Below are 123263 nucleotides of genomic sequence, written 5' to 3'. Positions count from 1 at the left end.
CATCATGGCAACACTGAATGTTATGCTGGCTTCAGGTTCTAAAGGATTCATTGTGATTCATTGTCATTGTGAATAATTTAGATATCCGAGTTTGCGAGTTCAGGGGGATCATAAGCTTTAAACATGCCAGCAAAGAGAAACATAGCTGTTGTTGTTTTTTCCAGAACATCTACATTATCTGTTGCTGCTTACATGTTAAAAAAGGTCTTTACAAACTATCAGCATTACCTTCATGAAAGGAAATCAAATGGCGATTCAAATTGAAAACCCAAGTTGTGGGAGTTCAGGGTGAATAAACAGCCGTTCATATTTTTTTGCTGACCTATATAATATGTTTAAAAAGTACAACTACAGAATGCTGTATAGCATTCAACCATTTTCAGAGAAAAGTTTTTGTTATTTGTGACTATGGACCACAAAATCAGTCATAAGGGTAAAAATGTTTAATAAATACGCTTTCCATTGATTTTGTGGTCTGTTAGGATAGGACAATATTTGGCTGAGATACAACTATTTGAAAATCTGTAAGTGGAGGGTGCAAAAAAAATGTAATAAATCTAAATATTTTGAAAATCGCCTTTTAATTTGTCCAAATGAAGTTCTTAGCAATGCATATTAAGTTTTAATATATTTACATTTGGAAATTTACAAAACATCTTCATGGAATATGATCTTTACTAAATATCCTAATGATTTTTGGCATAAAAGAATAATCAATAATTTGGACCCATACAATGTATTTTTTGCTATTACTACAAATATAGCCCAGTGATTTAAGACAGGTTTTGTGGTCCAGGGTCACATTTAATGATTTATTCATAAAAATTGAATTCCATGTTACCTGCTCACAGTCTGGTTTGGAATCTTGTCTGTTGAATTGGCTTGTATCCACAAAACAATCATGATAATCATAGGAAAAAAAACAATATGAGTCCATTCAGGCTTTACATGAACAGGCAGTGATGAGTAGAGCGATAAGTACCAGTACTGATTCCAAATATCCTCTTTTTAGTGAATATCAGTCACTGCCATCAGGAAAGAGACTGAGAAGGCAAATGTGTAAAACTAATAGACTGAAGCTTTCATTTGTTCCTGCCTCGATAAAAATGCTTTACTGTGTTTTGCACTGTACATATTTTACATTTTATACTTATACACTGTTGTATTTTAATGTATGTTTTTAACTGTTGTATTTAATTTGATTTATTTATTATTATTGTCTGTTCAGAACGACACTGTTTTTTGCCAAAGACAAATTTCCTTTAGAGGACAAATACATTTTATGCTGCCATATTCACATTCATCTGTTGTAAATAAAAATGAACACAATTCAACTTCCTGAACATTTCACTTAGGCTATGTTCACACTGCAGGCTGAAATGACCCAATTCCGATTTTTTTGCCCCTATGCGACCTGTATCTGATCTTTTCATGACAGTCTGAACGACACAGATCCGATCTTTTCATATGTGACCCAGGCCACTTGGGTATGTGGTCCTGAATCCGATATGTATCCGATCTTTTGAAATGCGACCTCCGTCTGAACGGCCAGGCCACATGTATCCGACCCGTACGAAATTGATACACTACAAACGTCATAATTCTGTGTTGAAGTAGGTGGGAATGAGAAGATAAACAACAATAATGGCGGATGATGCTGCTGAGACCAGTCAATGGAAGGGAAGCGAGATCCCAGATTTAATTAATATTTGGGGTGACAGCTCTATTCAGGCCAAACTCGAGGGCTCTTTTTGGAACCGGGCGGTTTACGAAAACATTTCCAGCGAAATGGCCGAGTGTGGTTAAAGACGATCCTGGCTCCGTTGGGAAAATAACTTGAATATTGCAAAAAGAGCTCCGCTGTTGACTACACTGTTGTTGACATCCATGTTTAATGTTAGCTACTTCCACAAACAACGAGTGATGTCGTTGACAATTGAGTACTCTTCTGCGCATGCAGGTCACTTCTGGGTCATTTCACGTTCACACAGGAGATCACAAAAGGTAGCATTTAATTGGAAATGTGAACGGCCTTGCAAAAAAATCTAATTTTTTCAAAAAATCGGAATTGAGCATTAAGCCCTGCAGTGTGAACGTAGCCTTAGAAAGTGTGACAAAACATGCAAAAGCAATGTAATGTTGTTTGTCAGAGATGTCACCACAAGCAAGTTTCACAATGATCTTGGATTGGTCTTTTTGGCAGCTGAGAGATTTTAAATAGACCCTTTGCTAAGTCCCATCATAGTATTAACAGTCAATCCAACTATGACATGTGTTGCCATCTGCCATTTTCCAGACAATCTTCGAGAATATACTTGTGTTATGTTTTTACAGATATTTTTACAGAAATTATCAAAAAAAAACGTACTACTTCACTTTTTATTTTTTGTTATTTTTCAAATCTTTGAACACAGAAAGACTAAACATGTATAACTTAATTAATATATAAGTTCTGAGTAAGTAACAAAAGATTTGGATACATGTATGGATAAGCTTATCTAAGTGAGGAACAGTAACCAAGGAGGGGTGGAGCTTTGCAAAGGGGCCAATTAGACAAAATATTTAATAAACCCTGTTTTTTTTCCACAGCCACAGGTTCCATCTGGCCCTGCCAACAACTCTATCTGATTTGCATGAGCATATATATTGCTGGTTTTACAGTTGTTCTCTGCTCCAGCAGCCAAGTGATGATCAACATACCAACATCGTACAGAAACAAATCGTTAATCATGGTCTTTTACCCTCCCACCTCTTTGAGCATGAGTGTGTGTTATTCAGCTCAATGTTAAGCCTCTACTGCTTCTTTACGGCTCGCTGGCTTCTTATACATTTAACTGAATGTTGTATTAGTCATAGTCAAAGTGCAGAATCCATTTCCCCCCTCTTTCTAAATAACTGCGCGATGAATGAGCTCCACCATCCGTAACGTTTCGGATCTGCTCTACGGAGAAACTGGTCCAGAAGTAGAAGTGTTTAATCTCTTTATTATCTTCTTGAAGATTATTTGATGGAAGGAAAACCATGTCATCTGATAAATTTAAGTGTGTGCGGGTTTACTCACAGTTCTGTGTGATGTCTTCCTCTAGAGATAAAGCCAGTACACTGACGAGGGCTGACGGATGAAGAAAATGTGACTCTGGCGTGCTAGAATTCGATTACTGCGCCTTTATTGCAATGTCATAAGTGTCTGATCTCAAGTTTTCGAACACATGATTGGCATAACCAAGGACTCCAACATCTTAACCTGAAATTGAAATGACGGGCACTCTTCTAAGAGGCTTAGAGCACCTCTCCAGCCCCAAATCTTTACCATTTGGATTTGTGTTGAGATTAATGCTCAGATAGCTTGATGCAGCTATTGCTCTTCTTTGACATCTTGACAAGCCTCACTGACATGACTGTTCATCTCTGTGGACAGCTGAACTGTTCCTGCATGACAAATCATCTCTCCTCTCTCAACCTGAAAAAAAAAAAATGTGAATGTGTCTGAAAGATATACAAGTTTTGTTCCAAAACCTAAATTCCCTATCAAGACTGCATTTTAAGACATTAAAGGCATGCCACACCATGCTGCCAGTTAAGATGCTTTGTTCTGGACAAATTCTAAGCTCTACAAAACAACATCCAAGATGGTGCCTTTCAATTCATTTCATTCAGTAACAAGAAGTGACAATAAAAACAGTCAAGTCTTATTTATAATGCAATGTATTGCATCGTTAGCTTAGCAACAAGCTTATACTAGAAGGAAATATATACACCTCAAATGCAGTGATTGCTCAGGACTGCTTTGGATAAATGTAAATAATAAAGTAATCCAATTAAGCTTTTCATAATGTAGTCATAAAAACCAGAAGATACTGTAATTAGCAATTCCAAGTCTTGGGTTCCCTTGATTGGTTTTTAGGAAGCTTTTATAATACCACTGTAAAATAAGGTTTGTGGTTTTAGAATAAAATGTGAAAGTCTGTCATACCTCAAACATCAGTTGAAACCACTCTGGGCTTTAAAAACATAATTGCTAACCATTTGGTGTATATCTTGCCTTAGAAGGTAGCTGGCTATGTAGGAAACAGACAACAAGGCAGTTCACTAGGTTTTGAAACATGACATTTTATCACAAAGAAGAACGATATATGTTAGCATTTATCATTCTTTGGACATTTGTTTCTGACAGTAAAGTTGAATTTTTTGATTTGTAGCAGTGTTGCACACTGAATGTACATCCAGACTTTTCCCCTCTGCTAAAAGACTGAAATACTTTAGGACACATCTTAGAAAGACAATACAACAGGTAAATGGATTCCTCTTTGCAACTTTTCCCCAGGGGTTGGAGGTGGCGGAGGGTAAGATATTCGTGTCTTTCCTTGTGTTTCTGATTTGTCATGTGATTACATTCATATGTCATCAGGACACTGGAGCACTTTAGGGTTGGCTGATCTGGCTTTGAAATTCCAGGCTGAAGGGTTTTAAATGAGATTTCTCACCATATTTGGGCTGCTTTGAGTGATTTGTCTATTACGAATAGAGAGGAAATGTAGTGTCCACTGGGCTGGAAAACTAGAGATTGCAGATGTCTCAGCCTAGAAGTGATTGCATGACTTTTGCATGTTTTAATCTGTTCTTTATGGCACCAGCATATGCGGCATTCATTATTTAAGATTATGACCTTGGATGTAACATACATAGGATACACACACACACACACACACACACACATGCAAAACGTCCTCTTGTAATTGCTGGTTCACCGGCATTATCGATAACTGCCAATGCTTTATATGGCAACATATATATAATTCTATATGATGATGGCAATTGATGATATATGATGAGTTGCTGACCTTTAACCAGTGGATGTAAATGCTCATCTAAGACTCCCTCTGTCTTTGAAGATGATGTACATGCAAAAATATTTCAAATAAACTTAAAGACTCCAATTAAAAACAAAAAAAATGTTTTACAGCCTGATGCAACACTGGGGAACATTTTATTTTAAGATCTATACAAAGAACTTCTGAAATCTCCACTGGGGTTTTAAAAAGCCTGGAAACCAATATATGACTTTAATTAACGGGGTGAAGTTCAGCATCTGGGTTCCCTTAGAATTTGAAATGGTTTAAAAATTAATGTCTGTGGTTAACATTAATTTACTATTTTGCTCCATAAATTACATACACTCATACTACAAAACCTCTGACCATTGCTTTTAAGGCGCTAATAAGATCACATAAAAATACCTCCAGAATAAAGCCAATTGAAATTTATCCGGCTAACGTAAAGAAAAATTATTTAACATCAAGTTACAAAGAACCTTTATTTTTAAGGCCACGGTATTTCCAGATTTAAAACCACTTCAAGACGAACACATTTACTGGGCCACCGGAAGATGCTGGTCTCAAAGGATTTTATTCGACTTTTGCGTTTTTTGTAGCAAGGACGATACGGAAAGGTTTGAATAATTCAGAAGGTGTTATGTCCGTTGCTTAAGGTTTGCAAATCTGCTGACCTCTTGTACTTAAACTAGAATTCCTCAAACCTCTCGCTGGAGCAGCTCAGAGACTTTTCCACCAATCTATATAAAACCCTCTGAACCTACAAGCGCACATCTTTCTCTCTCTCGAGTTCCAGCGCCTTGCACACGAGTGAAAATGATTGCTGAAAAATCCCATCCAAGAAGTGCAAACAGGGGATGTTAATAACCCCATTCAGATATCGAGTACGGAGTCACTCGCCTTCGGCAATAAACGGCTCTGTCTGCTCCAATCCCATTCACTTCCCATGCAACATAAACATCAAGGAGAGCCTCAGGCCATTTCGTTGGGACTGCATGCCGTCGCCTTTTGAAAAGGAGGAATAAAACAAAGGCAAACAAACAAGCCATTAAAAGGCATCGGGCGGCAGGGAGCAGTGGTGTCTGTGAGGTGTGAGGCCTCTCAAGCTTCATTATGACACCGCGGGACAGAGGCGGACAGTCAGGCGATGATGCATTCAGGGTCTCGTTAGCGGGCAGACGGGGCAAAGAACAGGCAGGCATCAGAGACTCGCTGGCTCATTACCACGTGGAGCAGAGTCTCGCATGCGTCGAGTCCACCTTAGCGTCCGTCTCCTCGCATCAGTGCTGCATATCTGATCATCTGAAAATGATTCAATCTGTATGTGCTACCTGCAGGCCAAACTCAGCCCGGGCATATTGATTGATTCAAAGCAGAGCAACAGCACACTGACCGGACGCTTGTGGTTAGTGCTTTCCTGTCAGAGACGTGCATCAGGAACCGAGAAAAATAAATAAATATTTAAACGCCTCTCCATTTCATAATGAGACACTGATAAAAGGAATCAGATCTGTCGGCGGGTGTGTCACGCCGGAGGTCGCTGATGATGTTTTGATCGATTTGCTTAGAGGTACGCAGGGTATTTTTGGTCACTTTTGAAAGGTTTTACAACTAAAGAAATGAATAGCATTGTCAACAAATACAGTGTTTGCGAGTCACATCAGTGGCCGAGATAAAACTGTTTAATTCCACATTAAGATGGTCACCATTTTCAGATCACATGACCAGCCGAGTACACTCTTAAACATAAAGGTGCTTCACGATGCCATACAGAAGAACCTTTTCGTCTAAATGATTCCATAAAGAACCCTTAACATCTGAAGAACATTTCTGTTTCACAAAAGAAGGTTCTTCAGATTATAAAAAGGTAAAGAGATGGTTCTTTAAAGAACCTTTGACTAAATGGTTCTTTGTGGAACCAAAAGCAACAACAATAAATAAAAGGTTCTTCTATGGCATCGCTCTGATGAACCTTTTAAGCTCCTTTATTTTTAAGAGTGTACACACTATTCTACGCATCTGGTTAGGAAACCAGTTAATTTGCATCGAAAAATAATTTGTAAAAGTATATAGGTAAAGAACTAGAATAGCAAAGTGTAGTCAATTGTAAAACTATGTATTGCTACAAACCAGTGTGTTTATGATAAATGATAATTTTTAATAATGTGATAAGATCAAACAGTATAAAAGACCATTTAGTACAACTAAAATAACTGAAACCAAATGACACCAGAAGCCATGCACATTCAAGTCCAAAATATTGCCGCTTGCTATTTCGAATGAAAGTTTGTGTTTAAAACAAATTAATGTCAACTTTTCATTTAAGCTCTCTTATTTTCCGGTCTTTCCCTCTTACCACCCCACTTTTCACGATTCAATCAATTTCCACATAAAAATTAAATCAAGCCCCACCATACAACATCCTGTTCTACCAAAAATATATAATTACATTATGAAAGCAAAATGAGTTGCAAATACCATTTCATATTGCTTTTAAGCTAAATTATTAAAAATGTTGTCTATTTACTCTATTCTGTTCATGAGGTGTAGCCTTAGTGAATGCGAGACTCTAATGACAGTTTTTATTCATTTGCACCTTCGCATATAACATGGCCTATTTAAAATCAACTGTTCTAACAACACAAGCGTTACATCTCAGTCTCACCTCAGAATTTTGTTTCATACGGCTTCCATTTCCCAGATGCACCTCTTGCACTAACAAGCTGGGCTTTTAGCAAAAGGTTATTGATTTTGAAACCCCAAAATTAGATTTAGGCATTCTCTATGCGGGGAGAAAACAGGCCTGTATTACATTTAAATGTGCGTGTGTGTATAGCATCAAGCTCAGGGAGGCTTTATATAATATCTAGACTCTTTCAGCCCCTAATTAGTGTCTCTCTCTCATCTAATGACACACGGTTCTGATAGAGGAAGCCACTCTGGGGCTTCTTTTGTCCTCAGGGATGTTATGATCTGCTAATTAACTAATGGCCTCAAATTCAGCATCATTCGTCATCAGCAAATCACTAACAGTTTCTGAAAGAGATAGAGGGCTTTTAAACAGGTACTTCTGTAAGAAATGGAATGGAGGTGTTTGTAACGGCACCATTGGAATAGATTTTATACACTTGCCTGAGGATGTTTCTCATAGAAGAAAGCCAAGCACTAATGGGGATTATTCTCCACGCTGTCTGAAGTGTTTATGAGAAACCTTGTGGGCAAAATATGGTTAAAGGTGAAGTAAGCAATATTTTCTATGCTCCTATCACAGCATAATATGCAGAGACATTTATAAGGAAAATATTAGTATGCTGATTCCCTTGGAAGCAATGCAGCAGCATTGACTCAAATAATGTTATGACTTTGGGATGGGGCTGGATGTTTTACAGTCAATGGCAGATGGGAAGAACATTTGGGAAACCTGTATGAAAACAGTCGTTATTACTATGTTTTGAGAAGCTAGATGAATATTCATCAGGGTGACCTAAAAATGGTGGCCCTCATGTATCCTGGATCCTATGTAAGACTGGATTTTCATCTCATCTGAGCATATATGATTTTAAACATATTTTAAGCTTTCTATTAATTTATTTAAAAGTAAACTTTATTTGATGAGTGAAAAAAAAAATTGCAAGCATTCGCTGTAAGGATCGGTAGATCTGGATTTAAACTTCCATTAAGATGTTCCCAGAAAGTTCTCAGTAAACTTTTATGGCATTTTATTTATGAATAGCTTTTGCTAATCAACCATTTTCAAAGATGAGTACGAATCTATATTTTATAATGAAATTATAATGAAAGTCTTCATAAGGATAGCCACAAAAATTTAAAAAGAATAATAATTTAGAAAAGTCAAGTTGAATGTATGACCCTAGAGTACAAAATGCATAATACATTAAGCATAAAAATGATTTTGTGTAAAAAAAAAATAAGTCATAAAAACATTCACCTCTGCAGATGAATAAGCTCAGTGCAGTTTTCTGGAACATCATTAGAGGATTCAACCTGGGGTGTTTAGACTTTCATCATCAGAAATGATCATGAGGTGCCCCAGCAGAGGCTGATCAGATCTCTGCTTGTCTTGATGGCATGGTGCCACGGGCTATGAATCACACCTACAGTTTCCTTTCAAGCACCAGCACTGCAAGTCACCTGTGAACTCATTGCCTTATCGGCTGTAAGTTGCTCTTGTAAAATAAGGGCCTATTTACTCATATTTTATAATGCCACATTAAAGTCACATTGAACAGAAAGTAGTTCATATAGTGACATACATCTCAGTGTATGGAGGCAGATGAGTGTGAGCGTGCAGGGATTTATCATTGCCTGCACCCTTTAAAGAGACTATGACTTATGCTGGACTAATATGAAACAAATTTGTCAAGATACATGGCTGAAAAATGCTAATTTTTTTCTATGTTCAAGCCAGTAGATTGTATAAATAATTGCATAAATTTAAAGTCAGTAGGAGTAGTTTTTTATTTATACTGCCATGTCAGCATTTATGGTAAAAAAAAAAAAAAAAGTGTTGGAATATGTTACATAAAATAAAAACCAAGCAAACACAAAAATACAGCAGTTATTTTAAAATAATTAAAAACCAGCAACGAAACAAGATCTTTTAAATTTACATGATCTATAAAAAAATATATAATAATCTTACTAAATTTAGTGAGCGTACTTAAAAAAAATAATAATAATTCTGTTTGCATTCAAACCAGGACAGTAATTTATATTTAATTAGTTATAAAAAAATTATGCTTAAACGATTACTTTTTTATTTTTACTCTTTTTTTACATGCAGTAAACTGTACATTTTTATATTGTCTAAGTTTTTGACTTTAAAGTTTCATTCTCGTTGATGACTGTGACGAGTGGGGCGGGGCCGAGAGCCGTGGGAATGGGTCGGGAACGGGTCGAGGCCAATTGGAGTAATTGGAATGAGCGCCACCTACACCACTCACCGGTATCGAGTCCCACGGAGGAGCTCCGGAAGGATAAAAAGAGGAGTTAGGACAGTAAAGGACGAGAGAGGACCAGGCCTGGGTTTTATTTTGTGTTTTGGTTTTATTTGTGCGCGGCAGTCATCCGCAAAGGGCTATCATGCTGTTTTGTGTTTATTTGGTTATTAAAGTTTGATTTGAATGTTCGCCGGTTCCCCCTTCCTTTTGATCATTGACTTTGTTACAATGACATTCTCATTAAAATTTGAGATCTGGCGGAAAAGCAAAAATCTCCATGTTACAATACGGACAAGACTTCCCATAGTTCCATTTGTTGCAATGTTGTCACAATGCTTTAAAACAAGTTTCTAGTCCAAACAGCGTTCAAGGTATAACAGACATGCTGCAGACAAATCAGGAACACATGCTAATTCCAAACTTAAAGTTACTCATATCAATCTAATTTGCAGTTATAAGGTGAATCCACACTTTAAGTTTGTTCCTGCACATTAAATAAAGTTTATTTTAATGTGCACATTTAAACCAATTAGAATCATTTCCAAATTTACCTACACGTGAGGCGGACTCAGCATGGTGTCATTTAAGAATCATTTATTTAGAATTATGCTGGAAATTGCTTTAAAATCACATCTGTTGAGTTTTGGCTTTTGTAAAAGTTTCGGCAAAGGGTTTTTAATTCTGGATATACTTACACAGCCTCTTATTTGAAACAAATTGATTTAAAATGAAGTCATAGATGCCTTTATAGAGAACAAAATAATGATTTCAATAGAAAGAGTTCCTTAGAAGAAAAAAAAATCTTACTTTGGACTTTTTCATGCTGTTTTTCCTACCTTTTCTAAGATGTTTTTTTAGTGTCTTGTTTGTAGAATGTGAGTCAGTGGGGAAGATGGCCTCAGGCAAGCATTTGGGCGATGCTGTCCTGGTGACAGACCCCTCTCTCCTGTGGAATGAAGCTTGTCAGAAGACATCAGTGTGATTCTCCTCAAGAGAACATACTGGCACAATCTGCATCACTAGCTGGCTGTGTCTCAAATCGCTCGAGTTTGGAATATCATTATTGCATTTATTAACACACAAATCCGGAGTCTGATGTTTTTAATCGAATATATGCCCAGGTCCTTTCGACTACGTCGTCTTCAAAGTGTCTACAGGTAGACGCCCACACCGTAGGAACAAGGCTCTCTGAACTACAATCTAATTTACATGTGAATTCCAGGACAGATTCTTTGTGTGCATGTGTGTATAAGTGTGTGTGCCTGTATGTTCCACCGGGTATATAAATGTGGTCTGGACTGAATTGGCTAATTAGACACAGTGGAATATGAAGAGGGATGGTGATTTGAGCATGCAGCTGAAGTCTCCAGGGCAGCAGCTCTGTGTTTGTGTTGTTCCGGGGAGATAAATGCCTCCTCGCTGTCCATGTGTACTGTTGTTCAAAACCCCTGATGAATAATCTTCCCTGTGCCTTCTGCACATGTGCATTGGTTCTAAACACAGCCGGATACAGAGCCACAGATCCCTTATGCAAAAGCCACCATCGCAGAAAACATGCTGATGAACATGCTCATGGGTAAACGAGCTTTGATACTAATGAACAGCGAGTAAATCAACTAAAAAAACTGGCTTATTAATACCCCACAGTTATGAGGCTCTCTGCAATACGTCATTCTGATTGGTTAGTCACTATATCACGCCACGGTCTGTCTTCTTATAGAAGTTCATATTGATTGATTTATTAGTCATGCAATAAGTGGGTTAATTCTACACTCCGTTGGTCATTATTGCTAAATAACCCTTCAGGGTAAAATAAAACCCCTGCATTTCACATCTGGGTCATGATCACACTGTCTGGCTTTATGCTGTAATGGTTGACCTCAGTTTACAAGCTGTCTCTCTCAACATCAATCCTAAATTAATTTGACAATAATTGCATCCTCATAAAGTTTCGCTAGATAGATAGATAGATAGATAGATAGATAGATAGATAGATAGATAGATAGATAGATAGATAGATAGATAAGCCTTTATGAATGTACATAAGCAGAAGGCTGTTTAGAAATGAAAATGTAACATGAAAAAGAGGAATTTGGAAGAATCAATTGTTCAGAATTTCTGGATCATTTATTGTCATGTAAATAATATGTAATCATGTAATCCATAAAGTATTTTTTAATGTCATTTAACTTAAATTTAACTTAATTTTTGGAACCTGATTACATAATAAAGTACAATATAAACTGAGCTTTTGCTACAGTTAGTGCTACAGAATGATTATAGTGCATTAACTTAACTAAATGGTGAGCCAATTATCTCTAATGATTTCAAGCACATGTGAAAAGTCAGTAACTGTTGATGAAGACTTAGAAGAGTGGGAAGTTTAAAGAGAAATAATAAAATATATATATATATATATTTCTGCCACACATGACTTCTGCTCTCTTGTGATTAAACAGATTTTATGTTAAACTCTTTCCACACAAAAAAAGTTTATTCTTCTCTATTGATTCAAACATGCCTCCCTGTGTGTCTTGTTGTTTTTAATTAACAAAAATAAAACAGATATTTAAAAAAAAAAATTCAGTTGGGTTTCACACAGATTCGTTCAGTCCAATAAATAAAAAGATTTGGTTGAATGTATTTGAATCCCAAAGAATTACATGCTGATGGAAATTATTCCGAAATGATGAAAGTGAATTTGATTTTCAAGATTTCTCAGCAAAATCTAAACAGCCGACTTGTCCGATAATTGTGCAATTATGGGTCAATCGTTGATAGCGTCAAAGAAACCGGAACGCTTATGAGCTAATGTTTCAAGCTGGCACATCATGTGGAAACATGTGTCTTGCTTCTGTAATAAGGAACAGATGTAGGTAATGCAACAGCAGGTGCAATTAATGATTCTTTTCCAAACCAGGACTCCACACAATATCAAAAGTTCCTAAAGCATGGGGTAATCAATCTTTCCTTATCATAGTGCCTCTTATTTTATGTGAAGTAGAGCCTCATTGACACTGTATCTTTTTGACAGTATCTTTGTCAAATGTATTACATGATGAGTGATCTTTAACTACGACCACAGCAAATTCACAGCAATTCTAAATTGCTTTGAATCAAGCATTCCCTCACAAAGACGTTATCTTATTACAGTGTTAATTGCTTCATGTCACAGAATAGCTTTGCCCTAGAATATAGATATGACAAATAAATAAATAATCCCAGAGGATTGTCTTTAGCGTGCACGGTCGCATTAAGCATTGTCAATAGATCTATCCCTAAGCTTATCCTATTTCATATTCAATATTTACCCTTATGCTAACAGCTCTGGTTACCCTTCCTGACCCTGTCTGTGGTTAATGCATGACCTTAGCATGCTACAGTTTGTCCAGTCATTAACCTTCATGTGAGTATGGGATACAGTGGGAATCAGATCCATAAAACAGGAGGTACAGATGGGTTTCCAGATGGAGGCTGAACAGCAGAGAATCAGCTTCCATTTTTACAGTGTCATTTTGAAGATTAGGTGCACCTTTCAGTGGTGAACATCCCTCAATATTTATCCCAACTGAAGTTTTATTGGATTCAGAGGTTTACGTGGCATCGGCTAATGAAAATGTCTCTTTATCCAATAATATTTAGATTTCAAAAACATCATTTTCTGCTGCTGTGAATCTCAGAGCGACCCACATGGGGCCTTCAGTAAAACAGATGGACCTCTTTATCGGATGCTGAATTGACCAATTTGTTAATGAGCCCTTAAACCCATGTTGTTAAATATTTTAGTGCAAAGTGATATAATTCAGACTGGTAATGAGCGGAGCAGAGTTATTAAACACACCGCTTTATCCAGAACAACAAAAAAATCAAAGCAAAAAATTAGAACGTGATATAAGCATTATTATAAATGCACTTTACTTTTACTTTTTTTTACTAAAAATAATGTTTGCTATTTTTTTATATTTTCCATTTTTCAGAGTGGTAATCAATGTGAAGCGGTCAGAATGCTAGCGCTAACTAGTCATATATTGCGCTGAACGTCAGGTGGTTCTTGGCCTGACATACACTGTGCTATTCAATGGCTACCAGCAACTGTTGAATGTTTCCAACTTTCTTCAAGATATCTTCTTTTGTGTTCAACAGAAGAAAGAAACTGATACAGGTTTGGAACAAAGGGTGAGTAAATGATGAGTTCTCATTTTTGGCTGACCTATCCCATCTCCAGGATGACATTGAATATTTCAATATGAACGCACACATTTCTTCCAAGACCAAATTATCTGCGTTCTTAAACAAGTCAATAACTGCATTTCTTGTTTAAAAATTTTTCTCTTCAATTATTTCAGTAGAAACATTGTGATGCTTGAAACATCTCCATTGAATCTAGAACTGAAGCAATGGCATTTTCCAGTGTCACCTGCCCTTTTTTGAATAGCATGAGAGCTGCTATTGGCTGCACGGGAGATATTGATCTGCACTCGTATCTCTATAGAACCGAACTGAGCATCATCTCTCTTTTAAAAAAGGTTAATTCACAGGCCACATCTGCGCAGAGTCTCAGCCTGCATCCGCGGCAAACATCGTCCTTTGTGGAGTCCGATGGCGCGAATGCAGATAGATTAGCCCATTCCTTCCCATCAAGGTTTGTGTTACAGGATCTCCAATATGTTTGCCGCGAGATTAGTTTCAGTATCACTGCATTGCATGCGCCGTGACAGAGCCGCGCGGATTTCTAATCTTGTCTGTGCATAAATCCTCTCCTTATCTGGAACCTGCCTTCTCCTGCCAAAAACACTGAACCTTTACGATTAGAACCGGCCCTCTGCGAAACTATCCGTGGCCGTGCTGATATAGCCTCTGTTGGGTTTTGAAAACAGGAGCTGTTCATTTTAAAGTGCCAGTCTGCTACAGCTGTCAGACTGAAAAGGTTCGGGTAATTTTAGAGGTGTCAGACTCAATTTCATATTGTCACTGATGCGTATTTTCAGAGGGCTCCTCTGTCTTTTTACACTCCTGGCTGATTTGAAATAAAAATATATTTTCCATCACTATAATTCAAGAGTGTTTACATTGGGCTGGCTTGAGTTAATAAAATTTTAGGGGTTTATTTTACACATTTTATGAACTGGCTTTGTGAAAAAAGTGTATATATATATATATATATATATATATATATATATATATATATATATATATATATATATATATATATATATGTTCAAAGACATGAAAGCACTGTGTGTCAGCGTCAGAACCCATACCCCACATTCCCGCCGTTCGCCAAGGCTCTTCTTCTCTGTCACCAATCAAGAGGTCTCCATTTTCCAAAGGCGTTTCACTAATTGAATGTGACATAATAAGGACACGTTCACAAGTGGGATAAATGGAGAGAGCAGACAGGAAGAGGAGATGACATGAGCCATGTTTATCATTGGAATGATTGATGTGTTTTCAAACCTTCTTGTCATGTAAACTGTTCCTGACAGTGCGTTCTCATAAAAGATCAAAAAATCTCAAGACTTGATGAAAAATGACAAGACCCCATACACTATTTTCCTATCAGACACCGAAAGTGCACCGAAGGTTCAGTTTCAATGAAGCTTGAAATAGTATCATGCAAATTGCGCGTGTCTCATTTGAAACTAAACAAATCATTTTCTCAGAAGTATTGCGGTGAGCGCTGTGATATTCTCTTCTCGCGCTGAACTGTACATGCGCGCGCGCTCGATCGAACGCCACGTGCGTGATGCGAATTCAGCTGGGGGATGTTCGACAGAACACGCCAGTTAACGCAAAATGACTCGAGACAGAAAATATGATGAAGATACAATTCTCAGCTCTTGATTCTCATTCATTGGATTTCTCAGTGTGACTTCCAGACAATTTTGCATCAGAAAGAAATGCTATTTTCTCCCTGAAAGAAATCCCATTTTCAAAACACAGAAGTGCAAATGCAAATATAAATGGCACTGCCAAAATGCCAGAAGATTACATGTCATAATTTTCGCTTTTTGCTCATTTATTCATAGTCATAAGTGAAACAGGCAGAGTTGGAACCACATCAGTAGGGAGCATACCACAATGGTCCAGTGATTGAAAGCCAATTAGAGACAAACAACATCATCTAGATTCTAGCCTAGGCCTATACCTTTCGCCACAGTGTAAGCAATACTATCCTCAAACGCTTCTGCCATGCCGAACACAGCCAACTATTTTCTGACATGGACCTAAAGTTGCTGTGTTTGATCTGAACTTATTTATTAAAAAAATAAAAGAGAGAAACCTGAGGGCGGCTCGGTAGAAATAACCACTTGTGGCTCTTGATGAGAGTACCTTCACTAGCAATTACTCTCTAAATATAGCCAAAGCAAATTGCATGAATTATACCGTTTCTCTGTGCAGCTCAAAAATAATCTACCTAATTGCTGTTCAGGATCAAACTGACCACATTGTACTGACCCTCTTGTAGGTGATGCCATAAAACAAATATGAGAAGAAAACTGTTTAGTGATATTCATAGCTGTGATATCTTTATCTCATGTGTACACTGCCTTCCGTGGAGTGTTGTGTACAGAAGACAGCATTCACATAGCGATATATAGAAATTAGTTTTTATTTCCACACAACCATGGTCAGTGGAAATTGCTAAGTGACATACAGCACACACTTTGTCCCTGTGGAGTAACCTGGGGTTAAGTGCTTTGATCGAGGGTAGGGTGCAAAGGGCTAAAGGCCCCCTGGTGTAAAAGGCACTTTTGATTTTATTTTCTCCCGAAACACTTCATATAGGCTAGCAGCAGCACAGCAACATTTTTCAGTCTGATGAGGTCATGGAATGCAATGGCAAACGACTGATTGTCACGTAATTTGATCTAAAATATTGCAGTTTTGCGAAGTTTTGATGACAATTTGTTATGAAAAACTAAAAGACATGAAATACAAACAATACACTTTGTTCCTTAAAAGTGTTCCCTGGAGAAAGCAATAAAGGACATGCATTTTAACCAGAAGCTTGTTACAAACTTGCAGCTTTTCGCTTCATACGACGTTAATTGATGAACTGGATTACTGTAATGTTTTTATCAGCTGTTAGGACTATCATTCTGATGGCTCCCATTCACTGCAGAGGATCCATTGGTGATCAAATGTTGTCATGCTGAACTGCTCCAAATCTGTTCCTATGAAGAAACAAACTCGTCTTGGATGGCCTGAGGGTGAGCACATTTTCGGAAAATTTTCATTTTTGGGTGAACTACTCCTATAAGTAGGTCTTTTAGCTTATTGTACCCCATTAAAGCACATTGATCATCCTTTGCAAAATAAACTCTGGAAACTTATGACTGCAGCATTTATTCTTGAAGCAGAGATGAGCAAATAAATGTCATAGTGAGATCTTGACAGTATGAGTTCTCTCACAATAGCGCAAATAAACGCTGGGTGCACGACTCACACATAACATAAGACAAATATGTTAGAGAAAATGAAGCTTTGTTGAAGAAAATATCTTGCCAAGAGCCTGTGAGATAAACCCTAGACACAGTTTTCACACAAAAGTTGCTTTATTTAAAGCTATTTTTATCAAGTTGATGCAAACTAAAGGTGTTAGGTTAGTAAACTAAGACTTTGTTCAGTTTCTTCATCTGAATTTCTGACTGTGGGGGTGCGACGCTGTGTAGCTCGGGAACAAAAACCTTTCCTCAGTACAAACAGCAGTTCATTCGGCTCTGAAAAGCCTCTGTTCCCGTGCTCCCTTCTAAAAAGGTGCGGATCAATAACGTGAACGTGGCTAATGGAAGCGTTCCCAACCACGTTCACATCAAAACATGCCCAAGTTTAGCGGCTCAACCAGTACTGATGTGAGAAATGTTCCCAGTCTTTCAAAACAATCTACATAATTTACAGACTCAAATATAAATGTGGTTTGGAATTTTGTGGCAAAGGCTGTGTTGATGTGTGTGTCAATGAGATAGAAACTGAGGAGCTCTGTAAAGTAAACACAAAGGTTTGGAGTTAAACATCAGCACCGTCTAAGAATGTCAGAGAAAGTATCAGGGTTACATCTTTCTTAGAACTGTTGAGAGACACTCTTTTGCCTTTCTTAGGCATGAAACATAACTCATAATAATACACAGAAGAAAATGCTTAGACAGTATACTTCTGTCTATTGTTACTTTGGTGGTATAATCTCAGTACTGTAGGGGTCTATAGAGTTACCTTCAAATGTCTTGAAAGGGATAGTTCAGACAAAAATGAAAATTCGGTCATCATTTGCTCACCTTCATATAATTTCAAAATGGATGACTTGTCTCTCTTCTGTGAAACATAAAATGAAGATATTTTGGGATAAATTATGTGGGTGGTTTTGGTTTTTGGTTTTGGTTTATACAATGGAAGACAGTGGGCTCCGGTGTTGTTTGGTTCCCAACATTCCTCACATTCTGAAGAAGAAAGAAAGTCATGCAGGTTTGGAATGACATGAGGGGGAATAAATTGTGACAATTCTTGGCTGAACTATCCCTTTCAACTTGCACGGTCTCATCAAGCAGCTGACAGGGTTGTGCACCATCCAGAAATTAATTGAATATGAAATGAGGAAGCAAAAAGAACTGCAAGTGGAATTTAAGTACAGGGAAGCTTGAATATTAAAAATAATAATAATAATAATAATTGCTTGGAACCGTTTAAAAATTCTGAAATCGTTTTTTTTAAAGAAAAGATAATTACTTCCCTTCCTGTCATTCCAATTCAATTCATATTCTGAGTAACCTTAGTCTTGGGCACTTGAGAGCATATGCACATAACAAAAAGTGTCCAAGACTATCCCAGGTCTGAAAAATCACATTAGTGATATAGCGATATTTCAGCAAAATTCCAAGTTGATACCAACTATACCTTCAACATACTTTGGGCCTGTTTCAAAAAAAGATGCTTAGAAATGCGGGGATTAAAGTCATGACTTGAAATAACCTAACAAATCAATCCGGGCTAAAGCGGTTCCATGAACAACATGCAATCCTACCAATTTGATCCAGGTATAGTGAGTCAGGATAACTGAATGTGCATGCTTCTTGAGCAGCCCTTAATGACGATCATGGATTGAATCGATCCACCATGGCATACAGCGAATGTGTTCATTCTGTATAATGCATTCGAGACATTGCATGGCTGTCCCAGATGAAAGATTGGCATCGAGAAACAATCGCAGTGATTTCTGTGATTGTGCCTCCTAATTGGGGGTCTTGTCATACAGTGATAGAAGTTCAAAGTCAGCAGTTGTCATGGTCTAGTGACCAAAGACAGACTACCATCATTTTCTGACAGTGTCAGAAATTCAGAAAGATCATTGCAGCCATTAAAAATGCAATATGAAATCAATGCAACATGGCACTAAAACAAAACTGCTCTCCTCATGCTCTTCTGTCTCTTCTTTCAACGCTTCCACTATTTTTCAGCACACATGAAAACTTCAGCTGCTAAAGTGCATTTCATGCTCTTTTTGTTTTACGCAAGCACAATCTGATGTCGTTTTATTCTTCTATAGTAGCATTTCGTACCCAAGTTTATTAGATGCACATCACACAGTGTTTGTCTGCAATGATCTTATAGGATTGCCTAAATCGTGCAATGTAGAAGGCGTTACACCTGGTCTTTTCACAATCGGATAGCTGATCAGAGACCCCTTTTTCCACAGCAAAAATGTAAGACGATACATTTTCGGCAGATTTTCAAAATTACCTTGGCTTAAAACAAAAATATACAGTAACAACTTTTTTCATTTGATTTACGTAGTTGCACTAGATTTGCATCAAATACAATATGATTTTCGGTAGTCAAAATCTGGCAGCCATAGCACAGTTTTACATGGCAAGAAATTCACTGACATCCATTCTTGCTCATGAAAAGAACCACATGTCAATAAACCAATGAGAAGCCGCAGCAGTAATGGTGATTCATAGCAATAGAGCACAGGCGCCAAAGCTGTTGTGAATCCACTCACATGAATCCCTCTGTAACTGGCACAGATTGGCAGAAAATGAATGTCATGTGACAAATAAATAATTTATGGACCGTTACATACAGTATTCCCAACATTTTATCATCTAAGCCTTATGCTACACCTAAATGACAAGGGAATTAGAAGTAAAGTTAATATTTAGCCAGTCCCGCAAACTCATTCTCTCAAATGATTTGAGTATGCAGAGCATTCCCAGCATATTTAGACAGAATGCTCCTTGTAAGTAGACAAGTGGTCAAATGCAAAAACAGCAAGTGTGGATATTGGGACTGACACGTTCACGCTCATTTTTTTCTTATTTATACTATAGCACCCCTTGTGGTGATCTGACATATTCCAGATCTCAATAAGTCACAAATTCGAGCTCTTGTACCTGCCTCTCGTCTATGTGTAGATTATGTTTCAGGCCTTAACTGTTGAAAAGCTTGTTAATGCTATTTAAGGTGACCGAGGGAGTAATTATCACTCTAAACAGCCGTTGAGCGTTCATGCAGAGCCGCGTGCACATCGCACCCACCTTGGTGTGATCTTCATCTCAATTAACTCCTCCCTTGTCATCAGTGCTCTAATTATGACAACCAGGTGCAAACAGCATGTAATCCTGTTTGTCACTCCCTGATCAGGGTTTTCAAACCTCTCATATTTATCATGTGAGCTGCAAGGGGAGGTGAGTTTTTGTAAGCCTCTGTGCCTGGGGCAAATGCAGGCGGGAAGGGAAACAGAGTTTGTGTGTTGAAAAGAATCACACACATGTGCGCCCATGCCCATTTCCCCGGTGGGCTTCATCCCCTGAATTATTCCTATGTGTGACGACTGTCATGAGCCACACGGTGGTGACAAGGGCCAGCCTTTGATGCCTGTGACGTGATCTGGAGAGATCCACTGAGACGGACACATGACTGTCAGCTCTCCGGCGAGAGTGTGTTTTTGGGTTTTGTGCAGGGCTCAGGATGAGAAGGGCTGACAGTGGCCTCTTTTCCCTGCAGCCTCAGGCCTGGTGCAAAACATACATGAATAAATCAACATGCTCTAAAAGAGGACACGCGTGCAACGTCAAATAAAGCTTCTAAAGTTTGGCACATTGTTTCGATCTGCAGTGCATGTTTGCTTCCTTCTCATTTCATTGAGCTGTCATTTTCTGATGTTACTAATGCATCTAAGGACTAACTCAGCATTTTTTACAATCTTGAATACATCCATTGGTTAATATGATATTAATATATAAATATTAATACATAACATATAAATATTAAAGCATAATTAATGCTTTTATTCAGCAAGGATGCATTAAATTGATCAAAAGTGACAGTTGAGACATTTGTAGTGTTACAAAATATTTTGATTTCAAATAAATATTTAATAGAGAATCCTATTTTCTCAAAAAATATTAAGCAGCACAACTGTTTTCAGCAGTGCTAATAATAGTGAATGTTTTAAATTATCATATTAAAATGATTTCTGAAGGATCGTGTGATGATTTACAACAGATGATTTAAATTGTAATAATATTTTACGTTATTAGTGTAACCCTGCGTAAACTTGGGTGAATTAAGCCTTCACGCTATTTCTAGTGATTAATCCCTGTGTATTTTGATTGTAAACATTCATGTTTAATTTCATTACTGGGTTTATTTTTAAAAAGCTGCTAAAAAGAACATTATTTGGTGTAATGAAATGTATTTATGCAATTTAAGGTTAAACAAAACAAAACATTATTTTCCAAATACTGTACATTATTGTTTGTCTTCTATGCCCCACCTTTTTGAAACGCGTCGATATTTACAGCGCTAATCGGTCTGAAAAATGAAGTGTGCTTTGATTGGCCAGCTATCCAGTGTGTTGTGATTGGCCGAATACCTCAAGCGTGTGACAGAAATGTTACGCCCCTTACAATATAGTGATCCCCTGTGCGGCCGGAGCGACAAGACATAAACATAAAACCCATTATAAACGTGATATAAACATGATTTCTAGTTGTGTCCTCTTTGGGAAGGCCAAACAAAGTAGTTTCGCTCTCTCAACGAAACAGCGGCACACACCGTGTCCTTGAGTGAGCAGATGCCGGAGGCCTTGAGTGAGCGGAGGCCAGCTTGAGTGAGCTTGAGAACAGCGCGACCTTCATTACCTTTGCTACTGTATAGTTACTGTACCTTTCAGTCTCTCTCATGATTAATTTAGGCGCAGCAAGATCTCTGATCTAATCTGGTATTCTGGAGAATACCATATGGAGAGAAAACCAAGTAAATGAGTTGTCTTCATCAACACTACTTCTGTTCACAACTTTCAGCATTCACACTGCCAACAACAATTATGATCAACACCAATTAACTTCCAACTTGATTCTTTAACTCACATGCTTCCTCCTGATTTCCTGCTGCTAATCACAAGATTGTGATGTTCACATGTTTGCATTTTATAAATACAATCATTCATGGCCCCAAAAATAAAACTCTTGAAGTATGCAGCTTCAGTTCTAATTATTGATGCGTTGCAGCCAATCAGATTCCTCCGTTTGAATGATGATAAAAAGCATCTCATATTTCTTCTCCAAGTTCTGCTTGACAAAGTTGACACTGATTTCACCAAAAGCAAGGGGTTTATTAAATTTGAGGCCTATACCTATTTGGAGCAGTTCGAGGCTTCCCGTATTGTTCTATTGTCAGCTTTAATTGGCTCTGTGCTCCTATGGCTGCTTGTCCTTTTACCGCTCACATTTAGGAACTCTATCCTCTGTGTGAGAGAGACACCCACATTGTTGCTGGTACTGGCGGGGTAACAAGCCCCTTTCCCATCTGAAGAAAATGTTCCTGTGAGTCTAGACCCTGGAGAGCAGAGACCGAGACAACAAGCTTTTGTACCAGGATCACGCCGCTGTGGTGGGGGTTTTTTCACCTTCTGATTCAAACACAGGCGTATTCCGTTTGGAACTTGCTTGTAATTTACCTGGAACAGCCTGTTATAAATAGGTTGTGGCTTACCTTCCTATTCTCCTGTTTTCCCCACTGTCACAGTCCCTTTAAAAAAAAAAAATGTCACGTATATCATACATATCAGGATTATCGTTAACAAAAACCAAAACTTTTTCAATTCAAATAAAGATGAAATTGAAAAATATAAACATTAGATGAAACATTACTAAAAATATATCTGAAATTAAATGAAAATTATATATATATATATAATATATCAAGTGTAAAAATAAAATCGCATTCAAAATATTCATAAAAGTTAGCTTTTATAAAAATGTTCAATTGGCTTTTATTTGTGCACTTTTGACTTTTTATAATATGTATATTACAATGATTTATCACACCTTGTGCACCAAGTGACCCCATAACTGTCCCTTCCTTTCTTCCTACATTCATTTATGGACGGATGGAGTATGACAGCCCTGCATAAAATTTTTTTTAATATATTGAATCTGACAGAAAAAAAAAATTAAGTTTTAGTTAACACAGGCCCCATAACTGACACTGAGACAGGTGAATAACAGACATTTGAGTCTAAACTCTTCTATTTAAGGTTGAATTTAAAACAAGCGATGAGAGGAACAGCACGGATAGAGATGAAGGGAGCCCCTAGGAACAGAAAATGCCACTAGGCTTTCAAATAGGGTTTTCTTTTCCCCGTTCAGGTTTTTCTAAGGGCTGCAGGCTTCTGTGTATATCTGAAACGGGGATATGGTTTTATTCTTCCTATCGACTCACCCTGGTCCCCGCAGTCTTTCTCTGTCATTAATTATTAATTTCATGGAATTTGTTATTGTATTCATTCAGAGGTTTCAGGCTTCTCTTCAGCTCCATGGAAATTGAATCTCTTCTCGGCTGGAGCTGAGGCAGCTGCTTCAGTTCCTAATGGATTGACTGAGTATTGAATACTTCAGTGCCTCCTCGGGGTAGGTGCAGCTTAGTGAAGGAATTAGCTGAGCGGCTTGAAAGCTGAGAGGAGAGCGGAGTTGGAATTGAAGAGCCGCTCCATCTCTTCGCAGCCCTTCGGAAAGGCTCAGATGTGATCGAAAAGTCAGACGGCGGCCGATTTCATGACGCAGGCTTCTGTTGTTGTGTTGATGCTAAAAGCTATGAAAAACCCTAAATAATGGACCAGCGTCACTTTATTACACTCTTAAAGATGAAGTGCATCATTTCTGCCATATGGAATCACAAAAATAATGACTGATATCAAAAAAGTTTCCTCTCGTTTACCATTGATCGGACAAAAAACATAGATCTGCCCCAAACTCAAACCACTGGTTGTTGCAGTGTAGTTTTCAATTTGCTGTTTTTGTGGGAATCAAGCTATGTATGTCTTACAAATATATATATATATATATATATATATATATATATATATATATATATATATATATATATATATATACACACACACACACACACACTAAAGATGACAAAAACTAGAATTACTAAAAATGTAGATAAAATTTAAAAATATATATACTTTATATATATATATATATACATATATATATATATATATATATATATATATATATATATATATATATATACTATTTGAATATATATATAAATTAGGCTAATACTAAAATTCTACTGTTTATGCCAACTAATGTAGACAAAAATATACATAAATAAACATAAAACATTTTATATAATATATAATACATCCATTCCAAGTTGGTCAAATGGGCCTGACACTTAATTAATTAATCATTCAAATAAACAATCCTTTCAATAGTATGTTTCACAACAGGTGTGTACTGTATATATTGGTTATTATACAGCGGGTTTAAATGTGGCCCATCCAGTCAGATTTTGTAACACACAATTCCAAACGTCCACCCTGTAATTGGAATGAAGTGTCCATATAAATTGGCTGATTTCTTCCAGCATACGTTCCTGTTTGTCAGTCATTCTGTTGTTCTGTGTGTGTGCTGATCTATGGAGTCGCAGCATGATAAGCATTGCTGTGGCTAGCCAGAGTTAAATGCTGTGGATCACATTAGACACTGACTCGCAGTGCGTCACTCACAGTAGGGTGATTTCTAATGAGAGCAGCCTGTAGTACAGCACAGAGAACAGATGCAAATCACAGAACCTGGCAAAACTACCATGGCAAGAAAAACCTACCAAAGAAACTGAGAGGGAGAAAGTGTATTAGCAAGAAAGGTGTAAGACTGAGCAGATGGTCTTGGAATGTTTTTTTTTTTTTTTTGTAGTCTCCAGATTAAGAGGTTGATTGCAGTTGGTATGTCATTAGTTGAGCTAGAAAAAAGTTCTGAGACAGGTTGCACTTACTATTTTTTTATTATTTTTTATGTTCTTTAACTCAAACAACTCTTAAGTGAAATATTTTTCTTGAAAAAAAGGTTAAATGACATTATATTCACATATTTTTAAGTCTGACTATGTATAAAAACTTTTTGAGTCTTGGTTCGCCAAATTATTGTTAAGATTTAATCTACCATTATGGGAGACAAATATTTTTATGATGTTCAAACCACTTTACCTTGATCTTATTTTTCAGATGCCAGCTGGAGAGTCTGGATAAAGCATTATTATGTGACAGGCAGTGGGTGAAAATTAAACACTAATGGAACAAGGGATTTGTACTCTTAACAACCTTGAAAATAAACAGCAAATATTTTCAAAGGCCGCTCTGATCAACTTGATCCGAGACACAACACGTGGACCAGTGGAGGAACAACAGATTCAGTCGAGCCTTTGATCTCCAGACACCAGATATACAGTAGTGTTAACCCAGACAAAACAATGCAAAAACGACAGCCAAGACTGTTGTGAAAGTAAATTGAATCCACTGCATGCATGCACATGTGCATTCCAAATGTTTTGAAAATCTAGAGTTTTTAGATAGGCCTAATGCATCAAATCTAAATGTTGACTTTGCATTCATGAGAAAATCAAAGAATTTGATTCATCCATGTATCCTATGAATTCAATTTATTCATGCAACCCAGAACTGTTCTTATGCCATTATAACAAGGTCAAAAAAATGTGAATATTATATTAAGCATAGTAGTGAAGAGCTTTCTGTACCAAAAAGATTACATTTGCTGAAACATGCAGGGCATAGGCACTCAGGGGTACAGGTGGGAGTTCTCAAATGTGTTATTATTGAAAGACCTTTTAATCTACTTTTCTTTTCTTTTCTTTACTCTGGAAGTTTCCATCAAATTACTCTCTGCTTTTCCAGTTCTGTCCCCTCCAACGGTTCAGAGTTTCTACTCTTTTCTATTTAAAAGCACAGTTAGAAATGAGTTGGGAGAGAGAGGGGAAAAAAGCAAGAAAAAGCCACAGATGATCAGTCATGAAAGAATAAAGAAACGAAACGCATGTAAGCGCATTCTAAACAGTTGACCCAGCATAGAGAAACCGACTGTCATAACCGGCTTCCATCTCTTGATCTCAATGTTCTTGATCTCCGCCTGTCTTTTTAATGCTATAATTTCATAGACAGTGGGGAAAATAAAATCGATATCCCATCATAAACGCATGCGCATGTAATGATGTTTGCTGCGTGCTGATGTTCTCTTTGTGCGGGAGAGTATTAAAGAGCCTAATGAGCTAAAACCATTGCTCTTTTTTATACTCAGACTATTATTCAAACACAGCCTATTAACTTGATGAATTGCGATAATTAATGGATATTTCTCTATGTGGCTTTTGTGCTGTCAGGTGTGCGGTGAATATTTAACTGTTTACTTCACAGGTTCTTTCGAGCGCTTCGCCAGGGGCTCCTGGAGGGCCGGAGAGAGCAGAATTTACAGCTGTTTATTTCCATTCTTATAAGCGGTGCTATGAATCCATACTTGGGCTCATGATTTAATTATGAGTCACACATTTGAATGAATAAGGTTCACTATTAGCCAGCTGGATGCAGACCAGCAGGGTTCAGTAAGCGAGAAGCCATGCGATTTTTTTAGAGAGAATGGAGTCTCGCTGGAAACCCAGGCACTCGACTGTAGAAACCTTTGTTCTCCTCAGGCGATGACCTCTGAGCCACTGCAAAAACAAGCAGTCGGACAGCAGACAGGATACTCTATTTTGTTCTTTTTGCTATATTCCTGACAATAACATGCTGGCAATCATTTCCAGCGCCGTACACGCTCTTAAAGGTTTGGGGGCTGGGGTCTTGGTTGGGAACAGTGTGACGCGGGCATTAGTTGAGAATGAAACGACTAGATCATGTCACAGCCGCAGCTTCAAGCTGTTTGCAAGCGAGTCCTTTATCTGACAGCGCCGCCGAGCAAATACTGATCAGAGAAAGATAGCTCGTAAGTATGGCAGAGCTATAAAATCTCCCAACTCAGTAAAGGAGAATCAGGCCAGTGAGGCCACAGGGCGTGAGATTACTCTTTCGAGATGACCAATTATTTCGAGAGGTGCTCGTTGAGTTTTCCGCAGGCCTTTTTGGGGCCTTCTATGGGAGATGTGAGCATTATGCTCTCAAATTGTTCTGCTGTCATTATCTGTCTCGTGGCTTTCATTCACCTGCGTATTATTTGAAAACCGCGTGAATACGGGCGAAGGGGAAATTCACCTGCGAGAGGGAAACAGATTATCACCATTCATGCTTCTAAAATATCTGAAGCACAAACCGAAGGGAAGCAAGGACCTCCCATCGGCTTTATGAATGCAGTCGAATGCACACAAAGCCAACGGCCATGTTAACCAACATCTGTGTTGTTCTGATGCCCGTCGCCAATCAAAAACCCCTTTTTCTTTACTCCTCCGGGCCTACGAGGTCTCGCTCAAACCACAAATGAGTCTGATTCGATTTGCCAAACAAATGAACTCCCATCGATGGCAAATAGATCCAGCGCGTGTGTCTGTGACTGTGTGAGATGTACTGAAAGTAATGAATTTGTAAAGCTCATTCCCTTGCCTCAATTAAAAGAGAGCAAGAGCAGAGGAGAGTACAACAGGTAATCACACATTTCCATTCGCACTTTCATTTTCCTCGGTTTCATTCTTCATTAAACTGCAGTTGATTTGTTTTCCTTCTTTCTACGTCTGACTGATAGAGTGTATCATTTCACAATCTGTCTTTGTTATCGTGACATCTCTCCACTGCACAAATGAACCCGAGCCCCTCGGTGCTGGAACTGATGAATAGAGTCCATCTGTCAGAGCCTCCCGGACCTTTACTGACACCTGGTGGAAGAAAATTAAGAGATTCTTTTGGTGGCAATAGTATTACTCCTTCTTTATTGATTTGTTTATATATTTTATAGTGCTGCTTGCAAAGGAGAGCTGTGCTATAACTTTTCTAAGTAATCAGGCAATTTATTTGTAAATGCAAAAACAATCATTAGAGAAATACTATGATTTACAACAAAGGATCTGAACCATGTCTAAGGAAACAGAATATCACAGAGACCACATAGCAACCACATAAATGTTTATATTATTTTATATTTTGCATTATAGTAAATATGTTATTTTTGGCCTCTTGATGAGTTGACTAAATAGACATATGACTTGCACTGCATCCCAGTTTAAAAAGGTGCAGTAAAACACATTATTTCAGTATACTTAATAAACTTAAGAACATCTAAGTGTATTGAGTTGTACAGTGGATATGAACTAAAAAGTGCATGTAACATACCTCTGTAAAAAAGAAAGAAAAAAGAAAAAGGTATTTAGTTTCCACATGTAGTACAATAGAGACCATCTTTCATACACTTAAATATACTTATCATACACAGAGAATACACTTGAATATATAATGAATATTGTACTTGTAATATGTTTCCTACATATTTGATAAATAATTCATTTCAAATGTATTGTAATTGTTAACATAATCTCTATATGATGTAAGTAATGACGTTTATGGTGTCTTTAAATAGTGCAATCAAGTTATTATGTCAATAGTAGCACTTTTTCCCACATTCAAAAATATGTCACATCAAGTACTTTATGCTAAAAGTCAACTTGCTGTTGAATTGTGAAAACAAAACACTCCCAAAACCTTATGTATTAGGAAATCTCCTTGATCAGATCTGATCAATATTACCAACACAAAAGTTTTCTCCACAACATGAGACATTTGAAAACATAGCATCCTCTTTATAAAGGAATAGTTAAAAAAAAAAAAAAAAATCCATCCAAGATATGGATGAGTTTGGAACAGATTTGTTTGTTTGTTTTTTTTGGAGGGGGAGGGGTTGACTTACATTTGGTAAGCAGGTGATGAAATGCTAAATTTCACCAAATTTGTTCTAATGAAGAAACAAACTTGGCTATATCTTGGATTGACTTTGGGTGAATAGGCATTTCAGCAAATTCAAGTTTTCAGGCTTAAAGTCTCATTTAAATGTACACTTTGTGTATGTGGCTCTTCTGAGCACAAACCCTGAGGCCCCACCGCTCACCAGCTTTTACATGCTTTACATTCAGCATTAAATTGGGCCTGTAAGTACTGTTTTCATTGATGCAATGTTCATCAACAAAGTAGGCCTGCAATAACCACATTCAACCATTTGCTGTATTTCACACCATTCAATCAAGAAAACATGCACAAACAAGTTTACCAGATGTATAGAATCTTTTTCCCATTAGCAAACACCCTCCAAACTGACACCCGAAGAAATTAAAAGTGATATATTTTTTTTCTACTTTCTTTGATGTGTTTTTCTTATGACACAGAGAGGCTGGGGTGAAAGGCTGAGATGGATTATATTTCTGTTAAAACTCTGGCATCACTGGGTGTTTTGCGTTTTATAAAAACGTTCGATTTTAATAGTACAATTACAGAAAATGTCTATGATGTCACTAAAATTAAAATTTCAGGCAGGTGGGTAAAATAAGTTTTTATAAGATTCGATTATGTGCTCACCTTAAAAGTGCATTCATTTGTTGTTAAAATATCCTAGGAAAGAACTGGAGCCAAAAAAAATAAAACTGCAATATATAAAATTAGTCTCTAATCTTAAATCTGAACATCACATTGCTCCAGTTTCTGAAATCACAGTCTTGTTGAAACTTGTGTCACCGTTGTGCCCTTTACTCTAGCACTGCAATTAGTCTCCTGTAAGCTGATGTGTGTGAAATGTATTTATCAAACCGTAGGTAATTAGTGATTAACACAGCCATCCTGCCACCTCATCAAACTTGTGCCAAGCTCAACCCGCCGTGTGCTGTGTCACGACTGTTACGTGGCTGACAGAATGTGAGATGATATTCCTGTGTCATGAATTACTAAGCAAACAGCAAAGCACTTTTCCAAGTCATTTTTACAATACATGGCTTGATAAATGTAAATAAATAAAAAAATTCAACAAAATCAACAATGGCCATCTTCAGCTACTGATGGTTGGCCATAAAATTAGCAGAAATCCCATTCTAGAACCCAGAATATCAACCACACTGAAACACCATAGAACACACTAGCATTATGGAATTGTTTGTATGTGTGTGTGTATGTGCAAACAATTATACTTATTACATTATACTTACCAAATCAGATTTTAGTTTATTCTTCTAGCTGGATGAGAGACATATCTTTTGGTCAGCTTTTCAGTGGGGCAAGGATCATCTTCACTTACGTCATGAAGATGTAAAGATGACATACTTCTGGCATAAACAACGTCACAAGTCTGACATCTGATCCCTGGACAGACCTTAAGACTTCATCTATGCTTATCTTACTGCTCACTGGACACCCTCATGAAAATGGAAAACTATGAATAATAAAATGAGGGAGTCACCTCAGACGTCCCCACGTCATGAGACAGGGTCTGCTACTCTTACAAAACTTATTTTTTTTTAACTGCATAATATCATTGCTCTTTATGTTGGTTTAAATAAGTTTTACCTTCATATCTAATAAACTGTAGGCTAGAAAATGGTGGGCTAAGCAATAAGAGGAGCACTGCAAAAATGTTATACTACTAAGTTAATAGTGAACTCCTCTTAAGTTATTTTCTGAAGCGAGACAAAAGTAGTATTTACGCAACAACAGCACGAGTTTGCGGTGTGATATTAAGGGGCACAATGTAAGATTTTTTCATTAAAATATCCAAAAAACACCAGAACTTGTATATTTTGCTGACTTGTGTACTTACATTATCCCAAGTCTTTCAAAAAAATTTTTTTTTAAAATTCAGAGAAATAAGCGATTTTAACTAGTGAAACGGACCATGTCCATATAAGTGTTATTATGTCACCTGCTAATGACTTCATAACCCCTCGATTTCAGTTTTGTAGAAAGCATGGAAACACCAAAGATGCTTTAATATGTTATGCATTTTATTAGACAGGTGATGACCACGCAGAAACTGATTTTACCAAGTGAGACATGTTCCTGGGACAACATCTTTGATTAACCAATCAGATTTGAAGAAGCAGTGTATAGATTTTGTGAAGTTTACACTTAAAATCAGTGTTTGGTGCTTGTACATCAGTGTCATTCATCTATCATTTCCTCTGATTTTAGGGATTACTCATGGTTAAGGTTAGGTTTAGGTGTAGGGATATGGTCAAGAATATATTTTTGGAGTAAAATGTTGTTCCAGGGTCAACAAAATATGTTGACCTAGGAACACATCTAACTCCGCAAAATCAGGACGTGCTGATGACCACACAGAGCACTGGGTTGTAACTTTGCACTTGAATATTAATAATATTCATGTATCAATTTAGTCTTGCATTAGAGTAATTTTTAAAAGTACAAATGTTCCAGTTTCTTATTTAATATGACGTGGGGGAAAAATGCATGTGTAATAATTGATACTACTACTATATCACAGTATAACAGTGGACATACTACAAAAATGATGTTTAAAGTAGTTTTAAATGAAAAATGGCATGTCACATTGCAAAATATAATATTACTCAGATAGCGGAGATCTGAAACAGCAGCGCATAAGAAACAGCTGAATTTTGCATCTGATTTTTAGAGATTATGCATAAAACAGTGAAACATGTGGTCACCTATCAACTTACCATCACTTACGTTCAAGTTGTTTTCTTATTTTGTTTATTCATAAATCTAGTAGAGCATATAAGGCATACATAAGTGTGAGAGAACCACAGTCAGAGAGTCCAACAAGAATTGACTTTTGTTCAACGAAAAATGAAGAAAACTACAGGTACGGAGACGTACATTTACAATTTTGCACAAAAGATCAGTTTGCTAATTGATGGCTAACTGAAGCATATCTCGCTAAGAGTATGACAAACATATTAATAAGAAATGTTTATAGCATGTAGTCTAACTAAGTATAATTATAGATTTTACAAAGTTGCTTTGATAAACATTCAGGCTATAAAATCAATGTGGACATTATTGAATGTATCTGCTAATGATTCTCTCTTTTTGTCCCGTTATCATCCTGAAGTTCTACAGGTCTGTGTGGCATTTGTGCTCTGCTCACTGCGGGCAGTGGCCGGATCTCCTGTGGACTGTCCAAGCCAAGATACTGAAGGAACATCCTGCACCATCTCAATTGAGAAGCTCCTGGAACGAGCTGTTCAACATGCAGAGCTCATTTACCGCTTCTCAGAGGACTCCAAATTGATGTTTGTGAGTAACAGAGAAAAGCTTTACAATGTTGCACTGTACCACGATTTCAATCTAAATAGCTGATGAAAATAAGTAAACAGTACAGAATGATTCCTAAATATTTTCAGGACGAGATGCTCATTTCATACGGAATGAATCTGCATATTCCCGAAGGGACCATGTGTGCTCCTAAAACGGTGCCGGTTCCTTTGTCTAAAAGTGAAATCCAAGAGATTTCCGTGAGTTCCTCTAATGACATCTAATGAAATTGACTGTAAGAGTAACTTTCTGCTAAGAACTGCGGAGATAAACTAGCTTTTTTTGTTTTTTCCTCCAGGACAAATGGATCCTTCACTCGATCCTGATTCTGGCCCAGTTCTGGATTGATCCACTGGTAGAAGTACAGGCATCTCTTGAGAGTTATGAGAATGTCCCAAGTGCCCTGCTTACCAGGAGCAAATGGATATCTACCAAACTAATGAGCCTGGAACAGGGTATAATTGTTCTTATTAGACAGGTGAATATGAATTGTTGAAAATTAACTTTTTTATTTTTCTGGAAAATTCCAATGTGTTTGAAAAACAATCTGTCTCCCTCTCTGTTTGTCAGATACTGGGTGAAGGTAGTTTGGCATTGGAGGGTCCTGAACAGACATCCGATCGCTTTGTGTCTTCTAGTATACTTGAAACTGTGAGAAGAGATTACAGTGTGATCTACTGCTTCAGGAAAGATGCGCACAAGATGCAGACTTTCCTCAAACTGCTGAAGTGCCGCCAGATCGATAAGGAGAATTGCTCTCTTTTCTAACTTAAAAATGATAATAATAATTCTATGTTATTTTCAGTGTTATTCTGCCAAAGCTGTTTTTGCATTTGCACAAATATTGAATTAAAAATCAAATAAATTAAAAAATATTTGCATGAATGCTTGATTGAGCCACTGTGGGGTTTCGCTTTAAATGTCAGATATGGTTCACTGAAGGTTTGTAAAATGTCATGTTCTAAACTCTCAAACTAACCGAAGGTCTGAGACTTCTGGATGAAAATCTGTATTTGGTTTTTCCAATTAAACCACAAAGTAAATAATATTTTTAAGGTTTTGGAGGGATTTTAAATGACTGGAAAATGGATCACATAATATAGATCTGACAGATAGATCAGACTGAAGCAAAAGCTCCTCTCAAATTATAACAGACAACATGGATAACTGGGTTTTGTTCACTTGCTCTTTCAATCATTAAAGCAAAAAGGAGGAAATTTAAAATATAAAATCTCCCTCTGAATTCCAGATCGTGGAAAAATCAAACAATGAGAGCCATCAAACTGTGTTGTTGTAATGGCTAAATGTGGTGAACGAAGCAGCAATTCATCTGGATACTGACAGTGGGTAAATTACACTGAAACACTTCACAATATACCTCAAAGTCCACTGAGAACATCAAAGTTTGTGCCCAATTATCACTGCAAGAAGGAACAAATTAAAGCTCTATATCCTGAGCCCAGTCTTACACACACACTTTCATTCACAGAGACCCAAGCACACAGCTTGATCTAGTTCCCCAGCATGTCACACATCTGAGATTAAACTCCAGACGACTTTACAAACATCTCTTTCATTCACACTGAGAGGTGTTGATGCTGTGAAGACTAAAACAGCAGTTCAGTGTTGTAGTACTAGAGAGCTTCATCCAAACTTCCCCACAGCAAGCCATATATAGACACTCTGGCAATGTAAGAAGCTGTAATAACAGTAAAAAGTCAACAACGAATTAAGGGGGAGAAATGTTTTCTGCCAGGGCCAGCCTGACACTTCGTCGACAAACAAGAGAGCTGGAGTGCTGCTCTGATGCTGAGGTTTGCTGTCCAGTTAGCCTCTGCTATGGAGGCAAGTAGCTTGACTGGCATTAAAAAAATATATATTTTGTCTAAAAAATATATTTTTGCAAGAACCATGTAGTAAAATTCATGTTTCAAATATTAAAATAAAAACTTTTTATGTGATTATAAATAACTGATGTTACGCCCTTTTAACTCACATTACATTAAGCCACTGTTACATTACGCAGTTACATCACACAGCCTCTTCAGGAGAAATTAAAATGTGCAACACTAAGAAAATCCGCAAGCACGCTTAGATCACATCTAGTCTCAGAAGTTGTGTGAAATTGCTTGTGTTTATGACATGGACTTTCTCTGGTTCTGAATTATTTTAATGCTTTAATACGTTAATATTGTAATCATATAAATCTTTTGGTAACATATGTTGGGGGAGGAGGAACTGGGTTCCACTCCCTCCTATCAGAGATTATCTTACTATAGGGAGATGAGAGATAAGGCCCATATTACTCACTATTGGAGAAAGAATAATGGCTAACTTGGATCAAGTTTCCCTTAAAGGAACAGTACACTATTTTTGAAAAAACTCCCCTAGAATTAAACAGTGTTGTTTTACCATTTTCAAATCCATTCAGCTGATCTCTGGGTCTTGCGGTAGCACTTTAGCTGTAGCTTAGCATAGATCATTGAATCTGATCCATCCAACAACAACAAAAAAAGGCCTCTGGTCTACTTTCCCATGTACTGCCAGACCGTTTGCTTTAGCTTTATGCTTTTTCAGTTAATGGATTCAGGCCTGACTTCTAGTGGCTTACTCTTATGCTTCTCCTTAATCTAATTTGTCTTGTGCTCTAATCCTCAAATGAACACTCTAAGTAGGGTTGGGTATCGAAAACTGGTTCCTTTTTAGAAACGGTTTCAAATTTCCAAGAATCATGAATTCGTTAAGAAGCGTTCATTTCAATTCTGCGTTCCCATTTTAATGTGATTTAAAACCATTTAATTGCAGGAATGGAAAGAACTTGCGCCCTGCTTGCATGCTTCGCACATGAAGCGCTAGCGCATGCCCAGAGAACAGCAGTGCGGGTTCCTGGTTTGTGGCCGTTCTAGGACCGTTCCGTGTATTATAATTGTAGAAAAAGTTGTTCCAGTCCAAAACTGACTTCTATCATATTTATCGACCAGTATGGAGAAAACTATGTCAGTACATCCTTGTAAACACAGGCATTTTTCTTAAATGAATGTAAACAGATGAGAAAGAAAACGCATGTACAGTATTTTTAGCGCTGCGTGCGTTCTGTGTTAAAGAGACAGCAGCCTTTAAACACGATTATTTAATTAATAAAAAAATAATTCACTGATCTTGACAAAATATATTTTATAACTTTAATCTATATTTTATTTATGGAAAGATAACTATGCAATTTAAAAAAAAAATGTTATTACAGTTTCAGTACCTGAAATTTGGTTCAGTTCAGTATTTATTTATGCTATTAATTAACTTGTTTATTCCTAATTGTATTACTTACTCTTTTCTTGTCTTTAACACTTATATTTTTAATTTATATTAACCTAGTTGTATTTGCTGTGGTATTTTTTAATTTTTTTTAATATAGGTAAAATTCTGTAGCTGCTGGTTTTTGCTCATGTTATTTAGTAGAACAGAATGCTTTGTAAAAAAAAAAAATTATATTGGATATCTTGAAATCTTATTGGAATCGCAGCTAGGGATCAATAATAATCAGCATCGATAAGAAGAATCGTAATCAATAAAATTTCAACATTACCCAACCCTGACTACAGACATCTGCATTCTAAGGTTGGAAAACTCATAAGTGATATGAAACACTTTCCGGGTTTTTCAGAGTTATAAATTGAAGGTGTGGTTTAGTCTGGGGGGCACAAGAGAAAATATAAAAAGACTGTTGTGATTAAAAGCTATTTATTGACAGGATGTGAGATTCATGTGCAATGAAACATCTGAAAATGTGCATGTCTACAGCATTTGTCTTCAGTTTCCCCTTAGAACCAAATGGGTCACTATGGTAACAGGGTTTTGTTTTCACCCACAGGTAGGTGGGGCCATCATGTCAACTGTATTTATAGCCACCAACTCCATACATTTGCCACTGACACACTTCTATAAAAATAGATACTTTTATAACGTTACAAGATATTTCTATTTTAAATAAATGCTGTTTTTCAGAACTTTCTATTCTTCAAAGAATCCTGATAAAATTGCAAAATTCTCCCAGTTTATCCAGCATCTGGGTTGTCTTCATTTTGACAGGTATTACAATTTGATCAAAACAAGGCATCTTGTTTTTACAATCACTACCTTATGGAACAGGCTTTGTGTCAGAAACTCAATGTTCCTTTAAAGTCTGCCTACACAGGCAGCTTACTGGGTTTCGGAACACAGCCGATGTGTATCTCAGAGTACATAACATAATGAACCCTCCTTTTCCTCTCTCTTGTTTTATGTGGCATCTAACTTTTACAGTACAAAATGCCACAATGTCAGAGGATGTGACCTGCATATTTAATCAGTTGCTGCTGCAGCAAATTCTTAATCTCTCTTCTGAGTTACATCACCACAGTTTGAAGGTCAATAACATCAAACCCCAGATTATCAATGCCTTCACGTTCATGTCGGTGGAGAATGAGTTCCTTGTTATGTTCGTTGTTGAAACAACAAGCACAGTGCGGGGTGGTCACCGCTGGCTCCGTTTTGGAAAAGTTGGACAGGTTGACGCAGTATTTCCCACCCTTGGTGCGAGAGACGACAGGCAGGAAGTTGTAACCCCACTTGATCTCCCTTGGCAGGTAGGAAGTTCGTACTTGGCAAGACGAGCTGGTGGATTCAGCCGTTCCATCCAAGAAGACCACCAACTCAAATTCCTGCTGCTGAAGAGTGTCCGCAGCCATTTCTGAAAACGGGCTCAATTTGTCGATCACGTGGTACAGGGCAAGTGGACAAATGAAGAACAGGTTGTCCTTCCCTGCATCCACTAAAAAGTCAATATTCACCTGATCTAGTATGATGGTTTCCCCCTCTGGAGTGATAGTGGTCCGGAGAAGCTTTCCATAAATATGGCTGCCAATAAGAAGAGATTTTCGTAGGTTGGCCACTCGTATCTGGAGGCACAGATTCCCCTTCCAAAGACAAATGACAGCTATTTCACTGTAGGTTACCGTTTTTGCTCTTCTCTTTGGGAGAGAGATCTTTGCCAAAATGAGTCCACACATAAAGCAGTTTATGATGGTGCCCATGAGGGACTGGATGATCAATAGGGCGACTGTGCTCGGGCAGTGACCCGTGAGAGTCCGACTGCCATAACCAATAGTTGTCTGGGTCTCTAAAGAGTACAAGAAGGCAGTTGTGAGACTGTTAACATTATCTAAACATTTCATCTGCTGGGATTCAGACGAGTTCTGGAGAACATCGAAGTCTCCATTATTTTTTGCAAGCGAAAACCAAAGCAAACCAAAAATAAACCAACTTCCTGTGAAGGCAGCAGCAAATAAAAAAATGACGAAACACCAATGAATCTCAACAAATGTAGTCCAGAGGTCCATAAGGAAAGCAAAATGGTTGTGATATTCAGTAGTCCCAAATTTAATGTTGCAGTGGCCATCCTTTGTAACAAGACGAGTTCTCCTAATTGTCCGCTCGACAAGGCGGTCGTGAATTTGTTTCCGGATGAACTTGAACATCTTTCAGCTAGCAGAGAAATATAAACATGTATATCAGTTATTCACACACACACACACATATATATATATAACATACATACATACATACATACACATACACACACACACACACACACACATATATATATATATATATATATATATATATATATATATATATATATAACATACATACATACACACACACACATATATACAGTACAGACTAAAAGTTGTGACACACCTTCTAATTCAAAGAGTTTTCTTTATTTTCATGATTATGAAAATTGTAGATTCACACTGAAGGCATCAAAACTATGAATTAACACATGTGGAATTATATATGGAATTATATACATAATATGTCATTTTCTAGGTTCCTCAAAGTAGCCACCTTTTGCTCTGATTACTGCTTTGCACACTCTTGGCATTCTCTTGATGAGCTTCAAGAGGTAGTCACCTGAAATGGTCTTCCAACAGTCTTGAAGGAGTTCCCCGAGAGATTCTTAGCACTTGTTTGCCCTTTTGCCTTCTGTCTGTGGTCCAGCTCACCCCTAAACCATCTGGATTGGGTTCAGGTCCGGTGACTGTGGAGGCCAGGTCATCTGGCACAGCACCCCATCACTCTCCTTCTTAGTCAAATAGCCCTTGATGCCTTCAGTGTGACTCTACAATTTCATAGTCATGAAAATTAAGACACACACACACACATCTATATATATATATATATATATATATATATATATATATATAATTAACACATGCATGTATATAAATGTGTCATTCGAATAAATTAACATACTAACTGAATTTACTTGAAACTATTAACCTTTAGCTGATATATAAAATACAATTTTATAAGCTAAAAACACATTTTTTTATACTGTCTCCTCTTAATAACTTTATAATTTATAGAATAGAGGAATAATAAATTGATACCCTACAAGTTAAAAAAAAAAAAATATATATATATATATATATATATATATATATATATATATATATATATATTCTGCAAGAAAGCACATTCAAATTCAAAAGTTGCTTACAAACCCAAACCTCTGAAAGCAATAAAAGATAAATACTGCAGCTCATAATCCACTCAAACACAAAAAACACACCAATAAAGCACTGATTGCTTTCTTTGTCACCTATAAATGTGAAAAATTATTCGCCTCCTACCTGCAAACTAAAAACGTCCAAGCAAATAAAGTATTGCTTGAAGTTCAGGCCATGAATCTCTCTTTCCATGCATATAACCATCGGGGTGCTGCTAAAATCCTCAATGAAATGTACTAATCCCAGGCACATGCCACAGTTTACACACTATGAAGCAAAGACAGCTTAGAAAATGGTCCCAAAACTAACCTCACATTAGATGTAGTGTTTGCACACCAATCAACCAACACAGACCACATGAAAACTAATTAAAGAAACACCATTATAGCTTACAGGATGGGTTTGCATTGAGAGTCAATGTTCTAGTTATCCAAATTCGTATTCAGATCTTCCGAAGCAATCAGGGAACCCCATCTGAAAGGAGAAACTTCAGCTGTGGAGCTCTTCACTCCACACGCAAAGGCTTTAGAAAGAACAACACAAATAGCTGAATCACATTTCCCATTGCGCTGATCCTTGCCCCCTCACCCCCCTGACTCCCCTCATCTCTGCATTTGCATTTATTAAACTGATGTGAACGAGAGCTGGATAATACATTTACAGTGAAGCTCCTACATTTTGTAAAATAAAATAAAAAAATGTCCACCTTGTTAATTTTACATCTTTGTTTTTATTAAGTGATTTAGTTCAAGTTCTAAATGTAAACAAAAGCCACCCTGCAGGGAATTAACAGAAGAAAGCAGGAAAACATAGAGGATTTTCTTTGCCTACTTAGCATTAATATGAACAAATTATATGAATGTTTTTAGTAAACTCAAGTACACTAACACAAATTTAATTACAATCAAAAATTGACAGGCACATAAATTAAAATACCACACAGTCAAACACACAGAGCCGCTCAGGTACAAACGCTGCTAGCACGCTACCCAAATACCACTTATCACACGTAACCACATTAACTTCCTCTGTAACACTGCAGTAAGATAAACCCCAGATTGACAAATGGTGTCAACCCACACTCACATATCACGAAAATCATTTCAGAGAAAGAAACAAAGAGGTGTTGTATTTAAATCCTGTAGCTCAAACAAAGAATGGCGCAGACAACAACAAAGGCATGGCTTTGATTCCAACTTGAGCTTTTTAAATATATCCAAAGGATTGAGACTAAAATAGAAATAAAATGTAAAACCGGAAACAAGTTTCGGGAATATGAAAATGTCAGATTCTGTACGGTTTCTAAGCAAAACTGTCGCATTCAGCATGTAAACACTGCACAAAATGTCAGATTTACACTGTGCCCATTTAATTTGTGATCAAAATTTATATTGCAGCCCCTTTTTCGGACACCTTGGCAATTGAATCAGCACTGGCTAGTAAACATTTTACTACATATATATATATATATATATATATATATATATATAATAAATATTTGTAAAATGGTGCTTTATAATAAACAAGGATAGAACTTTAGTAATTATAAGTATTCATGTTTGAATGCATATTAGTCATTTTAACTGTAAGAATTACAGAAACTCAGACACTTTGATCTTCTGAGACACTCAAAAGACACACATCTGTTCCAACATTTCACTAAGAATAAGTGCGGGAAACACCTCTCTCACATATGTTATCAGTTCCTTCTCGTCCCCTTCCTTACCCATCCTCCCTCCACTTGGTTTCACTCAGAAAAGTCAATAATATTATGTTCTACATTAATGCAAGTGATATTTACAGTCATGTTTGGTGTCATTTCAATTGTCTCAGGGCGACTGGTACAATGGTCTCAATCTTGCAAAAGTAGACTAAAATATAAGAGAATATATAGTTAAGAGATATATTGATTACTGTAATGGGAGTGCCCTTGCCCAGGGTCCTCCATGTAAATTACCTTCTGTTCCCATTGAGGTGTAAAACCACCCAGGTCTGGGATCTGAGTTAATGCAAATTCCAGTTGTTAGTTTCTGTCTTCATCTTGGGGGATGTTTGTCTTGGTCTGAGGTATTTAAGCAAATGTTGCAAAAGAATCAGGGCCTTCTGTAGCCGGAATGAGCCCACGATAAAAAGCGTGTTCACACACTTCATATTGTGTATTTTACTAAAAGTCAGGTTTGCATCTTTTACTCTTAGATTCATCTTTGAGAATTTGATGTCTTGTATTGATTTGATATCTATGAATTGGCCATGTAATTGGCATAATAGTTACCTGACTGATAATAAATTGTTACATTTGATTTACTCTAATTTACTCTGAAATTATTTTCTCTAGTAGATTAAGTGAAGGCTATGTTTCCGCAAATCTGCGTCCAGGGTTAAGTGCTAGATGAAGCATACTGCACATCAGGTGAGGTTTTAGATTTCTGACTAACCGCTTGACTTCAGTTAAGTTGTACTGCGTTTAGGAAGTTGCATTAACTATGTGGGGCTAGTCATAGTGCTGGTCATAACCGCTGGTTATTCTCTCAGCTTTAATTAAGTTGTACGTAGTTATATAACTGTCGGGGGGCTAGACAGATAGAGCATAACCACTGATTATTGTTTTGAGCTTTAAGTTGTACAAGGATAACTGAGAGGGACTAAACGGAAACACTATTTAAAAGAATGGTAAGCATGGTCAACCTATTAAATAGTATTAGTCATAACCTCTGGCTAATGTTTAGACTGGCGAGTTTGTGATCGTGGGGCACAAGTAGAAGAACAGCCGTCGTGGGGCACCATGAGCAACATAGATTCTGAATGAACGAGTAAAAAAAGTAAAGATTTAAATTAGAATAATCAAATGTCAGAAGAGCATGGCTTTAGTAAAAAGGTGAACGGTGAGAAATGCATTTAAATTCATAAATATAAGTGGAATATATCAAAGTATGTTCCATATATGTGCCAATCTTCCTGCTGCCAGCAGGTGGCGCTATCATTATAATGGAATATTGGCGTTCAGATGTGTTCAGGGCAGGACTCTTATTGAACATGTGAAGTTTGGGGAACATTGAACATTTTATGCCTGAGTTACAACAACTTCTCTTGCTGTGGCGAGACATCACATTTTGACATGGCGCTATGGACACGCCCTTTAACAAAAACTCAAGATCTCCGCAATTTAACATTGCACAGGCCTTTAGATTGGACTGACCACAAAAAATACACAAAAAATACTCCCCCTGGAGTCTAAGGGTATTTTTGGGGCCTGGAGAAGTTTTGTCATGCCCTGATATTTGTGCTTTTTTCAGTTTCTTATAAATATCTAAATGGGTAAAGTCTAATATCACTGTAATCAGCACAAACTGGGCTATAATAATATGTGAAATGCATGCATGTACATGATTGTATTTTTGAGAAAAAAAATGTTATGCATGGTTAGTGAAAAACTAAAAATGTTAAGTCACTTGAATAAGGCAATAAAACACATTAGTTGTTTAAAAAAAGTTGATAACTGGAGCTTGTAGCCTAGAATTTTTCTTTCTAAATTATGTGAAAATCATCTTGTTTACTCATTCACAGAAACCAATATATTGATTTAAATTTTCTAAGACACTTTTTGTTGGTAAAAGTCATATGCGAGTAGGTGTCAACTATCATGAATATCATTGTGATTTACACCTGAGAAGACAAAGGCCCGCATAATGAGCTGCATAATGAGCCTCTTTGAACTGTGCCACTCTGAGGGAGGACTTACAAGAAAGAATGTGAGAACAAAATAAAAGTATATAATTTTATGTTTGTAGTTTATTAAGAATATATTTAATTATCCCACAACATAATTTAATATCCACTTGGGGGAGCAGTTAAACAGTTTATTAGGGACAATCAAAGCTGACTTTCAAACAAATTTTTTGGCATCCTTACTCCAGTCACACAATCCTTCAGAAATCCTTTTAACAATCTTATTTTCTACCAAATAAACCCCATTTATTATTATCATCATCATCATTATTATTAATGTTGAAAAGAGCTGAGAATATTTTTCAGTTTTTTTTAGGGGGAATAAATCTAAAGAACTGCATTGTTTTTACATTTGTTAGAGTTATCTCTATTTGTCACATTTATATTATTTACATCAAGCTTTTGAATGGTATAGTATTGTATATTGTTATTGAAACTTCATAATGTTTCACTTGATTATACATTTAGTCAGGAATTATAGTTTGGGAAAAGTATTTGGAAAAAGTCTGACTAGTAAAATGTTTACACTTTATGTGAAAACTAGTACAAATAAATAAAAAGAGACTTACTCATGTTTATGGTCCCTGTTGAATAAAGTGCTTCATTCTTTTTTCTGAGGAAATCCATTTCTCAAATCCTCAACCACGTCACATCTTTTTGGGGTGAATTATGTCTTATTCCTCTCATCGCGAAGCAAACAGTAAAATAAAATAAAAACTTTTACTGCTTTTTCTTCTGTGTGGGCGTATTCAAGCCGCGCGCTTCAGTTTGAATCTGAATAGCGCGTTAAGCGCGGGGGCGTGGTCACATTAGATATAATGAGCGGAGATATGAAAAATAGACATCGCGTTGTTTTCATATGGATTACTTTATCTCAGAATATTCGGCAGCACTTATTTAGTTTAAAAGTAGACATTTCAGGCTTTCTATAGATATATCTCTCATGTCTCTTCGTTGAGTATTCACGGAGTTACAGTTCATATTAATGACGTGTTTGTACATGACGATCAGCGGAGACAAAGACTGCAGACAGCGCACTTTGTTTGTTATCTTTAATTTATAAGTGCACAAAGGTTCTTTGTTATTATGTCTGTATCCAAAAACCCTTTACAGATTCGATTGATGTATTGCTCTTATCTGTAAAACTTATCTGATTAAAACTGAGAGTGTAATTTAAGTTCTTTTCGGGGTTATCAGGAGAAAATGACTCAAAACGCATATATGCGTTAATCGACTCGAAAGGGTTATTAATGTAAAAAAAATTCTAGTTTGTCGCAGAGTAAAATATGTCACTTCCTGTTGCCAGTAGGTGGCGCAATGACTAAAACTGAATATGGGCATGTAGATCTGTTAAGGGCAGACGTCTTATCTAATATGTGAAGTTTGGGGCAGATTGGACATTGTATGTCCGAGTTACAGCAACTTCCTTTTTCATGGCGAAACATTTAAATGTGTCATTACGGATTTGTATGAAACATAGCTCAAGGTGCACTCCGTTGAAAGTGTATAGGTGGTGATATCGAGCCATTTTGCCACACCCAAAGGAATATTGGCCTTCATCTGTTCAGCCCAGGACTATTTTCACACATGTAAAGTTTGGGGAAGATCGGACATTTAATGCCTGAGATATAACATATTTTATTCCCATGGCGAGACATTGTATTTCGTAACGGCGCCATGGACACGCCTTTTAATGAATAGTCAAGATCTTCACAATTGAACATCGCACAGGCCTTTAGATTAGATTAAGGTAATTTACAAAAAAAAGCATTACTCTGAACTGGAGAGCAGAGTGGAGTGATATATGGAGATGGAGTGAGTGGCTCTGTCTGACAGCAGCACTTGTGTGGTATAATTCTATAATTGTTGGAGAGCCTCAGTAAGGCCGTTTAAAAGCTCTTAAGGACTTTTACATTCTTCTCTGGAATTTTCTGTCAAAATATTGAATCCTGCCACCATACATATCACAGCAGATAAGTAATAAGACCTGGTAATTACTTGGAATTAATGAACATATAACAATGAGCTGAAGCCTGAGTGGGAGCCCACAAGTGATTTAGTTATAGTGACAACACTGAAATTAGCAGTGTCCAGATGCAACAAAACCCTAACGGAAAGAAAGCAATTAGTTGTCATTAGTTATCAACTGGCTTCAGGTGCTTTAGAGGAAAAACACAAAGATGTTCATCTTTGATGTCTCTCAATATGAATCAAGTAGGTCGATCTGATTGTGAAGCTTTAAAGAAAAAGTTCACCCAAAACTGAAAATGTACTCACCCTCAGGCCATCCAAGATATGAAGTGAAAAAGCTGTGTGTTTGTAAAAAACAAATCCATTGAGGCGATTTAACTTTAAACTTTTGCTTCTGGCTAAAATATGAGTCCATAATCCATAATAACGCTTCCCCCAGTGAAAAAGTCCTTCACTTGTTCCATATTTGTTTAGAACTCTTGTCATCTCTTGTAAACTATGTTTGACCTGTGAATATTTTTCCAGAATTTTTGATTCAAATGAGACAAATTTTTAACAAGAGAAAGCGATATGATAGAGGAATCGAATTTTAACCAGAAGCAACACTATGTGTGGAACACCAAAAAGATTCAAATAGATTGGAAACTAATAGGTCCAAATACACCAAAACCCCATTCCAAATCCCAGTCCATACAATGTATATTCCAAGCCGTCTAAAGCTGCACAATGGATTTTTGTAAGAAAATACAAAATTAGGACAATTCATTTCCAGTGAACTGTCCTTTTTAAAAAAAAAAAGTATTACATGAGTAGATATTATCAGCAAGGATAATTCTATTGTGCTTTGTGATTCCCTGTGAACAGAGGGCATTGTAAGACTTGTAAGATTGTGTAATGTAAAGCAGTGAGAACGCATTACATTAATTGGTAGTCGTGGCCATGTTTGGGAACATGCTCATCAGACGTCATTATAGTACACAGTGATAATTAACAGGAATAACAATGGACCGAACAATGATCAAGTGTAGGATTACATATAAAGAAAAACTCAACAAGGAAGCAAAGTTGCAGTACTTAGAAAAATTCAAGACAATCAATGAACTTGATCCGTACGAACACTAAGAATGGTCGGATGATCTTAACGAGCTGCTACACGTAACCTTCCCCGATGTATTTTCTTACCTTGTTTGTACTGTCAGTGTGTACACAGTGAGCAATTTAAAACTTATAAATCTCTCGAGGCCCACCTGCAATTTACAAATGGATGGGTGCAGGACCTTCAGATTTTCTGCGTCAATGAGCAGAAAACGGTTGTTCCCAAATGGTGGCTTGTGACAATGGGAATTGTGCATTCCAGTGGTTCCACTTCAGCTGTGTGGGACTCAGTCAGGCACCTTCAGAATGTGTGTTTTTGTACTTATAGTTGTCTTGAATAAATTTGTTTTAATAATTGTCTATTATTTATCATTCCTATTTACCTTTTTTCCCTTATTGCATCATCTATGTTGTTGATACTTAGGTTACACTATTAAGTTACAACCATTGTATTTGCACAAGTTACACTTAACTTCTAACTTTAATTGTTTTTCTATTTAACTTTTTACTTACTTGAAGGTTATACTTACATTTTACACCTGTTGTATTTGCACTACACTTGCACTGAACCTCTAAAATTAGTTGTTTTTCCACTTATTGCATTATCTATCTTGATACTTGAAGGGTAGACATTTACAAGTGCACTGAACCTATAAATTAAATAATTGTTTTTCTATTAATTTTTTTACTTGTTGCCTTACCTGTGGTCTTGATACTTGTTTACCTAATTAGCTTTTGTGTTACACTGCCCCTTTACCCGTTTTATATGCATTACTGTAAACTGTACACATTTACCTCAAGTGTGTTATGATGCACAAATAAAGAGATAGAGAATTGATAAATGTTGCCGTTTATTATTGTAACAGGTGGTATGCAATATGCATAACACTGATAATGCAGGATATGCATGTGTATATATTTACATGTATGTGTGTACAGTATATACACGTAATATTTCTTATTTACACACACACATGTATGCATGTGTATTTATATATACACTTAAATATACACCGTACACAAACTTTGATTTTGGATGTGATGAATTGTGATCCAATAATTTGACCGCCATAGTATATCGCCATAGTATAGACACATATTAGTCAGGGCACAGCATACAGTCACAATCTCGTCCAGGAACGTCATGTCTTCACCTTGACATGGGAGTACCATGCTGACTGGTACAATTCCATTTAGTATGGTGTACTTTGTGCATACACATCCAATCACCCTCTCCACATGAACCCTGAAGTGAGCTATCTGGAGTGTTTCCTCCACATTTCTGGCTGGGCCCTCTTGTGAATGCAGGTATTTTCACTTCTGCACACACAAGTCCAACACTGTCACTGATGTCAAATCCACGATTTGCCAACACCAAGTTCCCAGGTAATAGTTTATTAAGAAGGCCACTATTTTTAGTCACATGTATACAATACCCAAGACATGTCACTTGCATAGTTTTGAATGGGGAAAATGCAACGCTCAATATGGCCGCTCAATCGCAGGAAGCCCCGTCTTTTGTATGAAAGAGCCAATCTCTAAAGTCAGTGCATCACTGTAGCTGCTGTTAACCGGTTGGTATAGAAACATTCAATGCTCTGGGACGTGCGCAGCGCTCTGGCTGATCTATTATGAGCAGGGCTGGGGAGTAACAAAATACATGTAACGGCATTACGTATTTAAAATACAAAATATGAGTAACTGTATTTGAGGGGTAAAATGAGGGGTACTCAGATTACAGTTACATCCAAAAAGTATTTTAGATTACCAAAATGATTGCTTTGAATTTTAATGTTATTTCTTAATTTAATTTTTAAGTAAACAGTTTGGGAATTTTAACCAATAGGCTACGGAAAATAACTCTCCGTAAAAAAAAAAAAAAAAAAACTGCATGCAGCAGCCTGTTCATTTAACAACTCCTAGTAAATGTGCATACGTGGTCATCACGACACAAACATTCTCCTAGAATTCACACTTTTCATTCAGTTAACAGATCCATACAAATCATGCATGAAATAAAAGTTTAGCAAGTCAAATGATAGCTTTATGTGCTTTACAGATGAACATGAAGTCTTTATTTATTTGAAATGTTCAATAATAGATCATCTTTGGCACGGTAATACAAGTTCATGATCCGATTAGTGAACAGGTGATTCTATCTGAGTCAATCTTTTAACAGGTGAGTCAATCTTTTAAAAGAATCATTTCTTTCATTTAACAAAACCAGTAGTTCACAAACTGTATAGATCTGAAGTGCAGGGACCGCAAAATCGCTAGCCTGACGTCCCGGAGCTATTGTGTCTTCGAGTTGGGCTCCAAAATGAAGGGGCAGATATACTAAAATTGGGGACCCAGGCAAATATAGGAATGGGGCCCTATACATTTGCACACATTTAACTGGATCAACCTCGAGGTTCCTTTTTTGTTGTGATGCTTGCTGCTGCACAATGGTGCCACATTGTTGTGTCTAATGTTTCTACATTTATATACATGTTATAATGGTGTTCTATAATTTACATTTACATTAATTCATTTAGCAGACACTTTTATTATTTTATGTTGTAGACCATGAAATAGTAATTGATTTACCAATGAAATACAAGTTTTTACAAGAAAACTAAATACATTATAGAATGATAAACCTCAGAATTGAGCCTTTAAACCCTTTTTTTTTTTTTTTTTGAAAAGGGATGAATCGGAAGTATAAATTATTATATAATTTAAAACGGATTTATCCATTGGTCTGAACAAAAACTGCAGACTGGATTATTGAAAATGTACTCATTCTCTGCCAATAGGAGGTGCTTTTTAAATGTCAGACATATAGTGGTTTCCCCGGTAATGGCTGTAAACAAAGCAGCTCAGCTCATAAATGACACTTAATCAGGTAAAATGAAAATGTGATCGAAACTTTTTTGAAGACAACCAGTTCCCATCAGAGGTTCATTCATATAAAAACTTGAAATTAGTAAGAATGAGCATACATATATAAGAAATATAGCCTATATTGATGAGGAAAGTCCACTGATGAGTTACCAGCAGAGTAGACATGTTTCATAGGTCACAGAGGTTGTACAAAGAACTTGTTCATGTCTATTAGACATATGAAAAAAAAAGGTTCTTATTACTTCTCTTTCTTTGCACTGAGCAATTTACTTACAGTACACAACCCTTTTGTATTTCTGCAAGACTGCAGCTCACTTCTTCTGAACATGCAAAATGTACATTTATTATTTATTACATCTGTTTGCCTCTCTGTGCCACATTCTGTATTTTGATGCCGCTAAATTCTCAAAACTGTTTTCAGTGATATATTTGACTGTTTGTTGTCAGACAACAGGATGAATATGAAATAGTGACTGAGAAGCGACCCATTAAGACTAACCATCTCTCTCTTCAGAGATGTTAATCTGCACAAAAAGACAAGCTGTGCCGTGATATCGGCTTCAATTTTCTGATCAATTTGGGCTCTGTCCACACGATCAACCACAACATGAAAAAACAGACAGACATAACCATCCCATTTAAAAACAATGAGTACTTTAATGAAGATGCAGTTGATGACAAAAATCTAACTGGTTTTAGACATAAAACATGACCTTTTAACAATACATCTAATAGATACTGTAATAATGCATCTTTTAAAAGCAGTGTACAGATACTTATAGAAGTATTTATAAAAAAAGATTAAAAAAAAAAAGTTCCCAAAAATCACGTCTCTAGACTTTCCCAGCCTCTTTGAACTTAAGAAGCAAACCATCATCGGCCCGCAGCGGGAACGCCAGGCTACGATTGTGATAGTGACTGGAATCTGCCTGCAAGTTCTGAATGACATCGGAAAGCAAGTGGGCTCTTTCCACTCTGCAACCTGGAGCGTCGTACTCCACTGAGGTGAAATGGACATGGAGGTGATAGTATGATGGCTGATAGTGGAGATACACGCGCAGTTTGCTCGGAGGGACGCTGTACTGCCGCTGAATGGCATCCTGTGGATATAGACGAGACTTGAATTTAAATGACATTTGCAGCCATGCTACAGCTCACGAATGTACTTTGCTGTGATTTTCATGGTGTTTTAGGGCTTTTGAGTTGAGATTGTGAGATGCTGCAGGCTGGAATTTAACCCGTGCCTTCAACAGGATGACCACAGCTCAATACATCTAGTGCATATGCGCTAAACACTATGCCACATGTTTTTAAAAAGCAAGCAGCTACATCGGACAAGCAAAGAGAGGATCACGTTCAGATCAACAGTGACATCTACTGGGCATCAGAACCACAACTCTATTCATCGTGAAGAAGATTCCTTGTGAATTAACTTTAAAAGAAAGAAAAAAATCATGTAGAAACTATTCTCAGTCAGAATTTGCTAGTAAATTTTGCTATTCATTTCAAAGAAACTGCATGTAACACACTGAATCATGTTTGAAATAGAAAGACTGAAAATATATTTTCTTTTATATATCGTAGTCAACATTTAAAGTGGATCAAAGAAGTTGTCCTAAAACAAGAACGCATTTCGGTTTTAGGCTTTAGGACAACTTTGATTAAAGGTTTTGATCCACTATAAATGCAGACTACTGTATTTACATCTTTGAAAAAATCTTTTTTACAGTATAGATGAACTTCGATGATCCATAACTCACCTCTCCTTTACTGCGAATGTTTGTGAGTAACGGCAAGTGCTCTGACGTAAGATCTCTTAAACTTTTAACATCCCTCCGATGGACAATAGCAATCAAATACAGGTCTTGTAGCTGGAGAGGAAAGAAAGCATTCCTTGTTTTACACTGGGCTTTTCTCACTCCTAAATATTACGATACTGATTCAACTCAGATTCACCTGCTTTTGATCCCACTTGAAATCGGGCAACAGAACAAAACCAGTATCGGGGTCTGGATCCTCAAAAACAATCCGATCAGCCTCGGCTTTCTTCTCCAATATGTTATGCACCCACTGAAACCAAATGAAAGATGGGCATTGCACTTATATGCTTCATTTAGGAAGGAGACACATGGGACAGGAAAAGCATTGAAATGAAGGGTCAGAGGTCAGTGAAGCCTCACCTGCACACTGAAGCTCTGACTGCTGATGTACGGTAGAGTGAGGTTACGGTAATCCTCTCCCGATTCTTCAACCAGAAAAACCTCCTGATGCAAATACTTCTTAACATGCTTCTCTGTCGCAGGGCACACCACTGTCGTTTTGATCTCTGTTATGAACAATTTGGTTTTTTATTTTTGGTTTGATGGGTGATGGTGTGGATTTTGTAAATTGCATGTGATGGAGCTGAAAAAGCTTTGGACATTCAATAAGCAGTCGTGCAAGTTTTTCATTAACTATACTGTAAACTTTTTTTAAGGAACTTGCCGTGAAGGTAATGCCAGCAGTATTGGGGACAGTGATATCAATTCCAAGGAAAAAGTTCCAATAATATTTTTACACTTTTTAAAAATATATAAGAGATTTCTGGCAAAAAAAAAACAAAAAAACAGAATGTTTAAAAAATATATTTAAATCATAAATCACTGGTAAAAAATAAAAAGGCAGATGTAAATTAATGTTTTAAATAAATGTTGTTCTTTTGAATTTTCCATAAAAAATAAAATAAAATAAAAAAGTACAATGGTTGTAAATTAAAATATATAAGGCAGCAATATTTTCAACATTAATAATACTATACAATGTTTCTTGAGGTGCAAATCAGCAAATCATGTGACACTGAAGACCACAGTAGTGATTCAGCTTTGGCATCACGAGGATTTGCACTAATATTTCACAAAATGTTGGGTTTTTTTAATTGTATTTTTAAATTAAATAAATACAGGTTAAGAGACTTTAAAATTTAATTAAAATAAATAAAACCATTTTAAAAAATCATATCAACCCGAAACGTTTGAACGGTAGTGTATTTATAGCAAATCTCACAGTGATGGTATCAAAAAATAATACCATGTTGTATCAGGAATCAGGATACTAAAAGCTTACTATATTAAACCATATACAGCATGGTAGCACAAGCAAGCCACTCTTCCTGTATATGTTATCAGATAGGACGGACAGACAGAGAGAAGCTGGTTTAAACCTGTTGTTGTGTTGTGATCCTACCGTTCAGGTGCGCAGGAGCCTGCAGCTGGTATGTGCTGTACACATCGTTCTTCATCTCCAGCTTGAGTTGACTGCTCTTCAGTAACTCAGACAGCGTGTCCTGTCTGATGGGAGTTTTCTCCAGGATCACAACAGCGTCTTGATCCTTCACCTAGAAAACACAACATAACCCAACAGGTCACTGTAACATTTATTCCTATAAACTTCCGGTAGTAGATTTTTTTTAATGAGTTAAAAAAAAAAGCTAAAGCATAGTTCATTGTTAGGTAACGTTAATGTTTGTTAATACATTTACTAACCTTAACTATTGGGACCTTATAAAACAAGTTAATAAATAATGCTATAAAACATTAAATGTTACTACTATAAGCAATTGAATTAGTGTGTAGGCTATAACAAAAAAACAGCATTTAATAAGCACTATAAAAATGAGTAAGAGCTTATTAATTCAAATACCAGCATCTTATGAAATGGAAAAGATGGTAGCTGATTTCACAGAGTGATTTCTCTCCGTCACACGCACCTTCCCATGGATGAAGATGTTCTTCTCCCGCGCACAGTCGCGCAGAATTCGGCTGATTTTGAAGTCCGAGACCAGGCTGTCGGATATCGGCTCTCCCGCGTCTCCGCAGTCATTCTTCGCATCGGTTTTCAATCTTTTCGCAGCTCCTCCGTTCTCGCTTTCCGCCATGATTCAGCCCGCTAAACAGCAACCAATCAGGATGCGACAAGCTAAACACATGGGAAAAATAACCCTCTGCGCATGCCTCACCGACTAAATCCTGATTGGCTAGCCTGTAGCATGTAAACAGTCACTGATTGGCTGAGCTTGTGAGACACGTGCTGCTGAATGGCTCTTTTGTAACGTTGGGGAATGTGTTACAAAACGCAAACCAGAACTCATGTAATCAGAAAACCCGTAAGTACTGATCAATTTTTCATTGATTACAATACCCATAGAGTATTTAGTTATACTGCACTATTATCTCAGAATGAGTGTTTTTGATTGCAGAGACTTTAGGCTCAACCAGAGGAACGGTAATGTATACCGCAGAATTAACAAGCTCTTCAGGGCAAAGCTTTGAATCCGATCGATTGTATTATAATAAAAAAACTTATCAACAGTATGAGGCACATTAGATTCTAGTTCATTTTAATATATTACTACCCCTTAAAACTACATTTTTAATTCTAATAAGACTCATGTTGCAGTACTGAATACTGAGTTTATCAATTAGGCTACCATTTGTCCAAGCTATATTAATGCAGAGTTGAAAACTGACATAATCTTTTAAGTGAATTATTTTCATTTGAAATAGACATGTATTTGATAGGATTCTTAATAAAAAGTCAAGTTTAAACAGTTTAATTTAAAACTATTTTATAAACAGCAAAAAAGGAAAAAACATCAAGATAACAAAACATCAAGCAAAATCAAAATTATTGATATTAATGTGAAAATGGTTTCCAAATCAAATATGCCCGCAATGTACAAAACCACTGCAAGCAAAAACACATTTGTGTAGTTGGACTTTGTGTTAAAGTACTATTTATGCTCATTTTTCTAGTGCCCTTTTTACCTGTCTAACCGTGCAGAGGTCTGCGCATCCTAAAAGTGACCATGAGCCATAACTCCATTCACTGGTTCCGCAAGGGTCTGCGTTTACATGATAATCCTGCTCTGATCGCTGCCCTGAAAGACTGTAGACACATCTACCCCCTGTTCCTGCTGGACCCCTGGTACTCCAACAACACATGCATAGGCATTAATCGATGGAGATTTCTGATAGAAGCTCTCAGAGACCTGGACGCCAGTCTAAAGAAACTCAACTCTAGGTAGGGATGGGAACTGAAGATCAGGTAGAGGTTCGAGCTGAGAGCACTTGGAGTCAATTGTGGACAGATATGTTTTTCTTCATTTAAGATGTTTCATGTCATTTTTTTTGTTTCTTGTACCTCTAGGCTGTTTGTTGTCAGTGGGCCGCCCACAGAGGTCCTTCCAAAGCTCTTTGAGAAATGGAAGATCACTCGCTTGACTTTCGAGGTTGATACGGAGACGTACAGTCAGAGCAGAGACAAGGAAGTCATGAAGTTAGCCAAGGAATGTGGTGTGGAAGTTATTCCGAAGATTTCTCACACTCTCTACAACATAGACAGGTAATTTGTAAATCATATTTTGATAAAGATATACACAAAAAAAATACTCACCTGCATTTGCAAACAGGATTATTGACGAGAACAACGGCAAGCCTCCCATGACTTACATACGCCTTCAAAGTGTGGTGAAGGACATCGGTCCTCCTAAAAAACCTGTTCCTGCTCCAACCAAAGAGGACATGAAAGGTATCCAGACACCTTTTTTGACATCGTGCTAAATGAGATGAGTCTGTAATGCCTCTTTCTTTGGAAGGTGTATCCACTCCATCTTCTGAGGACCATGAAGAGGAGTTTGGGATTCCAACTCTTGCAGATCTTGGGCTGGATACGTCATCTTTAGGACCAGAGCTGTTCCCTGGGGGTGAACAGGAAGCTCTGCGCAGACTGGATGAGCACATGCAGAGAACAGTATATACATTTATATTATCTATCTATCTATCTATCTATCTATCTATCTATCTATCTATCTATATATACCCTATAAAGTATAACATAAAAAATAAGTCAAAATTATATATACAGAATTTTGCATTGGGCTAGTCAAAAAGTGTGCCAAAAAAGGATTAAACAATGTTACAAATAAATGATGCAAATGTAGAAAAATAATAATAATTAAATATTGATAATAAATATAGCATTTTCAAAGTGAAAATTGAAGAGATTTTAAGATTTTTAGAATAGGCTTCATACTAAAATACATATAAAAACATTTTCTCACCCTAAATATATCTTAGTGAAAAAAAAAATTTTTATTAAATTATTTTATGATTTAATTGTGGTGATCTTTATACAGCATTAAATGCATTACTATGGATGCAATAAATATACCTCCAATATGTGGTGAATATTTTATATAGACATTTTAACTATAAATTGAATGTTTAAGCATAAGTAGCTTAAAATATTAATTTGGAAAAATAAATGACAATATAAACATTGTACTTTACAATATGGATTTTGTCTATTTGCAGGCGTGGGTGTGCAAGTTTGAAAAACCACAGACGTCCCCCAACTCCATTATCCCCAGCACCACCGTCCTGAGCCCCTACGTCCGATTCGGCTGCTTGTCTGCACGCACCTTCTGGTGGAGGCTCACAGAAGTGTATAGAGGGGTACGTCAGACGTCTTCTGCATTACTTGAGCCACAAGCAGCTGTTTAACAGTGCGAGATCCTGGTGTGGCTGACAGCGGTGGTGTCTTTTGCAGCAGCAGCACTCTAAACCTCCAGTCTCTCTGCATGGGCAGCTGCTGTGGAGGGAGTTCTTCTACACCACTGCCGTCGGGATCCCAAACTTCAACAGAATGGAAGGCAACCCTCACTGTGTGCAAGTGGACTGGGACAACAATCCCGAGCACCTGGCTGCATGGAGAGAGGTAAAGTGAGGTTTTTGTGTGTGTGTGTGTGTTTTTGAATGTATTCTAATCAACATAATACAGAGGATGGGGATGTGTGAATTCAGGCTCGAACCGGATTTCCATTCATTGATGCCATCATGACACAATTACGTCAGGAGGGCTGGATCCATCACCTCGCCCGGCATGCGGTCGCCTGTTTTCTGACCCGAGGAGACTTGTGGATAAGCTGGGAGGAGGGCCAAAAGGTTTATGTTTGGCGTATTTCCCTGCTATGTTACAGACCGATCAGAGACACAATCATTGACCTGCTGTGTTTCTGCTCACGATCATCTGAAGGTTTTTGAGGAGCTGCTGCTGGATGCTGATTGGTCGCTAAACGCAGGAAACTGGCAGTGGCTCTCAGCCAGCGCGTTCTTTCATCAGTATTTCAGAGTGTACTCTCCAATCGCCTTTGGAAAGAAAACTGACAAATATGGGGATTACATTAAGTTAGTTTTGTTTTTTATATTCTGTTAATAATATAAAAGTTTCTGTGAAACAAGTACTTCCAAAATGCTGACTCAGCTTGTCTTCCAGGAAATACCTTCCAGTGCTGAATAAATTCCCTGCAGAGTACATATATGAGCCCTGGAAAGCTCCTCGTAGCATTCAGGAGAGAGCAGGGTGCATTGTGGGTAAAGATTACCCTCGTCCTCTTGTGGAGCATGACGTTGTCCATAAAAAGAATATTCAGAGAATGAAAGCAGCATATGCAAAGCGCTCTTCAGAGGACAAAGATGACAAAACCATCACCAAAGGTAATTATTTATACCTAAAGATATTATTTATATATACAAAAAATAGATTTTATTATGAAATTCTTGACTCAAACAGACTATTAATTCTTGTTTTCTCTCTCCAGGTGTAAAACGCAAAGAGAGATCGGTCCTGGATATGTTTGAGAAAAAAGCAAAGAGATAAAGTTTTTCTCTCTCATCCAAACTGTTTGCATACTGTGTTCCTCTATGGGTCCGTTTTGGTTTTCTATTTAACTTTGTTATATATGTATGTGTGTGTAAAAGTTTGGGATCACTAAGGTTTTTTGTAAGAAATTAACATGGAAATTTACTAGAAAAAATATATAGAAATTGATAAATCATGCTAAAATAAAACGGCACATTTCTATCTTCTTCCACAATATGCATGTGTATTCATATCCATATTAACACATTAAAATATGTACAGGTTTATAAAATTCAGTCCATGATGTCTGATTTAGAAACAAACTTTTAAAGTTTATGATAATTTTTGGTATTCATTTCTGAAACCGTATGAACATCTAGAAAAGCACTTTCAAAACAAAAATAGGATGTATCATGATTGGTTTCATATGCAAATTTAAATATGCAATTACAAATTCACAAAATGTCCATCTGAATTTTCTGATCTCTACCATACATTTCTTGAACAGTACTATTTTGTTGAATCCAGCAGCATTTTTCACTCGTCTTTCATATCTTTAAGGGTTAGTTCACACAAAAATTAAAATTCTGTCATTGATTACTCACCCTAATGTCGTTCCAAACCCATAAGACCTTTGTTCATCTTCAGAATACAAATTAAGATATTTTTGATGGAATCCGTGAGCTCTCTGACCCTCCATAGACAGCAAGAATATTACCAAGATCAACGCACAGAAACACAGCAAGGGCATTGGTAAAATAGTCCATGTGACGGACTATTTTACTGATGCCCTTGCGACGTTTCTGTGCGTTGATCTGGTGTTTAACCGTAATTTTATGAAGCTACAAGAATACTTTTTGTGCACAAAGAAAAACAAAAATAGCATAATTTATTCAGCAGTTCTTCTCCCAGAGTTACCGTCTTCCGCTATTATTGTTTTCTTTGCGCACAAAAAGTATTCTCGATGCTTCGTAAAATTACGGTTAAACCCCTGATCAATGCACAGAAACGTAGCAAGGGCTTCGGTAAAATAGTCCATGTGACTATTTTACTCCTTGCTATGTATTCTTGCTGTGTCCCGAAGATAAACGGAGGTCTTACGGGTTTGGAACGACACGAGGGTGAGTAATTAATGACAGAATTTTCATTTTTGGGAGAACTAACCCTTTTAATATTCTGATTATGTTTGGTTTCCAAACTGAACTTTGACCATTGTTCCAGTGAGAGTTCTGTCTGAACTATGATGTCATTATAACGTTCATGTCAAGTGGCTCCATTTTGAGGACACATTCATCTTCCCAGTATGTTTTTGTGCTCCTCACACAATGTTACTCTCTAGTATGGGCTCCTGCAGGAGGATCCGTTTAAGGTCAAAAGCACTAAGGTCGATGGTCTTAAAGCCTCCGTCCAGAATAAGCTCAGCCACGGCGAGCCCGACCGCAGGAGACTGCTGCAGACCGTGACCGCTGAAGCCCGTGGCAAAGTACATGTTGGGCACAAGAGGATGCAGTCCAATAATACCATTCTGATCAAAGGTGTTGTAGTCATAAAACCCAGCCCACGCGCTTGAAACCTGAAAAAGATGGACCATACGAGCAAACTGTTTCATTTGGAAAAAACTGAATGGTAGAATTTGAAAAAGGTCAAGAAAACTCCCTTCATGAAGTAGATAACATGAACAACAAATCTACATTATTAAATTCACCTTCAGATGCTCGAATGCAGGAATACGGTTTGCCAGATGATGCCAGACCTTTTCTTGAAAGAACTCATGGTCCACATCAAGGTTACTGATATCTGGTTCTTCTGTCTGCACAAGGTAGAAATATTAATGGATGAATGAACAAATGCATACATTCCTGAAGACAATGAAGCTTATAGGTCAGAGATTGACTTAAAACGTGCCTATACCTCCTCTGGTGACATTCCTGTGATGTAATTTCCTCCCAGTCCCTCTCGTCTACAGTAAACCCCTGAATAGTCAATCAGAAATGGAGTATCCAACCCTGGTCCATCAGGACAATGTACCACATAAACAAACCTGGAGGAGATAGGGACGATGTAGCTAGAATTATACATAATTAAAATGTCATTTAAAAATTTCTAAGTTTATTTTGACATTAAATACTATTGATATTTAATGATTTATTAACAATATTTAATAATAGGCTCTAGCGTTCCCACAAGCCTACAGTGGATAAGCAGTTTAAAGAATGGATGGATTTAGTTAATAAAATACAGTAGGTTTAATATCTAATTAATATATTAATAAAACTAATATAATATCTTAAACTAAACGCAACAGCTATTTTAGAATATTTGTCACCACTCATTCATTTAAATAAAAATGAAATGCATCTCTTATTGAATAATAATGATATTAAATTATTAATCCTATTTTTATAATATAATATAAAAATATAAATAACATATGTAAAAATATATTTGGCACTGCTCATTCATTTAAATTGTATAGTAATTGTGTAATAAAAATAGTGTGCAATAAAATAATAAATATAAATTATATTTTAATATCATACAATTTAAATTGTATGATTTATTAATAATATTAAATAATAATATAATAGAAGAATAGTTCATATAGTTTTACTTCTTATTTATTCAAGTGAGCAAATGGTTAGAAACTGCTTCAAATTACAGGGTAACCACTGTTTACTACACAAGTAGTCTTAACCTTTTCCTGGGCTCCACGGGTAGCGGAACACCAGACACGGATTCTTTCGGGCCTAATCCGATGCCGAGCATGGAGGCGATCTTTCCTGAGTTTGCACCTGCTGCATTAACCACAACGGCACATTCCACGGGCTGATACTCCAGACTGTTGGGCATCCGCACCTACAACCACACCACATCTAACGATTACGCTTGCACTTCAACTTTAAAAGCACATAAATTATGCAAACAAGTTTCAAAACAGAGTGCTGTTCTGAGATGTTTTGAGAAGGCTTGAGATGAACTTACATTGACATATTTTATCCTCTGGACATTAAGAACCTCTCCATCTGTGGTTTCTGCCAAATTTGCAGCACATTTAAATCCTAAAAATTCAAGAGAATCAACTTGAGTTCCAGTTTGAACGTAAGAATGCAACGTAAAAAAAAACCGTACCAAATGTAGGAAACCATGCTCTAATTTGGGGAGAATTTGACAAACTTTAACACATTGTAGGTGTGAATCCTGACCTGTGACCTCTCCAAAGCACTGATAGACTCCCATAGACACGGCCTTGCGTCTGAGAGCGTTCAGGAGAGACCAGGGGTCAAACCAGCCCTCGTTCTCAAGTCCTTAGTGAGGAACAAATATGTCACTCAATAATGAAGTTTGGATGTTAGATGTATCAAAGATTGTGAAAATGGGCACCAACCAAGAGAAGCCAGAGCGACCCCCTCCGTGTTCATCCAAGGGAATCGCTCCTTCAGCTGGGATGGTGAGAGGAGGGCGACCTTCGCACCCACGTATCTACCCATAAAATCAAAAATATGTTCGATTTATCTTTAACTTTGTATTGCGAGGCTGTTTATCAGTTAATATGAAAGCTTGAGTTAACCCAAAAGATAATAAAAATGCCTAATATAGTAAAAAAAAAAAAAAAAAACTTTGGGTAATCCTACTTTTTCTGTTACCTCTGAGTTCTGTAGTTTTCCTCCATGATATGAGCTGATTTTTCACTGGCGAGGAAGAGATATCCAGAATGATTAAACTGCAGATCAACGGGGTCTTCATTTACAACCCAGAGATGATTCTGTTACGTTAAAACACAACAGAAATACACATTTAAAGACATTTATTCGTATCCTAAAACTTTACACCAGCCTAAATGATCCAGGTGAAGAAGAATATTTAGAAAGACTTGCTAACAAAATATTAAAAGTCTCTAGAAATTACCTGATATTGAGACTTTACATCATAATTTATGTATGTTACAGTGCATTTGTAACGGGAACAATATTTCAGAAAGCATTTAATAGTGTAATAAAGAAGACTTTACATTAATGTTCTTCATGAAATGAGCTGAAAACAGAGACAGCATGATGTTTTCTTTCAAGGAGAACTGCTGCCGAATTCCACCACATGACAGCACAGTCGACGCCTGGGAATACTGTAGAAAGAAGAACATCAAATGTTTTGTAATTATCTTGTATTAATATTAGAATTCAAATCTTACAAAATGCAAAAAAAAAAAGTGCTTTCCAGCCATTCATGCATCACAAAAAATGAAATTATATATTTGGGCACTGATTTATTTTGTGTTATGTTTTTAATATATTAACCATTAAACGGTTAGTTCACCAAAAAAAATAATCATTTACTCTGCCTCAATTCTTCTGAAACCTCACTCTGATCTTTCGTGGAACACAAAAGGAGAAATCTTTTCTAATTCAAAAAAATATATAAGAAAAGGGTAAGAGAGAAAGAAAATAATTTTTATTAAGCAGATGGGATAGTTCACAGGGAAGCAGGATTTTTTTTCTCCGCAGAAAAGGCTCAGACAGACTTGTTTCAAATCAGTTCCAGTTGAATTAAAGGCTTGCACTGAAAATCTAATTCAGTTCCATTGCATAAAAAATTACGATGCAGAGACAAAGGGGGAAATCAAATAAATGTTCTTGTATATGATTTAATTTGAATGATTTCTATGCATTTTCTGAACTAAATGAGGACTGTGTTACCATAATGGTGATACCATTATTATATTAGAGTCATTTTGCTTATTCACTTATTCTTTCAAATTGAATTAATTTAGATAGATGTCCATTTGTAATTTTATTTTACTAAATTTAATTATTTCTCAAAGACATTGATATGATGTCTGGTGGGAGCCGAACAACATAAGAAGTTATTTTTTCTGGGTGAACTTTAAAATAAAAAAAACATGATCAATAAATCATTAATAGCATTCCTCAGTATATGTGTTTTAAAACTTATTGAGCTGCCTACATAGACATCACCTTCGTAGCATCAAACACATGTTCACTAGTTTTTGAGACATGCTTTCAAAGTGCCCCTTGAATAAACTCACAGTAGGGTCTTTCTCCACCACCAGCACTCTCAGACCATCCCTCACTCGCGCCTTCATCTTTAGCCAGTATGCGATGGACCATCCTACGACTCCCCCTCCTACAATCACCACATCGGCCCTCTCCGGGGGCAGGCCGGGGGTCAACTCAATCGGGCTCCAGTCACTGCCGGGCATCGCTGCGGCCGCTTTGTCCCGAAACGCCCGCAGCTGAGCATCCAGATCTGCAAACAAGTTACATATGAGACAGATGAGAGTATGTTTTATTGGTAGAAGCCAGTTTCATTATTACCTACATTTTCTTGAAAACATACTGTGTTTGTAATTTTGTTAGATAATGTGTTTTAGTAATGTAAAGCTGGTTTGAAGTAAATTTCTAATTTATACCTCTAAATACTGGAAGAAAACAATTATTTCGTTTGATAATTATACTATTATATCAAATAGAAAAGAAAAAAAAAAACACTGACAAGAATTATTCAGGAATGGAATTTTATTAAAAAACGATAAAACAAATTATAATGTGTATGCATCTACTGCAACTATAAACACTACAGATATATTTCACTTTGATTACAGGTTTAAAATTAGACTGAATTACTGTTATACATCTAATATTTGTTGTGCAGGATGCGAATTTAATATTCCTACTAAAGCGAATGCAACATTATGAATATTAATTACGCATCGCTACGTTCGACCTGTAGTGCTCACCGATTTGCTGAAAAGCAAGCGGGCGTTACGCAGTTAGCGAATGAACGAACAGATACTTCGAGAAAGGCTTGACTTATGAATATTGATTAGATTACGTGGCTCGACTCTCCAAGGAAGTTTAGAAGTTTACGGATCAGAGCCAGTACGACCAAATTAATATTAATGAGCCAACCTATGTCAGTCAGAGTAGGATTTGAAATGCGAGAAATTAGGGAAGGCGAGCATGACTTTGTCACCACTAACAGTTTACTCTGGACGTTTAATGTCTCTAATATTTATATAAACGTACGGAAAATGTGTATTAAGTGAATCATCTCACCTTTAAAGAAGTCTTTATCTGGTCCCCTGCTGCTGCTTTTAAAGCTCCGACAGGGTGCTTTCAGGGCTCTGAAAGCAGGGACGGAGGTGAACATCTTGCGCCACATTGTTATTGTCGACAGAAAGTCATGTATGCAAAAGAAGACACTCTAATCACCTCCCTCAATGACACGCGCTTGCTGTGGACCGGAGCGCGCGCTCATTTGACCTAGTGCGCATGTTTACAATGACGCCACACCAGGACCAACCCCCAGCTATAGTTTCATTAGTGTCCAGTAGAGGGCATGTAAGCAAAAAGGTACCAACTTTCACTTGTTTTCTGCGCGTTTTCGTTTTGCCCAGCTCTTACATAAACTGTACGAAATTCAGTGTAAGATCAATTTCAGGCATTAAAAAAAAAAAAAAAAAAAAAAAAACCTACTGAAAACATCGAAATAGGAGAAAAATACATGATCAGTTATCACTTCTGAGTGGAAGACACACAAAACTTTTTAAATGTATGGAAAAATCTGTTCTATTTGAGTTTATTAAAAATGGGCAGCTTGGTTTTGGACTAACAGGTATTGATCGAGGGTCCATATCTTAGTGGGTCTGGACTCCAAACGTTCAGAATGCATGTGATTTTTTTGGATAAAAATAAATACACAGATCAATTGAATCCCAGTCACTCCTTTATTCACCCATTGAAAGACAAATCAAACCGTTATCTGGCCAGTTGATTGCCGAAATGACTTATACACATTTTTCTCACATTTAAATGTGGTAATCTGACACCTTCTGCCCCCAGGCAACATCACATTTGACAATCAAATGTAAAAAACAAAGGTACGCAAAGAAAATCTCTTTCAGCAATTACAACAAAAGTATAAAAAAATCTTCACGCTTTCTCCTCAGATCATGGAATGGGGGCCGCAGATGTTCAGTGCTGTGTTTCCGGAGAGGGGGGTGGGATTTTGAGTTCTGGGTTTTACGTTCTTGAGAGGCCACGGTTGTCAAGGTCTTTGACCTGTGGAGGTAAAGCAGGAGATCATCAGTGGACGTTTGTTTAGTGGTTTAGAGGGACAGTTACGGTTAAAGATGCACAGGTGAGTTCAGATGTACCTTGTATATCCTGACGAGCCAGTGCTCTGTAGTATACGCTTCCTCCAGCACATCCAGCTCAAAGTCCTTGTTACCAATCTCAGCGTTACGAACTCTGTCGTAACCAGGAGGACGTTCTGGAAAGAACAGTTAATCTAGATTTTAATTCTAGTCATCACTAACTTCTTAGACTTTTTTTGTTCAAACACTGAACTAAAACTCAACATGAAACAGCATTTGCAACTCATTCAACTTCCATAATGTCAGTTATGAAAATAATAAAAGTGCGGTGTGTGTGTGAATACTAAAACTACCCTATTTATTAGAAAATTACAAAGTAATATTCATTAAAATAATATTAATCAAGAAAACTAGGATAAAATAATAGTCAATCATAAGAAATTAGTAAAAGAAAAGATTTTAAAGTGGGTGTAACTACATTAACTGGAGAAACATCTAACTGATCAAGTATGGTACACAGAAAGAAAGAAACACACAGGAGATACTTACTGGCTTCGGTGTAGACCTGGCCGAAGCGATAGTAGCACATCTTGTACATGAGGCAGTTGAGCAGGACGGGGGACCCCTCGCGGTCAACACGGAACTCTCCGGTGGGTGTGTAGTAGTCGTGTTCCTTTATGTGCCTCCCTGTGTCTGTGCTGCCCCCGATACGGACCATCCACAGGAACTTATTAATGTCTAATTAAAGAAATACACATAAACATATTCATTTTTATGCTATTTAGGTTCCATCTGATTAAGAAACTACAATTCAAGCATTAAGTACTAGAGATGCACCAATAGGATCTCTTGGGCCGATATCGATATTAACAAAAAACCTATTGACTGATTCCGATACCGATATTGGTCAATTGCATAAAGCAGGGCTTAAAAATTAGAGAGAAAAAAATAAGCATTGATTGAAAAAACAACAACAACCCTCTACTCCTAAGCATTTTGAGAAGGGAAAAACGTAATTGGTAGTTCGTTGCATTTTATTATTACATTCAGAAATTATGTAGGCTAAATAAAAGCAAATTTACAAACACAATTAGTTTTTTTTTTAGTTCCTTCCCTTCTCTCCACAACAAATCCTTTAAAGTTGTATTTAGGCTAAACATAAGCATGATGTGCGTGTGAGGCACAAGCGTCTTCACTGCATTGTTTTCCCAACTGTTACTTCTGCGGTCTCGTTTTTTTTTTTACCCGTGAACTTGAGCGCATTACAATTATCCAAAACTCTGTAAAAAAAATATATATATTTTGTTTTGTTACTGATTTGAAGTGAAATATATTGTCTATAGGCCTATATATCCTTTTTATGCAGCCTGCATAGATTTATTCTGTTTTCACTGTTCACAGAAAAGCTGCAGGTGCGTGATGTAATCTTGTGTTCTACACTGGTTTCAAACAAAAAGCTGCATAGCCTATTACCTGCCATTCATTTTCACTTAAATCTAGGCCTAATGCTTGGTGGTTTATGACATATCCTCGACATATATCGTTGTCTCCATGCAGTTAATTAATAACCATCGGTATCGGCCCTTTCCATGCTATTTACAAAATGCCGATGGCTTTAAAATAATAAAGAAATCGACTGATAAATATTGGCGGCCGATTCATCGGTGCATCCCTATTAATACCCACAAACTCGCTTCCATGGGTCAAAATGCATCGGAGCCCATACCATCAGATGAATATCCCGTCAGTCCACCAAAGATCACCAGGACGTAACTAACATCCAGTTCTCGCATAATCTCATAGGCTTTCTCCTCAGTGGAGGCCATAGCCTGCATTGAAGAAAAACATTTTTAGAAATGTCCAAAGTATAAAAACTGTAAACAGCAAAACTGTATTTTTTTGTAGTTGAAACTATAGTAAACTACATCCTTACCTGACCCACTCTAGAGATATGAGTGTTATTCCAAGTGTTGTTGTCAACCAAAATCGTTCGATTGGCCATCGCTGTTATTTGATACCCGTAATCCCACCAAGACATGACTTTAGCATCCTGTACACACACAAGAGTAATGTGAGATGAGCAAAAATGCTTGGAATCAAAAGAATGAGGAAGTTTGTGAGGGTCAGCATCTTGACGGCTCTCGCTGACCTCCGGTGTGTTGTGTCTGAGCCAGTAATATGCCTCTCTGAAGTCATCGAAGATGATGCGGCTGCCATCACCACCGCGGGCCGAGAGCACGATAGACGGGGAGGAGTACGCCTCGCTGGTCACCCAGGTGGAGTGGAAGGTGTAAGTGATGAGAAAGAACGCCATGACCAGAATCATCCCACTTGCCACCTACGGACCAATAAGAGCCCAGCATCACTGAGTGAACCAATGATGTAAAGAAAGCTGAGAAAGATCAAGAGCATTGATCATACCTCGTTTTTGATGGGGTAAGTGGAGTCCTGCTGCTTTTTGGACTTCTTGTCCGGTCGGCTGACATCCAGGTTCTTCATGTAGGTGGTGAGGACCTGAGAGACGCCGATGCCAGAAAGGATGCACATGACGGGAGCCAGGACTAACATGAGACGCACCTGAGAAGAACGGATAAAACAAGGGTCAGAGATTCCTTTTTTAAAAGAAATACCTACAAAATGATTATATACAGTAAACGTGTTACCATCACAGCTGAGAAGTACATGCTGGTGACGCCATACATTATGATGAATATCGTGGCATCGGAGAGGTTGTTGAAGCAGTAATAAAGACCAACTGGAGAAACAAGAGATGACAGATTTAATACATATGATGCACTGTCATTTTACCATTTTTATATACTAAAAATTGATCTATAAATATTTTGAATTTGCTTTATTTTTGTATTTTTTGTTTTCATTTTAATTTAAGTTTTTGTGATTTGGTTATGTGTTTGTCATTTTAATAAGTTTTTCTTTTGAGCTTTAATTAAATTTTATTTCAGTTTTGGTCATTTAAGTACTTCAACGTTAACCTACTGTATTTAAGATTTTAACCAAGATGTTATTTGTAATTTTCATTCAGAACTTAAATATATATTTATTTCAATTAACAAAAAAAAAAAAGTTATTTAATGGACCCTTTTCACAGACTGTGATGATGTGTTTCCACAGTTATTAACATTGTAAATCTAGCAAAAAACAATTTTTTTATTTTCCATTTTTATGTACACTTAAAAAATAAACTACATAAAACTATTTGATGCCTAAGTGTTTCGGCAAATCTGACATCTTTCTCTCTTTTGAATAATGTAAACCATCTTTTGTGATTCTTTCCTCTTTTATGAAGTCATAGTAATGCTATTGTGATTTGCTATTAGGGCAAATGAGAACACAAAAAATTCTGTTTTAGTTTCCTTTCACCACTTTAGAAATCTAAACATCTCATTCCATAGTTTTAGTTAACAATAACACAACTGGTCAGATGGTTTAAAGGCAAAAAGGAAGGTGCTTTACCTGGAAACATGAAGACCAGAAGCTGCAGGTCAAAGTAGTAGGAGGACCAGGTGGTGGGCTGGTGCTCAGAAACAGAGGCGATGATGGGGATGTTGTTCTTGGCGTATGATGGATCCAGCAGAGAGTAAAAACGCCCAGTCCAAGGTGAGATTGTCCCTAACATATGCCAATACAAACGCAAACAATACAAAATAATATTCAAATGACCATAAATAAATATTTACTAAAATACAAATATATATATATATATATATATATATATATATATATATATATTATTTATTTCTCCTCTCACCTGTCAGCATGAGCACTCCACCTGCAGAGAGCAGGATGATACCGACCAGTGAAATGACACTCTTGAACAACACTTCAAACTGCTGTGCATTCAGTTTGCTCCGGAGGTAATCGACGAAGGCGTGAATCTGACACAGGCCAAACACTCCGAATGCAGCCATGTGCTCAGAGGACAGGACGGGCTACAAGAAGAAAAAGAGAGAGAGATTATTAATCTACTGGGAAGTTCATGTTATAGTGATTACTTCTATATGGCAGCTGATGTTTAACTCCTTACCTGGAATCCAACAAAAGAGATCTGCATGGAGAGGATGGTGCCCAGGCAGTAGACTGTGCAGTACGCCACATAGATGCGATGAGAGAAACGGCCAGTGAGCATCAACACCAGCACGTGCAGGGGAATGAGGTTAATCAGAAACACGTAACCACCCCAGGAGGACACCTGACACCAACACACAAAGCTTGTGTTACTGAAACAAAGTATTTTGTGTATTTAATAGGGCTGCCCCCTAAAATTTTATGTCGCAAAAAAAAAAAAAAAATGTCACGCAGTCTGTGATGGAGAGATCGTTAACGGCTGGTCTATGTGGTAGTACATCAGGCATTTTTCTCTTTTTTGTTCAGAAATTAGTTCATTAAATAGTTTATTAATAAATGTGCGATTAGTCGACTACTGCTACTAGTCGACCGGAAAAATGCTTAGTCGAGGGCAGCCCTAGTATTTAAATAACACAATTTATTGATTTGCTGTAAGAATGTGGCTCACCATGTAAAAATATGCCAATGCGCACATGGACGACCAATAAATGGAGCCTGTTTTCACTGCTTTGATCCACATGTAGTACGTCAACAGCATGCAGAAAATGGCGATTCCTTTGCATCACAAAATAAAAATTGTTATACATTGATAAATGTGCATTGATAATATTTTAGAATTTTTTTTGTTTATTTTAAAACACAATGACACAAAAAAGAACAAACTATACTATAAATATATTTATCCATACTACCGTACAATATTTTATATATATATTACTTATTTATAATACTATACTATAATATTTATAATACTTAATTATAATACTCACAGTATTACTGATTGTGTTTAAATATATATACATTTTTTTTTTTACAATTTTATAACAAGAAATTCTTATTATTAACAATATTGAAACTTTTTTGGTCCAAAAAAATATATAATTCTTTGCTTGACTGAAACTGTCACTTTTGTGCAATTTAATGTGTCCTTTCTGAATTAAAGTATTTTATTTTGTCAAAAGAAAAAAATCTTACACCAAACTTTTGAGCAGTAGTGTATATTTATATAAATATTTGACAGAAATTATAAAACATTTATTTCTAAAAGCATCAAAACCATTTTATTTAATCATTACCATATCGATCCATTCCAAAAATTTGACACACATCTCTGCAGTAAGATTATACCTTCATTGTCATAAGAGCCTGCCACAGAACGGGAGATGTATCCAGGGACGACTGCGATCATGGCGGCAGCCAGAAGCCCTGCGCCCGCATCCTGCAACATACGGTGTTACATCGGTTACAGAAGTTAGCTAGACTAAAAATTAGCCGGTGTGTAAGACGGGTGAGTGTTGAGTTTCATCTCACCTTGAGCTCTTTTGTGAAGTGATAGGTGACAATAGCGGTGAAGGAGGAGAAGAGAGGGGCGAGGAACACACACACATTGCGGATGTCGATGGTGATGTGGAAGAAGTGTAGCACGTGATATAAAGCCGCAGATGTGATCATCAACCCTGTAGGGGAAAAGAAGAAACAACACAAGGTTGCTAAAGTGCTTTTAACCGGTTGCTGTAAGTTTGCTAGTCAAAGAGTCCCTAAATATAGTTTACATTTAGATCTCCGCCAGGTTTATCAACCATCAGATGAAAAACAAGTGGCTGAAAAGCACAATATTGCTATACTTTTAGTGTCATTAAGATGTACCAGGATAGATGGTGCCTCCTATAATCCTCCCAAGTGGATACCAAGCCCGATCATCAAACCAATTATGGAATTGGTAAAAGCCCTCTTCTGTCAAGAAGCGAGTTGTCCGATAATTGAAATACCTGCCAACAACAAACAGGAAACTCATTTAAGCAGGTGTTCGGATGCTGGGGCACTGCAATAATGAAGCGAAAGCTGAACTTACGGATCGAACTCATGGATGACACTCTCGAAGCGAAGCACGGAGAACAGTCTGGTGGAGAACGCTGGAGGAAAATAACAGGACAGATGGATTTAGAGGACAGCTGACATACAGGGGGTCTGATTTAAAGGGATGTGCATCCACTCACACAGGACGGCTGCCATAGACAGGATGAGCAGCTTCAGCAGGGTGTCCTGTTTCTCATAGGACAGACGCAGGAAGCCAAGCTTGGTCATCTTAACACACAGGAGGCTGCACTAACTCTTGATACCTGACAAAACGGACAACCACAGCACGTTAATAATGGTAATACAACTAACACTATACATATGATCTAAAATAAATGTTAGAGAAGTGTAGGATAGGGCTCCTTAAACAACAAACTATGTACAAGAAGCAAGCTAATTTTGGCAGATTTTAACTTCTAAACATTATTATGCAATTCTACAATTTCTGATTAAAGAGGTTTTCAAACCACTCAAGCGTCAAATTTGACTTGTAGAGGGTAAAGCGTTTTAAGAAATGCTTAAATCTGCACATTATTTCATCTATTAAAGTGACAAGTCTTTATAAAATCAGGAAGAGAGCCAGTTTGTGCACATTCCTATACAAAACCCTACTCATTGATACTTCACCGCAGATAAATCAGTTCAGAGATGATCAGTATGCACATAAAGTCTGTGATCTTCTGATAAACTATTCGTGGTAGTAATAAACTATTAAGGTCTTGATTAGCTCCTTAGCTGCTGGCTAACATCACACCTATCTCACACCTTACATTAAATTATACACAAATGTGTTATTTAATGCACTGGAGTAAATGTAATGACAGAGAAACCGTATAATTGCAATAAATTAGATTAGAAATGTGCAAAATTACCAGTCTTATTCATCGGCGGTTCACTCACTTCAGCCCTTCCACACTCTCACACAACCAATCCCCGCCTATCCACGTAGAGAGGGAGCTAATTGGCTCAGCGTCACGATTCTGTGAAAACGGCCTTCGCTGATTGGTCTTCGAGATGTCACTCAAGGGTGTCAAGGCCAGTTCCGCTTGGCGCTCCAGATATGACGTGTCCTAAAGGGAGAAATACAGTCAGCACTGCGTGGAGTACAAATAGCACTCATCTTTCAACTTTAATAATTAACAATAATTCAACTTTAACTATCAAATATCATACCATTTGTATGCTATTTTAACTGTTAGATTAAATTTCCCTTACAAGTACACAATGATTTATGTAAAGAAGAAAAAGTATTTTGATGAAGTTCATAACATTTCTAAAGCAAAGTATTTAGGATATTTGTCTGTTTTGTCCTCCAAAAAAAAGTTATTCGAGTTATCTCATGTACTGTGACTAATACATACTATTATAATAAGATTATACATAATTTTAAAAAATTATATACATCTACACTACAGGTCAAAAGTTTGGAATAACTGAGATTTATTCAAATGTTTGTGAAAGTCGTCTCATGCTCAACCAGACTGCATTTATTTTATTAAATACTCAGTAAAAATATTGTGAAATATTTTTAAATTTAAAATAACAGTTTTCTGTTTAAATATATTTTAAAATGAATGTAATTTATTCCTGATTTAGCATCATTACTAAATCATTCTAATTTGCTGATTTAGTTTTATATATTAAAACACATCATTATAAACATAATAACTTAAGTTTTTGAGTAAAAGTAAAATATAGCAACATATTTTGTAAAATACTTACTAACTAGGGTTTCCCAAAGTAAGTATCTTCCATGCAATACAGGTGGTTTCGGAAAATAAGACAATTCTGTACAAATACTGTACACAGACCAAATTTATTGAAATAATGTAATACTTTTACAAAATGTCACTCACAAATTTCCATCTGTAGGTGTAACACTATTGTCTCCTGACGATAATTACAACCCTTTTTTAAAAACACACACCACCCACCCCCCGCAGATACAATGACATAATATGTGCTTCAGTTTCAAATGTTTCAAAACAGGTCCAGGTACTGAACTCCAGAAACATACACCACAGTAGACATCCACTTGACATGCCAGCACTCATCAGAAACTAGATCCGTGATCATTTAAAGAACAGTTTCACACATGTCGCACAGTTTGACAGTGTCACCTGACAGCAGCAGATTCCTAAAGCTTGTGCATACTGTTGGAAATCATCCCCAAACCATTACAGATGACACTGGATCATGTTTACATGGTATTCCCAAAATAAAAACGCATTATAAAAGAAACCAAATTAAAGCAGCTCCCTTTTGAGTTTACATTGTTACTTCTAGAACAGTTCAGAAAAATTAAATAAAAAAAACATACTGCTATCATTTACTCAACCTCATGTGGTTCCTAACATGATTTTCTTCTATGGAACACAAAAGGAGACATTTCAAAGAATGTCCACACTGCTGTTTTTCATAAATTACAAAGATATAGGGATTTGAGCAGCATTAACATTCTGCGAAATATCTACTTTTGTGTTCCACAGATGAGAGAAACCATGAGGGGGAATAAATGATTTTCAGCCAAACCATTCCATTAAGATGTGCAGACAATAAAGTAATGAGTTTAAAACGTCTAGCAGACAACTCGCAACATTTTAGGTCAAGAAACATCCCTTGCATAAAGAGGCCTTTCAATTTGATTGTTTTTCAATCTAGTCCAGATTCCAGTGCAGTTTTTACTCATCCATTACTTAAGTCATTAGCTAAAGCATCACATAGAGTTTAGTGTTAAATGAGAAACAAACTGTCATATGTCTGGCAGAAAAAGCCATTACATAAAATTAAAAAGAAGGCCATAAATAGATAAAAACGACTCGAGATAGAAACTACAGGACCTAAAAGAGGAGGATAGCCAGTTCACAGAAAATGTGCATGCTTTGTTCTTTGTGCTATCTCTACAAATCACCCAAATGGCACATAATGGGTACAAAAATAGTCCAACAAAAATCACAGAGAAAATCATGACCTTGTGTATCAGCACAAGGCGATCAAGTTCCAAACACCGGCCATTCACATTACTAACCCTTCCCATTCATCCCTCAGGAGAACATTGACAGAAAACACTATATTTTTTCCATCCACCTGACTCTTTCAAACCAAACCCAACTGGGAATCCTGAAAGAGGTCACTGTGGGGGCATGGGTCGCTGGCGAGTAGGGGACACGTGTGGCGAGGGCAACTTCTCTGTGGGCGTGGAGGTCGTGATGGAGCTCTGCAGGTGAACCGTCTTGTGGAACAGTTTGTTACTGATGAGGACGACCAGGGAAAAGAGGCGGAGCTGGAAGTGGCTGCGATGTTGGAAAAAACGCCAGTGTTATCAGCAATAAAATCTCTTTTTTAGTAAGTTTTATGTAAAACAAATAAAAAAAAACACTTACTAGAGTTTGACTGGGGTCTTTGCTTCGTTAGCGCTGATAATGAAGAGCGGGAAGAGAATGGAGAACAAACAGCCGCTGGAGGAAAGAGTACACGATTCAGTAGTATATGAAGTATATCACATATGTCTAGGAAAACATTCAGAGTGATGTCTCAAAGTGATATATATATATATATATATTTAAAAAAATGTGACATTTATTCAGCCTCATATCATTTCAAAACTGACTTTCCTCTGTGGAAGTTTTGGTTCCCATAGATTTCAACTGTATGGACCAAAATTTTTGTGTTCGGCAGAAGAAAGAACAGATTTGAAATGACAAGAGAGCAAGTAGTTTAATACAATTTTCCCTTGTGGGTTTTGGATTGAATGTGATGTAATTTTCACTACATAAAAATGGGCTTTCTTTTTAATAAGAGTAAAAGATGGTGAAAATAAGTCGAAATGGACTGTGATTGCACCTTATGATGTATGACGATGGCATCGCAGTCAGTAGTGCCATGGGCAAACCGAAGCCAAAGTAATACGGCCAGTTTCTCTCAATGTTTGACAGCCTTTGGTGCATTTCAACCCCTTCAGAGGAGACACAATGTCAATCAGGAAAGGTTTAGAGTAGATACTCAGATCGTTTATCACACTGATTGATCAGAGGTGTCCCACACTTACCGTGATTAAACCAGCGATACTCAAAGCAGTAAAGTGAGTAGAGCAGAGACATGTGCAGGAGACTGACCAACTGACCAATAGCATCAATGGGGAAGAGACTCACAATCCATCCCTAAAAACAATAGATATAAAAGTATGTCTGAATTAGAGAGATAAGCAAGTTGAAGGGAGATGTAAATATGTCAGGAAATGTCTACCTGAATGAGGAAAAGGGCCTGGAGCAAAAGATTGAAGAGCATGTCTGCAATGATCTTGCTGACGCTGGGAAAAGGCTGAGCTTTCCGTCCAGACACTTGAAACGCCAGATCAGCAATGTCCTGCCCAGCAAAACAGAACGAAATTGACAACTTAAGATTTCAAATATTACTAAACAGGTAGATATGTAGCCTATGTGGTTCTTGAGCACCAAATCAACAACTAGTGTACATATATAAAGACTGGATGCTGATGATTTTACCACTATGAAATCCTGCCTAACTTAATTAATTATAAAATAATCATAAAATCACTGTAAAGAATGTCTGATGTGAGAAAAGTCTCACCTGGAACCAAATGGCATTGACTATTTTGCTAAGAACAAAGAGAGGCAGGACCCAGAGAGCACTGAATACAGATGTAAGGATGAACTCCAGCCAGGACCACACGTTACCATGCAGCGAAGGGTCACCTGAAACCAGATCAGCAGGACAAGCATTAATACAAAGACATATCTAGACTACATGACATGAAGGTTCCTTAAAAGCACAACATACCTATGATTCTAGCAGTGAGGGACTGCAGCAATGGGATAAACACCCGATAAAACAGGAACAGGCTTAGCTGTGAGAGAAAACAAATGGGATTTCTTTTAATACAATAGTTTAGCCAATGCATAGTTGGCCAATAAGAGATTGAGAAACATACCCAAAATATGCCTCCATTCCAGGCACAGCACTGAAAAATTCGACTTGCTAGTTTTGGTTCACTGTTAAAGAAAGAAGCAAAGAAACCTATTTTATCAGGGCTGATAGTATTAGAATAAACTGAATGAATGAATTTTAATAGAACATCTACCTGTCCTGTTTCCGTTCCTCGCTCTGAGCCCGTCTCATCGCCAGGGCCCCGCTCGTTCTGCGCCTCCTCTGCTCCTCCCGCTTCTGCTGAATCCGAGCGTCGAGCTTAGAGATGGTTCTAATGCCCAGGATGGAGTCCTTGATCCCCTAAAAAGAAACAGAAAGACTGCCACTTAGATTAAAGGTCCCACTTGTGTGAATGATTTTAAAAGTAGTCTGAATACAGATAAAAATACAGTAAAACAGTATTACAGTGTAATATAACTGATTTTAGATTCCTGTGATGCAAAGCAGAATGTTTAGCAGAATTCCTCCAGTCTTCAGTGTCACATGATCTTTCAGAAGCCATTCTTATATGCTGATTTGCATTTAAAGGAAAATAAATGTGTTTCCAACCAGAACCTAACACCAAGAACTTACAGATGTTGATGAGCTTTCAAGTCGTATATGAAAACATAGGGTTTAACAGATGTAAAACTAGGTTCTGACCGTCGCAACATTGCGGACAAACGCTCTGACACTGTCCGTCATCTCCACACCGGCTGCAGAGTCATCAACTGCAGGAGGGACAGCCAGAGGCCAGACAAGATCTCATGACAGGAGGAGGACACGCCTGCAAACTTTCCAGAGAAAGACAATTCTTTATATCTGAGGATTCCTAACTTTCCATGCTTTCATTTCAGTGTTAATCCATTTGATACAGCAGCTTTGAGAAGAAAAAACAACAACACTGAAAAACCTCAGTCATGAACTTAAATAAAGGAATACATTAAATAAAGTTTCTTCAATTTTATTAGAGGAAACTTAGAGGCCCACAGATGAAATGACATGACATGTATGCTGAAAATATGCCTTAGTGGAACTCCACGTGACCATGATCAAGGGGTCACGCATATATAATATCAATCATGTTTTTACTATATATTTTGAACAGAACTAAAGCTTGGTGTAGAAAATATATCTATATATTTAAAAAAAAACGCATAATATTTCAGGACAGATAAGATTACCATCATTTCGATTATCAAAAACCACTGTCACGAAGCAGTTTGATGTATCAGTTCTTTAGTAAACAACAAAACCAGCAGCATTAGCCAGTAGATCATTAGCTGAGCAGTTAAATACAGCAAAACAAATCTACTTTAATAGATATTATCGGACACCTATAACCATAGAAAACATGTCAACATATCAATCCAGCACGTCCTACCTCATGTACCTATTTAGACTAAAATCGTTTCTTCCCCCGAAGCCTTGAAGTTTCACTCTCTATTCTCAAGCAAGCTCTCAACAAAACAGCATCAGGCCAGTGCAGCTGCGCATGCGCGGTGCGGTGAGCCATATGACGGGATTTGTAGTTTTTAGACCCCGCTGATTGACAAGAACTACACCGCAGATACCCAAGCGACGCTTTCTGTTTGTTGCCACTTCCCACAAACTTGCAGCTTTAAATGCCCCTGCCTTTTGCTAGATACTACTGGGCACTTTATTTCAGAATATATTTGAAACATTGCATAGCTCTTAAATCAGGAACACATGGCTATTTTCAGTATAAGAAAGAGTCATAGGAGGCGATATGTTATTCTGTTTTTGAGTCTCGCGTGTTTTATTATATACCGACACTTCAGGTAAGGCAAAATTTCTTCTAAGTTAAAAAAAAGTCTTTAATATTATTATTTTTTTTAAATATGATTTTTTTTTGCATGCAGCTGCACAGAAGGAATAGGCTACATAAAAATAAATAAGTACGTTTATTCACTATTCAACTCAGCATTAGCAGGGTTTTTGAATTGCACGGAATTTGAATGTTTCCTGGTTAAAGTGTATTTTAATGTTTAAGTACTTAGTAATATTAATTACCAACATGTAGCCTACTATAGCGTTAGGTTGAGTATTAGGTTTATGAGCAGTTGATGAAGGCTAACTATGATGTAGCATTATTTACTGTTACTACTGTAGTATGAAGGCCTAACTTTAAAAAAATGTTACCAATATCGTAGCATTGTATTTACAGAAAACATTTAGTTTTTAACTTCTCTTTGTAATTGGGTGTTCAGTTATTCATTCATTTTGAAAGCTTTAATTAATAAAATGGTGATAATCAATTTCAAAGTAGGCTAATTCACTGTGCTTCTTTATGAATTTCAACTATATCCAATTATGTATTTATTTATTTACGTTGAAACTTTAATTGTAAAAATGGTGTTAGTCCATTTCAAAATAACTAGGCCTAACTGTGCTTTACTAATTAAATAACTTAAAAATAATTAACTGTCCTTGTTAACAAATTCCAACTTTTAAGTATTTATTTATTTATTTGTTTGTTTGTTTGTTTGTTCAAAGATTTAACTATTGAAATGTTAATGTAAATTCCCTGAGGAAAATGGTTTATTTTCTCTCAGTGTTTCTCTTGTTGTGTGTCCAGAGGTCCGACAGTAAAGATCAGGATAAATCGATCAGTGGGTCTGAGGATGAACTCTTCTCAGTTCACTCTGGGAGGAAAGCCCTTTCGTATTCTGGGGGGCTCTTTACACTACTTCCGCCTTCCCAGAGCTTACTGGAAGGATCGGATGGTGAAAATGAAAGCATGTGGTCTCAACACTCTCACCGTGTAGGTTTGAAATTGACAAGCACAGTCAAAGACATTGAGAAGCATTTAATAATCAGACTGTGTTTATCTTGCAGTGATGTGCCATGGTCTCTCCATCAACCAGAGAAAGGAGAACTACGTTTCCAGGGAGGCCTTGACATAGAGTAAGAAATCCTCCCTTTTCTTTCCCTAATTCCCATTTGTGAGAGCATTAGCGCTATATGTGATCAGTGTATTTTGATCCTGGAAGGATTTCACCTCTCACTTACGGTAGTTAGACAAACATCTCAGATAGCTCCTGTTGCTGGTCCTCTGACAATACTGTCGCTCTGCTGTTGTCAGGAGGGACTTTGTTCTCATTCTCGTTTCATCCTGGTCTGCATCATTATCTGGGGTCTGCACAGCACTGGGAATACATCATTAATGTAGATCCTTGCTCTTCCGTAACAACACAAGCCTCCAACTGGAGACGAAGTCTAATATCATTGCAAACTGTAAAGATATTTTAAAATCGGAGTGAGGTCTGAAGCTGTAAATGGCAAGCTTCTAAATGGTCAATATGATCAATGCTTAAATTATTAAATGACAACAATTCAATTCAAAATAATTATGCTTCTTTACAAACTACAACTTTCACGCATTCATTTTATGATTTATTTTTTGTTATATACTTTAACTTTAAAAATCTTAATATTACATTTTTAAGTAGCTAACTGTGCTTCTTTAATTTTCAGATATAAATTTATTTAGATAAAATGGCAATAATTTATTACAAAAAATTAAATACACATGCTTCTTTACAAATTCCAGCTTTCGAGTACAGATTGATTGGTTTATTAAGTTAGTGAAATACTTTCACTAATTATTAAAATAACAATAATTAATTTTTAAATAATTTACTTTACAAATTCCAACTATAACATATACAATCTCAAAAGGGGGTTTTCACAGCGATGCCACAGAAGAACCAGTTTTGGTTCCTCAAAGAACTTTTAAGTGCACAGTTCTTAAAATAAGCTTTTTTTTAGTGTGAAGAACATTTTAATAATCTAAAGAACCTTTTTTCCACTGTATTTTAACTATTAAATATTTAAACTATTCATTTAATACTTTATTTATAATTCTTTGACTTCTATCTGATCATTTTAGGTATCTAATTTTTATTTATTTAAAAAATTTTTGCCCACAGAAGTTTTCTTCACTTGGCTGCAGAGGTGGGTCTCTGGGTAATTTTACGTCCAGGACCGTACATAGGCTCTGATCTTGACCTTGGAGGACTACCCAGGTGATTTCTGCCATTAAATTAAATATAAATGGCTCTTCTGTAGAATAACTTTTAAGTCGTATCCTGCAAATTCCAGAGATAATGTGATTAAAAACTGTGAAGCAGCAAGCAAAGGCAGCATTCAAACCAAAACGATGTGCCACACTTTGTGGTAATGCATGTCATAAGGTGAAAAAAAACTGTTACAAAGAGCTACAGATATCCAGTGTGTCTTCACACTGGGTAAAACTTAATTTTGGTAGTCCACTTTAGACATTCTAATAACTTTGCAACTACATACCAACTACCAGTCATTAGAGTTTTAGTAGTCTGTCTGCTTAATATTTGCTTACAGATGGTCCTTCATCAGACATTCTACAAAGCAGTCTTTACAAGTACGTCAACTTCTTCTACTAACCTTAATTTACCAGTCTACTAATATTCTAATGACAATAAGTTGACAGTTAGTTGCAAGCAGAATGTCTGAAGTGGACTATCAATGTCAAGTTTTACATCACACAGAAAGAAAAATTTGTTCTGCTTCTATCACCACAAACAAACCACTTCCCTCTTCAGCTGGCTTTTGCGTGATAGAGAGATGATGCTGCGAACCACTTACCCAGGATTCATAGCAGCTGTAAACGTGTACTTTGATAAGCTCATTCCCAAAATGGTGCCTTTCCAGGTAGGATTCTTTCTGAAACACAAGAAGTGCTAAAACAAAAAGTACTCTGAGTGATCTTTGATGTTGGTCTTATATGATGTCAGTTTAAGAAAGGTGGGCCTATTATTGCCGTTCAAGTGGAGAACAAATATGGATCACATGCAAGAGATGGAAACTACATGCCATTTATCAAAGAGGTACAGTATGAGTTACCATTCCAAACTCAGATGTCATGCTTTCTCTCGATTTTAATTCAATTTCTTCCAGGCTCTCCATGAAAGAGGCATCAGTGAAGTTCTCCTAACATCAGACGACCATGAGGGTCTAACATATGGTGGAGTCCAAGGAGGTACAAACAAAACACAAGAATTCAACTTTAAATAAAACAACAACAACAACAAAAACAACAACACATGACCAATCACTATGGAGGCATATGCGTGGCAAAATGAATTTTGAAATGTAATAAGGCAATGACAATGCAATATGGAAGTGGTTAGAGAGTTTGATTCCTAGCCCTAAGGTTGGGGAAATTGTAATAAAAGTATTAATTTCTTAATACTACATAAAAAAAAATGTCTGATGCAAAACTTTTGAACAGTAGATTAGATATTAAAAATAAAAAGTGAATGGTGTTAAACATTCTTTCCTCCATCCCAGCTTTAAGAACTATAAATCTACAGAAAATGAATCATGATGACATCAGGTATCTGGAAACAGTACAGGTAGATATTTTAGTCTGTTTTGTAAATAAAAGTGTTTTATGAAACGTTTAACATTAATCTCATGTGCATAAAGCCCAACAGTCCCGTGCTGGTGATGGAGCTCTGGACAGGGAGGTCTGATGGATGGGGCGGTTTACACCACAGTTTACCTGCAGAGGGTGAGATCATGTCATATAAAAAATAAAAAATGAAACAGAAATTAATAAAATGAATAATAAATAATAATTTTGAATGAATCATTTAAATAATTTTCTTAAACTCATTTTTCATTAATTAAAATAGTTTTACTTATTTACTATTTATTATTTAAAAAGCCCTTGACAAATTGCTGTTTAACATGTTGAACATTGTCTGAAATTTCCTTTCTAATATAGACTTGGTTGCCGTGGTAAGAGAGATACTGCGACGAGGAATGTCCTTCAACCTGTATATGTTCCACGGAGGGACAAACTTTGGCTTCATGAATGGGGCATTGGCCAACCCGTCTTACAAAGCTCTGGTTACAAGCTATGGTTTGTATCAAGGCCCGTCCACACCAAGGCAATAACTATAAAAATACAGATAAAGATATAGCTCTAAAAGTCTTTCTCAATATTAAAGAATAGCAGATTCCACACCACAGCTATAACGATAAAGACCCAGAGAAACAATATCGTTGGAATCACTTTTTTTTTTTTAGCTGATGAATGATACAAACATTGACACCCAATCAGAATCAATCCTGCTTTAACGAGCTTCAGAATTTAAAGAAGCAGACGAGTGTACACGATATCATTAAAATATATATATATTTTTATTTTTTATGTTTCACATGAAAAGGAAGTCAGGTTTGGAACAACATGCAGCTGCGAGTGATGATTTGATCTTCATTTTTGGTGAACTGATTTTCAGAGATGTATAGTAACGAAGTAGAACTACTTCACTACTGTACTTAAGTACTAAAAGGCGGTATCTGTACTTTACTAGAGTATTATTTTTTTCTCCTACTTCCACTTTTACTTCGGTACATATTTTCGCTGAGTTTAATACTTTTACTCCGATATTTTTTTTATGTGCTGCATCGTTACTCGTTACAATTATAATAATGTTACGAATCATTCCATTACCATCCACTGCCAGAACTGTAGATGGTATGTTTGATGAAGCTGGCACATCATTGAGCGAATCAAGCGAGACTGCGCGTGCTGACTGAACTGCTGTGAAGAGAGAGATGAACACCGAGCCGAGCCAGATAATGACTCGTTCACGAGTCAAGAACCGGTTGCATCGGTTTTCGGATGACCAGTAACGTTAGTTCTTTCTGACAGTTCGATTCAATAAACCAGTTGAAGAAAACAGTTCACCGATTCTTTTGCGCTCGATGCAATGGCGTCATTGGCGTTGACTGCACCTGGGCTCATAACATTAACACAGAATCAGTTCAGAATCAATCACCAAAAGAATCAGTTCGGTTCCAGACGCTCTGTGTGTCGGTTTGCTTCACGCTAAATCACACATGCGCAGTATCATCAGCTCCTCGGTTCACGAATCGGACAGAAACGGTTCTTGACTCGTGAACGAGTCATTATCTGGCTCGGCTCGGTGTTCATCTTCAGTTCTCTCTTCACATCAGTTCAGTCAGTGTACTGTTTGAGTCAATGAATTACTCCGGGATATTGGTTTGTTTTAACTCAGAGGGAGTGTCAGACACATTAAACAAGTTAACAGCTTAATTCATCTGTGGATTAATGCGTATTGGAGACGCGAACCGTTTAAAACGATTCAGTTCGATTTGGTGGACTGTTTAAAAAAGATCCGGTTACATCGAATGATTCGTTCGCGAACCAGATATCACAAACTGCTTTGTTTTAAACTGTCTTACAACAGACACGGAAGAGAAGACAATGCTGAATAAAGTCTAGTTTTTGCTATTTTTGGACCAAAATGTATTTTCGATGCTTCAAAAAATTCTAAATGACCCTCTGATGTCTTACGGGTTTGAAACAATATGAGGGTAAGTTATTAATGACATCATTTTGCAAATTGGGCTAACTAACCCTAGTAACTGTTTTTTGTTTACAAGAAGTTACAGTCAAAGGAATTGTGATTGTCCTTTAGGTTAATCATTTGAAATAGTAAAAACAATATGTTCAAACTTTTGACTACTTTATTTAATAGCTAGTTACATAACACAATACTTTTACTTTCAGTACTTGAGTAGTACATTTTAAAATAGACTACTTGCAATACTTAAGTACAAAAAATGTTGAATACTTTAGTACTTCTACTTAAGTGTGGTGCTTAAAGAGCACTTCTACTTCTACTCAAGTCACTTTTTTGATAGAGCACTTGTACTTTTACTCAAGTATGGTTCTCTAGTACTTTATACATCTCTGCTGATTTTGCACTTCACAATATGGCCAGAGTATGGAGCTATCAAGTACAGCACAAGCATTTCATGTAGGACTGAAAAATTGTATTTGAAAACGCATAACACAAGCCTTTCGTTCTCTCTTTCTTTTAGATTATGATGCTCCTCTGTCAGAAGCAGGAGATTACACACCAAAGTACCATCTTCTCCGAGATCTCCTCATCAGTTTCAACAGTATGTGATCCCATCCTTTAAGTAATAGGTCGACCAAAAATGAAAATTTGCTGAAAATGTTTCTTCATCAAAAATGATTTGGAAAAATTTAGCATTACAGCACTTGGTCACCAATTGCAGTGAATGGGTGCCGTCAGAATAAGAGCCCAAACAGCTGATAAAAACATCACGATAATCCACAAATAATCCACAAAACTCCTATCCATCAATTAACATCTTGTCAAGTGTTAATGTGCATGTTTGTAAGAAACAAATCCATCATTAAGGCTTTTTTACTTTAACCTGCTGCTTCTAGACAAAATACCTAGACGTAATCCATAATAATGCTTCCTCCAATGCAAAAGTCGATCCCCTGTTGTCCTCTCATATCAAAATCCACCACTATATTTGTTTAGAATGGTTTTCAACTATTTTGACATGTAAATGATGCTAGATCTGTGCATATTTCTCTCCTGATGCAGATAAGACTGGAGAAAGCATGCAATATTATATAGAGGACTCGTATTGTAGACTGAAACAACGGTTTGAAGTTTAAAACATCTTAAAGACAGAACTGTTTGTTTTAAACGTGCATCTTTTTGCACCTCGAACCATTCATGTTTTTGGATGCTGTACAACATATCGCCAGTTTATATTATTTTCCTCCTGGCCATGTGGCCTTTATTGGAAAAGTTACTACTTTGTGTCTAATAATAACATGCTCACATGATTTCTGAGCGTTGCTGATTTCTGTGATGCTCTTCAGGTGAAACGCTCTCCGAGATGCCTGGTATCCGCTGGAAAGAAGAATACGAGGCAGCCATATTGTTCCAGCACCTGTCCCTGTGGGACGCTCTGCCATACACACATGAGGTTAGAAGTCTACGTGACCCTGATTAACCCTGAGAGACAGAAACATTTACTCTGAGAAATGAATCTCAAAATCCAGCATCTTCACCCTCTAGCCTTTCAAATCACAATTCCCGGTCAATATGGAGAATCTGCCTGTGAATAACGGTAACGGCCAGGCATATGGATACACCCTCTATGAGACCACCATCATCCGAGGAGGCTCCTTAAAATCAGGACACAACATCCGAGACAGAGCCCTGGTTAGTGCTGAGAAACAGTTAATCTGGGCGGTTGTATATTAATATGCATCTGCTCTAATTTCATTTTAATCAGGATTTTCCCCCTAGGTTTTTGTGAACCAAAGTTTCATTGGCATTTTTCACCACAAAAATGCAGAATTGGCTGTTCCTGATGGAAAGGTATGATTTTATTCTTTATATCTCATTTTTGTGTTCTGTTAATGTTGAGTTGGTTTATTAAAAAACATCTTATATTTGTAATACCTTGTAATAATATCTATCCCATTTTCTATCTATTAATATAATATATAAAAACAACAACTCTACAGTTCAAATGCTTAGGGTCGGGAAGGTTTTTCTGGGAAAGAAAGAAAATTAATAGTTTAATCCAGGAAGGAAACATTAAATTGATCAAAAGTGACAGTAAAGACATTTATAATGTATCAGAGTTTCCACAAAAAAAAAAAATCCATAAATAACGATAATAATAAGAATTGTTACTTATGCAGCAAGTCAGCATTTTAGAACGATTTCGAAAGGATCACGTGACACTGAAGACTGGAGTAATGATGCTGAAAATTCAGCTTTAACCACACAGGAATAATCAGCATTTTAAGATATATTCAAATATACAAATATTCAAATATACAAAAAGTTATTTTAAATTATAATATTTCACAAAAGTGATGTTTTTACTGTATTTTTTGATCAAATAAATGAATTGACCATTGATTATCGGCAGGAGAAACGCACTTTGAGTCTGCTGGTGGAGAACTGTGGCCGTGTGCATTACGGTAAAGACATGGACAATCAGCGCAAAGGTACAGTTAATGAACATCAATGCTTTGTGTTTTAAGATGTCACGTTTATTATTACCAACCTATTCAAAATCTGTTTTCAGGTATTGTTGGGAACATTTTATTAAATCAGACACCTCTTAGAGACTTCACAATATATAGCCTGGATATGACTACTGACTTTATTGACAGGTGAGTAAAATCTTGAACTATGTGACAGGCCATAAAAGATAAAAGAAACAAACAAAAAAAAAAACCTTAATCATTAATGCTTTTATTTCAGCTTGTACAGAGCACCTTGGAAGTCTGTTCCTAACAAACCAAGCTTCCCAGGATTTTTCCAGGGAAGGTTATTTGTGAATGGATATCCCAGTGACGCTTTCATGAAGCTGCCAGTGAGTTTAATGAATTATGACAAGATTTGAACGCTTAAAGTAATAGTTCACCCATGAAAATTTGCTGTAAGTGTACTCACCCTCAGGCCATTCATTATGTAGATGAGTTTGTTTCTTCATCAAACAGGTTTGGAGAAATTTAGCATTACATCACTTGCTCACCAATAAGTCCGCTGCAGTGAATGGGTGCCGTCAAAATGAGAGTCCAAACAGCTGATAAAAACATCACAGTAATCCACACCACTCCAGAACTTGTGAAGTGAAAAGCTACAAGTTTATAAAAAAAAAAACAATTCCATCATTAAGGCGTTTTAATTTTCAACCATTGCTTCTGGCCTGAATACAAATTTATAGTCCAAAATAACACACTTTAAAAAAAAATCCATCCCCTGTTGTCATTTCACATCTTTGACTCTTTTCACTTAGAAATGGTGTTTTACCCAAAACCAATAGCTTGAAATTTAAATATCTTCATGATGAATTTGTTCATTACAACATGTGGCTTTTTGGTTTATACAACACGTTAATTGGACTGGAGTCATGTGGATTCCTTGGGGATTATTGTGATGTTTTCATCAGCTGTTTGGAATCTCATTCTGATGGCACCCATTTACTGCAGAGGACCCTTTGGTGAGAGAGTGTCACTAAATTTCTCCAAATCTGTTCCAATAAAGAAACAAATTCATCTACATCTTGAATGGCCTGAGGGTGAATATACTTTCAGCAAATTTTCATTTTAGAGTGAACTATTCTTACAAATTTGGTTAGAAATATTGTGCTGATTATTATGTCTCCATGAAGGGTTGGAGTAAGGGTGTGGTCTTCATTAATGGCCAAAACATCGGACGGTACTGGGATGCTGGACCACAGCAAGCTCTGTTTCTACCAGGACCCTTCCTCAACAGTGGAATGAACCAGGTCCTTTTATATACATTTTCTTATATATTTTGTGCAAGATGTTTTCTGGAAAAAAAACCATATTATTCACTGGTCCGCTAATGTTTTATTTCGCCAACATTTCGTGGCCTATGCATAGAAGCTTGCTTGATTTACATTTTGTTACACGCCTAGGTACTTTGTGTTGTACGTTGCCATGACGTTAGAGTGACCATATTTCCTCTTTGTCCCGGACATTTCCTATTTTTGGACCTAAAAAAATGTCTGGCCGGGTGTGATTTCTGAATCGCTCAAAAAGGGGCGAATTCTGCTCCGGGTGTGTGTTCGCAGAGTGTTCACTTCTCACTGCTGCGTGTGTGTGCATTTGGGTGGGTTAAATGCAGAGCACCAATTCCGAGTATGGGTTACCGTACTTGGCAAATGTCACAACTTTCAACGCCGCACACACACACACAAAGCCACAGCACGTGAGTAGGCAACCAAATTGAGTTTTCTTTCGCGCCTTCATCAGCAAATGCAAACAAAGCACGTCAGATTGTCAGTATTGAGGAGTATCCACTTAAAGAGTATTGTCCCCGATCTGCACTTTGTATGGCGCCATACTTTACCCCAAACCAGAAGGTTCACAACTTCAACCCCTAATACAGCTTGGTCCCATTGCCGTATCGGCTCAAATGCATAGACAGTTGCACTTATTATGGACTTAGCAGTGCTTTCAAGGGTCATCTTCCTCCATTTCAAAACATGTGTGTTCAAAATTTTAAGAAATTCTTATATTACTATACTGGCCATTGGAGCAAACCAACCCCCATAACGTTACACACGGTTTTACTTGCAAGATGGCAGCTGCAAAAGCTATATCAAAACAACCCTTTCTCTTTAAAATGATTACATTTATCATGTTTGTTATATTTTTTTTTATTAAAATTGAAGTTAGTTTCCTAAATAATCTAAACTTGCTTCATTTCCACTTTAAGCTTTAAATCATTTCATCCATGTTGCCAGTAGCAAACAATGGACAAACCAAGTTATTACACCATTACAAGCATTTAATGCAGCATATTCACCGATACCGATATATCGGCAACAGGCTCATATCAGCCAATAATATTTGCAAAACGATATATAGGTTGGACTCTATATAGTATACTATACACATTTTTATATAAATTTCTTTGACTCCAAAGAACTCTTTTTGGTTATGTGTTTGAAGAATTACTGTAAATATCAATATTGAACCACTGATCTATAATAGAGATATAGTTCAGTGTGTTGAACCCATGTAATATTATTTATAAATATAAAATATTTGGAATTTGTTTCCATTGCAACAAATCAACAAAAATTCTGACTATTAACATATAAAGGTAAATTCTAAAAAGATCTGTTTTCTTTTATTCATCAGGTGATTGTGTTTGAAGAAGCAGAAGCGGATTTTAAAATCCAGTTTGAAGATTCTCCTGATCTGGGAATGACAGTTGACATTTAATGAACAAAATTCAAGACTGTTTTATGTAAATCAGCATACTGCTTAAGAGACAGAACTGTACTATCAAATACATAAACACTGTCAAAATGCCTGAAAAAAAATAAAATGAACAAAAAATTTTATGTCACAGTTGGATTGTTAAAACATTAATAGCACATTTGTATTAAAGGGGTCATATGATCCGATTTTAATTCTCAAATCACAAATGCAGACATGGTTTTATGTTTATGTGCCCCCATACAACACAACATAATTATATTATCCATAATTATGTCCCCACCGGATAAAACAAATACCTAGTTTGTAATGGGTTTTATTGTTATTGTCTTGGACATTGCATTACAGTATGGCAAAGGACGTAACATTTCTGTCACACGCTTGAGGTATTTAGCCAATCACAACGCACTGGCCAGTCAGAGCACAGCTCGCTTTTCATACAATGAATTTTTTAAAAATCGATGCCTTTCAGAAAGGCCGGCAATAGAGGAGAAACAATAATGTACATTATGTGAAAAATAATGTATTTTTTTTAACCTTTAACCGCATAAACACATGGCATTACACCAAATACACAAAATAATGTTATTTTTAGCAACATCATATGACCCTTTTAAAAGCATGGCTTTGCATTCCATTATATTATCTAAAATGTTTAAACATTCAACTTTTTCATGAAAAAGTGCAGTCTTGCTGGGTACTGTGTAATTTTGAGTTCAAATGGAAAATGAAAACTGTCTATTATAAATGAGTTAGGGGTGTGTGTTTGAATGAGAGCTTCATTTGTTAGCAAGACACAAGGTAGATTTATGTTTTTGATTGTCTCATGCTGTTTACTGGCTGAAATTGGTCATATTAGTGCAATATTTTGTTTATTTTTATATGAAAACGTAAATGTTGCACTGGCCATGTAGGCAATAGGAAGTTCCTGATTTTTCTTTCAGTAATTTCCACAGGCAGCCAGTTGTTAATATGAGTGCATTTACTTTAGATCCAGCGTTATTGTGTTGTTTTCCTTTTGTGCAAACACTGAAATACAAGAAAGATTTTATATATAACCTAAACTGTATTTTTGATTTGAGGTTTGTTCAAATTGAACTTGTAGCATTATTTATCATACAGACATACATTATACCTCATACTGTACCGTTCAATTCAGGAAGAATCTTTTCAAACAATCAGACTTTGGCCTAAATTTCATCTGGCAGACAATAAAACAGGTTAAAAAAATCCAACCTGAGCCATATCTATGGGCAGAGTATGATTGTGTGATCGTGTGACAACAACCACCAAGAAATTACATTTTCATCTAATACTATTTCCATCTAAACTTCAACTCAAATCAGCTTTGTAAACTTCTGTTAGTCAACGTTTTCCAGAGCATTTTCTGGAATAAATCACTATGGGAATTTCACTTAAATCCTTTTTTAACTGAGAATTGTTCTTCAGTGAGAGTGTTGTGTTAAGTCTGGAATACACTGTACGACTTTTAAAATCTGGACAAACACTATGCATCATAAACTTTGACCACTTTTTTAAATGGTTTCAGAAAGAAAAAAAACAGGGCATTGTACACTAAATGAGTGAAGAGCACACATTAAATATGCAGCATTGCATTTTTACACAGAATCTTGAGCAGACAAAATAAAAAGAGTCCACACTGTAAGAAAGTGTTTGTAATTTTAATAATAATTGGTTATCTGATATATTTAAAAACAAATATATTGGATGATCTAATGTAAAATACTCTTAAATGACATTTTTTTAAAGTAAAAAAGCAAGTCAAAAAAGACCATCATATAATTTAGTGTAAAATTGGTCCTTGTGTGACACTTTTAATTTTTATAAAAATAAAAAATCTTATTTTCTTATTTTATCAGTTGTGTGGATTTTTGCTTCATTTATGTTATATCTCATGTTGTTAAATTAATGGTAATTGCATTATTTAAGTCTCATGTGTTACCATGCTTTGTATTTTTGTGGATGAGATTGTGCACCTTTTAATAATTAATATTCTCTGCTTGTGGACAAGCTACTTGAACTTTGACTCATCATGTTGCTCCATCTTTGCAATCTGTGGTTTTTATGCTAGTTGTCATTTTATTCTAAAGGTGCCAAACTGATTTTAGTACATTGGCATTTTGCTATTGTGAGACAATGCCGTTATTTGACTTTAAATTAGTTCAGTCTGTAAAATCAGTACTATATATTTTTTTTAAAAGCTTGTAGCAACTTCAGACACTGTTTTTTTTTTTTTTATAGATAATTATAGATAATTTTTTACAGTGTCAACTTTTGCCCAATAGTTGTAGACTTGCTGTGACTTTCAACATGCATCGGCTCCTCCAGACTGCAAATCAGGGCAAAAATCTGGGCAAAGGTCGTGTAGTGTATTCCAGCCTTAAGTCAAATACTTCAGTCAATGCAGTAAATTCAGTGCAGTTCTAAGTTCCAGATACTTAGGCTTTGTTCAACTTCAAAAACAGTAATGCAGTTCATCATACTTCCATGCTGCCATCGGTGAATCCCTTTTTTCCTTCATTCACAAGCAAGGGTCTTTCGGTCCGGGTGTGCCAAACCAGTATCTAAAAAAACGACAAAGAACACATTTTTCTGTTAACGTTGACAAGCCATTTGATCTCAAGCCAGGTTATGAAGATACAGATTCACGACTGACCTTTGTGCAGTTAGCGGCTTTGGGTTCCAGGTCACTGAGGGTGACCAGATCCTGTAGCAGACTACTTTCCTGGTATCCACCTTTTACCCCTTTTAACTTAAAGTAGGCTTGAGGTTTGTGGAGGATGAGCTGAAGGTTCACGGCAAACCCAGCCATGTCGATGGCGAAAGGTCGACGAGGGTCAAACACCGTCCTCCAGCCGAACACTTTGCCTTGAGAGTTGATTTTGGGCGATTCGTATCGGAGACCTCCGACGAAGGCGACCGGCCATACTGACACTTTATGAGTCCAGCGCATCTGCGGTACGAGGAAGATGGAATTGGTTAAGTTTAATGACACTATGAACGGTGGACCAAACGTACCGTACCTCCTCGAACAGCTCCAAGCTGTAAGTATTGTCATCATCTGCAAAATACACCACTCCTTTATGACCGGAGTTTGGGTTGATGTTCTCCCTCAGCCAGCGGAGAGCCAGGTTCCTCTGCATGGTGCCTCGTGGGATACGTGCATTTCTGGGCTTCTTTTGTGTCTGGAGATTCTCAGGCGTCTTTACATTCAAGTGAGTGTAATTCAGTCCCGTGTTCTCCAGCAGTCTGGTCATCAGCGCCGTCTTCTGCGCCGAGTCCTCCACCACCAGCCAGTGAAGGTTGGGGACGTGTAGGAAGGTGTTAGTGAGGCGGGTCAACTCGGCCTTCTGGACGGGTCTACTGTAGGTTGGCGTTATTATGTGAAGAGTTGGCAATGTGTCAGACCAGGGTTGAGGTCGCTGGTGGATGTGCCTCATCTGGTTGGCCTTAGCGACGCGCTTGTTCTCCGTGACACAGGACTCATAAAGTCGAAAGCCTCTTTGGTGAGCTTTACTGGCCCTAGTTCTGTTATCTGTCCATCAAAAAAGTATATATATTTGTGGTGCATCTATTGTCATAGTACACAGCACTTAACATTATTGCAGAAAAGTGGCATATTGTATTAACATGCAAGGCATTTAATTGCGCTGTACCAAGAAGAGAACAAAAATGTGAGTGAGCAGTACTTGCAACACCCCCCTCCCCCCCCAAAAAAAAAGAACTTTCATAAAAGTATATAATGCATACAATAACATTTGAGAGCTTATGTCTTAAATGTAACCACATTTCTACTACTAAAATTGTCATTGAACTGTACTTGCAAATTCCAAAATTATAAAACCATGTTTCATTAAAGGGGGGGGTGAAATGCTATTTCATGCATACTGAGTTTTTTACACTGTTAAAGAGTTGGATTCCCATGCTAAACATGGACAAAGTTTCAAAAATTAAGTTGTACGTTTGAAAGAGTATTTCTGTTCCAAAAATACTCCTTCCGGTTTGTCACAAGTTTCGGAAAGTTTTTTTGTGTGACGTTAGATGGAGCGGAATTACCTTATATTGGTCCTAAGGGCACTTCTACCGGAAGAGTAGTGGAACTAAGTGGAACTTAGTCATTTTCCAAAACCGCTAAGCAAATATATACAGTTTCAGTACATACCACATAGAGATGTTGTTGCTGATGCTGCTCTTGTTAAATTTCAGCCTCTGGATCATAAATATACACTGAATCTGACTGTTAGCCATGGTTTGTTTTGGATGATGGGTTTTCCCTCACGGTAATGTCACAGCTTCCACATGCTCTCAACGCAAAAGCCTACTGGCGCTCGTGATTCTTTAGCTCCGCCCACACGTCATGCCTCCAGCCGGTCGTGTGTGTCCAGGAAAAATCGGTACAGACTATCTTTCTCTTCTGAATATAATAAAACTAAAGACTTTTTGGAGTTATGAAGGATGCAGTACTACTCTATAGGTACTCAAGATTAACAGGATCTTTAACCCCCCTTTAAAGTATATATTGCACTAATGTTTGTGAGCTAAATGTGACCACATCGCCACTATCATGTGGAGAATATCATGCATAAAAACTTTAATTAAATCCGCTATATATCAGTTTTACTGGCACAATTATTTTGACAATATTCACTGGAAAAGAGTGTGGTTTCTGTGGCTCAGTGGCTCAGCAAAAGGTTGTTTCAATTCCCAGGGAACACACATACTGGTAAAAAAAAAAAAATAATAATAATAATTTATAGCTTGAATGCACTGTAAGACACTATGGATAAAAGCATCTGCTAAATGCATAAATGTAAATGTAAGTACATATTAAGACACTGCATAGTCTCTATCCAGTGGCGGCAGTGTAGGTTGTCTACAAACTGGAAGGTTAGTGGTTCAATCCCCGGCTCCACCTGACCAAGTGTCAAGGTGTCCTTGAGCAAGACACATTTGCATTGCATTGCAATTTCTTTGTACACAAGAACAAAGTCCTCAACACACTTCCTAGATATGTTTTTCTTGTTGAAAATGTAAACACTGTAAAATCTCTTAAATTCATAAATAATAGAATAACATATTTCTTAAGAATTGTGATATCTTTCAAACAGTTTGAGGTTTCCTTTGTTTAGCCTTTTTTCTGTAATTTCACTTTATGTTCTTCGTGTTTCAAATAGTCTTTATGCTGTTCCTTCTATGTAAATCTGCAATGAAATATTTAGTCTCATGTAGCCAGACCTTCAGACTGACGGCTGAAGGTCTGGAATCCATGGCAGCTTTCTTTGGCCATCCGGATCCAGATAAGCAACCGGATGTGCCACCACAACATCTAATGGCATGTGCCAGTGGCACAAAAAGTAATAAAGCATTTCACTTAATGCATAAATTCTCTAGTTCTATTTTAAAGGTAAGAATGATCTTAGTATTTACCTTTAGGAACTGGAATCAAGGAGTTGCCAGCGCGCTGGTGCCAAAATGTGATCAATAAAGTCCACGGTAACAAAATCAAAAAGAGTGCCAGGACGTCCCTTCTTCTCGGCATGTCTTATCTGTGGCAAAAATAAATAAATAATAATAAATAAAACAAATAAATCAAATTCAATAAATGAATGAAAACCGGTAAAATGAAGCATTTTACTAGCAGTTACCAGTAGTTAATTAACTCGCTCAGAGATATATCCTACTTTAATCTGCTTCAAAAGATGTGCAGATACCAAAGCTTAAAATTCCCTGACAAATCACGCAGAGAACAGTAGACCAGTTTTAGTGGAATTATATATGGAATCATTTACATAACAAAAACGTGTGAAACAACAGAAAATATGTCATATTGTAGGTTCTTCAAAGTAGCCACCTTTTGCTTTGATTACTGCTTTGCACACTCTTGGCGTTCTCTTGATGAGCTTCAAGAGGTAGTCACCTGAAATGGTCTTCCAACAGTCTTGAAGTAGTTCCCCGAGAGATGCTTAGCACTTGTTGGCCCTTTTGCCTTCTGTCTGCGGTCCAGCTCACCCATAAACCATCTGGATTGGGTTCAGGTCCGGTGACTGTGGAGGCCAGGTCATCTGGCGCAGCACCCCATCACTCTCCTTCTTGGTCAAATAGCCCTCGATGCCTTCAGTGTGACTCTACAATTTTCATAGTCATGAAAATAAAGAAAACTCTTTGAGTGAGAAGGTGTGTCCAAACTTTTATTTTACAGTCCTGTTCCTCATGTACATACTATGTACATATTATAGTAATTACAATAACTATGTAATAACTAGGTACTAACCCTAAACCTACCTCTAAACCTAACCCTACCCCATGTAGTTACCTTGTGTTACCAGAACTTTCTTAGATAAATACACTGTAAGTACACTATAAGTACATGTTAGTACACGTACTGTAAAATAAAGTGCCACTATTCCTTTAAACTTTATTTCTGTTGTAATCTAATAAAAATGTAAAGAGGCCAAAAGATGCAAATCCATCCTCACAATCTTGGATATTACAAGAAGTGTTTGGGTATGTCTTCAGTTCCACATCTTCAGTCAATACTCTGCATGTTGAAAATGAGCTCACCGGTGTTTAGCCCTCTCTCATCACAACCCCTCAGCGGTCAGTGTCTGAGTAACTCTATCAGCATCTGCAACATGTCAATAATTGAGACACAATCACATTCAGATTCAGATATCATGAACAGTAATGAGTCAAGCTTCTCAATAGCTTTCATCCAAATTAATATGTACTGTACACTCTTAAAAACAAAGCTGCTTCACGATGCCATAGAAGAACCTTTTATTTAAATGATTCCATGAAGAACCCTTAACATCTGAAGAACATTCCTGTTTCACAAAATATTCTTTGTGGCGAATTAAAGGTTCTTTAGATTATAAAAAGGTAAGAAAGAGATGGGTCTTTAAAGAACCTTTGACTGAATGGTTCTTTGTGGAATCAAAAATGGTTCTTCTATGGCATCGCTCTGAAGAGTGTATCAGGGGTTTCCAACCCCTTAGAGGTACTGTCCTGCAGATTTCAGCTTCAAACCCAATCTAACACACCTGAAACTGGTAATCAAGGTGTTCAGGGCCACTTGATATTACAGACAGTGACACCTTCCTGATTTAAAAAAAAGAAATGTTTTAAAGTGTTGACATATAGTGCAACTGCGCACATGGCAACCTGAGTTCAAAACCCACCTTGAGGTCCTCTCCAGAGAGGACGTAGAAATATAGAAAGACAATTAAGAGTGATCCTCACAGTCGGGAGGAGATCCTAAGAGATCGATGCAGAAAGTAAATAACATCTAAGTGATGGTGGAGGATGGTAACTTGAAGGAGAAGAATTGTTGAATAAAGTAGGTATTTTTGTTTTCTTTGAATACTAAAAGTATTCTAGCAGCTTCGTAAAATTATGGTTGAACCACTGATGTCATATTGACTATTTTGTCAATGTCCTTACTACGCTTCTAGTTCTTGATCATGTCAGTTACATTGTTGTCTATTGAGGTTCAGAAAGCTCTCGGATTTCATCAAAAATATCTCAATTTGTGTTTCAATTTTCTACAATTTTGAATGTATGACAGCAAAGTTTGTGTTGTTGTCAAAATTTATCTTGAAAACAAGTCATGGGTATTGAATGAAAAAAAACACTATGAAAATTTGTGTCTAACAATGAGGATAAATCATATATTATTAAGAGATTTTTTTCTTAATTTTTGCTATGTCACACCAAAGGACAAATTTTTAATGGTGAAAGAATTGACCAAGTTAGTGACCTTTTATATTTTCTCAAACATCAGACTTCAAATACTACATTTATGTTTTTCTTCTTCAAAAATAATTTAAAAAATAATAATTCATGCAGAACATTATCTCAGGTCAGGTTTGGCAGGTCATTCTGTCCATGGGAATTTCGGGCATTAAAGATATACACTGCATTATACAGGCAGATGAACATAAAACCCAGACATGAACACACACACACACACACAGATTGTAAGATTTGGGTCAAACCATTGTGTGCCTCAGTAAGTCACAAAATAATGAGCACCGCCAGGGATTTAGACTGGAGTCCAAATATGCCACTAAATCGAGTCACCAAATCTGCATCATGTAAAACGAAATATATAATGATAACAAATTATAATATTCTAACTTCTAGAATTTACACATTTTTGAAATTTCCTATAAATTTACAACAAATGATATGGAATATAGATTAAACAAATGAAAAATCAATTTGTGGGTGAATATGCTTATTTGTTATGAAAGAAATGGCACAATGCCAAACAATAAATCAATAAATACATACATACATAAATAAGATGAATATGTTTTTATGAGATTCATTCATAATGTCCTGCACTGTCAAATAACAAGACGGACATTCATGAATCCTTTACTTTCTCTTCAAGATGATTCAATTCAACGATTCAATCTTTCTGAAGATACTTCTTAAGTAGGCTTATCACTTGTCTGTGCCTGTGTCTAATGCTCGCAGCCTAGATTGACTTCTTACTCTTTAGACAAACATTTAAACAATCAATAAAAAGGCAGCACTGCTTGGTGCCTGACACTTGTCTCAGTTTGTTTATTGTGCGTGTGTCCCAGAGGGAGATACGGTTGTGTTGCTAAAATTGGCTGACAGAGAAGCTGAAGCTCCATATATTCAGCACACACTCAAGCATGCATAAAAGCAACTGTGAATTTTGAAACGATTCTTCCCAGTTTTTAAACCAAGGCCGTAAAATAAGTTAAAAACACCATAAATCTCAAACCTTTGCATTTAAGACAAAAGCATATCAGCATCTGCCCTAAAGAAGATGAAAAGGATTTAAAGCCAGCTATACTTACATGTTCCATCTTTCTCTCTTTGCCTTGACACAGTCATTTACACACTCTGTTTATCAGTCAGATATCCTTCTGGTGGCCTTTGAGAGAGAAAAGACAATTAGAGATGGAGAGGGCTGCTGCTGGGCTGGTGTCGGCAGTGCCAGGGCAAACAGGGAGAAGAGAGGTCATCCCTCTGGAAGAATGTGTCCACTCATTCAGACAACAAAGACTGCAATTGTGGATGCTGATGGGAGATGGCAGCGGACACAAATGGCACTCATCAACAACGTCAGCAACTGAAATTCTCAAAACATGAGCAATACAATAATATTACCCTGAGAATGAGGCTTTGTTTGATCCATTGGGGTTCTGAGACTGTTCTGAGATGCTGTGAAGTGTGGGTTTTCCTCCACACAATGTCTGTCCTGTTTAATTCTCACCGATCAGATCGTCCCACACGAGTAAAGCTGCAATCATCTGTCTCAATCACTGTGGAGAGGCTGAGTTTAATAGACGACACAGCAATGAGACAGCAAAATCGGACAGAGAAGGAAACTGGACAGTGCCGATCACACAGTGAAATCAGACTGAGGTTAAAATCACTGAAAGCAGACAGAGATGGAAAGCAGACTGAGATTTTACTTGAGTTTCAGACTTGAGTCCCATTTAGATAACAAATAAAGAATATTTGTGAACTATTGTTCACATTGATACAGGTACAGATAGTACTAGCTCCTGAATATTAACTCTACAATCTGAAATTAAGCATAATGACTGTTGCTATGGCAACAGGGGGAACAAATCTGGCAGTAGATCGCTGGTACGAACGCCAGACAGTTCTTACTGACAGTGCTCCTCTCTTCTGTTCTCCCTCTCTCTGTTATACTGATGTGCATTGTTTCAATATGAGATTTTCTTCCTACTCTAATCTGCTTCAAAAGATGTGCAGATACCAAAGCTGAAAATTCCCTGACAAATCACGCAGAGAACAGTAGACCAGTTTCAGTGGCTTTTAGTTTTTAGAGAGCTCGCTTTAAGTGGCATCTGCCTCTAAATCATTTAATTAGGTCATTAAAAGCTGTTAATGCAACCTTTACTTCACGGGACAGTGCTGTGAGCTCCTGGGGTGGTTTATTGATGTCCATGCACATGACACAGTTCAGTTTTTTTTTTTAAACGCTCTAACTGAACTAATCGAAGGCTTCAGCCTGCAGCACCAGAGCGGAACCGACAGATAACACTGCACGGTCACGTCCACATGCTGCAGTGATCACAGTTTCTGAGCTGTAAAGACTAAACCCGGAAAAGAAACGTATCAAATCAGCCTTGTTACAATCCGTAGCACAGCACTTCCATGTGACTGGGTCTGTAATTCTGTATTTGTTTTAGAAATCATTTTTCAATAGCAGGAGTCAGAGCATGAATTAATAATAGTTCAGTCTATTGATTGCAGAAGAAGAGATTATCTTACCTGAACGGCTGTTAAATTTAAACAGTCCCACTCTGTACAGACACTTCACTCTGTTTTTTTTTCGTCTCTTGTTCCTGAAAATGCCTTTTGAGAATATAAAAGAACTAAAGTGAAAGACACCTTCTAATCTAATATTTTATTTTTACGAAACAAAGAAAACAAGACAGACACTCTTAACACAACCTCATCTGAAAAGGAGTAAAGCATCCTGTGCTGCTTCTCTCCGTTTCTCTCTCTCCGTCTGTCTCACTCACTTACACACACAAACACACACAACGAGTCGAACCATGGAGAAGTCGCTTTCTGAACATTTCCATGGGTAGACAGAGCAATTATAGAGACATTGGGTATTATATTGTCACTTCAACTGCAATTTTCTACTAAGTGTTTCCTGTAACATTTACTTGTTAAAATCTAAGCAGCACGTCAGAATGCTAGTGAAGTTCGTAGTCTTTAAAAAATGAGGATAATTTAAAAACCTCTTAGACATTATTGCTGAAATTTTGAGACAGGTTGATTTTTTTCAAGGTAAATGTTTATTTTCAGCGTTGGGTAGGGATTATATGTAATCTGGATTATGCAATCAGATTCTAAAAATTAAGCACTCGTAACTGGATTATATTATCATAATATTCACAGTGCTTTGATTTCATTTAATGGTCACATCAACATGCAGGTGAACACATATTATTTGTGTTCAAATATTTTATTTTGATAGTTTTTGTTTTAAAATAGTTTTATAATTTTACCTTTATACGACTAAATTCATTGTTAGCTTTTTATCAATTCACAAGCCCACTGCGGTTATTTTATTAACCCAATGTTAGGGAAACCCTTGTGTAATGTAATTTTTAATGCACTCCAGAATGCTGGCATCAAACAATGGAATATATTCTCTTTCGCTTTGCTTTTTAATATCAATATGGTACATTTAATGGTAAATTTAGGTTAGGTAAAAAGTAATCTAGAAAAGTAGACTGAACACATTACCTATATGAATAACCTAGATTAATTGCTATTTAAAATAATGCGCACGACAATGACTATGTAAAAAATGTTCGAAAGTTTAAATAAATTCAGGGAGAAACTGCAGGGGAAAAACCAACCACAATAAAAACAATACCTGACAAGGAACTGAGGAAAAGAGAGGGTTGAAATACAATGGAAATGTAATCCTGGTCCTCGTGACACCCTGCTCTGCACATTTTGTAATATAGCTTGTTAAAGATAAGAGCAAAATCGTTTATCTAAAGCACCTTAAACCTCTTAACTCATCATTCATTACCTGATTAATTAGAGAAGTGGGATTTGTAAAAGAAATCAGTCCATAGTGACCGCTACTTGCAAACTGTTCACACCTATTCCTGGTATTATAGCTTCGGAGTCCAGAGTCTTGTGATTTGCCAATCACCACCACATATTATTTGCATATCTATGTGGGGCTTCTGGATGCTCTAAGCAGTTTCTCTCTCCACTCCTTATCCTTGGTTTCATCCTAATCAGTCCTAACAGGGCAATAATCACTCTTAAGCTCCTGACTATTTTAATTAGGGAAATACATCTGTGTGGAGTATCACCCTGTTTTGTCACTATCTCTCCGGTTTCTCTAACAATCCATGTTTAATATAGTAAATACTGTTGTTTGGCCCCTTGGTGTAGGGTCAGCACTCTTGACTGTGTTATTGCTAAATTCTGTCATGAAACTCTTGAAGGCGCAGGTTGATGGACTGTTAACGTGAGCCGAGTATATGCATAGTGTTAAACTACTTGGCACAACCTGATTGGTTTATGTTGCATTCGCAGCCAATAGGCTTGCTACTTTACATTTCTGAGAGCTGTCATGATAGAATTGCGATCACTTGTGGCCAGATATTTCAGCTCGCCATCCTTGACCGGTCTTTAATAGTTCTGTTGTTCTATTCCTGCTGATTGAGGGTCTTATGTAATACTGAAGTTCCAATGACTAGCTAGAGTTTAAGGCAATCACTATGATACCTTAGAGGCCAAATATGTTTCATTATCACTTTCAATCATATTTGGTATCCTAAATCTTGAAATAATTTCTTGACATCAAATTTCAACCATTGTTTTCACATCCTCCCTTGCACATGGGAAGGGTTCTGGCCACTTTGTAAATCTGTTGATAATCACTCACATATATTTAACATTTTGGACAAGTGGCATGTGTGTTATGTTGTTGGGATGGAGCTTTAGGGAATGGTAAGTCTGAATGACGTATTGTTCAATGGAGTCCAAAACCAGTTTGGTTGTCTCGTGGACATCTGCTGTCAATTTTGGATGGGCTATTTTCTCTTTAGGGTCCCCAATAATTCCTCGCTTGTCTGGCTGACAATCTTTTGACGCCCAAAATTTCAAGTCAGCCTCTGATGGTTGATTCTGCTATATTACTGTCTGGCAAATTGGCTGTGTGTGTGTCGTCGTAGTGACTTCTGCCTTTACAATTTTCTTTGTACATTGTTTTTTAACAGTTTCTTTTGCAGCTGCATCAGCCGATTTCCTCTTTCTTCGTCTGAATCTCCTGTTGCATGTCCCTTCAGACTGACTATGGCCACTTTTCGCATTGCCTCAACCAATATCCTTATCGGATCAGAATGAGCTATTGATTTCACATCAACACTAAGTGGCCGTTGTTAATATTTTTTTCACAGTTTCACTCTCTGTCTTTTTATTTCTTAATTAGATGTACTTCATATTTTTCTTCTTTTCACACACACACATACACACACACACACTGTGCTGAGCAAATTTAGGTGAGAAACTGACTGCTAGACAGCTAGACAGATACATCTTATTAGGAGAACTAGTAACTAGAATTTAGTAGCCTATATTTCCTTTTCATAATATAACTTCTAGGCTAAATACTTTGATTATATGTCCAGGACCTGGCTGGCCTTATTTTTATAAATATGAACCCTCTTCCTAAATAAAGCTGAGAATGCTTTGTGCACCGACTCTCTATGTCTGCTCTATGTCTGCTCATTCATTCTCCCTGCATGCACTGAATACTGCTGGGGTTGCTGACAGAATAAAAACGAATACAAATAACAAAATTAACTTCTAAAGAATTAATCTAACAAGCAGCATTTTTCACAATATCAAGCCTCTGGTTTAATGGGAACCTGCCACCGAATAACTAAATTTAGTTATAATAATGTTATTAATTATAAATTAAGATATCTAAATTATTTATTATATGCTAATTTCAGCAGAAATTTTAAGTGTGAAACTGGAACAAAAGAAAATGATTTGACTGAGAAATGGAACAGAAATTGAAAATATTTGACAGCTTGCACCAATAAAAATGGGACAACACTAAAAACAAAAAAAAACAAAAAAAATGTAAATTTAAAATGGAAGGCCAGAATTCACAATCCTTTACTCTATGATTTAAATTATTGAATCTATTTTGAACTAGGTGGTCTCTGCAGGTTGTTATCATTTTGTCTATTATTTGAAAAATATAATAAATATATTAGCATTACATAATATTATTTGCACGTATAAATTATAACATCAAGACAAATTCCGGCATAATGCATCATAAGTGCGCCATCTAGTGGTTGTAGTGCAATGATTGGCCACATCTTTGCTTCAGTTCCATTGGACATGTTTTTAACACACCGGTTTCATCAGTTCTTACAAAGAAGAGTGCCTGTGTCCACCTGCAATGTGAAGCAAGCATGTGTAGGAATATTTTTAACTGGTCCAGGTACATCACTGAAGAGGTCTGTCGCCCATGCAACTTTAAGGAGCCTGGAGAGGAGCTAAAAATACCGTCCTTAGAAGTCAGAAATGAATTGCACCTTTGGATCAGTTTTTGAAAGTCTGTAAACTTTATCAGGAAAAAAAATATTTATCAGAAATGAATGATTTTCATCCAGCACACTTTTTGGCCTTGATAGTGTAGTTTTTTTTTTTTTATTTACACTTGTATTGAGTAATAATTTCACAACTGCAATCATGGGAGCAGCAGGTTATGGATATTACCGCACAGTTATATTCATCTCAGTGTTTGTGGGCTACATGTTCTATTACTTCAACCGAAATACTTTCTCCTTTCAAATTTTTTTTTTAATCTAATATTTTTTTAAATCTATACGTGCATCAATTTTTGCTTTACTGTGTTGGTTAAATTCATCATGTGTGGTTTCTCATGAAAGCACCACTATGGGTTTTGGCACTCCATCCAGTTTCAGTCCTCACTGACTCAGAGAAAGAGGTATATCCAAAATTTTACCACAAGGATATTTTAACTTATTAGCCATCTTCAGTGTCTTATTTATTTATTGCTTTAATGCTGTCTAATACAACTATTATGTTCTGCAGCTTTGGAATTTGATTCTTGGTGCTGCATTTGGATTTTCCATGTACGGACCAATTGCCTTGTTTGGGGTGATTGCAAGTGAAAGTGCCCCCTCTAATTTCTGTGGGACATCACATGCCATTGTAGCTCTGATGGCAAATAGTTAATCTGCAGGAACTGCTTCATTACAAAATGTAAATATTAACAGGAATTGTTTTACCTGAATGTTGTTTAACAAGCTTTTTGAGCTTGTTAAATTATTATTATTTTTTTTTTTTAGTAACAACTTGAGCTTGGGTTATGTGCTGATAATCTTTTTCCAATCTACAGACTTTCTTACATGGACACACATTGTTCTTTTGCACTTTAAATACCTGTACTTTTGCCTTTAGTGTTACAGCAAAAATTGTATTATTTCTAAATATGTACCCAATTCCTACGAATTTAATGTGAGCAACTCTATCCATTATGATGTACAAAAGTGTAAAAATGTAGTATAAAAGATAATTGTAATTAAGTTGTTGCATATGTTTGGTCTCGATATTTTTTTTCTATCTGAAAATGTGTGATATAGTGTTATAAAAATTAAAAATAAGTCTTATTTTAAAATGTAATTTATTCCTGTGGTGGCAAAACTGAATTTTCAGCATCAGTACACCAGTCACCATAACTCAGCACTAAATAAAATGTTGTTTTGAGTGGTGAGTGGTTAAACGTATCTGGTCTGTGATTGGCTTTGGTGCTCAACGCTGCAAAAACACCTTGAAAATAGGAACATCTGATGCCTTCCAGAGTGCAAACCTGTTTTTATACAGTATATGGTGCAAACACATATTCACTGGAGAAATTGGCAGAAAAAGAGCTATTATTAGCCCAAATGCTATTATTTTGTCGTTTCAACTGAGGTTGCCCCTGCTTTCGTTTTAGGGTGCTTTGCTTAGTATGGGATGATTTTAGACTGAAAATAATAAAACAATTATCCATGCACTACATACATTTCATGCATGCATCTTTCTAACCACAAACAAGTGCCTTTCAATTTGAGTGTGTGGATTTCGAGCTTAAATGATTTGTTCAAATACAGACATGTTTGCAAATAAAGATGTTTAGTTTAAAACATTATACATTTCTTTACTGTCACATTTAAAACGGGCAAATAATGCCACAAAAAGAGTTTCCTCAGCTTCATATGAGAGTCGCTCCTGCTCCAGTCCTACAGGTGGCGACCGTGAACTACTGAGCGCAAAGACAGCACGAGTCGAAGTGCACGCGGACAAAGCGGACGTGCGCGCGTGCCACTTCCTTTCTCTTCCGCTGCTCGCAACGCCTCAGCATGGTGAGTGTTCGAGCGGCTCCCCAATGTCGGAAAATAGCACTTTTTACCCACTTTCCACATGTAATAGCAGTATTATAACAACACTGTCCTATGTTTCTAAGCATGATGAAAGACGTAACGTAGCTTTAGTGCGCCATTTTAGCATTTTTGTATGATTATTTTGTATGAAGTGTTGCGGCATCGTGCGCGAGGCCTGAACACGCTTGTCGCATTACCACACATTGATTTGTTAAAACCCTTGGCCATGTAATGATTAAAATACGCGTTTAATGTATGCATGTGATTGAAATTCGTTTTCTGTAACTGTGTAGCCGCCTAAGGACACCAAGCAGAAGAAAGATGCGGGCAAGTCCAAAAAGGACAAGGATCCCGTTAACAAATCCGGAGGCAAAGCGAAGAAGAAGGTAAATCTTCCAAGTTTTTTTTTTTTTTTACATCACTTGAGAGATCTGTCAGTCATCAACAGTGGTTTTATGCTGTAATTGCATGCATGGATTGTGATTTTTTTTTTTTTCATGTATTTGGTCTCGAGTAGAAGTGGTCCAAAGGAAAGGTTAGGGACAAGCTGAACAACCTGGTCCTCTTTGACAAGGCCACATATGACAAACTGTACAAAGAAGTTCCCAACTACAAGCTCATCACACCCGCTGTGGTGTCTGAGAGGCTGAAGATCAGGGGCTCGCTGGCCAGGGCTTCTCTGCAGGAGCTGCTCAACAAAGGTGATCATCTGATGCTCCAACAGTGAATATATGATTGATTCTCAAACTCTTTGTGTTCATCACAAACATTTTTTAGATTAACACGTGCAGAGATGTCTTGAGCTTTATCTTGAATCTATGATGGAGTGGCATTTGACGTTTCTCGTTGTCAGGTCTGATCAAGCTGGTGTCCAAACACAGAGCTCAAGTGATCTACACCAGAAACACCAAGGGCACAGATGAGGCAGCTCCAGAGAAGGAGGCATAACATGGTGATTATCAACTCAGAAAAGCTCGTTTTCATATTTGATGTTTTGTAAACTAATGTTGTTTCGTCTACTGGTTTCCTGTATTGAATGTTTATTCATCTCTTTTTCAGATCCCACCTTGGCTTGAGTTATGGTCTTTTGTATAGGTAAATAAACAACCACAAAATGAAACCCGTGTTTGTGCCTTTCTTCTACAAAGTGAATATGTACCTATGTTGTGTTTGTACTCATTGCAAAATTGAGAATGTATTATTGTGGTTTATGGCTGCAATTTGAAACCAAGCTTAAATTGTATAATGCTATACATATTTGCCTTATTGTGTTTTTTTTAAACCTTAAACCACATACACATGTTGCATTACACAAAATAATGTTCTTTTTTAACAATGTTATATTGATAAAAAGAGTGAGGTTATACCAAGTGCATGAGACACAACAAATAAGGATCTTTCATTTTACTAAGCTGGGGATTTGCATCAAGATTTAACTATTGCATCAACAAAGTCTACAGTGGAGTTTTTTTTTTTTTAGCATTCCTGAGGATCAAAAATAAGAATCTGTCAATATTTACTCTTAAGATTGACAGTTAATAAGATCTTAAGTGTTGGTTTTACATTGGACCATCAGCATAGCCTCTTTACTGCCTCCGTGAGCGAGCATGTCTCTGCAATAATGCACTGCAAATGACACCGTCTCCTTTTTAAATGGACCAGACATACAGTACAACTACAGATATTTTGCGTTTTGAAAGTGAACAGTTATTATAAAATGGAAAATTGTACATTTACTAAATGTAAATACAAAAAATATATATAGCAGGTGACTAAATCTCCGCTGCCAAGCATATGTCATCAGATAATTTATAAGATAAACCTTTCATTTTTAACATTATGGGTAAAAAATTAAATTAGACAAATGTGCAGAATCTGTAATGCATTTGTGATGTTATCACTCACTGTTATTAACGTGGGTAACCCGTCAATTTTTGTATTTTTTTTTGAAGATGTTGTGGTTGATCTGTATTGTAATATTCCATACTAAACCTGGTCCAGAGCTCAATAGAAAATCTGTAAAGAGAAGGGTTGCACAAAAAACAATCACTAGTAGACTTAATATTTAAAATCTACTGTATCATATTTAAGTACATTTTAAGGCCTCTAAATTATCAACATGGTCAAAACTTTGCTCAAAAACCTGTGTCTGCTACAAGCCTTCTTTCATTTGATTTACAGTTTATACTTAATGAGTAAAAGGCATTTTAATGAAGTTTACAGGTTAAAATGGTTCGTGAGTATTTTTGCTGAAGTAAATAGAATTCACAGCAAAAAGAATCATGAGCCATAACCTGTAAACTACTGAATCTTATTAGTTTTATATTACTAGTAATATTTTAAGATAAAAGTTAACTGGACTAAAGCAACTTGGGTTTAAATTACAACTTGGGTATATAAATGACTATTCACAAACTATTTGTTTTTCTTCAGATACTTGTGTTAAAATATAAGTATCTAATAATAGACTTGAAACTTGAAATTAGTTCAACTCTCAAACATCACTGTATTGCATTGTATGTTTTGTTCCCCACAATAAAAATTGACTTATCTTTGATCCTGAACTAAGCTTCTAAATATACTAAGACACGTTATTGGAAAATATTTAGTGATGATGATGATATTTATATGTAATTTAAGCAAGGAGCATGCTATTATAAAATCTCATTTATTTAAATTACAAGCAGAATTTCATATTTATTTTTGGCCATATACATATAAGCAACTGCACCAAAATGCATGTGTCTGCTCAGTGTGGGCTTTTAAATAAAATGTAGATGTTTTTTTTTTTTTTTTATCTTTGAGTGTCCCACATCATACTATATGAGCCATAAAACCCTGATGTATCTACTCAACTATAGTTAAAATCCCACAATTACTCCTGAATCATTAAAGCTGACTATTTATATAGGTACTATAATTCTCCATCACAAATATGTGTTTTAGTACCTGTAGCAGAGTGTCAGGAACACTACAAACCCTCTTAGACTAACGGAAACAGGACACTAGGCTCTCTGGAAGAGGCTAGAGAGAACAAAAGACAGCTGTTACATCAACAAGCAGGTCTTCTAATGGTGTTTCAGATACACAGACAATGTCTGAAGCAGGTACGTGCACAAACTCACCTCTCCAGTCTGATAAGGGGAAGTTGTGGCCTAGTGGTTAGAGAGTTTGACTCCTATCCCTAGGGTTGTGGGCCGGCTATACCATGACTTAGGTGCCCTTGAGCAAGTCACCGAACCCCAAAACTGCTCCCTGGTTGCTGCAGCATAAATGGCTGCCCACTGCTCTGGGTGTGTGTTCACTGCTGTGTGTGTGCACTTTGGATGGGTTAAATGCAGAGCACAAATTCTGAGTACTTGGCTGAATGTCATGTCACTTTAATGCCTTGCAAACTGGCTCACAACTCGATAATCTGAGGCAAATTACTCCATCAGATTAGCAGGTACTTCAGCAAAGTCTGTGGAGCACCTGGTTGCTGTACTGATACATACATTAAATTCAGTTATTTGTCATGTAAATTCATGTGTAAACACCAAATAACTCATGCTGACATGCTGATAGCGTGTCCTGTCTAACATGGAGTGCATGGCATGTCCCATCTCATGGAAGAGGTTCTCAACCATAGATGGGGTAAGCAGAGATGGGCTTCTGCAGCATCAGCACTACAACAGACAGCTGGTAAACGCCATCTTCCCTAAGCTGCCCACTGTGGATGGTGAGGTGGCAATCTTGCCATACTGTATATGGAAATAGTATTTTTATAGATACTAATAAAGCTATATTTACCAAAATATAGAAATAAACATTTAAAACTATACATGTAGTTATATATATATGGGGGGGGGGTGAAATGCTATTTAATGCATACTGAGTTTTTTACACTGTTAAAGAGTTGGATTCCCATGCTAAACATGGACAAAGTTTCAAAAATTAAGTTGTATGTTTGAAGGAGTATTTCTGTTCCAAAAATACTCCTTCCGGTTTGTCACAAGTTTCGGAAAGTTTTTTTCGAGTATGGGTCTGTGTGATGTTAAATGGAGCGGAATTTCCTTATGGGTCCTGAGGCACTTCTGCCGGAAGAGCACGCGCTCCCGTATAGCAGAGCACTGAGAGGCTGAGCACAGACAATCACTGATCAGAGCGAGTGCGTCGCGAAATGTCACAAAAGGAGTGTGTTTTTTTCGGAGACCCGGGTTCGAGCCCCGCTCGGAGCGAGTCGTTGCTGCTGCTGCTCTCGTTCAGTTTCAGCCTCGGGATCTGATTCTGGATCATAAATATACATTGAATCTGACTGTTAGCCATGGTTTGTTTTGGATGATGGGTTTTCCCTCACGGTAATGTCACAGCTTCCACATGCTCTCAACGCAAAAGCCTACTGGCGCTCGTGATTCTTTAGCTCCGCCCACACGTCACGCCTCCAATCGGTCGTGTTTTTCCAGGAAAAATTGGTACAGACTATCTTTCTCTTATGAATATAATAAAACTAAAGACTTTTTGGAGTTATGAAGGATGAAGTACTACTCTATAGGTACTTAAGATTAACAGGATATTGAGTGAAAACGAGCATTTCACCCCCCCTTTAAATATGGATGGCCATTTCTGGTATAGAATTTTTTGTATATTAATGTATATATAATGTACATGTAACACTGATAAAAAGGAAACTGTTTCTTGAGCAGCAAATCAGCATATTAAAATGATTTCTGAAGGATCATGTGACACTGGAGACTGCTGAATTTTAGCTCTAACATTACAGATACAAATTATAAACAAAATATTTTTAATATTAAAAAATATATATATATTTTTTTTTACATATTTTAAGATAAAATATTTAAAAACAGAAAACATTTATTTTAAATTGTAATAATATTTTACATTATTACTATATTTGTGATCAAATAAATGCAGCCTTTGTGAGACTTCTTTCAAAATCACTGACAATTCCTACCGATTCCCTTTTTTTAAACTCATACAAACACAGTTTTGAGTCCACAGTCGTTTCAGAAATACATCTTACCTTGTTTAACTTTTAAATCATGTCTAAAGGATTTTTCAAAGTTCACCTGCCTTGTGTCTGAATCCAGTGTGACCAAAAGAGCTCAAATTTCCAGTATATTCTTCAGGCTCTGAAACATAAACAAATAAAAATTAAACACAAATATTGTTTGGTACTGCCAGAATAACCAGATGACAGATACACACTTTTCCACAACAGTTTCGATTTCAACGTAGGTCCTTTCTGAAACGTAGCATCCGGATGAGCCACTTTGATGAAATCTGCCTGCAATGAAACACAGATAACAGACCTCTAACAAAAATCACAGTTTATGTTATGCCAACATAGTGTTGTTTACCAGGTCTGCAACTCTGTCAGACAGCTGATCAAATGTTTCCACAGGCACCAGGAGGATGTTTGCAAGTCTTGTGGACCAGAAACTCAGTTTTCCTGAGAGCCTGATGCTGAACCATCTGGAAACCGGCAGTACCGGTTAGCTCTGATACTCCAAACTATATATATATATATATATATATATATTTTTTTTTTTTTTTTTCTCACAATTCTAAACTTATATTTCAATTCACAATTCTGATTTAAAAAATGTCAGATCTGCAAAATAAAGTCAGAGTTCTGAATTTTTCACAATTCTGGGTTTACATCTCACAATTTTGACTATATTTCTTGTAATTCTAACCATTATTTTTTTTTCTGCCACAAATTGAAAAAATTTAAAGCTAACTGTCACTTTTTTTCTCAGATTTCTGATTTATGGGCTTATATCTCACAATTCTGAGTTGATATTTTGCAATTCTGAGTTTATATCTAAAAGAAAAGAAAAAAGAAAAAATAGGCAAAATCAGAATGGCAAAATATCAATTTAAAACTGTGAGATTAAAAAATTCATAATTGTGAAATAAAAGCCACAATCTCTTTTTTTTTTTTACTCCATGGTGGGTTTCCTTTCCATACATCTGTCATGCCAATACAAAATTATTTATTATAATAATATATCACAACACTGTAACAATAATGTAAAGTATAAACAATTATATAAATTAATTGAAAATACTTTATAAAAAACTTTATCATAAATAACTAGAAAAAAATACCAAATAAAAACTTTATAAACGCTTTATTTAAAAAAAACAATCACTTATATAGACAGAGATACGTTTGCCTAAATTATTTTTATGTGTTAAAGCACATGTATATATTATTAACTTTTACAAAAGTTCTTTGATAATACATTATAAAATTCTCACCGCATTTTTCTGTTAATCGTTAGTGCTGAACACTGAACGCTGCTCCGACAACAGTGTTGACACTGACAGTGAGCGCGTGCATCACTGAAGACCATCACACACACACAACAATTTTTTACAGCATAAGCGCCTGAGAAAACGCACTGTGAAACAACAAGGCCGGCTCTTTCAAAGTATTTTGCAAACCTAAGAAACCAGCCTAACTAAAGTTTCCCAGCTTGTAAATTTGCAGAGATCAGTTGCGGTTTGGGATTTCACCTCTCGTGCGATCTCCACAGTTTCATTTCAGCACTTTCTATAATCAAACACGAGAACGTGAAATCTTTAGTTAAGGACATATAATCCAGAAACTTAATATTTATATATTTCTTAAATGTATTTTGATATGTTTAGCAATGCTCTGGTTAACTCGGGTTTGTTTTTTCATACACTAACGAAACTGCGCGGACGGTGCGGTGTAATGTTTCACACGAATATTAAGCTCTGTTATTTAAGTTAATGACTGGTTTATTCAGATTGATGTTGGTTCAAAATCTAAATATGGAGAGATCACATGCATCACATATACTGGTCAAACAATACTGAATTAAATATTATATATTTATTTTGTTTGTTTGTGAAACTTCTGATCAACCAAATCAAGCATTCACATTTTATACTCTTCAGTTGATCGGACAAATGCCTTGGGCAAAACGAGTCAGTCAAGGACAAACAAGTTCCCTCATTTCTTCATGTTTTATGTAAGTCTTGTGGATCAGGTAAGTTTGTTTTTCATCTCTTTGACAAACGTCCCTAAATGAATCTATCCAACAGCATTACAGTAGCTTTACAAACCAACATTACAAATAGCAGGAATGTAGCACTGAACACAAAGCTCTGACACTCCTTTGCCTTAAGCTGAAGTGTGTTAGAATGTAAACAAAAACCTTTATGGCAAAAGAAGAACGTTTTCTAAACGTTTTCTAGGTCATCATCATCATCAATCAGAGAAAGTTTGGGTGGGGGCCGGGGTTAAGATCACTTGGTGAGCAACTGCTTATCCATTTATCTTACTAGGCATTTTACCATGTACATGGTAACACCAGTATAATTTTAGTATAAAAGCTACTATATTGTAGTTTAATAAATATAAAAACTATTTTGTTTAGATTTTTAAGTAACAGCTTTTAGTTTTAGTGACTGTCATAACGCTAATACAATAGTATTATTTGAAATATACCATGGTACATAATCACCAAGTTTAACATATCAGTCTTTTAAAACAATGCAAGTATAACTAAACCTACAGTAATGAATGTAACGTCAAAATCAAAGGGAGAACAGGTTATCACAACTGATTTTTTATTGGCTTGTTTTATCGAACCATACCACACAGAGATACATCTATAAACAATGATCAAAAGAAACTGTACATTTATAATTGATATCTAAGTCCCACAAAAATAATGCTACTGCTGGTCAGAACGCTTTACAACTAAAGAGATTTTACACGTAATGACTCGTTTGTCTCGAATTTACCATTTGAAAAATTTGTTTGGATATTAAAGAATCACTGGCTTTGCAGAGATATTCACCCCACATCTGCCACTGGTACCATAACACAAACTGGACTTAAAGCCCCAAAAATCTTTTTCACAGCAGTTTTACAAATTTATTGCGGTACTATCACAGAGAGACTAAATCAATACACACAAAGCACAGGCCTGACATGAACTCCAGTACTAGAGAATATGTTTATTTAGCAGAAATTATTATGGAGAACTGCAGTTAACATATGGAACACAACTTACAAACGTTCTACAAGTAATCTTTTGCTGTATAAACAATGAGTTATTTGCCCACCCCTCCCACCCCAAACACACATTACAGGTTACACACACACACACAAAAATAAAAATAAAAAAAATCCCTCATAGAGCCAATGGAATGTTAGTCATTCGGACAAGCTCGGCAAGATGTCCAGCTGTCTGTGTAAACGACACGCCCACAACCTTCCCCTCTACCTCGCACTTAGAAAGTGAGAGCAGAGAGGGGGAAAAAAACGCCTGTCGACATTTACAATGACGTAGTTTTTTCTGCCCAATGTAAAAATCCTGGATATGATGAGATCACTTTCAAAATGTTTCTTTTCTTCCATAAAAAATAAAACAAAACTACTAAAAAACCAGCCTTTAGAAAATAGTAGATAAAAATATTCCCCTGAATTGTACAAGAAAAGAGGTACAGGGAGTGCTGGTAAAAGATGAGACCTCAGCAAAGTTATTCCCCGTCTTCCCCCTTCTTGTCAGCGTCTTCCGTTGCCGATCCCTGAAAAAACATCATCATGGCGTTAGATTACATAGAAAGACCACAAATCATTTTAAGGTGTTATATGTAAGTTTTGCCAGTATATTACTTTTTTTTACCTCTTCATCAGCTTTTGTTTCTCCATTTTCTGCGGGCACCTCCTCTTTCTTCTCCTCCTCCTTGGACTCCTTGGGTTCCTTTGTTTTCTTAGGTTTGGCAGCCGCCTTCTGCAATGTAGCAAATAGATTTTTTTAGATTGTTTCTAAATTATAATTTAGAATCTAATCTAGGCTTTTATTATAATTCTTATTTAAACAGTTTTATTACCTTTGGCTTAGGCTCTGCCTTTGGGGGTGCAGGTTTCTAAAAATGAAGAAGTTATAATACATCAATTAATAAATAGAGAATATAAATAATTGCCATATCTGTTGAATGAATGAGAACTGTATATAAGAGTTGATGATGAATACTCACGTTTACCAACCTCTCCGACCTTCTTTTAGGCTGCAAAGTGATAAAAAAAGTTTATATATATATAAAGTTGATTATACTTTATTTCTGTGCAAAAAGGAGTGAGATCTGCTTACCTCGGTGACTTCAGCATCATTGTTCGCCTATGAAGAAAAAACAAAAATAGTATTATTCTCAAGTTCATCAGTGTAATTTATAACAGATGCATCTTTATAACTCAAGTAATTGTTAGCTAAAACGAGCACATCAGGGAACTGTACAAATTTCATTTATTTTGATTTTGATTCATCTTTAACGAATATTTTAGTACTTTAGAAAAGACATATTTTGAGGGAGAAAATAATATTTCTTTAAATAACATGCGTTCAGGTTCATAAATATATTTAATACAACTGCAGAAAGATGTTTACAGATTTTAATGACTTTTCATAGTTTTAGAGGCCAGTCAATAATTGGTTAAAATACCAAAACAAACAAAACACGTGGTACAAAATCTCCTTTACTGATTTGTTTTAATAAAACATTACTTATTAAAATCCATTTCATAATGTGAATAAAGCCACGTTGGCATGAATAACCAGTTAGTAATTAAAAAACAATTCTTGCAACGAGCTAGAAGATAACTACGAAGAAACAGTTCTTGATTCCATTCCAGTCGGACATGACCAAAGTAAATAACATGTGGTTTTCATCAACTGCGTATTTAGTAACCTCTTTATCTGATTAATGTGATTTATTAGAAAGGAGCTAATTAAACAATATCTTAGGGAACCTGAATAATCAATCGAGCTGTATATTATTGTCTCACTCAAAAAGATCCGGTTCACTAGAGTCATGTTTTCGAGAATCGGACTACACAGGACGCCACGATTCATTGATTCATTAAAAAGAATCGGATCACTTGAGTCATTCGTTTAGGAATGAGCCTAACCCGGGTTGTGCAGTAATGAATCGGATCATGAGTCATCCGCTCGGGGTTCGGACATGGTTGCTCTAAGTTTCGTGTGTTGATTATTTCTTAAAGTAACGAGTCTCAAACACACAGCCAGCAATTCATCAATGTTTATGTCCTGCCTCCGTTCACCAATACTGTGCTGCTCGGTCCGTTTTTATTGCACTCTTGCGCGCACCGCCCCCTTCATGCACACCAACTCAAGTCATTCAACGCTGATTAATGGAGATCTGCTCTCGCCCACCGACCCCGCTTCATGATATTCCCGCCATTCGTTTCAAAACACAACTTCCCGAGGTGCACAGCCGAGAGGAAAAAAACACTACAGAATATACCAGAATAATAGGAAACACCTAACAGTGGCGCTATGATGTGCAAGAATACCGCCATTGCATAATCTGGCACTTGCACGATCAAATATATCGAGACGCAATCATGCACTAAAGCCCTAATGCACGAATTAAATCCCTAATGCACGAAGATGAGCTGCAGGATAAAATATTGCGCCGTCTGTCACTGTGTTTTCAGAACCACAGCGAGTTTAAATCATCGGGGTTGTAAGGGCAGCCATGACACTAAAAGACCTCGAGCCTTTACAAAGACATTTACGTGCAATTATAGCCAACCCCACTAAAATAAAAACGGCGCGTGATAGATAAATATTTAAATGTCCCATGCAACAATTTGATTTAATGTCCTGCGCGCGACAGCCTTTAGGTTCCACAACTGTATAAGCTGCACATAAACAAAAACTAATATCGTTACACCCCCTTTGTCTGATGCACGTCGACAGAGACTTCATATATTTGTAAACAAAAACACGACTCACAAATATATACGCACAAATTATATTCCACATCCGCTAATATATTAAAAATATTCTGGGGTTGAATTAACTCGGAGAAGAAAAAAATCTCAGTCGCGCGCTCTCAAAATCAAAACACGCGTTTATTCAAACACACGAGTATGCAAACACAAAAACGCACGGATACTACTGCAAATGGATGAAAATAAACATAATTGCATGCAAAGCGCACTATTCTTTTCATTAGTTTTTTTGCTTTTTTTATACTGCATGTTCTATTAAAGATGGTGCCTCGATAAATTAGGAAACCAATGCGCTACTTACTTTGCTCCTTTTAGGCATGGCTGTGGGTGTGTACAACGCCGCAAAAATGAAAGCAGTTAAAAATGCAAGCTGCGCGGATTTAACGCTGAAAACAGTCGACACTGTGTGTTGAGCTTGGTTAAGATTCACACAGCAGGCTTGAGCACAGTATAGGAAGACGTTAACGCTCGTCCGACACAAAAACCTGCTCAAACCGGATTGGATTCTCCTCCTCCTCCTTCTTCTTCTTCCCTATTCAATTCATCACAGGCCGACTTGACAGCGATTTTTCGATTCCCACTATGTTGAAGCCGCATCTCATGAATAATAATTAGATAATGATGACGTAGCTTGGTAACCTTCCTTGAGCGCCCAGTCACCTACTCTGATTAATATTCATGAGCCATGCCATGCCGATAGTAGGATTCGTTCATTGGCTAGCAGACTAGCGTCCCCTTGCCAACGACTGCCTGTAAGCCAATCAAATTTTGTACATTTAATATTCATAAGACACGTTTTCGCCGTAGTAGGATTATTAAATCCGTCTCTCCGCCTTCTGCTCCGGTGATTGGCCTGCGGAGACTCACTGCACATTTTCAAATCATAGCAAGATACCCGTGTGGACACTTTTGCATGCCAATCAGTTGGATTATTTATTTTCTGCAATGATTAAGAGTTGGTAACGGGAGATTTTGTTGGTTGTGTTTTTGATTTTAAATGTTAGTCAAATACCCATTTTTAATTTCCGTACGATTAGATCATAAATATTGCGCAATCTAATTCTTTTTTCCCCGCTATGGCTTCCAGATGTGTGCGAGTTATTTTAGGAGCAGGATTTGAAACGGACCTCGGAGCTGCTGGGCTTTTAAAGCCCCCGTGTGCGTGCAAAGGTTTTGCAGGAGAAAATGGCGACTGTGCACAGAAAATATTTCACTTGTGTCTCACCAACAAAATGTAGCCGTTGCTGAATCGACAACGCAAAAATGGTGCAAAATAAATCTAGTTGCATTTCTCCAGTGCATTTTTAAATCATTTGTTTAGGTATTTTGTTTTTGCTTTCAGTGTGAAAAATATGTAAATGTTAATAAGTTAAAAAAAAATCCAACACTTGGATTTATAAATATCACAGAACATAAGGCCAAGATTGTGCTTACACACATGGAAGGAAATAAAAGAACCAGAACACAGCATTTTGACAAACAATAAGGACTAAATTAATAGGAAAAAAATCATATATTCATAAGAAAAAAACAGAGAAAGGTAGACATGAAGACAATTCTTAAAATGGTGATTTCAAGACTTGGAAAGTGATGGAAATGTAATGAATTGTAAAAATCCTTGGATATTTCCATAGCTCAAAAAACAAGCAAACAAAAAAGAATGCTAAATCCTCAATTTGGTCACATTTATTAAATCTTTTGGAAGAATTATGTATGCATTTTTTAAGTAGCATACTAATTATATATTAAGTAATAGTATAGTATGTTAAGTAGTATGTTATTTACATTTATTCATTTAGCAGACGCTTTTATCCAAAGCGACTTACAGATGAGGACAGTGGAAGCAATCAAAAAAACAAAAAGAGCAGTGATATATAAGTGATATAACAAGTCTCAGTTAGCCTAACACAGTATGTTATAACAATATGTTATATATTAAGTAGCTATATGTTTTTCAAATGTAAATATTATAATCTCCCTAATTCTGAATATCACATGCAGATGTTATGTTTTGCCAGGTGACATAACCTAGGTGACACTTTTCAATAAATGGTGCTCTGAAATCTGTCATAGCGTATTATCTAAACTGTGTTAAACAGCTTGGTGTGATCACATACTTAAAAAAAAAAAACAAAGATTCTTAATGGTTCCTTAGAGCAAACTCAAGATATAGTAGCCAGTGTGCTTCATGATTCTTTTGAGCTTATAAAAGTCTTGATGTTACACAACAGATTCCTCTTGTGAAGGTCTCTCTACAATACCAGTACATAAATAGTTAGTTCTACATTAATATTGTATAAAAAGTGATTTTTTGACCTTAAAAAGTTATCCTATGATATGTGTTCATTAAGCCTTTTCAGTTATACATGGAACGTTTATGTCTCAGGTCCTCATATTAGAGGCTCCTGTGGTTCGTGGTCCATATCATGATCAGTCATGTCTTCAACCACACTGCTTTATCTCCTTATCCAGACTCTTACGATTTCACAACCAGATCATAGCAAGTCCCTCCTCGTCAGTCCCCTCCCCCATGAAAACATTAAATCCCCTTCAGCTCTTTCAGGCGGGAAAGTCCTGCTTGTGAAGTTCTCCCATGTCTGTATGTTCCTGCAGGACTGGGACAGGGGTGGGTGGGTGGTTGTAGTAGGTGTGGCTGTCGAGTTTCAGATAACAGGTCACATTTGAGGACTGTTGCCATCCTTAAACTTCAGTTGAGACAGGAAGGAAAGGGGCACTGAAGTGATCTGAGCCACGCACGATTACAAAGCCACTAACTAAACATACATGTGAGAGTGAGATCATTGTGCATGTGTGATCACGTCACTGAGAAAACACACAACACAATGAGGTCCTTACAACTCATGAGCACCATCTGAATGTCCTCAGTGTTTGGTTTATTTCACATGCTAAACACATACTGCAAATCTGTGCATTTGCTTACAAAGAATTCCAATGTTTCTCATTTGGGTTGCTTATTATATGTGTACATAACTGAAAACACTTCATGATATTGCTTTGCATATGCAACGGTATTCTGAATTGAATTTTCTATGTGGTATCTAGACTGTTCTGGTTAGTTTCTAGGGTGTTGCTAAGCATTTGCTAGAGTTTGAGTGTTTTTAGTGTGTTGTTATGTGGTTGTTGAGATGTTTTTAGTGGTTTCTAGGGTGTCTCTAAGCATTTGCTAGAGTTTGAGTGTTTTTAGTGTGTTATGTGATTGTTGAGGTGTTCTGGTTTCTAGGTTGTTGCTATGCATTTGCTAGTTTAGGTGTGGTTGTTGAGATGGTCTTAATTGTTTCTAGGTTGTTGCTATGCATTTGCTAGTGTGTGAATGTTTTTAGTGTGTTGCTATGTGATTGTTGAGGTGTTCTGGTTAGTTTCTAGGGTGTTGCTATGCATGAAAGTGTTTTTTAGTGTGGTTGTTGAGGTGTTCTGGTTAGTTTCTAGGGTGTTGCTATGCGTGAAAGTGTTTTTTAGTGTGGTTGTTGATGTGTTTTGGGTGGTTTGTAGGGCGCCACTATGCATTTACTAGAGTTTGAGTGTTTTTAGTGTGTTGTTATGTGGTTGTTGAGGTGTTCTGCTTGGTTTCTAGGGTGTTGTTATACATTTGTTTTTAATGTGCTGTTCTGTGGTTGTTGAGGTGTTCTGGCTGTTTCTATGGTGTTGCTATGCATTTGCTGAGTGTTAGTGTTATTTAGTATGTTGTTATGTGGTTGTTGAGATATTCTGGGTGTTTTATAGGTTGTCGCTATGCATTTGTTAAGGTGTAGGTAGATTTTATAGTGTTGTTATGTGGTTGTTGAGGTATTCTGGGTGTTTTGTAGGTTGTTGCTATGAATTTGCTTAAATGTAGGTGGTTTTTAGTGTGTTGTTATGTTGTTGCTATAAGTGGTTTCAAGTGGTTGGGTTGGGTCGTTGCTCTGTGGTTGCTGGGGTGTTTTGGGTGTTTGCATAAAAACCAGAGTCAAAAGAGTTGACGCCCAAGTCAATCTTGTCCCTCCTTTCCTCTATTTTTTCTGCTTTCTTTTTTTATCTGTTTTATTGATGTTGTGGTGGCCAATGCTATGTCGCCACATAACTATGTTTTAGTTTAAAATTAATGTTATCATGGTACATTTTAGCAAGGAAGTCATTTGTTATTCTGTAAAGTTGAAAGATGCATTGTGAGGATCAGCATGAATAGATTTACAGTGGGATGCGTTTGATGAGTGAGATTAAGATACCCAGGTCACCTTGAGGTATTTCCAGTAGCTTGAACAAAAGCCTCTTTGAGGGGCAGCACTTCCTGTGGTTCTGTCCAACCATCTGCCACAACATCTTATCATTCCACCGCCTTCATATTACCCTCTTTATCATTATATATTCTGACCACAGGCTTTTAATTAAGACCCATTTCATAGTAAATCTACCAGACCTCAGCTTTGATTTGGTTTGAACATATCTATTTGGCTCCAGTCAAACCCAGACCTGCACAGGCACGCAGAAGATGATGATGGTGAATGCTAAAAATGTAAACCATAATTGTGGTGCCATCTAAAATCCTGCCAGTAGTAGACTAGAAAAGGTTTTAGCGGAGGTTGATGCAGTGTGATCTGGCTTAATAAAACGTACAGCAATGTTATTATGCAAACATCGAGATTAAACTAGTTCAGAAAAGCTTTACTGATGTGCTCTAGCAGGATTGGCTACGAGCACAGAAGGCTCTAGTGAACTCACTCATTTTGGAAGTGCAAGTGTAACCTAGTGACTATATGGATCAGTAAGTGGATTTCTCCTCAAGCGAATGGCTGCCTGCCCATCTGGACGTGCACGTAAAGCCCAGATTAGACCCAGAGTAATGGTGATGCAGCAGGGGTCAGTGAGAGGGGAGCACACAGAGCTCCTCGCCAGTCTGGTACGGACTTGTTATCTGGAAATAGACAGTGTGTTTCATTGATATTTTGGGGTTAAAGTGTTGTTGATGTTGTTGTTGTTTTTTCTGTATATGCACCTTTTCCTATCTTTTATTACATTTTCTAGTGGAAACCTACATTACACTTCTAGTGGAACACTTTGCTCACGGTGTATATTATACAATACATTTAGCATGCAGATGCTTTCATCCAGTGCATTCTCGGTATACATTTCATGAGAACTGAACCTTACATAAAAGCTACATTTTTGCAAACATATTACTTTTTACATTTTAAGATACACAATCTATCAATAATATGTCTATTCGTATGATCCAGTCAGCTTAAAATCATAAAACGGTGTATTTTGTGGACATTATGCACACTACACACGATACTACTGTTGTCAACAGAGGCCACCACATGTTGGAGATTGATGTACAGTAAAGCTCAGGAACCAGCTGGAACCAAGTATCACTTTAACCTATCAACAGACTTGCTTAACAGATTTCCTAGAAGTGCGTCTTAGATAATGGCTTTACGGCTGACCAACTTGTCTTTTGTGATGAAGCTTATTGTCTCAAACTGCAGTGAAAACACAACTGGTTTAATCAAGGGTGAAGTAAAGAGATTAATATGGGAATTTTGAAAGTCAGTAACTTAAGATGATAATGGGGGACACTTGGTGGATTTAAAAAGACCCTGTAGTGGTATTAGTGCCTTAAAAACATGGTCAGGGCCGGACTGAGAGCCTCTTGAGGGCTCAGTCCCTCCCCCACCCTATACAGTATTTCCTGGTCGCAGCACTGAAGGTCTTTATTGCTTAAATGCTGCTGTTTGTTTATAAGATCCACAACATCCCCCAGTCGGCCTCCAAAAGTGATTTAATTATATATTCTAATACATATATGGGCAAATTCACAATAATCCTCAAATACAGACAGAAATGTCATGAAAGGCAAATCTCATGAAGCCCCCTTGAACTGACTTCGTTTTTTTTTTTTCTCGTTCTTGCTTTATTTGAATTGTATTGCCCTAGTGCTTAACACACTGCTGCTTTTTGCCCACAGAAAAAGCGCCATTTTCTAATGTTTTATTTACTACCTTTTACATGTAAGAGTGAATTCCACCACTAGAAGGCGATAAAGGCAAATGTTTTGCAAGAAACTGTAAGTGTTTGGAGTTTACACATTAATTTGACAGATTTATGCAATTCTCAGCCACATTACAGGATTTACTAACTCTATTTTACTGGAAAGAAGTACCAAATAATTTTACATTAAACATATTCAACAACCATAAAACATTTTTTAAGGCTTCATGGCACTGACCTAAGACTGTAGCGTTGGTTTAAAAGTATGGTGACAAAATAGTAATACTTGAGTCATGAAAAACATGTAAAATATTCAAGTAATCTCATATAAAAAGCGTAATTTCACAATATTACACTTTATTAAATAATGTTGTTCAACCCTATATTGTTATGCTAAAATATTATTATTATTTCAGAAAGTGCATGCACTGGTAGTTAATAATCTATTATTATTATTTGATTTTATATTGCACTTAACTTTTCCAACATCAAGTGAGCATTATGACCAATAAATATTAGTGCAGATCTTACAATAACGCAAATAAGTCAAGCAAAATCAATTAATAATAATAAATTAATATATAATAAATATATAATAATAAAATAAATTAATAAATACTAATATTTTTAAAATACAAAAAGTTGTGGAAAATGAATTCCTAGGCCAAAGATCACAGGAGAGAAAACAAACAACTATATAAAGGTAGGTCGTTTAAATATTCCCCACTTTATAAAAATATTGCACTCTTTCTGCTTACATACAGTATCAGTGTTGCATTGATTAATGATGTCATATGAAACATAATAATATTCAAATATTAATGAATACTTTCCATTAGCTGGGAGAAAACGTAAGCATTTTGCAAGCCAGAAAATAATTGTTTGAGAAGGACCCGGTAAGGTCACACCTTCCCAAACCTGCACCTCAAACCCCAGGACACCTCCACTGGGGTCCCTGTGCCAAACCTGCTTCTGTTTTGCTGAATGAAGCAGCCCGATTCACTGGTGCAAAAAAACCAAGGAGCTCAAGAGGAAAAACTGCAGTGCAACAGCAAGGTTACAAAGGTCACTGTTCAGTATTTTTTTTTTTCTTATGCAGCTTTCCGAAAAAATCTTTGTTTTGTAATGTGGCATGTCATGGTATCAAATGCTTATACAATGGTACAATTTTGTATCAATTTTTCATTTCTCTTTGGAGTGTAACAAGCTCTTGGTTCATAAAGAAAATCTGTAGAGTTGCAAAGACTAAAGTCTCAAATCCAAAGAGATATTCTTTATCAAAGTTCAGACTCTGCCTGTGTCTACGTCACTATGTGGAAATATTTACGTAATGCTGCCCAAATGTTCATGCAAAGAAAGAAGGTCGTTTCAGTAACCGCAGTTAATGTTGAAGAAAGACTTTGTAGAAAACGATGCATTTGAGAGAGGGTGGGCATAGAGGACCTACAATAATGTACAGTATTTGAAAAATAATGTGTTTTTTGAACATTAAAGCATGTCCACATATTCGGTTACACCAAATAATGATCTTTAAAAAAGCGTCATATGATTCCTTTAAAACCCTGCTTCAGTGTACTTCAAAGTATAACATGAAATTACCACAAAACAGGTACAACCAATAGAAAAACATGCTATTACTCTTGTATTACCATCTCTTGTGAAAAATAAGTACAACTTAACTGTATTGAGTGTGCACTTAAAGTACTTCAGGTTTTGAAAGTACATTTTAAACAACTGTACTTGCAGATAACATAATACTATACATTTCAAAATAATATAATATAAGGCCACTGAAGTGTACATAAAGAGAATGAACTTTCATGACTGTGTTTAACACACACATTGTAATAATGTCAAATTAAACGTTTTACTTTATAATACATTTTAAATCATGTTTTAATCATGTTGACCAATGTAATAAAGCACATGTAGTTAATTATAATTTGATATTACATTTAAGGCTAACATATTTTAAATGTACTAAATTGCAGATTAATCATTACAAATGTTTAAACAACTATATTTAAATTGTTGATTTAAATAAAAATGACTTTAATGTATATTTTAGTTTACCTCACGTTGTCAGTACAGTCGGCGTTATACTTTAACCAGATTTCAAAGACAATAAGCAACTGCGAACTAACATTTAAAGATATAGTTACTTCAGTTCTACTTTGGCCTAAAGCTCTTAAGTTCAACTAACTGCATTAAATAATAATGTTTACCTATAATAATAATAAAAAAAAACATTGCAAAACATTACATTTAGCTTGCATTCAAGTTTATTCTTTCGAAGTTTAAGGAAAAACTAAAGGGAACTAATGGAAAATGGCTAAAAATAATAATTCCATGTCACCTATTATAGTAAGTCCCCCTGTCCCCCGGTTGCCCACATGCATGTAGCCTTTGTCTTTGACCTTGTGTGGTTTCCCTCCCTCCCATTGACTCTAATCAAATGTGTGACCTGCTGTCTCTGGCTCTCCACAGGTGCAGCTCACACTCAATACTAATAAAGGAAGTCTCACTCCTGCCCCCTGCTGGCTGATGCACACCTGCCCCCTCCGCTCTGCATTAACTCACTCCCGCCCTAGTTTTAAATATCTAGGGATTATCCTAGATTGCAACCTAAATTTTGGTGAGCACATAGATTACATTTATAAGAAGGCAACCCAAAGATGGTTTCTTTTAAGGAAATATTTAAAAATATATATTTTATACCATCCACCATGTATATTATGAAACTAATTGCTGTTATCAATTTATTAGCATTACCTAGTTATTCATTTATTTATTGTTTTAGTTTTATTAGCCTATGTCTATACATTCATTTTATATCCTATGTGTCTGTTCATGGGGCAAGACGTTCCTATGTTTTGAGTTTGTTGTATTGGACTGTGAAGTCAAGTGGTACACATTATGTGTGGTCAATACAGATTTTTAATTCAATATATATTTTGACAGAATCACAAATATCGTGTCTAAATCTGTGACTAGAGGTAATTTTCGTGCTAGAACACGCCTGTTGTTTGTGCATCAAATTCTTTGGTATTATCGTTGAAGTGCGATGGAGTACAGCTTTGTTGAGTGAGTGATGCTGTAAAACAGGTTCATTTACTTAATCTTTTTAGACAAGCTGCCCGAGTCCTGTCGCTATATTTCATTCATAATGGCTTTAATGTTACGCATATTGTTTTCTGGTGATGTCTGACCGAAAGCAGTTTGATCTGATAGGAACAGACAGAGATACAGCAGGGCCATCAAGGCAGCATAACAGCTTACCAACATTCTTTACATATTCAAACAGAATGGCTTGAATGTTACCCAGTTTCACTCTGGTGATGTCTAACCTTCTCGGTTTTATTTCCTAGAACACATTCTGGTCTGATGTAAACAGCTGCAGGTATTCAGAAGTGTCATCGAATCAGTCAAAGCAGCATAACAGGTTACCAAAGTTTGTTACACCACTCGGTTTCACAAAGAGTGGTTGTAATGTTACCCAAATACATTCTGGTGATGTCTAACCTCCTCTGTTTCATGCTCTATAAAGCATTTTGGTCTGATGTGAACAGACATAGATACAACAGGTTACCAAATCCAACAAGGGAGCA

General features: G+C 36.7%; 12 protein-coding genes and 1 long non-coding RNA gene across 27 annotated transcripts; 4 read left to right on the top strand and 9 right to left on the bottom strand.

The window, feature by feature from the left end:
* The first annotated feature begins 31883 nt into the window (after nucleotides 1-31883).
* On the top strand, nucleotides 31884-33119 carry smtlb (somatolactin beta). The gene is made up of 5 exons (XM_052567960.1): nucleotides 31884-31899; nucleotides 32149-32333; nucleotides 32441-32551; nucleotides 32650-32829; nucleotides 32922-33119. Exons 1-5 carry the CDS (start codon nucleotides 31884-31886, stop codon nucleotides 33117-33119), a joined length of 690 nt encoding a protein of 229 aa, XP_052423920.1.
* Nucleotides 33120-36072: 2953 nt separating this feature from the next.
* Nucleotides 36073-43549, bottom strand: kcnj1b (potassium inwardly rectifying channel subfamily J member 1b). 5 transcript variants are annotated; one of them, XM_052566813.1, is made up of 3 exons: nucleotides 39296-39909; nucleotides 39026-39169; nucleotides 36073-37871 (listed from the first exon to the last, which is right to left on the bottom strand). In XM_052566813.1, exon 3 carries the CDS (start codon nucleotides 37862-37864, stop codon nucleotides 36734-36736), a length of 1131 nt encoding a protein of 376 aa, XP_052422773.1. In that variant the 5' UTR covers nucleotides 37865-37871; nucleotides 39026-39169; nucleotides 39296-39909; the 3' UTR covers nucleotides 36073-36733. The 5 variants fall into 5 exon arrangements, with proteins under 5 accessions (XP_052422773.1, XP_052422774.1, XP_052422771.1 ...); XM_052566814.1 differs by lacking the exons at nucleotides 39026-39169; nucleotides 39296-39909 and adding an exon at nucleotides 43198-43549; XM_052566811.1 differs by having other exon boundaries at nucleotides 39026-39909.
* Nucleotides 43550-49212: 5663 nt separating this feature from the next.
* On the bottom strand, nucleotides 49213-52548 carry dcps (decapping enzyme, scavenger). Its single transcript, XM_052567146.1, has 6 exons — nucleotides 52326-52548; nucleotides 51803-51953; nucleotides 50761-50906; nucleotides 50537-50650; nucleotides 50341-50451; nucleotides 49213-49680 (listed from the first exon to the last, which is right to left on the bottom strand). Exons 1-6 carry the CDS (start codon nucleotides 52491-52493, stop codon nucleotides 49414-49416), a joined length of 957 nt encoding a protein of 318 aa, XP_052423106.1. The 5' UTR covers nucleotides 52494-52548; the 3' UTR covers nucleotides 49213-49413.
* Nucleotides 52549-52581: 33 nt separating this feature from the next.
* Nucleotides 52582-56492, top strand: cry5 (cryptochrome circadian regulator 5). Its single transcript, XM_052567144.1, has 11 exons — nucleotides 52582-52721; nucleotides 53371-53638; nucleotides 53765-53959; nucleotides 54027-54145; nucleotides 54213-54367; nucleotides 54931-55071; nucleotides 55166-55333; nucleotides 55420-55560; nucleotides 55652-55803; nucleotides 55892-56112; nucleotides 56217-56492. The coding sequence occupies exons 2-11, from the start codon at nucleotides 53424-53426 to the stop codon at nucleotides 56273-56275; spliced, it is 1566 nt and encodes a 521-aa protein (XP_052423104.1). The 5' UTR covers nucleotides 52582-52721; nucleotides 53371-53423; the 3' UTR covers nucleotides 56276-56492.
* A 32-nt stretch (nucleotides 56493-56524) lies between these two features.
* Nucleotides 56525-62524, bottom strand: foxred1 (FAD-dependent oxidoreductase domain containing 1). The gene is made up of 11 exons (XM_052567145.1): nucleotides 62329-62524; nucleotides 61299-61519; nucleotides 60267-60377; nucleotides 59902-60020; nucleotides 59643-59737; nucleotides 59461-59562; nucleotides 59240-59316; nucleotides 58953-59113; nucleotides 58169-58298; nucleotides 57963-58067; nucleotides 56525-57830 (listed from the first exon to the last, which is right to left on the bottom strand). The coding sequence occupies exons 1-11, from the start codon at nucleotides 62432-62434 to the stop codon at nucleotides 57576-57578; spliced, it is 1482 nt and encodes a 493-aa protein (XP_052423105.1). The 5' UTR covers nucleotides 62435-62524; the 3' UTR covers nucleotides 56525-57575.
* A 456-nt stretch (nucleotides 62525-62980) lies between these two features.
* On the bottom strand, nucleotides 62981-70335 carry stt3a (STT3 oligosaccharyltransferase complex catalytic subunit A). The gene is made up of 18 exons (XM_052567143.1): nucleotides 70184-70335; nucleotides 69452-69574; nucleotides 69307-69367; nucleotides 69102-69223; nucleotides 68766-68911; nucleotides 68583-68673; nucleotides 67903-68009; nucleotides 67414-67578; nucleotides 67138-67318; nucleotides 66843-66998; nucleotides 66032-66123; nucleotides 65790-65945; nucleotides 65518-65706; nucleotides 65302-65418; nucleotides 65095-65197; nucleotides 63918-64106; nucleotides 63429-63544; nucleotides 62981-63333 (listed from the first exon to the last, which is right to left on the bottom strand). The coding sequence occupies exons 2-18, from the start codon at nucleotides 69537-69539 to the stop codon at nucleotides 63295-63297; spliced, it is 2118 nt and encodes a 705-aa protein (XP_052423103.1). The 5' UTR covers nucleotides 69540-69574; nucleotides 70184-70335; the 3' UTR covers nucleotides 62981-63294.
* Nucleotides 70336-71108: 773 nt separating this feature from the next.
* On the bottom strand, nucleotides 71109-75768 carry ei24 (EI24 autophagy associated transmembrane protein). 4 transcript variants are annotated; one of them, XM_052567381.1, is made up of 11 exons: nucleotides 75631-75768; nucleotides 74901-75031; nucleotides 74413-74558; nucleotides 74263-74323; nucleotides 74112-74178; nucleotides 73902-74026; nucleotides 73557-73676; nucleotides 73360-73471; nucleotides 73155-73266; nucleotides 72695-72769; nucleotides 71109-72604 (listed from the first exon to the last, which is right to left on the bottom strand). In XM_052567381.1, exons 2-11 carry the CDS (start codon nucleotides 74940-74942, stop codon nucleotides 72442-72444), a joined length of 1023 nt encoding a protein of 340 aa, XP_052423341.1. In that variant the 5' UTR covers nucleotides 74943-75031; nucleotides 75631-75768; the 3' UTR covers nucleotides 71109-72441. The 4 variants fall into 4 exon arrangements, with proteins under 4 accessions (XP_052423341.1, XP_052423340.1, XP_052423342.1 ...); XM_052567380.1 differs by having other exon boundaries at nucleotides 75622-75759; XM_052567382.1 differs by having other exon boundaries at nucleotides 74901-75024; nucleotides 75622-75725.
* A 128-nt stretch (nucleotides 75769-75896) lies between these two features.
* On the top strand, nucleotides 75897-86947 carry LOC127966428 (beta-galactosidase-1-like protein 2). Its single transcript, XM_052567379.1, has 19 exons — nucleotides 75897-76039; nucleotides 76837-77022; nucleotides 77097-77165; nucleotides 78191-78286; nucleotides 78842-78950; nucleotides 79034-79126; nucleotides 79197-79278; nucleotides 79590-79654; nucleotides 79728-79812; nucleotides 80029-80166; nucleotides 82158-82238; nucleotides 82984-83090; nucleotides 83183-83329; nucleotides 83417-83488; nucleotides 84051-84129; nucleotides 84210-84297; nucleotides 84389-84500; nucleotides 85302-85418; nucleotides 86803-86947. Exons 1-19 carry the CDS (start codon nucleotides 75948-75950, stop codon nucleotides 86884-86886), a joined length of 1902 nt encoding a protein of 633 aa, XP_052423339.1. The 5' UTR covers nucleotides 75897-75947; the 3' UTR covers nucleotides 86887-86947.
* Nucleotides 77067-82028, bottom strand: LOC127966432 (uncharacterized). Its single transcript, XR_008155631.1, has 2 exons — nucleotides 78885-82028; nucleotides 77067-77407 (listed from the first exon to the last, which is right to left on the bottom strand). It is a non-coding gene; the product is annotated as an uncharacterized LOC127966432 (long non-coding RNA).
* On the bottom strand, nucleotides 86845-97430 carry b3gat1b (beta-1,3-glucuronyltransferase 1 (glucuronosyltransferase P) b). Of its 7 annotated transcripts, none has more exons than XM_052567389.1 (9): nucleotides 96052-97428; nucleotides 95739-95961; nucleotides 94083-94158; nucleotides 93381-93529; nucleotides 92822-93029; nucleotides 92332-92450; nucleotides 89928-90439; nucleotides 89561-89857; nucleotides 86845-89468 (listed from the first exon to the last, which is right to left on the bottom strand). In XM_052567389.1, the coding sequence occupies exons 6-9, from the start codon at nucleotides 92441-92443 to the stop codon at nucleotides 89382-89384; spliced, it is 1008 nt and encodes a 335-aa protein (XP_052423349.1). In that variant the 5' UTR covers nucleotides 92444-92450; nucleotides 92822-93029; nucleotides 93381-93529; nucleotides 94083-94158; nucleotides 95739-95961; nucleotides 96052-97428; the 3' UTR covers nucleotides 86845-89381. The 7 variants fall into 7 exon arrangements, with proteins under 7 accessions (XP_052423349.1, XP_052423348.1, XP_052423344.1 ...); XM_052567388.1 differs by having other exon boundaries at nucleotides 93466-93529; XM_052567384.1 differs by lacking the exon at nucleotides 94083-94158 and having other exon boundaries at nucleotides 93466-93529; nucleotides 96052-96217; nucleotides 97189-97428.
* A 5345-nt stretch (nucleotides 97431-102775) lies between these two features.
* rps25 (ribosomal protein S25) lies at nucleotides 102776-103986 on the top strand. Its single transcript, XM_052566507.1, has 5 exons — nucleotides 102776-102848; nucleotides 103160-103252; nucleotides 103384-103567; nucleotides 103720-103818; nucleotides 103926-103986. The coding sequence occupies exons 1-4, from the start codon at nucleotides 102846-102848 to the stop codon at nucleotides 103812-103814; spliced, it is 375 nt and encodes a 124-aa protein (XP_052422467.1). The 5' UTR covers nucleotides 102776-102845; the 3' UTR covers nucleotides 103815-103818; nucleotides 103926-103986.
* A 139-nt stretch (nucleotides 103987-104125) lies between these two features.
* Nucleotides 104126-109445, bottom strand: mipepb (mitochondrial intermediate peptidase b). 2 transcript variants are annotated; one of them, XR_008155492.1, is made up of 4 exons: nucleotides 109134-109445; nucleotides 108075-108341; nucleotides 105816-107998; nucleotides 104126-104882 (listed from the first exon to the last, which is right to left on the bottom strand). XR_008155492.1 is itself a non-coding variant. In XM_052566508.1 (4 exons), exons 1-4 carry the CDS (start codon nucleotides 109226-109228, stop codon nucleotides 107925-107927), a joined length of 363 nt encoding a protein of 120 aa, XP_052422468.1. In that variant the 5' UTR covers nucleotides 109229-109445; the 3' UTR covers nucleotides 106231-107924. The 2 variants fall into 2 exon arrangements, 1 of the variants encoding a protein (XP_052422468.1); XM_052566508.1 differs by lacking the exon at nucleotides 104126-104882 and having other exon boundaries at nucleotides 106231-107998; nucleotides 108075-108153; nucleotides 108227-108341.
* A 1012-nt stretch (nucleotides 109446-110457) lies between these two features.
* Nucleotides 110458-114211, bottom strand: si:ch73-1a9.3 (non-histone chromosomal protein HMG-like). The gene is made up of 6 exons (XM_052568077.1): nucleotides 113972-114211; nucleotides 112007-112033; nucleotides 111894-111923; nucleotides 111747-111782; nucleotides 111539-111646; nucleotides 110458-111440 (listed from the first exon to the last, which is right to left on the bottom strand). Exons 1-6 carry the CDS (start codon nucleotides 113987-113989, stop codon nucleotides 111393-111395), a joined length of 267 nt encoding a protein of 88 aa, XP_052424037.1. The 5' UTR covers nucleotides 113990-114211; the 3' UTR covers nucleotides 110458-111392.
* Nucleotides 114212-123263: the final 9052 nt, after the last annotated feature.

The sequence above is a fragment of the Carassius gibelio genome, chromosome B10, assembly GCF_023724105.1.
Source record: "Carassius gibelio isolate Cgi1373 ecotype wild population from Czech Republic chromosome B10, carGib1.2-hapl.c, whole genome shotgun sequence".
In the NCBI taxonomy this organism is placed as follows: Eukaryota; Metazoa; Chordata; class Actinopteri; order Cypriniformes; family Cyprinidae; genus Carassius; species Carassius gibelio.
This window is presented reverse-complemented; position numbering and strand designations above follow the sequence as displayed.

Coding starts and splice junctions, on each gene's coding strand:
- smtlb (XM_052567960.1), top strand. Junction 32,552..32,649: donor GTGAAATCCAAGAGATTTCC/GTGAGTTCCTCT, acceptor TTTTTCCTCCAG/GACAAATGGATCCTTCACTC. Junction 32,830..32,921: donor TAATTGTTCTTATTAGACAG/GTGAATATGAAT, acceptor TCTGTTTGTCAG/ATACTGGGTGAAGGTAGTTT.
- kcnj1b (XM_052566814.1), bottom strand. CDS start 37,864: ATGTTCAAGTTCATCCGGAAACAAATTCACGACCGCCTTGTCGAGCGG.
- dcps (XM_052567146.1), bottom strand. CDS start 52,493: ATGGCGGAAAGCGAGAACGGAGGAGCTGCGAAAAGATTGAAAACCGAT. Junction 50,907..51,802: donor GGCTCCTGCGCACCTGAACG/GTAGGATCACAA, acceptor TGTTCATAACAG/AGATCAAAACGACAGTGGTG. Junction 50,651..50,760: donor GTCAGAGCTTCAGTGTGCAG/GTGAGGCTTCAC, acceptor ATTTGGTTTCAG/TGGGTGCATAACATATTGGA.
- cry5 (XM_052567144.1), top strand. CDS start 53,424: ATGAGCCATAACTCCATTCACTGGTTCCGCAAGGGTCTGCGTTTACAT. Junction 53,639..53,764: donor CTAAAGAAACTCAACTCTAG/GTAGGGATGGGA, acceptor TTGTACCTCTAG/GCTGTTTGTTGTCAGTGGGC. Junction 54,146..54,212: donor AACCAAAGAGGACATGAAAG/GTATCCAGACAC, acceptor TTTCTTTGGAAG/GTGTATCCACTCCATCTTCT.
- foxred1 (XM_052567145.1), bottom strand. CDS start 62,434: ATGTGGCGCAAGATGTTCACCTCCGTCCCTGCTTTCAGAGCCCTGAAA. Junction 59,114..59,239: donor AGAGGATAAAATATGTCAAT/GTAAGTTCATCT, acceptor GTGTGGTTGTAG/GTGCGGATGCCCAACAGTCT. Junction 58,299..58,952: donor CCCGTGGAGCCCAGGAAAAG/GTTAAGACTACT, acceptor TATCTCCTCCAG/GTTTGTTTATGTGGTACATT.
- stt3a (XM_052567143.1), bottom strand. CDS start 69,539: ATGACCAAGCTTGGCTTCCTGCGTCTGTCCTATGAGAAACAGGACACC. Junction 64,107..65,094: donor GACGGGATATTCATCTGATG/GTATGGGCTCCG, acceptor TTCTTTAATTAG/ACATTAATAAGTTCCTGTGG. Junction 63,545..63,917: donor CCAGGTCTACACCGAAGCCA/GTAAGTATCTCC, acceptor TGTTCTTTCCAG/AACGTCCTCCTGGTTACGAC.
- ei24 (XM_052567381.1), bottom strand. CDS start 74,942: ATGACGGACAGTGTCAGAGCGTTTGTCCGCAATGTTGCGACG. Junction 74,179..74,262: donor GGAATGGAGGCATATTTTGG/GTATGTTTCTCA, acceptor TTTCTCTCACAG/CTAAGCCTGTTCCTGTTTTA. Junction 73,677..73,901: donor TCAATGCCATTTGGTTCCAG/GTGAGACTTTTC, acceptor TTTGCTGGGCAG/GACATTGCTGATCTGGCGTT.
- LOC127966428 (XM_052567379.1), top strand. CDS start 75,948: ATGGCTATTTTCAGTATAAGAAAGAGTCATAGGAGGCGATATGTTATT. Junction 77,023..77,096: donor GGTCTCAACACTCTCACCGT/GTAGGTTTGAAA, acceptor TTTATCTTGCAG/TGATGTGCCATGGTCTCTCC. Junction 80,167..82,157: donor AGCTCTGGTTACAAGCTATG/GTTTGTATCAAG, acceptor TCTTTCTTTTAG/ATTATGATGCTCCTCTGTCA.
- b3gat1b (XM_052567390.1), bottom strand. CDS start 92,443: ATGCCGAGAAGAAGGGACGTCCTGGCACTCTTTTTGATTTTGTTACCG. Junction 90,440..92,331: donor CTTGATTCCAGTTCCTAAAG/GTAAATACTAAG, acceptor TTTGATGGACAG/ATAACAGAACTAGGGCCAGT. Junction 89,469..89,560: donor AAGCCGCTAACTGCACAAAG/GTCAGTCGTGAA, acceptor TCGTTTTTTTAG/ATACTGGTTTGGCACACCCG.
- rps25 (XM_052566507.1), top strand. Junction 103,253..103,383: donor GAGGCAAAGCGAAGAAGAAG/GTAAATCTTCCA, acceptor GGTCTCGAGTAG/AAGTGGTCCAAAGGAAAGGT. Junction 103,568..103,719: donor GCAGGAGCTGCTCAACAAAG/GTGATCATCTGA, acceptor TCTCGTTGTCAG/GTCTGATCAAGCTGGTGTCC.
- mipepb (XM_052566508.1), bottom strand. CDS start 109,228: ATGGTCTTCAGTGATGCACGCGCTCACTGTCAGTGTCAACACTGTTGT. Junction 108,154..108,226: donor CTGACAGAGTTGCAGACCTG/GTAAACAACACT, acceptor GTTTCATTGCAG/GCAGATTTCATCAAAGTGGC. Junction 107,999..108,074: donor ATCGAAACTGTTGTGGAAAA/GTGTGTATCTGT, acceptor TTTATGTTTCAG/AGCCTGAAGAATATACTGGA.
- si:ch73-1a9.3 (XM_052568077.1), bottom strand. Junction 111,647..111,746: donor AGGCAGAGCCTAAGCCAAAG/GTAATAAAACTG, acceptor GCTACATTGCAG/AAGGCGGCTGCCAAACCTAA. Junction 111,441..111,538: donor AAACAAAAGCTGATGAAGAG/GTAAAAAAAAGT, acceptor ATGTTTTTTCAG/GGATCGGCAACGGAAGACGC.